Genomic DNA, 121,896 nt, shown 5'->3' with positions numbered 1-121,896 from the left:
TCTAGCCAGCAGAGAATAATAAAAATAATTACAAGTGTTAGGCAAACTGATGGTTGCTATTAACACCCTTTATAACTTGCTATTATTTATTCAGAGTATTTGACCTTTTTCTTGAATCTTAAGACTTCAATCTTACATTTACTAGCATTTTTGTATATTTACTTCCAATAACTAATAGTTATGAAGCTACTGTGCAAAATAGGGTTGATATGGCAAAAGAAAAAACAAGTTTCTGTACTCTTCATGAGTCCTTTTATTTTTCATGAAAATGAGTTAATAGCTGCAATGGTCAACTAAAGGATGCCAAATATGAAAGAATTCATTGGTCATTATCATTCATTATCAACAGAAACCCGGTACAAATCTGACCACATTCTTAGAAATAGGTTTCAGAACAAGTGTTCTCTCATGTTTAAGTTTACAACAGTGGTCAGTTTCCTTTTTTTAGCCGTAGCTATCCAGATATTCATCAGACTGCATCCTAAAAGCTCTGCACACACCAGATGATTTTTGTTATAAGAACCCTGAAGGCTGTCTCTGCTCACTTTTTCCCCTTCTGAAAAATATGCCACCAATCTTGGAAGTTAAAGCTGTTTCGCTGAAACCTTCCCTGAGGGATTCATCATGATGCAGTAATTTAAATGCTAGCACTCTCTATCCAGCAGTGGTCCCACCAAAATAGCATTTGCAGTAACTGAAAACTCTTCAACTTCTACAACTGATTAAGTTACAATTGATTAAGTAACATTTGTTACTGTCAAATGAAAAAGTCTTACTGAATATAACATATAATGAGTATTTACTCCTTACAGAACATTTGCCCCTTGTCCACCAAGTGGGGGATCCCCTTCAGTTCAGACTGGTCCTCAGCTTTCACAAAGTTAGGGGTTTCCCACTCTTCTGCTAGTTCCTGCTCCTCTGTTCTGTGCTGTCCCTCGGTAACACCCGCACAGTCATCTCTAAGGGTGCATGAAGTTCACCACGGAATTTTCTAGCCTGTTTTTTTATTTAATCGTCGTTTGTGAAGAGGTATTTGTGATGGATCGGTTCCATCAGTTCGAAGGCTTGTTTTGTTCTGGAGCTAGTTTAGAGATTTTATAACAATGTGCTACTGAGTTTGTTGTACCATATTTATTTGTACTCAGGCCTCTTGTGAGCTGATTGGTGAGCTGTTTAACTTACCAAGGAAGAATTGTTTAACTCAATTTCCGAAATATGATTAAAAGAACAGTGCTGGAGTAAATATTCTCAGAATGATTACGAGAGGCATTTAATTAGGTGGAATGATAATCAGATCAGTAATTCCCAGATTCTGATGGAAAACATCATTGTGTTTCAAACCCGCCCCCCGCCTCAGAGTGGTGGTCGAGGGGGTCAGGGAGAGAGGGAACACTGGAGGAAGTGTTTGGAAAACAGTTACGGGCACCCAGGGAAGTTCACAGAAGCTTTAGAGTCCTTCAACCCTCGCTGTTGTCATTTGCATTCTATGATCCCTGTTAGCAAATGCTTGGAAATGCTCTTTTATTACTTTGTGTTTCTATTTTAGGGTGGAAAATGTGCAATGTTGGGTTGAATTGCCTTCCTAGCCTCAAAAAAGCCTCGACCCCCAGGAGCAGTTTGGGTACAACTAACTACTGAACTACTTCGTGATTCTTCTGCAGATCTTTTCAAGTGAACGCGCTATCAGCAGGGCAGCATCGGGACAGGGCTTTCAAAACAGGTTCTCTGGGGGATCGGGGCAGTGATTTTGGATAAAAGGTTGGACGCTGCCGTTACGCCCCTCCCCGACACCTGCTGCCTCTCCGGCTGCGCCTTCCTCACAGCCCTCTCCTTCTCGTCCCGCCCCGCCGAGCCGGGCCGGGCCTTGGGTCTCTCCCGGTGGGCTGGCTCTGCGGGAGGGCGCCCACCGCCCATCCTCGCCCCCCGCCGCGGTGCCCAGGGCGGTGCCCGGGGCTCCCTCAGGGCCGGTCGCCCCGCCCGGCTGTGGGCAACGGCCTCCGGGGCCAATCACGAGCCGCCTCCGCCCCGCCCCTGCGCGGCCGCCTCCAATGGAGTTTGAATGCTTCCGAACCAGCCAATCAGGAAGGCCGGCGACCCGGCGCGGCGTCCTCATTGCTACCTAGGCGAGGTCCGCGTGGCGAGCGGCGTCGCGGCGGAGCCAATCAGGGCGCTTGGGCGCGCCGCCGCCGCCTGGGCGTGCACAAACGGCTGCCGGGGCACTGGCGGCTTTGAATTGCGGCGGGGCGTCCGGTCGTGCGCCGCTGGTCGTTACCGGCTGTGAGGGCCTGCTGGAGCTGAGGGAGAGTGAGTGACTGACTGACTGCCGCTGGACCCTGGTCGGCGTTTAAGAGTGAGCGGGTGGGGGCTCGGGGCGGCTGTCCGCCTCTGCGCGGGCTGGCGCGCTGCGGGGCGCCCCGCGGGTGAGGGCCGTTAGCAGGGCGCTGGGATCAGCCCTCCCTGAGGGCGGGGGTGCGTGCGGCACCTGCCTTCAGCGCCGTCCGTTCCCGGGAGGGGACGGCGTGGGGCCGTCCGCAGGTGGCAAAGCCGGGGAGCCGCTCCCCGAGGGTCACGTCTGGTGAGATTCGTGGCACCCCGAGGCCCCAGTCCTGGGTGGGCTCTGTCCGTCGTCGACCTCTAGTTTTAGTTATTTTGAGGTAACTTCTCTCTCACAAATAAGTTCTGAGCTGTGCTGGTGTCCCAACAAAGTGAATCTATGCCAGAGCCTCTAAAAGTGCAGTCATTACAACAATAAAATCGTATGAGTGTGTCAAACTCGTATTTAAGGGCTAAGTGTCGTACAGCAGTCTCTGCCAGTAGAGAGCGTCCTCATTGCCCCGAGCTCGGCAGTATTGGTTTGAAAAACTAAAAAAAAAGAAGCATAACTGCCACCTAAAACAAAGCCATGGGTTTTTGCAAGGCTTTCAGGTTAAACATCACCAAAGTACCATGCAGCCGTAAGTGCTAATGACTTTCTGCAGTGTAAACATCAAAATAAGATGTGGAGAGAAACTTTCTGAAATACAGCACTCAAATACAACTATAGGAATATAGACCCTGCTATTGTTAGGAGATTGAGTAACGTGAGGTTTTAAAACCTCAACTGGACACAAGTGTGTCAAAATAGGACCTAATATTAATAGTTGCTGCTTGGTATTTAGAACAGGAAGCCTGCATGGTTGTGGAATACTGTACTCTAATCACTGCTAAGCTTAAAAATGCAGTTTATTTAAAAGGGAGGCTTATTTAACATTTTTCAAGGTCTAATTGTAGTTGACTTTGTGTTTCAGGCATAGTACTATACATCTTGTATTAAATAAGAATCCTGACAGTATGAGTTGGGCAGTGGAGGAATGGAAAGAAGGCCTCTCCCCCAGAGTCCTTCAGAAGATTCACGAGCTGGAAAGTCAAGTAGACAAGCTTAAAAAGGAGCGTCAGCAAAGACAATTCCAGTTAGAGTCTTTGGAGGCAGCTTTGCAAAAACAGAAACAGAAGGTAACGTATGTACTGTGGTCATTTCCCTAAAATCCCATTCTCCATGCTAAACACAATTATAAAGATTTATTATCTGGTTGTTGTTAGGGGGTGGGTCAGTGTTTTGTTTCTTACCACTCCCTGACTGAGAAGGTCACATAGAAATATAAAGTTCTTATCTTCATCTTACTTCATACTCATCATATTCTCCTTTCTGTTTAGTTCTCATTGACTGTCAATAGAATTCCTGCCTTCTATCCCTGTTTGTCATGATTGTCCATCTCCAGGTGTTTACATTTACTTTGAGGCTTTCCTACATCTGTTTATGATTAGGAAAAATAATTACTGTATTGTTATGCCTATTAAAAGTCTTGATAATGATTAGTCCTGTGTTATACAACAGAGCTGCACAGTTGATAGCCTTTTACTGTTTCACCTTGCCTGCAGATACCTATCATCTTTTACTTAGTTTATGTAATTCTCTGTTTTTTTTTTCATGGCAGAGACTGTATTCTGGTTTTCTTATTCTTTTTTAGGGCTGTAATTTTACACCTCATCTGACTCTACCCTGTCAGCCCTATAGCCAGGAAACCAGAGACCCTCTTGGTCCAGTCCTGCCATGTCTCTGATCAGAAGTGATCCATTTGTTTGAATTTTGTTTTGTAGTGTTTGAATACAGCTTAGAGGCAATTTTCAAAAGTTACCTTTTATTCCCTTTAGGCTGCTACAACTTTCTAGCAAAACTTAAACCTAGTAGTTTTCTTTGAGTTTCTTCCTGTGAGTTTCCAGGTGCTTATTTCAACCACTCAGAGGAACTGCTGAGCTCCCCAATCAAAAAGAACGGGTGTGCTCGAATAGGTGTGGCTTAAAACTCTCAGAAGCAGCAGCTAATACTCACTACTTTTCAGTCAAAAGAATAATGTTGTGCAAAGATGTAGCCTGCCCCTTAGAAGCTGGAGGGGAGAAGGACATCTCTACTGCCAGGCTGTATTTCCAATTTCAAAGCTGTGACTCTTGATAATCATTGTGCATTCTTTAGTGAGTCAAAGTATTCTGGTTGCTAAAGTTGATAGGCTGAAAAGAGAAGCGAGATGATCAGTGAAGAATGTGGACTAGTGTGGATTATTAGTATTTAAGGATTGATTAATTTTTTTATGAGCTTGTATCTAGTCAATAAATAGAAATTGTTAATGTCACTGAGTTGAATTTTAGGGAATGTGGTTTTGTTCACACTCAAGAATATTTAAACAATGTGTACATCTGAAGTTTTCAGTGCTGTCAGAATTCTGAAATGCTAGGAAGAAAACAGCAGCATGTAAACTTGGTATTAATAATAATTGCAGAGAAGTGTAGAGAGTACTTGAGACATTTTTGAAATGGTCTATATTCCACCTAGGTTGAAAATGAAAAAAATGAAGCTGCAACACTAAAAAGAGAGAACCAGAGCTTGATGGAACTGTGTGATAATCTTGAGAAAGCAAAGCAGAAAGTTTCACATGACCTTCAAGTAAAAGAATCTCAAGTCCACATTCAGTCAGGGCAGCTGAATTCCAGCAAGAAAGACATTGAACGGCTAGAACAAGAACTGAAAAGGTGAGGACTTGCTGTATGGCTCTAACCTATGTGCAGTGGTTATTTTCTCATGTTTTGCTCATTTAATGTGTCCTTCATGGTCTTTTAGTTTTTCTTCATCTTTTAGATTTTGTGACCAAAATCTCAAAACATCGTCCTGTTGTAACATACACACATGCATATATGGACTCTACATAAATCTGTGTGCCACTTGAAGCAGTTAACACCCATAGTTCTTATTTAATTTGGGGCAATTTTGCAGTGCCATGTGAAAAGGGAGCCATTCATTCTGTGATTTTTAAACAAACAAAAACTAGCACAACTGAGTTGCTTGGCAAAAGCAACCTGCAAAGAGCTTGGATTTGCAAGGAAAGTACATGGTCAATTCAGTCTGTAAGATCAATTCCACCAATAATATGTGACCACTGGAAGAAGAAAGAAGGAGGGGACACGAACATCTATTGGAGTGGAAGAGAAAGCTGCCAAAAGCAATGGTGCTGTGACTGAATCACAAAATCCAGTTGCTTTGGTAAAGAAGTGTGTAATCCATAACAGCTCAACTTGTCTCAGTAATAAATGTTTACAGTATGTGTGTACTGTCTGTAGAGGTGGAATGCAATTCATACAATAAAAAAATCTGTAATGCAGACACACCTAAAAGTCTTCATTTGAGGGTGCTACACAAAGGGAACAGTTGCCCATAGTGGAGTGAATGTTGTCATCTGTTAAACTTGTTCTCATACTAGAGCCACCCTCTGTTCTTGAAAAAAAAGTATTTCTGAAACTTTGTGTGCGTCAGTAAGGCTGAGTATCTTGCCTATGCAATAAACTATTGTGCTAGTACTAGTAATGTAGAATTACTGTTGCAGAGAGGAGCGAGTCTGATACCAGTTTTTTTTAATTGTTTGGTTCTGGTTTGGTGGTTTTTTTTCTCACTGTCTGAAGTGTGTCTACTTCCTGTAACTTTTGGATGGTATGCGTGATCTAATAGAAGCAAATAAAGAGGAAGCTGTCTTGGTCCTTCTGGTTTCTCCCTTTGCTTATCCCCCACGCCTCCCGCCCCAGCTTTGGGAAAACTAAAGATAGTTGAAGTATTCGACTGCTGTGAGAAGATTCTAAATTTCAACAAAACAATTTCTGGCATGTAGAAACACCAGCTTTGTATAAGGAGTTGCTGAGATCCATCAAAAATGACTAGTGAGATTCAATAGGCTAGATAGAACCACTTGTTTTCTGTATCTGCTGTCACATGTTGGGCCAGAGAGGTTGCGGGCTAAGGATATGTGTTCCATTTATCCATTCCCCAAATTAAGTCCAGTTTACTGAATTTTCTCCTTCCCGTTATATTACTTTGTATATCTGTACACAACAAAAGATCATCAGTTATTACATGTAGCTTGATCTTGGCAATCAGTTTCAGTTTTTTATTTGGGTCTGTTTTGATTTATGCTGATAACATTGTTTACCACTTCATAGCAACTGACAGTCCCCTGGGAGAGGTGTTCTTGGTGTTGTGCTGTAAAAGGGAGGGGGAAATGGAAAGGCAGGTTGTGGAGTCACTAATGTGATGGGCTGTACTCTGGAACCACTGTCTGTGCTCTGGGCAGGATGAAAGTTGCTGTGTAACCTCCAAACTAGTTGTCTGGATTCACTGGATGAGCTTGTAACTTACCGTGCTCCCAAAAGCCACTGGAATAGGTAATTGGCTGTGGTGTTTTAGGTAGCAATGAAGATGGTACGTGTGAAAAATACACTGTCAGGTAGAGGGTATTCCCTTCCATTTTCATGAGGTATGCATCAGTTTCTCGAAGTGCACAGTATCAGAACAGAATAAAAATAGTATGTTTCCTACCATAAAGATGCTTACTGAAAGGTAAGAGTTTTGTCAGTGTTTACAATGATTTGGGTGTGTTTAGCTGGACTACACCTTCATACAGTGGGATCTTAAGCAGTTCTAACTGATTTTTCACCTACTTTAGGTTTGTTTGTTTTTTCTTTTTTGCTTTGACTCATATGTAATTTATTAAATATGTCAAAACTCTAAATAAAATCTTTATATTTCTGTGTTATAGTATCTAAAAATTTTCAGTGGATGTATCTTGACTTGATCTTGAAACTAAGTTCTCAGAATCATATAATTTATTTGTGTATTCCAGACTTTTAAAAATAGATAATTAACCTTTTAGTTTCCATTACTGACTTCTGCTGCTCCTTCTTTCCTGAACAGATACAAATGTGAGCTTGAGAGAAGTCAGCAAACATCGATTGCAGGAGACTTATCATTCAGTGGCACTCCACAGAAAAGTTCTACTACTCCTTTAACACCAGTTCAAAGTCATAACGGTAAAATATTTTTTCTTCCTCTAGCACAGGTAGTTAACTGTCAGTTTTCTTGGAAGGTGGAGAAGTATTTTGAACATTACACTTGTACTGAGTTGCCTAGTCCCTATTATATAGCTTATTATGAGAGTGTCTAATTCATAGCATCATAGGTTCCAAGTTTAAAAATTATTAGTTGCAGAATGAACATTTATTGAAAATATTACATCTTTTCAGCACTATGTTGATGGACATGGAATAGTAATAGGAATATCCATCAACAGACTGCAGCAATTTTTTTAATGCCTGTTCCTAGTGTCAGCTTTTCCCTTCATGGAGTGAAGAACAAATTTCTTCCTTCACGTACCACAGGTACTTTAACTAAAGTTCAGTCAACAGTCACATGTGTTATTCCTTGAGAAAATTCTTTTTTATTTAGTCTATTATTGTGCATGATAATGTGCACAATTTATGCACTGTATCCATTTCAAAGTATCACTTCTATCTTCAAATTAGTGACATCAAATAGCTTTAAAATATTTAAATGAACTGGAAAAGCAAAAGGAAGTTTCTTTAACTGGAAAACTTTTCTGTAGCCAGACACCCTTGTGCTGTCTATGCTGAAAAACTTTGATGGGTTCCATATTATGCATGCTGTTTATATCTTGCTTTGCTGTGAAGAAACGTTGAGTTTGGCATCTCAGTCTTACTCTGAGGGGAAATCTGAGATACTTTCTTGCACTCTTATTCCTTTTAATTTCTTTATATGTATCTGAAAAGGGGTACAGTAGTGGCAATGTCAAGCATTCCACTAAGCATGGCACTCCTGAAATGGGGATTAGATTGAAATGATTTAACTGTATTTAAAATGGTATTGCTGGGGAGGTTTTTTCCTTTGAAAGCTGAAATATTAAATTCTTTAAGATCATAGAATATCTCAAATTGGAAGGGACCCATAAGGGTTATTGAGTTCAACTTGCTCCACGCAGGACTACCTAAAACTAAATCATATGACTAAGAGCGTCATCCAGATGCTCCTTGAACTCTGACAGACTTAGTGCTATGACCACTTCCCTGGGGAGCTTGTTCCAGGGACTGACCACCCTCTCAGTGAAGAACCTTTCCCTAATGTCCAATCTGAACTTCCCCTGACGCAGCTTCATTCCATTTCCTCATGTCCTATCACTGGTCACCAGAGAGAGGAGATCAGCATCTCCCCCCACCCCTGTCCTTGAGGAAGCTGTAGCCTGTGATGAGGTCACCCCTCAGCCTTCTCTTCTCCAAGCTGAACAAACCAAGTGACCTCAGCTGCTCCTCATAAGTCTTGCCCTCGAGACCTTTCACCATCTTGGTTGCCCTCCTGTGGACCCACCCTAATAGTTTGATGTCGAGGCACCGAAAACTGCACACAGTGCTTGAGGTGGGGCTCCACAGTGCAGTGTAGAGTGGGACAACTGCCTCCCTTAGCTGCTCCCTAGAATGCTACTAAGTATTCTAGTTCTAGAACTTTCCCAAGAGCGTTGTAGAATTGTATACAAATTCAAGAAAAGGGAAGCAAGGCTTTTGCTTTGGACTAATATGTTCCTCTTAGAGTTTCAGTGGAAGAATTCTAAATAAATTCTTTGTCCAATTCCTATTGCATTTGAAAGGAACTTGAAAAGATCCAGCCTTATTTTCTGGTCATTTCTTAGTAATATTAATGCTGTTGTGCTGTTGGTAGGAAAACTTTTTTTAAAAAAGTATCTAATCTATATGTGTGTGTGGATATAATGTAATACATCTAAGTTATATATTTTTTAATGTCTATATTATATATACACACATATTTTTGAGAGAGATTAAAAAAAAATAATTCTGGCATTAGATCCTTACTTTTAACAGTTGTGTTTTCATTCTAATATCAAATTCCAGGTATCCCACCAGTGTACTTTTGAGGTCCTAAATTACTGACCATATTGTATATACTGTTGTTTCTTTCTCACAATCTGACACTTCTGATAGCTGTTCATTTTATTATTCCTGTGATAGCAATAGGCTAGGAATGATTACCTATGTACTAAATTAGATTATGACGAAGTATTTGTAATGTCTTTGTAGATGCTAAGTTTGAAGAACTAGAAGAAAAATACAAGAAAGAAGTACAAGAAAGAAAAAAGCTAGAATTAGAACTGAGAACCATCCAGGTTAAGGTAAGTATCTCTTAAGAAGGGCATGTGTGATATATAAGAAAGTAACTACTGAGGGAACTTGGAAAATGGAGTGGAAAACTAGTGAAATATATTGTACGTATTGTACATCAATTGGGGGGAAAAAAAAAGATAATTAATCTGTGTGTACTACCATTCAGAAGTAATCTTGGAGAATCCAGAAAAGCCAGCATAATTGAATAGCAAAGGATAAAAATGAGAACACATCCTTCAAAAACTGGAAGACTCGTGCAAGCAAGGACAAGAGAAAGCAGTGTCAGTTTTGCCAAGTTAAATATGATAGGATAATTAAATAGCCTTGAAATGATTATGGAAATAACTTGCCTAGCAAATAAAAACTAGTAAATTTTTCAAACACAAAAGTATTAGGGACTGCATTAGGGAATCTCTGAGGCCAATAGGTGTGAAAGCCCTCAAGAAAAACAGGGCCATTGCAGAGAAACTGAAATAATTTTTTTTATTTGGTATCTACTATATAAAGGCGTAGGAAGTTTTCTGTATCAGAGCCTTTCTTTGTTGGGGTTGAATCTATGGCACAGGCTCAAATTGGAAAGTCAGAAGTAGTCTTAAAATAGATTGATAAAATGAATAGTAATTAAAAAAAAATCACCAGATACAGATAATATTTACCCATGAATTGGTAGGGCACTGTAGTGTGGGACTGCTGAATCACTGTGATGTGCAAGTTGTCACTTTCCAGTGTCAAGAGAAGAATGAAATAAGGATGATGCCATTTTTTTTAAAAAAAGCTTACAGTGCTGATTTCTGGAAACGTGGTTTTGTCGGGCCAACTTTTTGTCCTGGGCAAATTGTTACAAACTTAAAGCAATACAGTTATTGATGCATATGTAGGTATGGTGTATGAAGAACAGATGAACCATTTATTTGTAAAGGGAAATCATGCCTCACACGTCTTCAGAGTTTTTGTTTTTTTGAAGAACAAATTAGAGAATGTGTGAGTTAAGTGTGACTCAGTGTAATATCGTTGGATATCCACAAAACACTGAAAAAACAAAACAGTTTTGGTAAGGAGGAGTTCTTGTGAATTTAAAGGTAAAGATTGAGGGCAGTGGCAATAAATGGTCAGTTTTTACAGGTAGGGAATTATCAACCGTGGAGCCTGAAAAGGATTGGTAAAGAAAACTCTGCTATTCAGCATATTAATTAGTGATCTGAAAAAGAGTTTAATAATATGGTTGAAGACCACACAGTATTTTGTAATACTAGATAAATGCAATAATTAAGATGGTAAGTAAAATTCACTTTTTTTTTTTTATTTTACACTGAACTAATGCATCTGGAAAACATAATCTGAACAATGCATACCTGGTACATTCAGGCTCCAAATTTAATGAAATGATTCCAGGAAGCAGTTCAGCAATTATTGTGGCTAGTTGTCTGATAACTTCAATGTTGTGTTCAGCAATGATGAAAAAGTTGTTTGTTTGTTTTTTTTTTTTAGAAAATAATTAAGAACTAATGAGAAAATATTCTTTGCCCATATATAGCCAAATGGCTCTCACATCTTGAATATTCCTTGCAAATTCTGTTCATCCCCTCTCCAAACAGATATGGTAGAAGTTGATGGTACAAAGATGAGTGAGGATCGAGAGAGGGAACAGGGAATGGTCATTTTCCTATTTTTCATAAGGCATGCTTACAGTACCAGCTCTGCAGTCTCAGAACAAAAACTGTTTTATTACACTGTACTGTGTTAAGTGGCAGAACTCTTTGTCACAGAGCATTGTAAGAAGGCCAAAATGCAAACAGATCCAAAGGAGAAAGTACATGTAAAGGATTTCACTAAAAGTGATTATTAATTCCGCTTAATTTCATGGATTCAAACTTTTGTCTCAGAAACTCTGTAAATTTAAATGGCATATAAAGGGAATGATTACTATGTGCATGGTTAGGATTTTATGCTCTTTATATATGAACAAGTTCCTTTACAGGATTGGACAAAATATTCTGGACTATATAGATTTCTGGTCTTATCTCAGCTGTTTCTGCATAACATATTCTCTAGTTGGACTAGGAAGTCACACTGGCTATTACCTGGTTTAGGGCTTTAGTTTTTTAAAAAAATGAATTCAAATGAGAGGCATTTGAAAATCCAGTTAAAAAATACAATGGGGGCTTTATTGTTCGAGGGGTTTTTTTTCCACTTAAGGAGAAAAAAACCCTAGTATTTTGCCTCTGTTAAATTTTTCTGTAGGAACAGGCTGAAAACTGGTACCTGGCATATTTTATTATTGCAATTTGGGGGTATTCTGTGTGTATAAGTTTAAATAAATCAGTCTCTTCTGAATTTACCTGTGTTTGTCCAGAAAAGAAAAATGTGGGTCACGTATCAGATAAGTATAGTCTAGACTTCTGTATTTCTTGCAGCTTACTTGTGTCAGCAGTTGCCTGTAAAAATGTAGGAAGTAAATGATGGGATCTCTCTTGAAAAAGACAAATATCTGTGTATGTTACTTATAAAGATACACAGATTGAGCTACTTTTTTGGAGATCCTGGTTTGTGTTTATAAGTATCAGCTATTCTTGGATACTTGGGCTAAAGTTATTTAATTTATCTAGTATAAAAACCAAATATATGAATTGGTAGTTTGCACTGGTGAATGATGTGATGTTATAAAAATGTAAAATGACCATGACCTATTATCTACTTAATGAAGTAATTATTTTGTTATATGTTGGATATGGAGCTGTATAAAGGTAGATCCTTTTTTTCTTGGACACAGAAAATAAATCACCCTCATCCTCAAAGCTGTTTGAGTCACAGGGAGATTGCTCGGCATCAGGCTTCCTCATCTGTGTTTTCATGGCAACAAGAAAAGACGCCATCTAGAAATCAAGAAACACCTGCAAGGGGAAGTTCTACAACATCCTCTTTTCCATGGGAAAAAGAAACAAATTCTAGTATAATATCGGAGAAGAACGAGTTTGACAACAGCTTTGCTGAGCATTGTAATTCTTCATTAATGATCCAGCTAAGAGCACAGAACCAAGGTATCTGATACATTTCTTTAAAACCCAGAGGCAGTCTCCTATATGGTTTCATGAAAGCTGGTGGGTGGATAGAAGAGAGGTATTGAAATTAGTGCTTTAGTGAGGAAAAGAGAAAGATACCTGTTGTTGCCTTTGGCAGCTAGCCCAGCTGGCTGCTGGTGTGTGTATTTTCAATGATCAGCCAGTACATAGAGATTATCTACAAGCTGTGGTATCTTTTACATAAAGGGTGTGAGAGTTAGAAGGGAAGAGTTTGTATTTTAGGAGTGGGTAGGGGACATCATATAAAAGGAAAATGGCCTTCTCCAATAATTGCATTGCTTATGGAACAGTTCTTTTAAAACAGAGTTAAAAAACTCTTCAGGATTTCATTACATCTCACTGTTAAATTCAATTATATTGGTTTCTTAATTTTTTTATGACTCTTGAGATTTATGGCTGAGCAATACCTGTATTAAAAATTCATTGATTGAACACGCTTAATGCATAACTGAGTTGGTCATAATGGGTGTTCCTGGAAGCACAGAATGAAGTATGATGTGAAAAGTACAATGAAAAAGCAAGATATGATCTTGTATTATATGTACTGACATGAAGAAATACTCATTCCTGATATCTCATTGTGAGAAGAGAGCAAATAGTTGGTTTGTTGTGGATTTGGTGAACATTTACTTAAACCTACTATTTGGGTCAGCTTTTCCACTAACTGTCTCCTGTAGAACTATTTTACAAGTTCCTGCACTCTCCAAACTGTTTATTCAAATACCTATATGTAAAACATCAATCTAGGCAGCATTTTCAACTTGGAAGCCATAGAAATTCAGCAGCAGAAAGACAGGGGTGTTTTTAACAAAAAGAATTACCAGATAATAGTAATCCTGGATAACACTCCCTGTGGCTGACTAATGTTTTCTACTGCAAAATTATGTTGTGATTTTGGAAGGTAAACTCTTACTGATATATTGGGACAAGATTGGTTGGTTTTGCTTTACATGTATGCTGCTTTGGGACAGGAAGAAAGATTAAAATATAAAATACTGTATTTACAGATGCCCAATAGCTGAAAAGCCTCTTGGCTTGGAAGCAGAGGCTCACAGTTTTCCCAAACAAATGTTTGTAGTGGATCTCTTTCCTTTTAAAAATAATAAAAAAAAAATAAAATAGATATGTCAAGTGACATATTTCTGTGTGTTTAAAAACAACAACACAAACAAAAACAAACCATCAGAGGAACAAACTGTCTTTGCCTTTACAGCGTTTGTGCCTGACCTTGCATTTTGCTGTGTTCTCATATATTACAAAGTGGAAATCATTGATTTAGTCAGCTGTCTTTTGGTCTTGATAGTTTTAGTCATTGATGTAGTAGTAGAAGAGTCTTGAAACTTTTGTTTTAGCTTGCTGAACGTTTTACAGTGTGTCTGCCTGCGTCAGGAACTTGGGTTGTTATCAAACATACTAAATATTTTAGAATGTGTAGACACTTGGAAATTTGAGTACCTGGAAGATGTACCTTTCAAAGCAGAAAGTATTCTTAATCTTTACTGTTTTTAAAATTCAGAGTTAAATTCCACTGTTAAAGACCTAGAACAACAACTGCAAACTCAAGAGAAAGTGATGAAATCCCATATGAATAAACATCAAGAGACTGAACTGCAGCTGGACAGAATGAAGTTGGAATTAACAGAGAAGGATAAAGTTCTGAACAAAACCAGAGATAAACTGACTCACATGAGAACACAATTTGATCAAGCTGCCACACAGGTAAAATGTGTTGCATCACACTTCTTCTGACTGTCCTTACAATTCATTCCCAGTATTAATCTGTGTCAGTCTTCAGCCATTTTTGTAAGAACCAAGGTTCTCATATAAGTTTCTTGAGCATTTGCTGAGAATCAAGTTTTGAGAAATATATGTTCATTTGATGTGTATTACCTGTAAAAATGTAAATACTCGTAAGCATTCACCCATTTTCTGGAAGGTTCTTATACCACCTGAAGAAATATTTTTCATCCCTGGGCAAGATTGACTGGAATTCTGAAAAATATTTTCTGATCAAGTTTCATAGAGCAACAATGACATCTGGTGGCAAGTTCTGACCTTAAATAGACTGTCATGCAACTTTGGCTAAAAATCAGTATCTGTTGCCTATACTACATAATGTTGTGGGGGCATAGTTTTTGGATTGTAAACTACTTGTGTAAAATAAAATCTAGGTAAAAATGCTGTGCAAGATTGAGAATGTACATAGTTTCTAAATAGGATTTCATGAACTAATCCTAAGAAGTTTGGATTTATAGTGAAAAACCATTAGGATAGTACAATTTGCTTAGTCAAGAATTTACAGAGTGTATTTAAATGCATACATATAAAAATATGGAATAGTGCAGATTTTTGCTCATAATCATGCAAAGAAGAGAGTGCCAGTGGTTAAAATGATTTAATTCAAACTGCAGATGGTAACAAGTAAGAAGAGTTTTCTCTTTTTCTTGTTTAATGAAGCTGCATTACCTTCCTAAAGTCCTTTTTCACAGCATTTGACAAATTTGAAAGTCATAATTCCTTGACTCTTCATATTTCCATGTATCTTTTTAGCTTTTTTCTACTACTTTGATTCATCTACAGGGTAGGAAAAAAGATGTTTCTGTGTATTTTCTCAGGGTACAGAAATTGTTACCCATCTCTGTCAGCAAGTCGCTAGATGATACTTAAGTATATTGGAAAACTGCTGTTTCTTACAACTCCTGTGTTGGTCCTTAAACCTTTGCACATTGAGGATTAATCAGCCTTTCTTTTGAGAGAGGCATCAGCATTCAGCTATTGCTAGCTCTGTGAGGAACTCGTTTAGGGGAAGTCTTGACTTGGGAGTAAGGTAAAATCACATTCTTGACACAGTCCATTGACTGCATAAAGGCATTGTCATCACGGTGAGTTTGTGGGAAGACAGCTGACCCAACCTAACAGCTCAATTCCTCTGTAAAAGTCTTTCTTTTCATTTATTTGGTTCCCCAAATGACCTGATTCAACTTCCTAAATGATAAGAACTTTACGTATTTAATTTTGCCTTGTTAATTTTCTATGGGTTTGAGAGCTGAATTGTTTTACTAAGGAATCAAAGGGGTATTAAATCTAGCACAAGGGAAGGGGTGAGGTTATATAGCTAGGAACATGCCTGGGGAAGGACAAGGAGGAGTAGGACTGACTGGCCCCATTTGAATTGAGGTGCAGCCCATCCTTAAGGTGCAGCGCAACATCTTGTCTCAGAAGGTTCCTTTGGTCCTGCCATCTGAAGGTTGCTCCTTTCTATTCTGTTTCTTCTTTCTCATACTGGAACTGGATCTCTGCCTGCCCCGCAGGCTTCGGATGTAGAACTGCATTGGGATTCTGGGTTTTAGTTTTGTGCCTTGTAGCCTGAATTTAATTTTGACACACCCCTTGTGTGCTTCTCTGTCACTAGTACTATTCACAGACCTTGACCATAGCACCTCCTCTGTGCTATCAAGTGTATTCACATCTTGTGAGGTCTGCAGCCCTTCTGCAGGCAAGTTTACATGTGATCTTACAGGAGCTAACGATCCCTGCAGTCTGTGCTGAATAACCAGACATCCCAATACTACTACCTGCTTCTTATTTTCTTAGGACACAGGTGGACTATTGTTTCACTAACTCATTAAACAGCCCTTGTTGCTGGAAAAGAAGAGTCCTGTTCACCCTTTGCCATTTTTCTTACCACCTGGGGAAAAAAAAATTGTACATATTTTGCATTAATAGGCTGGTTTTGAAAAAAAAAACCTGCATTTTTCTGTTAAGGGAGTTAGGTGAACATTGCTGCACTCTTAGGTAACGTAATGTTATCTAATTCAGTTTATTATGTTAATAAGCTGATATACCCTTAATGTGGAGGTTAACCTAGAACATCAGCTATTGATTATTTTTTTTAATTAAAGTTTCAATTGTGAAAAACATTCTTTTGTTGTTGAAGTAGACTAAGATAGTTGTCTCTTTTTTCTACCCAAATCAATGTGCTGAATCACTCTGAAATTAGTGAAATATCCAGTTATTTTCAGTCTAAACATGTAGATGTTTAGCAGTTAGTGATTATTCTTTAGTTCATAGTAACCTGAGGTATTGAATATTTAATCTGTTTTTAGTGTCAGTTATAGTACATTTCTGTAGACTGTCAAAGATACTGATTTTTCTGAAGATGTTTTTATTATTTTGTGTGTGTATGTACACCTTACTATATATATAAAAGTATATATGTTTTCTCTCTATATATGTATTCTCACTAACATAGCAAGTATGAGTTTAGTACTTTGAATTGCTAAGAATTTATATGGTACCAGCTAAAGTTACGCTGTAGGTTATATGAATGCTAGAAAAACTGTAGTAGGTGAAATCAGTCTTTTTATATGAATGCATCTAAACTTAAATAAAATGTCACTTGCAATTTTAACACTTGTGATTGATAACTAAATTATTATAGGTCCAAATGATGGAGCAAAAGGTGAAACGATTGTCAGAAGAACTGAATTGCCAAAGACAAAATGCTGAGAGTGCTCGTCAGTCCTTAGAACAGAAAATAAAGGCAAAGGAAAAGGAATACCAACAGGTAAGGCAAGAAGCACTTCTGAATTTTGACCTCCTGAGGTGATGAAATCACATGGCTTATTTTGCATATCTGCTTTTCAGTTAATTGCAATCACATTTGATAGGGAAGTAAGAGTCATAAAGGTAATTGAAAACAAACATCAATAGAGGGAAGAGGCTGTTGGAGAGATACAGAATTATGTTACTATTCACTAGACATAGAGAGTATGTGAGAGACCCAACTGAGATACAAATTCATGAGAAACTAGGCTTCATTGTTCACAGAATTATGTATGTGTGAGTTCAAACTTAATAACTGACGCAGTTATTTCTGTGGAATCTGAGTTAATTTTTTATGCATCTTGCACACAAGAAAATAATTTCTTTAGGATTACATCTCTATTATTCTATTTTTGGTTCATGCTCAGAAGATGGTAAAATAGAGGACTAGAATAAATGTCTTCTGTTTCCTTCGTGCCAGCTCTTTCAGAAAGACAAAGTGTAGCAGTATCTCAGGAACTTTTCTAGCTACAAGTTATGTTTAGCATTAACACTGATTTGCATTAGGTCTAAACATTTTGTACTTCTCTTTTTAAGCTTAATAATACAATCTGTGTTAAGAAATACAAGACATAGATTTGGAAGTGATAGTGCCGGTTCAGATGGGCGTTTTAAGTTTGCTTTAGGGAATTGGGTAAGGACATTGCTCCGAAGAAGGCTGTTCTGTGAAATGATTAACCTGAAACCGTTTCTCCAAGGTATATCCAGAAAGATAAAATAATTGGCAGAGGAATTCTGCTGGAGTGGCTGATAAACAGTGCTGCTACCAACGCTCTTGAGTGAAAAAGTGGTTTCATAAAGTTCTAGATGCTAACCCAGAATCTCAAAGAGATACTGCACCTTGTCTAGAAGTGGTAAATAAGAACAACTGATCTTTATATTTGAATAGTTGTAGTATGAAAAAAACACTGTTGAAAGATTCAAATATAGCAGTCGTTGTATTCATCAAACAATTGGTTGAAGGCCCATGAACTTTCTCTCATGGTTTCTCCTTACAAACCTAGTCTGTACTGGCTCTACTACGCCTGATGCATGCCCCTTGGGCACTGGCACTCTATTCAGTGGGATCATTTAAGAATATGGTAGTTCTGAGACATTTTCAGAGAAGCAGCACATCGTCCGTCACATGGGTTGTTTGTTGCTACAGCTTATGTCAATAGCTGGTAGCTTGGATGTCAGGAAGTTTAGATGCCATGCTGTGGAACTGCTCCTGTGAAGCAAAATTTATTTTTAGTTTGAAACAAAAAGGCCTTTATAAGAATAATGCATAAATCCACATAGTGTCATTCTAGGTTGTTCAGCAAGGCTGTTAACTGTGAAGAACTTTCTTTTTTTTTTTTTTTCCTGTAATGTTTGTGTTCTGTGACTGTTACAGGCTTTTATGAAGTTTGTTTAATGTTCATTTACTTACAATAGTTGACTGTCAAATCCAATTCAAAGACTCTGTTTTACTGGCATCCAAATTTGTGTAATATTGTGGAAATTCTGATCTCTGCATTTTTCTCAGGGAGGGATTCTTCCCTTCTGTGAAACCTAGATACTGGTGCTGGTCCTACTGAATTCCATCCTGTAAAGCCTCGCTGGTGTGTTCCTTATTACACTTCTGTTTCCAGAAGGCCGGCAAGATCCAGGAATGCATTTAATGAACTTTCAGGAAGGCCTGAGAAGTTCCAGGCCTTGTTCTGAGATTGTAACACAGGCCAGTTTCAGAGTTGCACTTGCATCAGAGCATGGTTTCCAATGTTCTCTCTTGAATTTTATTTAAATGTTTCAATCCAAGCTTCAAATTGAAAAGGTGAGATTCATACCGCCTTCAGACATCTGCAATCTAGGTGTCAGTATAAGCTTGTTACTTAAGCCTCTACTCTGCAGAGACAGAGGCACCTTCAGAAGGCAGGTTATTCCAGACACCTTGGGTATTGGTCTTAACTCTGGAGCTATGTGTTTGCTTGCTGGCAATGGAAGGAGCCTCCACTTTTAGATGGGCATAACTAATTTTTTGACATCAAACTAGAGGAAGCACTTTCTTTAGATGAAGGCTCAAAAAAAACCCCAAACATTTTCTGCAGTTTCTCTCATACTGTAACACATAGGGCTTAGAAAGCAGGGTCTTTTCAGTCCATCAGCTTTAGAAATAATTATTGGAATGCTTTGGGACATAAAGCCATTGAATTCATAATTTCATTAATGAGTGCACTAGGGTCCAAATGGCCTCCTTGCCTGAGCTCAGGAAATGCTCCTGACCAGAGGTTTGCAGAAGAGCTCTTTAGAGCTAATACATACTTTACTCAGTGTTAGTTACTGGCGTTACTAGCTACTGTGATACCCAGCCAGTGTCACATCTTTCATTTCTAAATTGTACAGTGCTTCTGTCACCTTCTTGTGTGGTATTGCATTTGTAGACTTATCTATATTGGGTTCTGTGTAGAAAAATGCTAAATTATATAGATATATACACACATATATTAACATTGATCTTTCTGGGTTTACTGTTTATGATAGTTCTACACTCATCCTTACTTTCCCTGTGTTGTGGTTTGAGCTCAGTGGGAAACTGAGCACCATGCAGCCATTCACTGCCCCCTTCCCCCCCCCCCCCCCCCCCCCCCCAGCACTGAGAAGGAGGGAAACAAAAGACTCAGGAACTTGAGATAAGGACAAGGAGGGATGATCTTCTCCTTTAAGGCACAGACAAAAGATGGACTCATTAGGGGAAGAAAAACAGAACATAATACAGATACTAACAACAGCACCACTTAACAGACAGAGTGGGACCGTGAGAAGCATTACCACATCTTGAAAACACCTTCCCCCATCCCTCCCTTCTTCCTGGGCTCAGCTTTGCTCCAAGTATCTCTACCTCCTTCTCCTCAGCAGCACAGGGAGCACAGAATGGGGGTACAGTCAGTCCTGCTGCTTCTTCCACCTCAGTGGGGGAAACTTCTGGCATTCCTTCCCTGTTCCAGCATGATCCCACTCTCACAGGAGACAGTCCTCCACAAACCAACTCTGACATGAGTCTTTCCCATGGGTGTGTGGGTCCCTGCTCTGTTGCAGTCCTCCCAGTGCCAAACTACAACAGCAGGGCCTTCTTCCCACGGGGTCCTGGCCTTCTTTGGGTGCAGTCACCTAGGTTGGCTGGGGCCCCCACAGGTCGCAAATCAGTATCTGCTCCACTGTAGACCCCCACGGATGGTGGGGGGGGGGCGGCCCTGCTGTCTCACCATGAGATACAGGGCAGCTCTGCTCCACCACACCTCCCCCATTTCTCCTCCTTTCTTCCACTGACCTCAGTGTTTGCACAGATGTTCTCCTCGCAACTCTTCCTCACAACTCCTCCCAGGTTCCTTTTCTTAAATATGTTATCGAAGAGGTGCAGCTAATTGGCCTGACCTTGGGGCAAAGGTGTGTCCAACTTGGAGTCAGGGGAGCTTTGAGAAGCTTCTCACAGGCGTCACTGCTGTAATCCCCTCCCCTGCTACCAAAAAAGCCCCCCACTCACTCAAGCCAGGACACCCTGATAAACAAGAGAGCTTTGTTTCCTGGATGCCTTACTGGTGTAGGAAGTACTTTGGCCTCTTGTGCTGTTTTTGCTCTCGAGCAGAATGTAAGGGGTGCTGGCATCATTTCACAGATACGATGGACTAAAATACACTGACTTGTCTGTAGGGGGTTCATGCACCTGGAAGCCAGAGCCACATTGCAGAAAATGTCAGCTCTAGTTCTGTCACTGTGAACATTTTCTTTCTTTGGGTTTTTTGTGGTTTTTTTCTTTCTTTTGTTTTGTTTCACTGGTGACGGTATGGTACTGTGTCTTTTAGTGAAGCAGCTTGTCTGTATGAAGTAACTGCGCCTATACTCTAATAAGATAAGCATAAGAGCTTTATTGCCTTTTCCCCTTCCCAAGGATTTTACATTTGTCAGTAGAGCATATTGCAACTTTTGCACAGCGGTTATTGCTGGTAAATATCCTGTTTTTTTTCCTTCATTGCTTTTCATTATCCTCATTCCTCTTACTGTTTTACATCCTAATAAAACTCTGAAATCTGTGCAGAATCAGAACTGTAAGATCCAAAGGCATGGGAACAGGCCTCGTGAGAAATGACAAGTACAGCTGTTTATCCTAATGGATGCCTACTTGGCATGTCATAAGATCCACATGAACTATATTGTCCTACAGATTTCAGGAAGTCTCTTTTGAGAACTTTACTTTTTTGAGCAGTTTTCATGACTGCCCTTGTAAGATTATCTTGCTGCTCAGTCCTATGCTAGATATTATTTTAAGACTATTTTCAAAATTTTTCTAGAAAAAAAAATCAACCGTATAGTATGGTAAGTAAATAATAGCAGAGATTAATTTGTCCACTTGTAGTGTAATATAATTCTTACATGAAACTTATCTTTAAGATGAAGAATTTTAATACCATTACTTTCACTAGTTTTAGATTATTTTTTCCCCTTTCTGTGATGGGAATGTTGCTGTAATGGAGTTTTTCAGCAGATGACATAAATGGGGTTAAGGCCATTCTTGCCTGTGTGACATTTGCTGTATGCATTAAAGTTGGTTTTAAACTCTGAGCAGGCAGTATCTGCTAATGAAAATCAGTTGTTATTGCTCCAGTAACCAAAACAGAGACTTACTGCTGTTATGTGTTTATTTCTTTGCTACTGTACCACTGTTTTCTAGGAACTCTCTTGTCAGCAACGTTCCTTACAAACACTGGATCAGCAGTGCAACCACATAAGAAACAAACTGAATCAGGAGCTACAGCAAGCCAAAAATGACTTCAACGCTCTCCAGGCAGAATTAGACAAAGTACGCTTTTTTATATGAAAATCTTCTACTAGAGCTGGTATTTAGGTGTCTCAGCAGTACTGCCTTTAACTATTTTTTGCTTTACATATAATTAAATAATGAGGGGACTTGTATTAATGTTTTGTACAGTTTGTATTACCTGTTTTGTATTTACCATTTCTCACTGAAATACTATGTATTTAAATGTGAATTACAGTCTTTTAAAAGTTTTGGGCTAGTTCATTTCCCAGAGGGAAGGAGATGTGAATGCAGAACAGTGCACCTAAAATAAATCTGTTTGAGAGAGGAGCAGTTAAGACTGATCACAAGAGACACCTTATATAGAAAACGTGTGGAGGTGAAGGTTGATGATAGAGCTAAACTGATCATCAGGTAGTTGCTCTTTGGAACAACAGCCCCATTTCATATACCCTGGTCATGTGCTCCTGGTACTTCTTTTTTAGCAGTGCTACCCCTCATGTGACCTTGCAGAGAGCTGATACAGGAGCAAAAAGAGCAAAGAAAAAACTATATCTAAATTAGCATATGTGTACACAGGCACAAGTGTTTGCTATCAGTTTAAACTCCCTGAACTGGTTCTCCACAAAATCAGATGAGTGTCAGGGCTTCTGTAAGGAAGAACATCAGTACGAAAGAGGTCTTCCACAGCTTTGGGAGCAACTACCTATTACAACATGAGTTGTCACAAACCCACAGTTTTGAAGGAAGTTAGCAGCACAAGCCTGAAGAGTGGGTGACCAGAAAAGAGGAATGTTTAAAAGCCTCAAAAATCTCTTGAGAGCAGCTATAAAGCAGCAGAGTTTACTGAATTGCTGAAAAGGGCCAAAAGTTCTTGAAAGTTATATTGAGAAGCCCCATTAGCAGGCAGGCTGAACTGAAACATTTCTAAAACTGACAACAGCTTTCTTGCAGGTTTGTTTTATTTTAGAAATATGGGAATACTTTCAGTCAAATGTTTTCAGTGGAGGTTTCTTTATATGCACGTTCTTTTGCATATGGTTAATGAAGAAATTGATTTCACAGAGAGAAAAATACGTGCCTTTTAGTTCTTCAAGAAAGCTAATTTATTATCCAATGACCTCAAAGTAGACTTTTTTTTCCTTTTTTTTGACCTGATAATGGCATTTCCTTCCTTTTTAATCTGGAGCATTTTGAAATCTGGACTATTTTGAAAGAGCTAAAACCTGTTCAGTTTTTTTAAAATCTGTGTCAATGGAGCAGTAAGTACAGTTATGATCCTAACTTTCTGATTCTCATAGTTTAGCAAAAAGGTGTTTACATTCCCAATCTCATTTGTATCCTACAGATATCATTGTGGTGATGTAGCTCCAATCTTAGACAGTCTAGAAATATATGTATTTTAGACACATACCATCTTTTTTGGTCAGAGGCAAAGGAGTGGAAAGGCAGTAAGCAGCTATTTTCTAAACCACAGTAAAGCAACCTTAGGTTCATGGTGGGGTAACATAATGTAGTTTCATTTTGTAATAGAGGGTTGGAGTTCATGATTGGGAGTTTTTTTTTTTTTTTTAAAAAAAGAAGGTTATATATGCCTGTGAATGAAATGTCGATTTTCAACATTCTTACAGGTAATGGCAGTGAAAAAATGCTTGGAAAATGATACCAGTGATCTCACCCAGAAGCTGTGCAGAGCAGAGCAGGCTTTATTAGCAGCCCAGGCTAAGGAAACTGATTTGACAAGAAGATTTGAGGTAACCAATGCAGATGAGTAGTTGATAGAATTAATAGCATAAATTGGCAATCTATAGACATTAATACTGCTGAGCATTAACTCACATAGCATATTTTCTTTAAACACTTCTATGGATTATCTTAATAATGTATCTTAGTTGTTACACAAAATGAGGTCTTTACTAACATCGTGTAGATTAAGGCAATTTGTGGAATTGGCTGCGTGGTTAGGATTCATTGCTGTAATGCTGCTGATACGGTTCTAGTTCATGTTGGACTTATCTTTTATCAAACATAGGTTTTTGTTTCAAGAGATTCTTGCTTTTGGTCCTGAAATAAAAATATATCAATGCTTGTCTGATTTTAAAAGTAAATTCTAGAATCATTGACTACTGCTTTGATGCATGCTGCCAAACAGCAATTTTGTACAAAGACTTACTATATCCTCTTTTTTTTTTAAAAAAAGCATTTTTCTTAGAAGAAACACAGTCCAGCAAATATACACTGCTGTAAAAACTTTCCCCCAAATGAAGATAAATTCAGAGAAGTCTTTGGATGCTGCTGTACTATGTCATGTTCACACATGGAGGAATCTTTTCACTTTAATGTCTCTTTTGTCTTCTCAGTTATACTGTTGTGCTTTGGTGGCAATTAGAGAAGCTACACTTGAAACTGCTACAGTTGTGCCACTATAGACCTCTCAATGCAAATTTTATATTTTATTTGGAGAATCAGAAGTAAAAGAGAGCTCAATACCTATGTAATCCATGTCACAGTTTGTTTTATTTAAACTCTCTTATTTTGCTTGTTGCCTGTTGTTATGAGCAGATATAAAATAATCCGGCATAAATTCTGCCCAAAATTTATCTGTCAAAATTCTATGAACAAATTTAAAATAAAATAGTGGGTTTTGTTCAGATCAGCACAAACGTTGGTCCAGCTTCAGTATATTGTGAAGCTTTAGGTACATGGATGCTGGTAGATTACAATGTCTGGGAACATTCCCAGCTATTGGAATGTGACTATTTATACTGTTAATTGTTAGAACAGCACTTTTCATGGCTTTGGCTCAGCTGACTAGCACTCTTTCATACAGTTCCCAGGCACAGTTTGGGAGTTTGCACGAGCCTGGGACCATTCCCAGCAAGTGGTTTGGTTAGAGCCACCTGTTTTGGAAGATATAGAAGGCATTAGTGGTACAGATATAAGCTGTTCCATGCCACTTGGCCTTGATGCCAGATAGTGGTCCTTGAAGCCTATTTAGTAAATAAATGTTACCGGTGCCTTCCAGTGGTAAGGCTAATCAAGATAATTTTTGTTCTTCCAATGTATCCCAGAAGAGGAAAGCCTCCATCAAGGTTCTGCATGTTCTTAATGTAATCTTTAATATTTTTAGACCAAAAAAAAGTAGTTTATATTGGATATTGTGGGCTCATGCCCCTTCTGGTTTTGAAATTATGGAGTGAGGTTAGATCTGATACAGTTTTTTGAGATCCCATTGTCAGAGAGCATCTAATCTGTGGAAATACCTTTTTTGCTGCAAATCCTTGGGAGAGTTTCATTTTATCTATCAGTCTTGTATCTATCTTACTAGGCTGTACCTATAGTCAGATTTTTTTCTTCATATTTGTTTGTCTTGGTCAGACAGTTGGAACAGCTGGTGACAGTGATGTTGTATTAGAATGTGACCAATAAATTTATAAAGAAGCTTAATCTGGGGGAGATTGTAATATTTGAAGAGTTCAGTAACACTACAGTACTCTGTTTTAAGACTTGAACATGAGAAAGCATGGTACATGTCAGCAGAACTTAGGGCATGGTTTGTCTTCCTCACTCATAAATAGGTATAATGCAAAAAATTGCATTGAATTGTTTCGAAGTCTTGGAGGACTTGTTGACAGTAGATAGAGTTTATAGCAAAAGAAAACAAGAGTGAGATTGGCATTTCTTTTCCTTTGTTAAAGGGAAATTGCTGTGGTTTTACACTGATGGTCTAACTATGCAGTGGAGAATACAGTTGTTTTCCGCTGGTTAATCTACTGCTGCGTTTAGTCCTTACTGTATAATAAGCCTGGTGTTCAAAAAAAGTTGCAAAACAGATATACTTGTGAGACATACAGGATATGCTTAGTCGAAGGACTACTAAGCTTTGCAGTGGTGATATCTCATTAGCTTAGCAGTTCTGGCTTCTTAGCATATGGTTTACATTTTGATGGTGCAAGCAAGCCCATAACTATCCTTGGGAAAATTGCTCATAAGCCTGCCCCGTGAAGAGTTTCTCCAGAATAATAGTGCTACCTGTATATAGGTTCTGGAATTTGCTTTGGTTTGGTTTTTGCTTTTTTCAAGGGACAATTGCAGAATGACCAACTGGAATAATACAATGTACAAGTAGAATCAATAACTGGATTGAAACCAAATCTATTCTTTTGCTTATAGCTTTGGAAAGTGTAAATGTCTGGTTGCTATCAGATACTTAGCCCATTAAATGATGGGTTCTGGGGTTTTGCTGAGTGCTGCTTATTGGGAATGTTTGCACCAAATCAAAATAATTGGACCTTTCAGCCATTTTAATTGCTTAAATTTGTTTGGTTTTCTTTCCATAGATCACCGTAGATTTTCTAATGATCAGGCTTGTTTAGTTCATCTACTTTTATTGTGTCTGCTTATGGCGCTTTGAATACAAGTAGTTTGGACACTTACACTTCTTTGAAAAATTGTTGTTAAGATTACTAGAAAACTTTCTTCATTGAAACTTTCATGTGACTTGTTTTTTGATTTTTTTTTTTTTTTTTTTTTTTAAACTGTGGGTAGGGAAGGCTATGAGTAGAAGGGAAGTTAACTGTTAGTGACATTGACAATTTTAATCATGTTCTGAGGGTGATTTATTTATGTTGTTGCAAAAACAAGCTTGCCATGCCAGCAAGCTTTTAATTTTTTTCATCCAGACCTTTCCATTTCTTGAGTTTGGCTTTTGTGAATTGCTGCCCATCTGCTAGTAGTAAATGGATGAATAATTGACGGCCTGTTTCCAATTGGGCCATGCCAGTTCCATGCCATCTGTTGACCAGCAGCACAGGAGTTTGGATAAAAAGGATTAGTTTCCTTAAAAGGACTTTTATTTGGCTTCCTAGATGCAATGTAGTTACATAGTTTTGTTTGTGTTTGTTTTGGTTTTTGTTTTTTAAACTCAATTTATTTGAAAAAAAATACTCTTAATGGCAAAACAACACTTTGAAAGAGTACACACTTATAAATAAAATTTGACCAGTGTTGCCATGATGACGATATTCAGTGGAAGGAGAACTTGTCCCTACATGAGGTGATAGGTGAAATCTGATCTATAAATTTTTTGTTAATTTTGATGCCATTGCAGGGACTTGTTTCATTTGTTGCTTTGGGAATGTAGCCTAACTTCATCAGCTCAGATTTTGGAGGATCTGTCCTGTCCTGATCTGTTTGGGACAGGTCATGTGGAGCCGTTTGCTCTGTGCAAACAAGGAGCATGCTAACTACGTCAACTGGCAGCATCTCTCAGATTCTGTCAACTAGTTAAGAATAGTTCAGTTTATGTTCCCAAGTACTGCTTAGGAACCTAGGCATAGCTGCCCAAAGACTTAATAGGACCTAATGGAATATCTCTTTTGATTTAAATGAACTGAATTCTTTGATCTTCTTGGAAATTCACATGAAATATGGTATTACTTGGTTTTATTTTAGGAAGTGAAGCAGGAGAAAAACCTTCTTGACTGTCAACTTGAAAAAAAATTACAAGAGATCCACCAACTTGAAGAACAACTAAATATGATTAAGCAGTCTCTAAAGCAGAGCCAGAATTTTGCAGAAGAAATGAAAAGTGAGTTATGGATTTAAATTTGCAGAACTCCTGTTGCATGTTTAATGATGTATATTCCCTGCAATCCTGTAAGTTTCATTGTGAATTAAGCAAAAAGGTGGAATATGATCAGTGTTTTTAACCAAGATCGAATTTGTCCTAAATGGAAATGAATTTTTGTCTATGAACATACATGGTTCCTGAAGATACAGTTTTGAAGTTAATCAAAGTGTACTGAACTTACCAGTAGACTGAATTTCATAGTATCTATTTAAACCAGAATACTTCTGGTTTGTAATTCTTTTGTGTTTCACAGTGTTTTAAAAAAAGAGGTGGGAACTGTTACATAACCACTGGTCATTGAGTGTTGTTTGCAGTGTTTGTTTCAAATTGAGAACACAGTTTTTCAGGAATTGAGTTGAAATATACCTTGCAGTTCTGTGGGATCTGACTAAAAAAAGGGGACCGATTCCCACTTGTTTCTGTGCGTACCGCATGTTTCTGTGCATCCATCAAACTTCATGTAAGATTTGATAATGAAGCTTTTGAATTTGATTCTGTTCTCCTTAAAATTAATGACCAAACTTTTTCATCGCCTTTCAACTGATGATTTGGTTTTGAATGTATAGAAAATGTGCAGCCTTTACCAACTAGCTAGTGGAATGTAATGCCTTCCCCCCGCTTCCCCCTGCCCTGCACTTATCCTTGGTGGTTCTTAGTCTGTTCCTATCAAGGCAGGGAAACAATTGTGACATTTGGAAAATGACCACGTATAACTAGACATTCTTTGGCAGAAATGGAGTATAAGTCTGATACACAAGAAGGTCACGTACTGGAATTAGACCTGTCCTGTGTGTAAAAAAAAAAAAAAAAAAAAAAAAAAAAAGTAGTGCTACTTTTATATAAGAATTTGGTGAAAGTGAGACATGGAAACAACAGGTAGTTATACCTGAGAAGTAAGGACTGACAGCTTGGAGTGCAGGCGTGTATCAGACTGCAGAGTGGAAAGTTGACAGTGTCTATGAGTACATAGTGTCCAATAGCCTAAGGTGATAATAAACAATCCTTTATCCAGCGATATAACCTGAGAGTAATGTTTTGCACTAGAATGTGAATTGAAAATAGTAAAAGTAAATAGTAATATTTAATCTAGAAAATTATCAGTAGAATTGCCAGTATTGACTGGCAAACATTTGATGGTGTTTTCTTTTACAGATAAGAATACTATTCAGGAAGCAGAGATGAAGTTACTGGAGGAGAAACTTAAAAAGGAAGAGAGCTCCCTTTCACTGGAGAAGCTGAAAATAGCTTTAGCTGACATGGAAAAACAACAAGATTCTACCCAAGACCTGCTCAAGGAAAGAGATAATCATATTAAAGAACAAAACTGTAAAATAAGTAAAATGGAGGAAGAATCAGAAGCTTTGCAGAGGCTCCTTGGATTCAAGCAGAGAGAATGTGAAGAATTGCAAAAAGAGGCTACTGCTTTTTCTCAATGGAAACATGAAAATGATCATCTTATAAATGAACTTAAGTCTGAAAAGGAAGGTATGCTGGCTCATATTAATGACTTGGAGAGTTCCCTTCAAAGTCAGCAAATGAAAAATCATGAACATAGTGAGAAACTCAGAATGATGGAAACTGAGAGTGGCAGGAAAAGCACAGAGATTAAAGAATTTAAAGACAAGCTGGAATGTAAAACTGCAGAATTAGAAGAACAAAAAAAAGCTTTTGATGAACTTCAGTGGAAAGCAGAATGTTCTGATAAAAAGTACAGTAAAGAGATAGAAAATATGTCCTGTAAAATATTCCAGCTTACCAACCAAGTAGGTGAACTAGAAGAAAAGTTACAGTTAGCAGCAAGTGAAGGACTGCAAAGGGAACAAAGTTACCATGACCTGCTTGGTGAATATGAAAAAATCTGTTGTCTTGTAAAAGCGAAAGGTACTTCAGAAATGACAGAAGATGTTAATTTACAAAGTGATAAGGATAAAGCTGTTTTAGATAATACGCAGCTTGCAGCAAATAACTCCATTGCTGAGGATCACGGATATCCTACTCTTCTAGAAGTAGGAAAAACTAAAGATCTGGCCATTTTACAAGACCATATCTCTTCTCTTGAGATTTCCTTAGTGGCTCAAAGGCAGCTGAATTCAAATCAGCAGCAGCAGTATGAAGACTTACTGCAAATGAAGAGTGAAACAGAGGAAAGATTATTTAATGTAGAACAGATGCACGAAAGCTTTGTGACAGAAACTAAACAGCACATTAGTAACTTGCAAGCAGATATTTCAGCACGTCAGAAATTAGTTGAAAAAACTTTAGCTATTCTCGAGGAAAAGGACATGCAACTGCAAACTCTGAATGAAAGATTAGAAAACCGACAAGCTGAGCTTCAGGACTTAAAGATCAATAATAAATCACTTGAGGATTCAGTAAGACAGCTGAAGCTCATGTCTGGAACATGGGATTCAGAGAAGGAGGACATGTCTTCAGTGATTTGCTCATATAGCAGAAAAATTGAGGAACTTACTGAAGAAAATGCAACCCTTAGGGATCTAAGCAGAGCTTTAGAGCAAGACCAAATAACTTTACTGGAAGCAAATAAAAATATTTCTGACAGTTTAAAGGAAAGAGAAGAAATCATTTCTGAAATGTCTGTAAAACACAAGGAGGAAAGGCAACGTATTGAATCAAGAACTGAAGAAATCAGAACAGAGCTTAAAGTTTTGCAAACAAAGTATAAATTGGTGGAAAAAGAAAATGCAAACATGATAAGCATTCTGAGAGAGCAGAGAATTGAATTTGAGGAAAAGCAAGCAAAATTAGAACTAGAGAATCAGGTATTTAGTGAGAATAAAGATATCTTACATAAACTAATAGCCTCAGAAGAAATAAAAAAGGATTTGGTTCAAGAACTTCAGCAGCTGCAGTCAGAATTTTCCAATATCCAACATGTGCCTTCTATGGAGCTCGACGGTTTAAGACAGGAAACGTTAAATGTCAGGGCAACACACAATACAAGCCAAGAGAAATGTGGTATCATATTTCAAGACAAGGAGCAATTGGAGAAGGAACTAGAAACAAAAAGTGAACCTCTAATGTGTGACGTTAGTTGTGAACGGAGACTCCATTCGGAACAGTTGAGGAAGTCCATGGAAGAAAAGGACACTGAGCTGAATAAATACCAAGTTAAACTTGAACTTCTTCAAATGGATTTTGAGGACAGAGAACTCTCCCTAGAGAACTACAGGTTAGAAGTGATGCAACTGGAGACTGCTTTAAAAGGCATGGAAGTAGAACTTGAGAAGAGTGTGAGAGAGAAAGAGAGACTGCAGCAAGAACTACAGTCTGTTAAAGAGTTGAAAACTTCAGATTCTCCACTTAAAGTATTAGATGAAGATGGCCACTCATTGGAGTATAATTATGATAGTGTTTCCCAGAATTGTGGCAAAAGAGGAATGGATGAAAGTTATTCTTCGGTTTTGCTGGCATCTTCTTTGCAGTTAACAATAAACAATCTGAGTGAGCTTGAGAAAATGTGTGAGAGGTTGCAGAGTGAGAACACTGTATTAGCCTCTGGATTTAAAGACTCAAAAACCAATGGCATCACAGGTATTAATAAAGTGACAGAGGATAAAGTGAACATAATAAATGCAGATAAAAATTTAAAAGCGGACAAAGCTATTTTTCCTGATGAATTTATGGATCAAAGTGATAACAGTGATCTGAGAATGTATTTTGATAATAAAGAAACAGCCTTCAGACTTAAAGAATGCAGTACTGGAGCCAGTTCTAACTATGAAGATTTAAAATTGTCCAGCAAAGAAGTTAGAATATACTTTGCTGAAGTAAGAGAGAAGCTCTTGTCTTTCCAGAATGAGCATATAAAATTATATGAACAACACTGCAGTATGAGCTCAAAGATATCTGAGCTACAGTCTTGTATTGAAATACTGAAGGCAGAAAATTCTGAATTGTCAACAAGTCTGAGCAATGCTCCTATAGATTCTGTGAGAGTGCCACTATCTTCTAAGCAAAATGACACGCTGTTGAAATTAGATGAAACTAAGTCCATGATTTCTTCCTCAGATTGTTGTGAAAGTCCTTGTTTTATAGAAGTAAGTGAGGTGGCTGATTCTTGTAACAGTGGTACATGCAAATGGACAGAGGAAATGAATCAGCTGGAGCGTTCTGCAGAAATAATTCCAGAAGATGCAACAAAAGTTTTGGTTGAGAATTGTCATATTGATCACAAATTGGACTCTGTTAGAGAGCCCGGGAGTATTACTCCTAGAAAATCTAACCTTGAGAGTAGAATTGAAGAACTTCAGATGCTCTGTCAAACATATGAGAAGGCCATCAAGGTGCTCGAAGACCAATTTCACATTCAAGAGAATATGAAAAATGAGGAAATACAAGAGCTGAACAAAGTTATACTTTCTGAAAGAAAAGAAATAGATCACCTCAAACAGCAAAATCTATCTGACAAGAAAGAATGGCAGCAGAAACTGAATAATGTGACTATGGAGATGGAGTGCAAACTGGCAGCGGAAAGAAAACAAACTGAGAATCTGTCTTTGGAGCTGGAAGCAGCAAGACTCCAACTACAAGTCCTTGATTTAAGTTCTCATTCACTGCTATGCACGGATATTGAAAATGTAAGTAACTGCTGTCATGCAAATCAGTTTTATGTATACCCTTTGATTTATAGTAAGCCAAATTTAAATTTTAGAATTAAATGTGTTTAAAATTGTGTCCCACAGAAGCAGTACTGTTCTTTAGCGAAAGTAGAAAAATAATCTGTACTGTTAGTTCTGGTTTATATATCACAGGGATCATGAAAATTTACAAATGATGACAAAACCAACAAGTTTAGTCTATTAGAGTTGTGCAACACTCTGTGTTACTTTTTTGGGTTTTCTTCAGGTCTGTGTCAGTGTGGATCCTGCTGTGTTAGTGGGTGTGCATGCACTGTATGTATCTGTATTGTGCTTACAAGCTTAGATCTCCAATTTAACACAGTCAAAGATGCACACACTTCCCATGTTTCCATGTCCAATGGACAAGAAAATGACGACTGCTTCCACCCCTCTAATTCCTTTCAGTACCATCAACAGAACAGAACAAGCTGGTAGCAGAACAGTTAATTTTCACTTCATGAATTCCTTCAAAAGAGATAGAGCTGAGTCCCAAATTTTTGGTATTTTGCAGTGCTGTAGATGGCGTGCAACCAGTGAACTAGATTTTGCTGCTTCTTGTAAGGAGTGGCAGAATCAAAATTTCACTTAGAATGGAGAAAATCAGTTTAATTCTTGCATGTGTATGAGACCTAATTCCCCTTAAAAAAAAAAAAAAAATCTAACAGGTGCATTTTCTGCTTGTGAGAATTCCAGTTTTGACCATTAAGTCCTGTGCAAGTGGCCTTCAGTGCCTCGTCAACATAAACTCAGAAATTAAAGTTTAACACTGCTCTCACAGAGCATCTTGAAGCTCTACATTTTGGGCATCTGTGCAACACTGAGCAACTGTTCCTTGCAGAGAAGAATATCTTTCACTTGCATGTGTTGCTTGCAATGCATATAGAGCATCCATACTGATGCATAGACACTTGAAGAAAGAAATACTGTTCCTTACCATATGTAGCTGGAGCTTTTTTAAGATGAAGTACTCTGTACAAGTCATTCAGGTGCTGCCTTCAGACCCAGTTCTTCTTTGGGAGTCCTCAAGTTTTAAAGTTACTTGTTTTTATTGTTACAAATGAGAGCATCAGTTGGCGCCAAATCTCAGCCCAGCTCTGACAGACAGCGGTAATTTGGAAGAGGGATTGTTTGAGGATTTGGGCTTGTGTCCCTTGAAGATTCTCTGGTGTCTAATAGAAGGTGAGCAGTAAACCTTTCCCCCATTAGTGATACTAGTAATTTTTCACTTTGTCACGTGGACACTCGTTTTTCCAAGATATGGAGGTATGTGATATCTTTGCACTTAGTCTTTCAGTAAATATGGCTGAAATTTCTCCCTCAGTATCTTTAAAACCTTTTGGCCAAAAATGCATGTGTGTATACATAAGTGTAAATCCTTTCCATAAGAAAGCAGCTTCTGAAGTAGAGAAGGATGTTATCTATTTATTTTGCTTAAGAGGAGGAGCTTTACTAGCTTAAGAAAACTTTAAAACCTCACCTTGTTTTTTTTCTTGTATATATTCTTTTCCTTTTCTTAACGGATTGATTCTTAACCCTTGCAGAACACTGAACAAGAAAACAATAGTCCTTATCAATTGGGGATGCTTATTGAAAACTCAGCTCTGAAAAGCAGTAAACCTAAACTAATCCCCATTGAGAAAATGTCTGTAGGAGATACCTCTGTGTGTGAAAATGGAACTGAGACTGCTGAAGCAAGATTAATGGAAGATTATACTGAGAAGACTTCTGAAGAAAATGAGTGTGGAAATACATCAGGAAAAATGACCGGCCCTTCAGACCATGCCAGTGCATTGTCATTTTCCACTAGTAGTATGTTTTTGAGTGCAGGGGATTTCTGTGAAAATCAAATAACCACTGAAACTTTTCAGGAGGAGGTGAAACAACAGACTGCTGAAAATTTGAAGCTGATCTATGAGACACAAGAAAGCCATAAACACGTTGATTTATTAATGAAAGTTCAACAGTTGAACTCAGAGCTGAACTTTCAGAATGCACAATCAATTCCGAAGAGCTCAGCTTTTGCAGAACGGGAGGAAGCTACTGCAGTTGTTAAGGAAGAGAACTGTGACATAAATAAACAACTGGAATCAGTCTCTGTCAATAAGCAGCGATTGTCTCTTAGAGTAGTCTCGTTAGAGAAAGAGCCTGAGAACATAAAGTCTGAGCTGGAGTTATATGCAGTTAGATTGTCTAATGCAGCAGACACATTGGATGATATAGAAATGACCAAGAGAGAGTGTCATGAACAATTTCTTGCATCTGAAAATGAACAGAAGAGTCCAAAATCTGAGCAAGTTAATATTGAGAACCATACCTTGTTCGTAGAGCATGATATTGAAATGCTTCAGGCAAAATGTCAGCCATTAGAAAGGGAGAGGGAGGTTAACCTGAAAAGCTTTCAACAGCACATTGTTTCAGTCACAGCTGAGAGAAACCATATTGGCCAAGAACTGAGTATTTTGTCTGAAAATAAAAAAGAACTGGATCAGAAGTATCAGCAGCTACAAGAGAAAGTAAAAGAGCTAGAGTCAACTAAGGTGCATTCTACTGAATTCATTAGAAGGTTAGAGGGTGAAGTGAGGACACAAACCACGCTGCTTGAGACTGCAAAATCTGATGTAAATCAATTATCAAAGGAAAAAGATCATCTTCTGCAGAAGCTGCAAAGTTTGGAAAATGATGCTCTGTCTTTCACCTTAGAAAGAGGAAAACTCCAAAATGAAGCAGCAGATTTGAAGAACGAGAAAGAGCTGATTATAAGAGAGTTGGAAATGATGCAGAGTAAATTAAGTTCATCAGAAATAGAAAACTCAAAACTTTCCAGATCTTTGGAAGGCTTGTTAATGGAAAAAGGTGAACTTGCTGCTAGACTCAGTTCAGCCCAGAAGGAAGTAGACCAAATGCGATATGGAATTGAGAAGCTGAAAGTAAAAATTGAATCCGATGAGAAGAAAAAACACCATGTTGTTGAAAAGCTGAAAGAGAGTGAACGGAAAGCTGACTCTCTTCTGGATAAAATAGAGAGGCTTGAAAGGGAACTAGAAATGTCAGAGAAAAATCTAGAAGATGCAATTATTCAGTCAGAGACTGCTAAAGCAGAGGAAGAAACATTAACAATAGAGATGGAAGAGATGACTGAAAAGCTGAAATGTTTTAACTTACAAATTGACGTCCTCACCTCACAAAAAGAGTGTTTGGCTAAAGATTTGAAAGAAAAGCAGGAAAGAATCCTTGAACTAGAGTCTTCAAACTTAACTACAGCAAAACTGTTAGAAGAAAAGGAGGAGGAAAAGATAAAAATCAAGGATGAGTTTGAAAATATTGTGGTATTGCTGAAATCTGACCTCAAAGATATAAGTGCGAAATTAGAGTTTTCTTGCAAGGAGGAAGCAGATGCTAGAGCAAAAAAGCAAGTCTTGATTAATCAGGTGGCTTGTCTTGAGCAAGATAAAACAATGCTATTACAGGAATGTCAGGAAATAAAAAATAAAAATATCAAATTGGATCAAATGAGGCATGTACTTGTTCAAGAATTGATGGATTGTAAACAAAAACTTGATGAAAAGGTGCAGGAAAACAGTGCTTTTCAAAAGCAGGTGAAAGAAACAGAGGAGCTGTCTTTACAGCTGGCACACATGCAACATGAGCATGAATGTTGGCACCAGGAAAAAAAAAGGCTGCAGAATTTGATTGTTGAGTTGAAGCTGAAGGAGCAACACTTTTCTGATAATGAAAGCTTTCCGGATATCCTGAATGTTCTAAAAGTGTCTTATAAGGACCTTGAGAAGGAACTGGAATCTACGCTTTGTGAAAAGAGCACTTTATATAAAAAGGTAATACCATTTCCATTAGGGCAGAGTTTCCTTTTTAGGAGTGAGGATAGTGTCCTCAGGGCTTACCACTTCCTTAATAAATTATATCCTAAAATAATTTAGACCTCAGACTTTTACAGTAAACATCCTATTTTTAAAATTATGTTTTCAATGCAATCATGAGTTTGCATTGATGTTACAGAGCTGGAAAGCATGGCCTTGTTCTGTGTAGGATGAATGGGAAGGTTGCTTGAAAGTAAGCATAGGAGTTTAAGTAATTGAATAATGTGGGATAGTTTCCTCTTTCCTGTAGAAGAAAAAGAGGAAAAACAAATTATTATTGGGTGAGTGAGTTTTTATATCAAGAATAAGTACTTTGAGAGCTCAAAAGAAAGTGATACAACAATTGGACACTTGCCATGTGAAAACAACATTAGCCTGTTGTGACTCTTGCTTGGAGTTGGACCAGCTACGGCAATAAAACAACCCATCTTAAAAACTGCTTGTTGCATATAAGAAAATTTTTTTGGAGGTCATGACACAAGTATTAAAAATAATTCTGAAAATTTAATTTCAGGTAAATGAACTGACTGAAAGTTGTACTGAGCTGCAAGTGAAGCTAAGTGATACTGAACAGAAGATTTCCAAATTACAGGAAGAATTTACCATAGAAAGAAACAAGCTTGCTGAAGAAATACAACTTATTCAAGAGCATTCAGAAAAGAACAAAGTTAGTTACTTCATGTATAGTATTTCTGTGTTTAAGACCAGATGCTCAAGTACAGTAAATGTGTGGAGGTTGGTCAAGGGAGTTGTGCTAACATACAGTATCAGAAGTTCTTGCTTCCAAATGTTTCTTTTGAGGCAGAATAATTAGTGAATAGTTTTTTCCTTCTTCCTTCTATTGAAACTATGTTTTCTTGGCACCCAACTGTCTAGAAATCTTTCAGTGCCAAGAAATTCTCTCTACTACAGGCATTCAATCATCAGACTGAGGATGTTGGATAGAAAAATGTAACATTTTTCAAGTTTGTTTTAAAACTAAACTACTTTCAGTGTTTCAGTAGTGTTAAAGTACTTTCAGGTCAGTCAAGAAAAAAACAGTTTTAGAGTCTTTAATTTATGCATATTTAATTCTTAGAGGCTGTTTTACTATCTAGATGACTGTAGGTCTTATTTGTGAACAATATTGTGCGTTTAAACCAGCTTAAGCTGTCTTCTGTCCTGCTAACATTATGTATAAATTCTTAACTAGGGCCTTGTTTCTGTTGTAGTGTTGAGGATTTTGAGTGGGAAAAGAAGAGAGATTTCTGCAACTTTCAGAAATCCCATATGGAAATACAGGCTAGCTGTCCAAAAAGTAGAGATATAAAAGTGGATCAAAATGAAAATGCTTAGAAAGCTTTGTCATCTTAAAGAGGGTGAGGAAAGTGACCCTTAACCTCTGAAGTCACTCTGAGGGGAACAAAGTTTGGAGAGGTTAAGCTTTGATTTTTGGGAGTGCTGCTTGATTTAACAGTGTTGGCAAACTTGTGCTCGGCATACCTCTCAGATCATAATGTTTATTTTTAGAAGACCTTCCATTGCTTCCTCTCCTGCTTTCTGTGTTTAGATGCTCCATTCTTTGCTTACAGTGTGTTTAGCCACTGTTAAATACTTTTTTCTTACCAAGTTGTTTTTGGAAATTCAAAGATGTTTCAGATGTAAAGTCAAATAGTTTAATGGGTCAACTGTTTCTCCATTGGGAAAATTCTAAATACCAAAGAATATGCTATTACTGTTTACAGATTCAGCTGCATCTAACTATGTCAGAAAAAAATGAACTGACTAAGAGTTTGGAGATGGTCCAGAAAGAACTACAAGAAAAAGAAAGTGAAATGAAAAGAGAAGTATCAGAATACAAAGACAGACTACTTCAAGCAAAGAAAGAGCATCAGGATGCTCTGACAGAAGCAAACCGAAAGGTAAATCAGAAAATGGGAAGAATGGTGCTGTGAGTTTTTAATTAAATTCTATGTATTTTACAAAATTTTGCTGATCCTATTGAAAAAGAAATTGTCTTTGCTAACAATATTGCCAAACTCTAGATATACTTACCATGGAACTCAGAAAGTGTTAAATTAACTTTTTTCAATATAGCAAGCAGTGAAAGGTGAATTTACCTCAGAACTCAGTGTTAAGTGTATATATAATTTATCTATGACTGTACATTTGAAAAAGGGAAAGCAACAGTATGTTTTAGTCCAGGTAATGGTTGTGTTCTGGTATGAATGGGGAAGAAAGATTAATTGCTTTAGGATATAAGGGCAAATTTGTTGGAAATGCATTTTTCAGCCATGCAGTATACAAAGAGCCATCATCTTTTCTGCAGAAATATCTGTATGAATATGGGTTTGTAGCCAGTAGGACACAGGCAAACAATTTACTTATAATTATTTCTTAATAATTTTAAGTCTTGTGAATATAAAGTAAATTTAAGAGCAAGTTATAGTAAAATATAAGGGCCTTCTAATGGCAGACTACTTAGAGGCAAGATTCTGGTATTCAAAATGTATACTTGAGACAAATTGCTCTTTCAGTTTTAAACTCCTTAAAACACACCAAGCAAATTTGCTGTGGAGTTCCTGTGGGCTGTGATATGCTCTGAAGTACATCTTTAAAATACAACTCAATGTCCTTTTAAGTATCGTAGTAATTAGGCACATTTTTGTTCTCTAGAATGAAGTAGAAATTGAGGCCTGTCAAGATAAGATGAATTCACTGGAGCACTTTATCAGCTCACAGAAATTGGAAATTGAGAATTTGAAGTCAAATAAAGAACAACTGAATAATTCCCTTAAGGAAGCTAATCAAACCTTAGGAGAACTCCTAAAAACTAAGGTAAGAAAAAAATATGTAAGCATTGCCAATTACATGAGACCTAAGGCACTGTGTAGTAAAATAAACTTAGGATTGGGAACCAGTACTCCAGATGGAGCTTTGGCTTGACTTTGATACAGCCTTTGTTTCACTAATGAGAATATGGAGCATGAAGGAAACATTGATCTACATTAGAAAAATTTCTGTTACATATGCCACGACTGAGATCACCTAGAATTGGTTTATATGATACTAAACACAGCGGTCTATTGTCTACACTGAACATTGCAACTGGGTTATAACGTGGTTAGAATACACTCAAAGAGACTTTGGAGTTCCTCTATTTGCTGTTTGTGAATTACTTTGATGATAAAAGATACCATGTTCTGTCTTAAGCATTAGTCTTGATACATTGCTCTTGACTCATGAGAGTTCATCAATTCCAACTTACACAGAATTCTCATTACAATTATTAACTAGTGTAATTCTCTAAACAACAGAACTGTTCTCAGCGAAGATAGAACATGAGCTCCACATACTGTGAACAACTGGTAGCTGGGAACAGTTCTGGATGTGTTTTGTTTGCTTTCTAGTAGCACAGGTGAAGTTTAATTGTCTATATAAGTGAATTTCTGTATTAATTTCCCTTTTTTAATTTCTCATCTACTTTTTTTTGGTCCTGCTTCTGTCTGTGATTGCTGGCTCCAATTCTGTATTCCCACTTCAGGAATGAGTATCTCTTTAAGTGCTCTCTTGAAGAAACATAGTCAATTCAGTTTACTTGCAAGTAAACACTGAATTTCAATATGTTCATCTTGCTCAACAGTTCTTTATTCCATAGGGCCCTCCACTGTGGTGTTAATTTGTTTAATACCAGCAGTCCAATGATATAGTACTATAGGATATGTGCCAGTGACAAAAACCAGTACCCATGGTAGTGTAAATGTAGCGTACAAGGCTTCTAGCCACGCTCACTGTGTGGTATTTACACACAGCTTGGTACCAGAGCAGGTGAGCAGGGAGCAGCCCAGGAGAGCGGAAGTGGGTGGAAAGGAATGATCTGCTGCTGCTTAGCATAATATTTTTGAACTGGAATTCAGACTGCAAAGCAGGCCTGGGTTATCTTCCTTCTGTGGTAATAAGATGCATTAGGGACAAAAAGAAGAATAAAGGAGACTCAGACTAGGAGAGTGCACTTGACAATTTAGACTATTGGTTTGAAATCTGTTACCTGGAAAGCAGCACTTTCTTATGCCACATCAATGAAGTGATAACAGGTGCAAAAAGGACTACTGCCTCAGAGTTCATACAGTTTTCTCATAGGTAGGATGCTGGTCTTGACATCAGTAATCTGAACATTCATAACTTACTGGTGTATCTGAAGAGAGTAAGTCTCCCTTATTGGTATTTGAAGGCTTGTTTTTCTGCCGAGTTAATTGCCTTGTATGCACCCATCGAGTAAGAGGACTTTCATGTCTCCTGCAGCAAGGGAGCTGCTGTAATAAGGTTGTACGGAAAGAAGCAAACAAGTATACATTACACCCAGGCTTTACAGCTAATATTGCATACCAGTTGAGCTTCTGTTTGATGTTGTAATGTTTAAATGTAAGAACCATATTTCTAGTGTAATAACTACATTCCTTATTTTGTAGGCTGATAATATTAACATTATAGTTCAACTGAAGAAGGAAAATGAATTTGCCAACAGTAAAATACAGCTGTGGATGCAATCATGTAAGCAGATGGAACAGGAAAAGGAAATGTTGCAGAAACAACTAGTTGAATGTGACAAACTGTTAAAGAAGAAAAATCTAACTACATCGAAGTATAAGGAAGAAGGTAATTGAATCTAGATTCAATCTTAATGCTTTCTTGGCAGTGCAGCAGTTTGCAAAACTTTCTTTCCCTAAAATGTCCATTTTGCATATGCAACCCTAATACAGAGCATGATTCTTAACTAGTGTAAAGTGCAACTGCAAATGTGTGAAACATTTTCAAATCTACTTAATCTTCTTTCTCCTAAAGTATCAGAGGCAACTCTGGATTATGAATATGTATTTTAAATATTAAATATTAAATTTTTGTGGTTAAAGGTGACTTAAGGAAGAAGGGGAGTGTTTTTCTTCAAAAAGTTTGTATACAAGTTCTTTTATCATTTTCCAGCAAGCTTTCCCCTCTGATTCTCCTGCTTTGTTCTTTATATTTTGTCTCATCTCATGAGATGCACAGAATTGTAAATGATACTTAAAGAAAGTTAGGGGTACAAACTCAAGTGTTGAGAAGTTGCAAAATGACAGGGAAAATGTTTGCCCATGCACTAGTCAAGGATTCTTTTCAAATTTTGCATGTTTGTTCCCCATTTAGCAAATACATTATTATGTCTAACTTATTACTGATTTTGCTATATGGTGTCACTTTTTAATAGTTGCACAGTTATAGAACGTGTATAATTAATTAAAAGATGTGTGACCGTTGCATTATAGACTTTTATATATGCATCTTTTTTTGTCAGTTACATGAATAATGTTATTTTGCTTTGAAAGGTTCTGATGAGAATGTCATTACAGAAGAAAATAAGTTAAAACTGGAAGAATTACAGGAATCTATAGAAGTGAAAACCAGAGAAGCAAATGAGAACTTGGAGAAATATTGCTCTTTAATTGTTAAATATTATAAACTAGAGGAAGCAAATGAGATGCTAAAAACACAAGTCAGTTTGTTGAGTGCTCGGCTGAAACAGCCAATGAGTGATGCTGTCAGCACTCCTTTGCTGAATTTGGATAACTCATTAACAGTGAGCATTCAGTCTGTCAAAGAGATGAGGTCAGATGAAGACACTATGAAGCTTTCAAGTAAAAGGCGGAGATATGAAGACAACAAGAAAGATAATGGAGAACCAAGATCCCCTGTGCCAGAGACTTTATCCAAAAAAAAAAGGAAGGATGATATCCGTCAAAATCTGCTGGGTCAGGACCACACAGATGGTGAGCCAGATGGTCTTCCAGAAGTAGTGAAAAAAGGTATTTATAGTGTTTTATAAAGGCAAACAGTCTCTGAGCATGGCAGGTGGATTTTCTTCTCTTTTGTTTAGCTGAATTAGTTTTACTCTGGGTGAGTAGGTGACTATGCAAACATTTTTGGTGACAACGATGGAAGATGAAAGTAGTCGATGGGAGATGTGCCAGTTAGTGCAAAGTTAGTGTTTGTGGAGCAGTGCTGTTAGACTAGCATAATAAGTTTATGTTGGTTTAATAACTACCATTCTGCTAAGAGTTAAATGGTCCTGGCAGTCACAACTTTGTAGTTCCTCATGATGAGTGTATTAGAGGCTAAGCATATGATATGTAACAGCAACAAAGTTTTGCTGACAGAAGACTTGTTCTAGTCATTTAAAAGCATTACTTGACCCATTCACTGAAACTTATAGGAAAATAGATGTGGAGTGAATCTAATCTTAAAGGCCACAGGATTGGAGTGCTAGAGTACCCTGCTGTTATGGAGTCATGTTTGCTCCCTCCATATCGCCACAGTTCCTTCAGTATTACTCCTTACGAGGTCAAAGAGGCGGTTAATAGCTCTGTGGGGTCTGACAGGCAAGTGGTTGGTGGTGAAGGCTGCAGGGAGACTCTGAGGAAGGAGGTAAGGGCTGCTCTGTGCTGGACATGGTTGGGTCCAGCTGGCTCCAAAGGACAGAGCTGTGTGCCAAAATGGAACCAGTCAGAGGTGTCTGTCATGCCTCTGAAAACGTGAGTGAGAAGCGGCGGTAAATGCTGAGATGAGGGAAAAACAGTGCTGGGGCTGGAGGGACAGGAGTAACACTGAAGCAAAGTATCATACTGAGCAGGGCATGGGGCTGAGGGGTGCAGTGGTGGCCTGAGCAGGGGCAAGAGCTGGAGGGCAGCCCAAGGGGGGCTGAGAGGAGACTAGGAGGAGATATGACCCTAGAGGGACTACAGCCAGTGAGTTCCTCCATGCCAAAACAATTGAGTTAAAAACAAGGAGCAGGATCTGACCCTAATCTCCTGCACTCCCATCACTTCACTGAAGGTGTTGCTTGCGAAGAGGCAATTGGAGACTAGAAACTGGGGAGGAGAGGTGTCTGGAGGGAAGCTGAGATGTTTTCCCCAAATGTTTGCTTATTTGTGTGCTGTTATTTCTTTCAATACTGGAATCAGTAATTAAGTGTGTTAATTGGCAATACATTTATTCGATTAAAATTCCCTGAGTTGAAACTGTCTTGCCCACACCAGTAATATATTGCCATCTTTGTGAGAGTTCACTTTCATTCTACTACAAATGCAATGAAATTAGGTGGCCTGATATTCCATATAAGGGTTCACTGTAGCAGAAAATAACTGAGAAGATTTCACAAATATTGAAAAATATATTGTAGTTCAACTACCTATTAAAGTACCCCTTTCTAATAATTGCAATTGCAATCATTACCAGACAAGCCATAGGGATATTGAATCGCCTCAACGTCAGTTATCACTCCCAGAAGTCAGGATTTCTAGGTCTACACGTTATTTGCATTTCATTTTCTTTTCAGCATTGTTATTTTTCTGGAAGTACACCTGTTCTGAGGACAGATGTGCCAGTTAATGTTTTACTTCTAGGCTAAATAGAGAGATAATAGACAAAATAGTTCTATGTAGAGAAAAATATGAAAAATCAAGAATATGTCATGGTATTGTGTTCTGATTGAATTCTAGTAAAATCAGTACAAGTTTTCAGACTGAAATTATTCTTCAGATAATAATGTACCTGTAAAGAAAAAGACCAAACACTTGTTTGAAAAACTTTGCTATAGAATTACTGTTGTACCTTGTCTGCAGTTTCCAGGGCTTGCAATATGAATTTTGGAATACACAAGATCTGTTTAGCAATCTCTTTGATCCACTTTCTTCAACAGAACAAATTATTTATTTTAATCAGTTATTTTTATCCCTGTTGTGAAAAAAGATGAGATCTGTTTGAGAAAGTGTAGCTTATTTAGCTGTTTTTAATAGAAGCTGTGTATTTTTCAGGGTTTGCTGATATCCCCACTGGAAAGGTTAGCCCTTACATCCTACGTAGAACAACCCTAAATCTAAGAACCAGTCCTCATCTGGCTTCCTCAAGTGAGAAATCATCTTTGCCTACAGAAGATGTACGAAAATCCGGACCAGATAATCTTGGTGAGCTCTCCTGTTCAACACCTGGTGGCAGCAAACCACAAAAGGTAACTATAAAAAATTATCTGGGTATGAAAGTCATCGGGAAAACTAACACATTTACTAAATGTATTCATCTTGCCAAGTAGGTTTGGGGACATATCATCATTCTTTACATTTCTCAGCAATACAGTGAAGATAAGATCATAAATACTGAATCACTAAAACATGACAGAGGTCTTGACCATGCTAGCAATCTGCAAATTGTTTCTGTGTTTTAATTTGTGACTCCATAGGGAAACCCATTGAGAAACAGAAATTAGAGGTATATTTTCAACTTCTTTTAATGGATATTAAAAAGCAGATATTCCTTGTGCTGTGGTTTCTTAGGTTACAGGAAAAATGGCAAAATAATTTACCTCTTGGAGTCTCAGTTGAGGCTTAATGTTTTCTGCTAACAACTTTTCTTGGAATTCCAGATTCAAGATGCTATAAAATAACTACAGATCTTTGAGAGGCTGTTAAACACGTAAATAGCGAACACTTAGATGGTAAAGAATGTAGACTTTAATGTTAGTGCTTACCAAATTATAAGGTTATCAAAGCAAATAAATACTAGAGTTAAGGTTTGAAAGTAACTGAAGTTTACATTAACTTTGCAAGTGTTCTCAGTAATATGACACACTGCTGAATATTTGAGTACATCAGAATAAGGTGTTCTTTCTAAGCTGATGCAAATGCTTTGCAGATTATAGAAAAATGTTCCAGCTTTAGGACAGAAATAAACCTTTTGTTGTCTGAAGTCTCCTCCGAAGTTTTTAACCATGCTATCTCAAGCTGAGCAATAAGAGAATAGTTATTATAGATTGATACTTCTTTACATGAGGGCTCCATAGAAATATGCCAGTAGATAAAAATTCTTCGTTTGCCAGGTTACACAAAAGCATTCTCCTGGCAATCAGTGGAGTGTGCTGCACAGCCAGAAGTGAAGCCATAAAGCAAGAGTACAACTTTTGGGTTTGGTTTTGTTTGGGTTTTTTAAATGCAGTTATCTTGTGTTAGCACATAAAGGATATTGGCAAGATACCAAAAGTAAGTAAAGGCAAGAGCCACATAGTTTGGTGGATGTATAGGTTTTGAGGCCAGCAAGCACCATTGGGAAGACGAGTCAGATCAGAGCCATAATTTGTTCTGAGCTATAGCAATAGGAAATCTGTATTGAAGTGAGAGTGAATCCACTGAATCAGTGTATGTTGTTTCAAGGGTTAGTTACCCTACTTGCCAAAATTTGCTGCTTCTTACAGACATTGCCTGGAGGTCTGTGTTTTATTACTGTTTCATTAAGTGATGCCAATAAATTTTATTTACACCAATTTATGTATGTTTTCCTGTAACTTTAGAAACAAATGGAGGGTGTTGCTTGTAAAGAAACTCAGCAGTGCAAAAAGAAAGGAAGCTGCAGAAAGTTGTGTAGTAATCACCTGCCATGGTGGTGTAAGCTGCTTGTAGGCTCTCGGTGACCATAGTCAACGTTACAGCAAATAACAAGTAATCAGTAATAAATTGTTTTTAATTTAACTGGGGGAGGGATTTTCCAAACAGTCCTTCTCTTTGCCTAAGCTTGTATTGTCTAGGTCTAAGGACAAGCTAATCCCTACCTTCAACTATATAGGAGAAATCAAGATTTCAGGGTTGGTTTTTTTTCCCCCCAAGTGTAAATATGCAAAAGTCATCAGTTCCAGGAATTTGTGCCTTTCTTTCTTGGACATTGCTGGATGTATGTGTGTGGCTTATTTCAAGATGACGTACATCTGGGAATTTCTGGAGGAATCGCTCATACTATTGTTTCAATGTTTGTTGAAACCATCAAAATGTGTTGCTTCATGCTTTATATTAATACAGTAAACAGTGTGTCTTATTTTAAAAGTGAAATAAACCTTGTTTCCTTCCCTTTGACAGGTACTTATGTACTTCATTTCAGACACCCCATTTCAAACTGTTGCAAATTTCTCAGGGTGTTTAAAATGTGCCCTGTCATTTTCATACACAAATTTATTCACTTTCCTATGTGAATGTAATGTAGAATTTAAATTGAGTGCTTTGTACATCAGTTAAAATGTGAAAGCAGTGGTTTCTGTCCAGATGTCAACAAAAAAATTGACAACTACGTTTTATGTTTGCAGAATATCTACGTGAAATATGAAATACAGATCTTTTTACACAGTCCCTGGTACTTTAGTAAACAGATTAAGAGTATTGTCTGTTCCTGGTATAGCTTTTTTCTGCTCCTAGCAAATAGCTTGCCAGCTGTGTAGCAGATATTCCATATTACACCACACCAAAACAATTGATATCAGGTCTCACTGTATTGTATATTCAAAGTGATAAATGTCTTCAAAATAATTTTTTCTGTTTTCAATATGTCTGTATATGTGTTTTGCAAATTCCCAATATTTAGTCTTTTGGAGTAAGTATTTTGATGCACTGCAGGAACCTAATACGGTTGTCCATTACCAGTAAAATAGGACATTTTTATTTGTCTTTACAGATAAATGATGAACGGCAGTCCCAAGCAGTGACAGCTCTTCCACCAATGAAATCTACTTCAAGGTCAACACTTTGCCCATATAAGCAATCCACAAAAACTGCCTCTGATAATACAAGGGAGAGTCGTATGATGCACAAAGCCAAGAATTCTCTAAATGAACAAGGACTGCCTGAGCATGATGAGCAAAAAGAAAATTGTAAGGTGCAGTAAATCTGTGTGGACTTAATCACAATTCAGAATAATTGACAATCAAAAACCAGTTTGTGAAATAAATATCAGAACTATATGGAGGGCACCATTTTCTCTTATCCAGTGATTAACAATATATGGGTTCTGCAGAGCTTGTTCTTGAATATTTACTAATATCAATAGTCACTTAAAGTTGTGGAATGATAATGACAGATATAATTGATCTTCTGTAGAATTTTCTGTAAATAATTCTTCATAAATCTGTTAAAGAATTAAACCATGGAAAAAGCAGACCACATGTTGGCATGTAGTTCATTGTTGCCTTTTTTCTGTGTACCAAAGGTTGTTTTACAAATGGAAGCTAAACTCACCTAAGTATCTAAAAATATTAGGTTCCAGGAAAAATGAGGCAAGCACTATTGAAGCAGTGACTTCATTTGTAAGTGCAAAACCAAATATAAAACCAGATATAAGATGCATTCAGTGCACAGGACCAGTGCACTGTGTCTTGGTATCCCTTCTTCCAGAAGGAATAACATTGTGCAAAGCAGAGTGAGACCTGATCCAAACAAACCCAAGGAGGCCTGTCTGTTTTCCCTGAAACTAATCATCTGCCAATTCATCTTTTTGCACTTCCCAGTACGCTCTGGCTTTGACCGTAGCTGAAGGTCTTACAACATTAATCTTCACCTCTGCAAAATGGCCCTTGGCCAGCCAGTAGTCCTCAGGAAGCTGGGTGTGGGCACTATATCTGGCCAGGAAGGACACCATAACAACAAACTGTGCTTGCTCTACCAATAATGGCTGTCTGCCGATTCTCTGCAGGTCACCCTTCACCTTGACAATGCCTGGCCTTAAATGTGTTGCTTTAGATGAAAATTGTTGCAGGTTTGTACCTGATGTAATGAGAGTGGGTATGTTGGAGAAATGGTCAGGTATCAAAAAAAAATCTGCATAGAGCGCCCTGAGTTAGCCCCTTTTCAAGAAGAATCCTATTTGATATCCCCAAAGAAGATAACTCACCTGGTATCATCAATATCAGGAAATAACTCCATCTAGTTCATGATAGTGCACTTGAATTTAGGATGATACATTACACATAAGCTCACCAGAACAAGCTTGTACTTGTGGATTTCAAAGGTCTAACTGGGTTTGCTCAGTAGCAGAGAGCAATTCTGTGCAAGAAAAAAGGGTGACATCAACTAAATCATTCATTATCCAACTGAACAGAAATTACTTTCCAATAATTCTTATTACTTATGCTTGCTGACCCAGGCCAGGTATTAGGAAAATCAAGCTACTGTACATGAGCAGTAGTGCCTTAAGACTCCAAGTTGCACAGCGGAGAGGCTTTTTCATGTCACTCTTCTATCAGAAAGATGTGGGTAATGATGTTTTCTACTCTTTGAAAAAAAATTCCTTAACTTAAAATAAGACCATACTTTTGTTCCAAGCTGAACTTTCAAAGTATAACCAGTGCTTCTCTAATGAAGCTTGAAGTCAGTTAGTTTTGCAGAGTGGAGTGTTTTTTCTATTTACATATTCATACACACCATTATTCTGCCTTGCTTACAGCATTGTCTGTTAGAACACAGTTTATGAGAATAAATAATCTGCTCACCAGTCTGAAAGATTTTTAAAGAAGTTCAGCATTTGTCTTGAGTCTTAACAGAATAATCCATATAGTTCAAAAGAACAAAAACTTTATATACAAGATACCCTTCAGTAACTAGATATATCTATGGTTGAGGTTGGATCAGTAGATCTTGTGGCTTTTTGTTAAACATCTCTAGTTGTTTGTTAACTCAAGTATTAGGTAATTAAAACAGTCCTTGTGGCATGATGCCTAGAGGCATCTTCCAGGAAGACTGAAAGAGGCCCATCTTAAAGGATGCATTTTGATTGCCTCATCTTCTGTCAGTATACCAGCAAAGCTGCTCATAAAAGTTAAATTATCTCTGATAAGGTTTTGTATCTTCAAATTATTTTGGGATCATGTGTGGAATTGTAGCAATTAAAAAAAATTAATTCTCTTGAGGTAGAAGCATGGATGTGAAAACACACTGGTAGTAGATGATAGAAAAAAACCCAAAACTGGTGTGTTTTATTTGTCCCAATCATTGTTTTTCTATTTTAGTCTGATGCCTTGAAAAGTGTCCCACTTGGAGGAGAGTGTGGAAAAAACATCTATCTTTAGAAAGCTGTCTAATCTTAACCAGACAAATTTAAACAACTATGTTACAATGAAGTAAGTAAATATCATCACTAAAAGAAAAGATTGAGGCTTTAGTAATTACATATTTTCCTACTTGGCCATGTTTGTATTTTATAAGCCTTTAGATTTCAGTAAGTGTGAAATGTTTGCATTTTGAAAGATTATAACGCCTGTTATTTTTCAGTAACAAGTATGTATTGTAGTAGTAGCTAATCTTAGCTTTTTGGCGTAGGGGCTAATACAGGTTAAGATTATCAAGAGTTCTGAAATTACATAGATTAATACCTCAGTCACCTGAAAATGGGACTTAATATTCCACATCCTATTGCAAACTGATGTGACTTCAGGTCACAATTCATGTAGGGTTTTGAAAGCTGTGTTGAAAACTTAATTTCCAACCTATATGTAAATCAAGCATGCAGCAGGAAAAAATCAAAATGCCTCATCAGAATTCCTAGTAGGAGGATTGCACAGGACATATTTTGTCAGTGTCAGCTATCTGTAACAAATGAAAGGACGCTTGTATCTGGCTTTCTATTCTGATTGTGAAGGTCCCTGTAAAAATGTCTTTGGTGCTCTGGTATTGTTCTTCTCATGCTAACCTGATTGTTGCCATGGTGATACTGTGTTACATCCCTGGAAGATGCATTAGTTGGATCTGTTCTTCATTTTCCTGTTTGCCCAAGGTTTACATTGTAATTGCTATAAAATCTAGTTTGCTGTCCTAAATAATTTTGAACGCTCTCCGAAATGCCCAGAGTTGTAAGTTAAAAGCATGTTGCCGGAATGCTGGCGTCCTTTTGCCGTGCGCCCTTACAGCTGATGGAAGGGTCTGGTTGGTTTGTGATGTTCAGCTCTTTCTTCAGGCTTTGAACTATTCTTCTCCTTTTTACCTAGTAAAGAAAGGGACTCATGAAAGGAGATTTGTTTGGCTGTTGCTCTTCCAGGATTATTATTAAGGGCCAATGTTTGAACAGATCTCTCATATCTCAGAACTTAAAATGTCCCCCAGATCAGATCCTGTCCTGACTTCAGGAGACCACTGGAGAGATGATCAGGAGTTCCCTGAGCGTGGGAACAGCACAGCAGTGGCAGGGCTGAGACACCCCTGTGCTTCTCTTGACAGCTGCAGTCTAATCAGTTACCATTTGGCTAGAGTTTGTACAATTTTTTTTTTTTAAATTAATCCTTAGTAGGAGAAATGTCATTTATTGAACATGATCCTGTGCTACTTTCTCAAGCATCAGCCTCCAGAAGCTGCTCTGCAATTGCATTGCAGTTCCACTCCTGGGTACAGTGCTGCTCTCACTAATGTTTGTTGGCTCACACAGGATCACTCAGTCTGCCAGTCCAGTAATGACCAGCGCGAGGGAAGGATGGAGCTGAAAGAAGAAACGCATTCTTGCTACCCAGCTTACTAATTTTGTTGGTGTGCCCTACAATTGATGCAAATTAATATATTTGAAATAGAGGAAGAAAAATATCAGGTGGAGCTGTGGTGAATCCAAATCCGTCTAGTCTCAGGCACGTGTACTGGACAGTAATCCTACAGTGCCCTAAAAACTGAGCAATGACAGAGGAAAGTGCAACAGACATCCAATGGGGATTTTCTTTGTACTATACATTCCAAATGAGTTCCTTTTAGACAGGAAAACAGCTGAACAATGTAAACACTGTACCATAGTGAAACCGGTGTCACTCCATGGCCCAGGTGCCACCTCTGTGGTGAGAACACTCTGAATTTGTCCCAGAACTGGTTTCAGCTTCCTGATCCTTGTTTCTGGCTCTTGAGATTCCAGCTGTTTAACCCTTACAATGACTTCACCTCCCTCTGCTTTTGCTACCTTATCATAAATAGCCACAAATTACAAAAGGCTGCCAGTAATTTTCTGCAGAAAACAGTAACTGAAAATGTCTGTTTGAACTTTTTAAAGGTGTTGACAACTGAATATATGGTGGACTACTGTGAAAGCAGGTTGCAATAGCCGTATTCAAAAGCAAAGTTGTGGATTTGCTTAAAATATTGACTAATATATCTATAGTTCCAGTGACAGGAGATAGGCATATTTGCTTTGTTACGTATACGTGTGTGTGCATATTCTCTGACACACTTACAGGCACACCCAAACACTCATTTCAGTGTAGAGTTTAGAAACTATATGGAACTTTGGAAAACAGGATGTAGCTATAAAATAGCAAAATCTGCTTAGCTTTATGCATTGTTTTATTTGACTTCCTGGAAGCTTTTTCAACAGCAGCCAAATCATAATCTCTATTGACAATCCAGTTGTTGAAATACTTAGGTGAATGCACTGTTGATTGATGGGTGCACAGAAAAATCAGCCGCTTTCTGTATTTTGCTTTTCTGCTACTGTGCTTCATAAATTAAACAGATGAAAGCTTAGTGAGAATCTGCTCTCAGTACTGGGTGGTGTTTCAGAGTTCCTCTATTTAGAAGGTCTGCTGAGTACCACGTGAAATACAGTGTAAATGCATTTGATATTGTGAAGGAAGATTGCCTTTTTCACAAAGTCTGTGTATCCACATCAGATTACTGATGGGTTTGTTTGGTTTTTTTAGAGGCAAAGCAGGGGAGTGGAAAATTATTAATTGTGGTTGGGAACTGCTTTGATTTTTTTCATTCTGAAGGGAAGTGTTCTGTATTCTTTTGACTCTGTGCTAAAAAATAATCTGTTTTCAATACTATTGTTGATATTTAAAGATATGTGTGGCTTTAGTCATTGTCTGGCAATAAGCAACTGAAGATTTTAGTTCTGAGGAGCATAGTTTGGATCCTTTTTAATTAATTTAGATTCAGATTGTGAAGGTTAAAAGTAGTAATGGGGATGACTGATACTTCATCCTTTTAGATTTTTTTTCTTGTTAATTTCTTGTGAGCAATTGCAGAGGGAAAGAATCTGTTTTGTGATTCCCAGATCTCCTACTTGCTTAACTGCTTGTTTAACTTGGTTAACTGCTCTTTTACCTCTCTTTTTATTTAAGTGTTCAGTGTCTGATCAGTGTCTGATATTACCTTCAGATCAACAAATCTTCTGCTGATACAGGCTGTTAGATGTGGAAGTATTGTTTTATATCCAAGAATCTAAATAACAATCTCCCATTAACTGCACATCCCCTTACACTGTGTTTTTTAGTATGAATGGAAAGGGTACCAAATGATTGGTTTGTTCAGGTGTCTTGATCCCCATTGCTGGCTTCTTTAACACAGCAGCACGTTGCCTGTGTTGTAAGCATAATTTTAAAAAAACATGGGAAAAATGGAAGGTTAGTGAATCAAGTGCGGGAAAGAATAAAGCCTTGAAAGTTCTGCCAGAGCTTCCAAAATGTAGGTAAGTTAGTGGGAAGAGTTCACATTGTTTGGCTACAGCTTAGAACTAAAAGGTGGGAAAACTAAGGTCTTGTCTTTGCTCTAAAGCTGATGCTTTGAAAAAACACACAGTCAACCTAACCTGTTGCAGGAATAGCCATTTTCCATACCCTGTGAACTGGTAAAGGGTTGTACTGTGCTCCGATGAAATCTAACAAAGAACAGCAAGCGTTAATGAAGATTTCTTCCCCACTTATTTCTTATCTCATATCTCCTCACCAGCAGAGTAAAGTGTGGGATTTTAGTCATTTTAAAGGCAAATCTCCCGGTTTCAGCCACCACAGTTGCTATTTCTGCTTTGCTGCCTAGGGTACGTTGTAAAAATGTTGATGGGAACGTAAGTGATTGCTGGCTTGCTGTAGCGGGCAGGAGGATTCCACAAATTCGCATCGTCCCTGTGGTGCACTGGAGATACTTCTGTAAATTCAGTAATGCAGCTGTGATTATTCTTCTCCTCGCCTCTCAATTAACCAGTACAGCACATATTGTTCCCTGTCAAATATCTTACTTTGTCAGATGGCAGAGAGCAGTGTTGTTCTCTTTTCAAATTGCTGGTTTGATTTCTGGCAGTACTTGATTGCTTTAAATTGTGCTTTCTGCATCCATTTTCCTCAATACTTAATTAACTGGAGAAAAAGACTGAAATGAGGTTTCAGTTAAGTAGGTGTTTCACTTTTGTCCCCACTATCCTCATTCATTTATTTCCTCTAGCTCACTCAAGTAGTCTCAGAGACTTTACCTTTCATTTGCAAGAAATTTTGCACTCCAGATTATCTCTCTTCTTATTATTATGCATTATTATTAAATGCATCCCATGCTGGGAAGAAGCACAGAGGAAAGAGTGCAGAAAAGGTGGTGAAAAGCCATCCAATATCAAACCAAAACTGCAGTGAGTGTAGGTAAGCAAAACACAGCTGGTCATTTGAAAAGACTCTTCAGCCAGCCATGGCAAAAGGCCATGTGCCTGAAACAGTGCTGCACTAACGACACGAGAGTTGAGTTAGTCAGGAGTCACAACACATTACAGGAACATTCTTGGAACTTTGCAGTGAAGAGTTTAGTTTTAACATTGTAAATGCAGTTTCCATCTACGTTAAATACCAGATAAAGTCAGGAGCAAGCACTTCTTTACAAGATTGCAGCTATTACAGCACTAGCAATGCTTGAGCAACACCTGGGGTACTGGAATGTCTTGAGGCATCTACAGTGCAGGTAACTGCTTGAAAGCACTTGGCTCTCATCCTTATCCCCTTTCTCTCTGTGTGACCTGTTCTGTCGTAAGTGCCTGTGGGAAGATAAGAGCCTGCATGCAGTTAGCTACCATGGAGCAGAGCTCCACGAAACACGTTGCATAAGGTAGCAGCAAATTTACCTTTTCTTTGTAAGAAAAATGTGGAAGACTGCTACTAAATCATAGTCTAGGACGCCGTATAGTCTAAAGATATGCCTACCACGTACACAGGTTCCTCAGAGGTAAGACACCAACTTGAAGTTCCAGAATTGATTGGAGCAAAACAGACTTTTTTAAAAAATCTTTTCCTGTGACCACATGTGTATATCTGTTTCAGCCTTACAAAAAGAGCCAAGACCATTTGAGCTAAATGCATCAGAGATCCAGTCTAATCATAATGGGAGATGGGAAAATAGGCAGACTGTGGTTTGGATTCCAGCTAATTAGTAAGCAGTCAAAAAGTTCACTTGCCTTGAAAAATACAAGAGTAGATTCTGAATGGCAGATGACTGTAGAATGGACTGAGAGCACCTGACCAGTGTGATTTGACTCACTCAAGTCTGAGAAAATTATTAATATTACAGTGAGAATGAATCAAGTAGAAAATGGATTTGGGTTAATCAATTAGGATTGCTAGAGCATCCCCATGGAATTTTGCTTTATTAAGAGATAATAATCATGATGGCCTCTCTTTGTTCTGTGAAAGAAGACCTGTGGGTATTCATGACAAAAAATGGAGTCTAGAAGCTGTCATATAGAAAAGGAAAAAGGATGGGCAGATTCTGAGGAACTTATTGGAAAAATCTTGAAACTCTAGTTCAATTTGAAGGTCATTACGACGGGCATTCAATCTTAAGCACTTTAACAGAAAATTAGTTGTTCTTGTTGAAACGTATTAAGGACAATGGATAATCTACTCTCCATGAGCTTGGAAACACATAATGTCCAGTGCTTCAAAAGCACTTTTTTCACTTTTCTAGCACAGCATACTAGTGTTCAGAAAATATGGAGCAATCCAAACTCCTTGTGATAGAGATCCAATGGATTTCTCTGTGCATGTGCTTTGTCAAACTGACAGAGAAAATTTGTAGTCTTCAGTGTCAAGGGGTTTCTTTTTCTTTTCAGTTTATGGCCTTGATAGACATTAAGAAATGCCCAAGAACAGTGAAAGAGCAACTTTAAAACCTCTTCCATGACTCTAAAGCAATTCTTATAATAATTTCTGAACTAATCTAAAAGTTATAAAAACCTATCCACAAGGCTGCTCTTTGTAAATATTATAAGGTAATTTTATATCTTCTGTGTTCTGTTTTGCTGAGTTGACTGCTAAAGTGAACCTTCAACAAAAGGGAAAAATCCAGTACAGCAGCCAAGGCTACAGAAGGCTGAGGACTGTGAGAGCTTGTAGCCAGGCCTGCACAGTGCTGAGCCAGCAGATTTGATCCTGTGTTTGAACTATGTGAATGTCACTTTTTCCTCTCTTCCCCTCTAGATCTCATTTTGAAGCTTGCTGACATATAGCTAAAGCATGGTTTGGGTTAGGCTTGGTTTCAGTGGCTAAAGTGATCGAAGCTGTCAGCTACACAGGTGTGAAGATTCTATCGCGCACACGTCCTGTGGTTGTGAGATGGACCATGTTTACATGATACTCATCCGTTTCTATTTTCCAACTGCCTTCGTTTATGGAAACCCTTGTTTACATAGGTAGATATCTGTGTACGTGAAGAAACTGGTATTTGCCGCTGTGCACACACAGTTGACTGTGCATATGAAATGGGAAGAGCTGGAGCAACATTTCTGTATACTCAGCTATGCAGTATATACTGCCAGAGCAGGCAGTGAAATGAGTATGTCCAGTTGAAACTTCAGAAGAAATTTAGAAATTGCTGGAATTTCTAAAAATATGAGCCATGCCACTTTGCCAAAATAGAAGAATCCTACTTTAAGTCCCATGCAGAAGAGAACTTGTTTCACAGGACATTTCCCCTTCTGCCTGCGATGGGGCCACTGGGTCAGTACTGGTTTGGAAGAAAGTTTCCACATACCAGATCACTGACATTTTCTGTTGTGAGAAGAATAAACTTGGGTCCTGTGCTCATCTCAGAGCAGTCATTTTCATTTTTACTGGTTTACTTTTAAAACTTTCCCATGTGCAGTATCTAATTATGGTACATTACAAAAATCTGTATTTAAATGGTAACACTACACAGTGCTGAAAGGGACTGTTGGTAAATTGCTTATTCACTTTGATGATTAAGCCAATAATTATTGCATTAGCATCCTAAACCACACTCTTCTGCCGATGTATCTCCTCCTAAGGCAATCCCATGAGATGTGATGGGCTAAGTAGAAAGGGTATGGCACTTGAAGAAGGAAAGTGCAAGAAACATGTAGGAGATAGTACCAGGGATTAAGTGGAGATTGCTTTCTCCCATGTCTGCTTCAGTGTGACTCAGGATAGTGGTGGGGTGCGGTACATCAAAAAGGATTTTTTTGCCTTGGATATGTAAAAATAGACATTTCCACTACTGGCTATGAAAGACCCGATGACACTTCCTGACAGGTCTTATCACTGAGGTTATGCTCACACGGTAATCAAAGTAAATAATTTTATTTGGTTGAGTAAAACGGCCTTTTAGCTTCCACACCACTGTGGCATTCAGCTGCCTATGCTGTTCTATTTTCCAGTCCTGAAATAATTTGGTAACACTGCTGGATGCCATTTTTCAGCTGTCTTTCACCTCCCCCTCACCTGAGGTAAATCTTTTGGTATCTTTACACTGCATTTTTTTGAGAATGAATGCTTTATGAGCCTCCTAAAAGCAAAGGCATAAAATAAGTGTAAGATACTACTTTGTGTCTTCAGGAGCTTTTGGCTTTATATGATAAAATTCCAGGAAATAAGTTATTTGGAACAGTTTGCTCACTGGAAGACAGATGGGCACCGGATCCTGCACCCCTGCAGGTGCTGTGTTAGCTTCCCATTAATTTCCTGAAATGATGCACTTACAGACCCATTTCAGTGGCTATTTCAAGCCCAGGAGTGACATTTTTCTAGGCTCCTAGATTCTAAGAGCTAGTCTTTTACCTGTGTCTCTTAGCAAGAACCAGCAGGTTTTTTGCTTTTTACGGAAATATTTTTTATGGGTATGATGGCTGCTTGAATTGTATCTGAGTGTGGATCAGGTTCTGAGACCACTATTCTGCAGCTGAAATATCATCCTTGCATTTCTAAAGGTATAAAACTGCCTGATGTTGGATTTGAGCAAGTGGCTAGATGAAAAATCCTTTACAAGCTTTCCTGAGTGGAGACCATTTCATTGCTACAGAAAATGGGAGAACCTGTGTGCTCTGTGAAAATTTGTTAGAAAAACTCTCCAGTTTCTTAATAAGTGTGCTAGAAAAAAAATTATCGTTCTAAAACATAAAAAAAAGTTTGAACCTCAAGGGCTGGGTAAGTGAAAAGAACCCTCAGCTGAAGATTTCTAAGCAGACCACAGAATGCAGTCTGCAGAGGTAGTAAAACAGTGTGAACAGCAGAGATAAATCTTGGTGGGAGGACTGACTTTCTCTGAGGGCACACTATTTGAAATTGCATGTTCGAAAGCAAAGAAAATTGCTCCTCAGACATACCTTGATGAACCAGATTGAAAATTGCCTTGAGCTGGAGTCCAGTGAAAGAACTGCCCTCTGTGCCCCACTTCACACCAATAACTATGCCATGTAGGTACCCAGAGAATAACATGAAAGGTGCAGGCGCTAGTCATTTTTAAAACGCTCTTGTTTTTGAGGCACTGTCCTTCTTCCTTCCATGTATGTTTCCTATATTTTTTCTTCACTCTCTCCTTCCCTGCTGTGCAGTTACCATCTTTTTTTTTTTTTTTTTTTTCTAACAGAATGAGGCAATTAATTGCTTTATTCTTCCCCTCAGTCACCATGTAACATCCCACTGAGCGTGTAACCTTCTCCCTGGAAGAGCAATGGTGCTAATCTCTTTCTCAAAGCTGGAGAAGAGGCTACAGGTACTACAGCCATGAATTCCCTGGTAAGTGGTGAGGACTGCTTGGCTGTGATGCACGGCCAAACAAGGACAGTGGGTCAGGCAATGCAGCTGGATGCGTTTAAACATCTTCATGAAGCATGAACTGGCAGAGGACCAGCGTGGAGGTTGTGTAAGGAACAGATCTCAGACACTATGCTGGAGTAAGTGCCAGCGGGAACTTGGAGAGGGATGTAGGTTTTGGATAGCAAGTACACAGAAGAGCAGAGTCCAGGGAAGGAAGCACCCAAATAGCAAGTTGGCAGGCATCCAGCATGGGTAATAAAAAAAAACACTGCAAAGACCTTGACAAATGTTTCCATCTCCTTATTTTGTCTGGTCCAGAAAACAGTGACAGTGAATAAAAAGAGTGGTTTGACAACAAAGTAAAAGAGAAAAATACATTTTTGTAGGACAAAAAGTCCACTCACTGGAATTTCTTTCCATCCACTGGGCAATTCACTTTTAAAAGTCTCAAAGCGACTCAGCTTCCATTACTTCTCTTGTGAGAACTGTGCCTGTTCTAATAAATGTCATTGCCCACAAGCTTCTTCTGGTGTAGGTTGTGCTTGCACTTCTCATTTAATCTTTCCAAAGAACACTTCTTTCTCCCATGCATGCTACGTCCTTCTAAAGACCAGTTTTGGTCTTTTTCCTTCCATCATTGCATGACTAAACAGGCAAATATATTGTTTAAAAAATCCTTTAAATCTGTTCTTGACCAATTAATTTTATTCTCCTTTTCTGAGTTTCTTTAAAGTCGTCAGTATTTTTAGAGAGGAAAACACCATGCTTAAGCTGGACTCAGGTGCAGAACAGTGTTACTAGATATCCAACATGTTGCAACAGCATATAGTAAAGATCCACTACTGTTTACAAACTCATCCTTCTGGAAGGAATCAGGTACCTTCAGTTTCCTATTAAGGGATTCTCAGCTATATCTCTAAGACACTCAGAGCCTTGCAAGAGCTGACCTTACAAATATGCTCAGCATCCTGTAGTCAGATGCAAATTACATATTGTCTCAAATTGAGGTGCAGTTGTTGATTTTTTACCCACAAAACCGACTTAAAATTCACTAATTTCAGCTCTGATTGTTCCTCAAACACTTTTGCCACCTACTGACTGTCACTCAGACCAGCATCTAAACATACCAAAACACTATCTCTCTCCTAATTGTAGCACTTTGAAAGACAAAATAACCTTCTGCATTCTAATTATTTTGTAATTCCTTTGATTGTTATTTATTCATTGTGCAAAGCATATGTGTAACTCCCACATGCCTAGTGTTGAAGAAAGTACAATACTAAATGGCAGTATTACAAATTTGCAGAAACAAATAAGCAAAGGTAGCCCATTTAAAAGCCACATTATGCAGTTCCTCAGAAATGTTCCCACCTGAATCTGGTGCAGCAATATGAGTTTTAGAATGCAAAGTCCAAATCCCCGACCATGAATCCTCTGGATCATCAGACCAAATTAAATGCCTTCTTGTATAGAGGCCTTTAAAGTCATATCTAGAGGAGGACTCGAGCATCAAATCCCTCTCAAGGCTAGAAAGCAGCCTTACTCCCTGCAGGATAGGGGAGATGTGTGGGATGAAAGAGCCCCACGACCCAAGCCCTGTGCACTGGGCAGGGACCCTCCAACAAGCAAGTTGGCAGGCAATGCAAGTGGAAGACTGTGACTAAACTCTTGCACCCTCTGGAGCTCACAGTTCTGCTCCAGGCCCTTAGCAATGTGTTTTTCTTTCTTTTTTCTTTAATAGAGACTGCAAAGAAGAAAGAATTTGTATTTCACAGTTACTGGCAAGAAGGACAACCTAGTGCCTTTTAAACGAGTGCTGCAACCTCAGCTTATAGTGATAGTGTTACCCATTTTGCTCCTACTATCTAACCTAGAGGAACTAGTTCAAAAGCCCAGTTGAGTCATCTGCTCATGAGGTGTCGTGTTGGATTTGAGTGTCCCCAGCCTGGAGAAGGCACTGGAATCTGCCTACCCCATTTCATGGGCAAATGCTTCAACCAATCTGGGATAACAGCAAAGATAACAATATTGCTAATACTATCTTCTCTGTGAATGACTTAAAAGCAAACCAGTGTGTTCTTTCCAATTTTTCAAAGGGCAGTTATAAGCTCTGCTCTCAGGAGAGGGCTCTAAGAACTGGATTAAAACAGGCAGAGGTGCTTTTGCTCATCCTAAATAAGATGCCAGATTTGCAGAGGAGAGGCAGGACTGTGGCCGTGTATTTGTCCCTGGCACTTCCTATTGTCTCTCCCCAGGCCCCTTCCCTCTCAGCATGTGAGATGTTCAGATAAGCATTTTGAGGTGTGTAATTCTCAGAGGACATCACATGGGGAGCCTTAATGTTGAACTTTTTTTTAATGTTGAGTTTTATGTTCTGCTCTGGTGACCAAACTTATAAAAGCAAGCTACTAAAAAACAGTCTTCTTACTGGATCTAGTCACAGCCTACAAGTCTCTCTTGCTGGTCTAGTCCAGAAAATAGCAGTCACAGCAAAAACGTGAAGCAACAAACGTTCTTTGTAAACACGTTTTATGTAATTAAAGCCATTCTGCACATTAAGTACATTATCTGTCTTTTAGAAACCTTGTTAGAATAATACACAAAAAGGTACAGAAAAATCTCTCTTTACCAGTCCTCCATGGAAAACACCCTTACTGCTGCTTTTATAGAAGCAGTTTCTCCTCGCCTTGTATTTAAATTGTGTAGCATTCAATAGGACATAAATTGTGGCTCGGCCTTGATATACAACATTTCTACTGGAGGTGACAGAATATTTAATAATAGATGTTTTTACTCACCTCATCAAGGTTATGCTTCTTACTTTTAATGTGCATTTGAAATACATCTTCTAATGCCCTTAAAAAAAGAATAAAAAGGAACATCAGTGCAAAAAAAAAAAAAAAAAGGACTGTTCAAAGGCCATATATTTCCAAATAAAAAATACTACTCAGCCTGTCTTTCAGATCACTTAAAATACATCCCAACTTTTCACTTTTGTTCCATCCCTTCCCCATCCCTACCATCCCTGTAAATGGATTTAAAAAATAAATTCTTAAATATTTTAAGCCTGTTGAATATTCTTATTCCAGGTGCATACGGTTTGGCAGGGACTGTGCCAGGGACAGTCTTTCATGTATATAATTCCAATTTGTTCTTCCACATTTAATATAAATATAAGAGCTCTCTGACACAATATAGTCCCCCTCTGTGTTTTGGTGGGGCCTAAGTCTCTCTGTTGCTACTGTCAAGTACTGTCCCACCACATTAACTGGGTGAAACTGCTGAGGGTACTGGGGTGCTAGGCAGTACTGCAAGCAGCCTCCTAGATTCATTTATAGCTGTTGTTCCTTTGTCCAGAATACTGCATTACTCAAAGAGGACTTTTGAACTGTCTCTAGCCAATGCGTTTTAGATGTCTGAAGGTCATTTGCATGGTGTCTTTGTTCTTGGGCCTCTTTTCAGTAACATTTAAGGCAAACACTGAAGGTTGAACTTTCATGGTCATAGTTTTGTTAACTAGGTGTATTAGGGAAAGAGAGATGCCTTCAGAAAGTGCTCTCAATATTTTTTTTTATGGCTATGACCAGCTTCAAGCAAAAGATGTACTTGTGGTGATGAGTCCTGGTAAAAATAAAGACCTGGCTGACTAGAGAAATGAGGTCTCCAGGTTCTACAATCACAACTCAGTTAAATCTAACCCAATGGTTGCATTTTCAGACATTAATAAAAAATGAAAATATCTGAAATGAGCTGGAGGGCTCAGCAGAGCTGTTTTGGTTGTATACTGTATATTTGAATTGGGAGGGCATTTATGATTTCATCTGTAGAGAAACTGGTCTAAATAAATGAAGATTTTAAACTATGTGTCTATCGTATTAATCCTGCAGCAGGTTAGCTAAGGCCATTAGTTGTGTCTTTTCTATTCTATCACAAAATCTATTTAGAAATTCATCTTTTGATTTAAAATGAAAGGCTACTATTGATTGTTTGCTTTCATTCTGGAGAGGAATTAAGTTCTGTTATTAGAGACTACCCAAGAAAACAATGGATGGTTTTTCATATATTTTTAGTAACCTTTATTTTTGAGGGAAGAGTGCACAGCCTCTAAACAACCTCCATCTAAAGTCAACAGAGAGTGGTCCTTTCACCCTACAAGCCTGAGCACAGACACCCTGGTGCTTCACAATGTTCTGAGTTGGGCTCAATGTGAACACACACACGACCCCTGCTGCTGTTGCATCATACCAGTACAAGTTTGTGTTCTATCATTTGGTTTTCATTATCTATAGAGAAAAAACTTATTTTCTGAAGGATACTAATCCTCCTGTTAATGTGGAGGCTGACACACAGTAGTTTTTTGAGGTTTCATTTTATTTTAATGTTATCTTCTTTTTAATTTTATGTATGGGCGGGCATGATACTTAGCAAACTTTTCAATGTGTGGTGAGTTGGTGTTTTTCAAATCTACCACTGTTCTTCCCAGTGTAACCAGAAAATTTACTTGTAATTTGGGCCTTGAAGTTTTTCTGAAAACTGCTATACCTAGAAGGAAGGAGGGGAACTCTTATCTTTAACTGATTGCTCAGAAAACAAACTAACCACTTATGTTAACAGCCACTTTAAAAAAAATATTTTTAAAAGAGCCTTAGGGATTTTAACTGAAATCGTCCAGATTGAAAGGGAAATATCTTGGTTTGGAGTCAGACTGAGTTTAATTGATTTTAGGGCATTAGTACCTCTCCAGAATCAAAGCACAGCACTTGACAAAGACTGAAATCTTAAACATTGGGGTTAAATCCTCTATCAAAGGAAGAGTTTCTCCCACTTAAGATGCAGGCTGGGAAATGGCATAGGAAAGGAGCACACAGTGTTGTCACTTCTAGCAGGCTTACAAACAGACCTGTGGTTTATCACAGCTCTCTAAATATTAGAAACGTGATAGATTTCTATTAGAAATGGGAGTGCGTGGTAGTGTGTGTTTGAGACAGGATGTCATGTACAGAACATGAAACCAGAAAAGGATGCTGCAGTTAGACACTAGCAGCACTGGCTGCATTTGGCTCTAGCCTTTATGTGTGGATCATTAACTTGATAGTGCATGCATCCTAAAGAATGCGATTATTGCATTTATTTATTTTGCTCTTACAGGAGGGAGGAAGAACTCTAAATACCAAATCTTGCTATGATGCACTTTGCTAGGGAAGACTCATTGTAGCTCCATGGCTGGCTAGTTCAGGATTGACTGGGAACTGGAATGAGACTGTTGTAACAATAATGTCTATCACCATACTATATAGAGGAACGAGTCTGAGAACAGGGTCAGAGAACATGATGTGTCCATGTTTCTACCAGAAGTAAATGGGAAATATGAGCCTGGCTGAAAATATTTTCTGTTCAGCTACTCAGTCTAAATCATGACTCCTATAAAGTGCAGTCACAAAAGTATTAATCAAATTAAACTTATTTTAAGTTTCACTTTAATGTCATCAAAACCAGCAATTCTTTACACTGACTGAACAATTGGTCAAAATTTTGTTACTCAAGGGAATAAATAAGCAACGCGAAGCACTTACTCTTTGTGATAACAACTTCTAATCAAAATATCATTTGTAAGATCTTGAAGAAAATGAAGATACTCTTCTTCTCTACACAAACACACAAGCTGTCAGCATCTTTCTTTCACATACACTGAATACAAGTAAGGTTTACAATACCATCCAAAAAGGTAGCAGTTTTACAGTAATTAAACTAACTCAGATAAAGAATTTTGCCAACATATCCAAAAGTGATGAATCTATTTACTAGTCTGCATTTTTTAACTATTCAGGTTTATGCTTTTTTAAATGACTGCTTTTCACAGCTCTGTTGGTCAACTCCCTAATTACTTTAATCAATTAGTTTCATTAATCAATAATATCTATGCTTTTTGTGAATAATCAGTTAAAAAAAATAGTTCCAGTGAACAAAGTGTAGGTATTAGAAGACAAATTATTATTAACATTATTTATTTATTTATTATTTACTTATTCTTAACATATTTAGCTTGCCTACAGTAAGAGGGGATTGGGTGGCATGACTCAGAAAATCTCCTCCAACTCTCTGATCCCACACTTCTCAAGTAAGTAGCTGAATCCTGTATCCCTAATGGAGTCTTTTCTACTCACAACATACGCCACTGGTAATTGGCCCTTGTCCCACGTTTTCAATTTTCCACTAGATTCATAATTTAATATTTTGATATAAAACTTAGAAATAGTTAAAAGGCATAAACAAATATTTATCTTACTTTTCTTCAAGTTGTGATCCTGGAGAAAGTGGCATTTCAGAATCAGGAATCCAGAATTCATGGTTCTGCCACAAACAAGTAAAGAGGAAAAGTAGATTTTTTAAAAAAAATTATTATCTTTGTATTAGAATTTTATATTTCCATTCAGAGCATGAGGGGGAAGTAATCTGATTTCATAACATATCAAAATCACATCATCATCATACTGAAGTGACATGCCAGCTCATGTGAAATAAATGTCTTGAGTGTCAATCACCATATAAGTAAAGAAAAAGTATTATTATTAGGTAGGTTTGTGTTAGCAGAAATGGAAACAAGCTTGTATAACCTGAGAAAAATGATGAAAATGCTATAAAGGAAATCAGAAGTTCTGACAAAATGGAAATTATTTGCAGACCTCATTCAAATAAGACAGCTTTTTCTTTAAAAGGATGTGCAAAATACATTTGTATCTTTGAAAGAAGACTTGGAAAACCAGACATAATGAATTTATCTTTTGCTGCGGATTATCAAATGAGAATAGGAGCTTCTTTTGATAATGTTGTAAAATGAAAGTTTTGGTGGTTGGAACAAGGCATGGAATAGTCCTATCTAGCACAGGGCTATCACAAATCATGCCTGTGGTGCCTTGGCTGAGCTGTGTATAAATTCAACACTGATTCTGTAAATGAGCAAGTGGACCAAGGAATTGTACTAAACCTCTCTATCATGCATTACTCTGGCTCCTGTTAAGCATCCCTTATTTTAAAAGCAATAAAATTCACTAAATCAATCTCCCATTCATCTTAAAAATCCAGGTGACTAATGGAGTGCAACTTCCAAAGTTCTGTGTGGCATACTACCGTACTGACTGTAGGCTGAGTGATTAGCACTTTGCCTGGATGCTTCTGGGCTCCAAGTTATTATTTGGATGGAGTGTAAGGCTGTAAATCAACCAAAATCTGAAATGACTGCTTGAAAGGTTAAGAGTGCAGCAAGAAGTCAGTCAAGTGGGAAAAAGCTCTTCTTTCAGAAGAGCAGATCTGTGTTGGAATACACTGTTTTTCACATCGCATAACGCCTCATTCGTGTTTCTTAGAGACCAGTTATTTTAGCTGTTCCTGTTTTATTCACGGAAGTCTGTTGATCCTATCTAGCCACACATGCTAGATTTCTCAATTGCAATCTTACTGACTTCTCACAAGATGATTTAATTTTTTGGTTTTACTCTTAACATACACTCCCAAAGCCAATGATTCCGTTGTCCTTGCAGCGTGGAAACGAGATGGATAACTTATGTGTATGAACAGTGGGCTCCATTTTTTTTCTTTGTAACAAACGGGGTACACCAACTGGCTGCTCAGAAAAGTGAACTGAATGTGGTCTCACATACACATCTTCTAAAAATCTGAAAGATTAAAAGCACAGTGAAAAATGGTTATGCCTCAAATGATATATTTGAGAGTAAAATTGCTTAACTTTTAGCTCTGATGCATAAGCAAACTAAGTACCTGTGCAACTCTCTTTTCTTTTCATTATTGATGTCTGCTGATTTAAGTGATGGTCTGCCAGGGGAGGAGCTCTTTTTTTGGGGAGGAGGATTATAATACCTATGTTTTACAAGAAAAGATTGGTGTGCTGTCTTTAAGATTCGAGGGGTAAAACGCTGCTTCTTTTCTGTGAAGTAAATTGAATGTTTGTCAAGGAGGTCCCCAGAGTATGTTTTATTAAAAGAGTTTTGAAATGCCATCTTCCTGTTGCAACTGCCTAAATGCATGCGAGACTGCAGAAGTGGTGAAGCAGGTGATCTGTCTGTAATAGAGTTGTGAACAGGAGTCTGAGACAAAGCACGCTGAGCAGTATTTTGGACAGTCTTTCTTGCAGTAGGAGCTGGTGTCAGAGTCCTTGAAGTGAGCTTCTGAAAAGATACAGAGGGAGGCTGCTCTCTCTTTGCCCTGGAACAGTTGTTCTGACCAGATGTCAAATATAGGTGACCATTTTCCAATAGTGACCACCTCACCTGTAAGTTAAAGAACAAAATAACTGACAGAAAAATTGCAAAAGCAATCCACCGAAAACAGTGTCTCCTACAAATTGATTCACCCAGAAGGAATTTTAAGAAACTGTTTTCTGTCTCAAGTGGTCTAAATGACTTGCCTAGTTTCAGGAACTGCAGTTAGGAGTAAAGCTACCCTGACACTGTGCAAGAGCTAGTTAATGAGTCCTTTTTCTAGAGTTTTTTTTCCTTCCTTCTCTTTACAAGGTTGAGGTTGCTAATGACAAGTAGTCTTGGGAATTACAGAAATTCTGTTTTGCTTGCCAGGGCCCACAGAGGGAGAATAGGAGAATTTTTCTTCCTTGGACTCTGTGCATTCTCATCTATGGTACTGATGTCTCAATGGCAATCTCACGGCCCATCTTCAATGGCATCTTCTATTCTCTCAATTTGTATGCCCGTGCAGGTGTGAGCATGACTCCATCTCATGAGCTTGAAGTCAAACAAAACCACTGTTATCCTCACAAATACCATAAGTGAAATTGTGGCCCCTCATTTTGCTATTTATCTCAGTGGGAGCAAAATTTTACAAATCAAAATAATGCCCGTGTTTGAATTGGATGACGTTCTTTATAAACAGCATCACTGGTAATCTAGTGGTAAACCCACTATAATTCTTAACAAATAGAAAGCTTTCCAGTCTAAATATAGTCTGCTGAGGAATTTTTGCCCCAGAGAGACTCTGGAATATGGCAGAATGAAATGTTTTGCAAGACTTTGTCTATTGAAGTGAGGTCTGTTGGCAGAATTTGGTGAAGAACAGACCCACTCACACTAGCATGAGGTTGTACAGTTTCTGGTATCTGGCAGAATACATAGAATTGGGATTACTTACTTTAGGGTCTTGCTTTTACCAGTAAACAGCATTCTGAAATTCAAAGGATGCTGTAAAACAATATAAATTTATTGCATTGTGTTCAGTGGGAATGCTAAGAAAATCATTGGGATTTAGTTCTCTTGAAAATATTGTGTACAGAATCATCCTAATAAGAATGTTTTCATACACATCAGCAAATTGTTTCAATAAATTCACTCAATTTATTTTTTTTTTTTTTTCTGGGCACCCATGTAATACTTTGTTAAAAATTCTAAATCCATTTGCCAAAGGAGCACACTGTGGGTTTGTGAGTGGCATGTGCACATTCATGCTGGCAGTGCAGCGACACATTTTAGTCAAATCCATGTAGCCATGACATGGGTACCTGTCATTGTAGGCCATGTAGGTATAGCAACAGTTAGATGAGAGGATAGCTGCCAGTTGGCAAAACTGAGAGTCAAATATTATCTCTGTTTGACTAGACTATGAAAAGCCACGCTGAATAAACCTGCACTTAACTGCTGTGTTACAGGCACTCCCCAGCACTTCAGAGTACACCTAACTTAAGGGGAAACTGGTCCCTTTCATATGACTCAGTACTACCTGTGTGACATACCTTCTGCTGGCTTGGAGAAATGCTTCTGGAGTTGAATGGTGAGGCAGGAAGATCACGTATAAGATCCTTCTTATATTTCTCAAGGTCTTGAATTAGTCTGTCTCTTTTCTGCTGATCCTTGTCTGTACATGTAAATATGTAAACACAACGCTTTCCAGTTTAATCAGTGGTCAAGTCATAGAGTATTACTCCACATTCTTCTTTTTGCCACTAGACTATTCTGTCTTCTCCTCTTAATATGAAGTAGCAGATAGAGAAGACAATCGCTCTGCTTTTTACAGTTGGCACTTGATGCTTCCATGCTTAGCACACATCTGAATTTGAAATAAATGCAAGCAAGGACTCCATTATATCACTCATAGAGTAAGTAATGAGCTACTGGTGGGATAAGAGAGTATGGCAACATTTTGTTTCCACCTTCTGCGTGACCTTTCCTCTACCCTAGACAGGAGCTGAGGCAGGTCAAAACAGAAGAAAAGCTGAGGCAATCTAGTAAGGATGTAAGTCTGTATACTAATAGTTGAGTGACCAAAGTCAGGCTGCCACTGTGGTCTGTGCAGACTGTAATGCCAAGAAGGTGTGCTTTCTGTATTACAGAATCACAGAATCATCTAGGTTGGAAGGGACCTTGAAGATCATCCAGTCTAACCGTTAACCTAGCACTGACAGATCCCAACTACACCATATCTCTCAGCGCTATGTCAGCCCGACTCTTGAACACCTCCAGGGATGGGGACTCCACCACCTCCCTGGGCAGCCCATTCCAACGCCTAACAACCCGTTCTGTAAAGAAATGCTTCCTAATATCCAGTCTAAACCTTCCCTGGTGCAACTTGAGGCCATTCCCTCTTGTCCTATCACTTGTTACTTGGTTAAAGAGACTCATCCCCAGTTCTCTGCAACCTCCTTTCAGGTAGTTGTAGAGGGCGATGAGGTCTCCCCTCAGCCTCCTCTTCTCCAGACTAAACACCCCCAGTTCCCTCAGCTGCTCCTCGTAGGACACGTGCTCCAGACCCTGCACCAGCTTCGTTGCCCTTCTCTGGACGCACTCGAGTAATTCAATGTCCTTTTTGTAGTGAGGGGCCCAAAACTGAACACAGTAATCGAGGTGCAGCCTCACCAGTGCCAAGTACAGGGGTAAGATCCCTTCCCTGTCCCTGCTGGCCACGCTATTTCTGATGCAAGCCAGGATGCCATTGGCCTAACTCAGGCTGAAAAGACGAGGGCAATGCTTCCGCTAGCACCTCACATCCAAAAAGAACAGAAACAGACTTTGGATCTTCTGATCTTACTGAAAATATGCTAGTGAGAGTAATAGTAAGAATAATTATTCTCATAATAAGCATTATTGCCATATATAATACGATATATGTTTATATATTATATATGAAATATTATAAAATAATATTAATACATAGGGATAAGAAGGGGATATGAGTTACCCAGGACCAGAGAGGCCCACAGGGGCATATTCACGGATAATGCAAAGCCTCTCACAATTCACCAACTTTTGTCAGAACCTTGCTTTTAGCAATGCAAACAAGAATGATGCATGACCAACATTCTTCTACCTGCCGTGTTCCTTCCAAGCATAGCTCTGAGAAAAGGGATATGCATTGTGATAGGGATATGAATTGTGATGTGAACATCACCTTTCTCTTTGTAGATGGTGTATAAAAAATATTAGCCCCAGCAGTTCAAGCTGAAACTAAGGATTCACACACAAATGTTGGTAAAGTCAGATCCACTGAGGTCTTGCAAGCTGCATATGGCTATTTTGGATTGAAAATGTAGCTCTGTCAGAATTTCCTTGCCCTATGGAGCTCTGGCACATGGTAGCACGTGCCAGTACAGCCAGACAGGCCAGCAGAGAGATGTGCTCTGCTCCTTCCCCTCTGGGTGCAGCTGCAGGTAATTCTAGAGGGCTAGCAAGGCTTCAGGTGGGCTGCTGAAAGGTGACATCTGGCAGTGTGATGTTGCTTTGGTTAATACTGACTTATTCCTGACAAAATGCATGACTGGTTCATGATTAGCCTAGGGCCCTCTTACACTGCTATTGTGGCAATGTACTAGAACTCAAGCTCACAATATGCTGCAATTTTTTTTCTAATAAGAAGCAAGTCCTCCTCCAAAGTGGTGTAATTGCAGCATGTCTCACCAGTAATATGACAGAATAATGCTTGAAACCTGGCAAAGCAGCACTTACTGGAGATTTTCTTTTGGAGGGGGAGATGCATCAACCTGAATTTAGTATTACACATTTCTGAGTTAGCAGAAGGGTTACAGGGGTTTAGTTAGTCTTAAAGTAATATTTCTTTCGGAAAAGGAATAGCTGAGACTTTTTTTTTTTTTTTAAATCCCCACCTAGATACTAAATGGTTGGCTCCTCCAAAGTTTGTGATGGTTCTTGTATAGGGCACGCCATCTCTTGACAACTCCCCTGTAAGATGGCCTCAAGGCTGTGGCCTGGTCATTGAAAAAAACAGATTTCGCTAACAGCTAAATCTGTAATATAGTCTCCCGAGGCATGTAATCTGGCTTTCCAGTCTTGCATGGACATGAGTTCATAGCATCATCCTATTAAGAAAAACATGTTGACAATGCTAAATCCTATTTGGATGACTGAGAAGCAGGATTATACAACTCACTGGAACAAATAACAAAATGTACTTGCTCAATCACATTCATACAGAGATTAATACCATTGCCTTTTATCTAGGTTTGTACAGTGCCTAATCAAAGTACCCCCCAATTCTGATTAAAGACTTTGCATTCTGCAGTCCTATGAAAAACAACAGACAAGGCAGCTTGCTGTAGTGTCTGTGCAACAGTACCACCAGTCAGGATGCCTGGCTGCTTTCATGGCAGTGCCAATGACTTGTGAGGCCTTGGAAAGAAGTGACATTTGTGCCTCTCTGCTCTTCTGCATGTGCCGTCTGTCTGTGTGCAGGTGAGGCAGGACAACAACTGTCTACCCAAGTCACGGCTGAGCCTTCACCAAGCCTTGCCAAGGACAAGAAAATAAAATGTTTCAGGTCAAAGAGCCACAGGTTTAAAACAGATTTTGTCTAGTATTTCACTGATATTTTTACTATAAATATGGGTTATAAACATGTCATGTAGCATTAAGCCTATTCAAATAAGTACTATTCCACTGTATTATAGCTTTATGTTTTGAGTAGTTAGCAAAAGTTCCTGGGCCAGAATGTCTCATAGCAACTCTCCTTTCCCTCTCCTAATAGATGCCAGGTCTCATTGCCCAGACTGTCGGGTTTTGTATGTGCCTCAGCCATGTGAGGCAGACTGAGGGGTCCTGCAGCACATCCTGGTTTGCTGACATGTCTGCTAAGGGGTTTACATGCCTCACCATCTTCTAGCCCTGTTCTCTCCAGTTTCTCTTTTCTCACTGCTATTCTTTCTCATTCACATTTTTCCCTATGCACCTTCTCATGATTCCAGGGCTGCTGAGTCTTGCCTACTCCCAGGGCCCATCAGCTGCCAGTAGTGCTTCAAGCTGCTTCCTTTCTAAGCCACTTTCCTTCCTAAAATGACCTTGCCCATGGTGACCTGGTATGCTACCCAGATGTATGAATGAAGGGGCTAAGAGTGGAAGTCATTCTTAGGTTTTCAGGGCATGTTGGCTTTCACATGTGTTCCTTACAGATCTGTTTGAAAGTGAGCTGTGACCATGCCACACTGAGCAGCTTGGCCCAGCCACATGTACTGCTCATTGGCAAGAGCTACACAGGGAGAAAAGGATCACCTGACCGTTCTGTCTTTCTCCAAATATTTTCTAATAACAACTAGCAATGACCAAGAACAAGAAGGAAAATAACACACAAACTTTCTGTCCCAAATGATAGGTGTTTGGGGATTTTTCTTTTTCTTTTGGAAAATGAAAAAATTAGACATCCCTTGCCTTCTGATCTCATGTCCTAGCTGAAGTGTTTAAGAACCAGCTGTATTTCATGGTTAAAACCATAACTGGGAATAATTACTGGAGGGGGGTGGGCAGGGAGCAAGGTTTCACCTATAGAAGCATATCATGATTCAGTGTGTCACATGAATCCTCTCAGGACATGACTATTTTTATTCCTGCAACAGCCAATATCTCTTGACTGCCTTTTTGCTGCTTCCCAGGGAATAGAAACATGTGGTATGGCCAGTCTGCAGTTATTTAGGCAAATGTATTCAACAACCTTTGTGTTAAGCTCATTTATTTTCTAATTTATCATCCTTCCTACTGTGGCAGGTGTTAATTTATCAGTGCTATTGTACAAGTTCACTGATACTTGTACTGGTGTCTGGTACTTGTCAGTGTGACAAAAGTACACAAAATAAAAGAGATTTAGTTGAAATCTGGTCCTTTTAAAAACACAGGAAGATTCAGATACTATAGCCCCCACTCTGTTCTCCTGGCAGTTCTTGTTACTTGCCAGTTAATAAAACATCTTGTCTCTCCTTTGCTGCTATGTGAAAGGCCCATGTACAATGAGTGGACACAAACTTACTCGACATAGTAGGAGCAGTTCAGCTGGTAAGACCGGTCAATCAGAATGAAACAAACGGAACCATTTTTTAAAAAATTTTTATTTAAAAATCTAGTGCCTTTCAGTTCTATTTATCTTTATCTTAAATAGTAAGAAGAGCTGGCAAACACCTTAGCCTGATTCCACAGCTGCCTCCTAAAGCAGAAGGTTATTTTCAGGTCTAAGAAAGAACATTATGGCCCAAGTATGAACACGGGATATAAAGCCGGAACAGGCTTCCCCTAAGTTGTTTACCAGATGTTATAAAACTCAGTGATTATAGTTAGAAATAGAATCCACACCTTGGCTCATGCCTTCAGTTTTGGCTCAGAGTGGGAGTTCTGGTTTAATTCCTACCAAGTGTTTTAAGAGAGTTGGCTGATGTTTAACTCCTGGTGAGTTTTGAAACAACAAGGAAGTTTCAAAGGACTGCAGGGAAAAAAAGAAGAGCAAAAGTGGTAAATGAACTCCAGGATGATATCAGTCCTGAGCATAACAACTGAATGGCTGTTACAAGACACAGATAAAGTAAATAATGTGAGCAACACCAGTCAAAAAGGTTTTAAAAAAAATCACCATGATAACTTGATAAGAAAAAAAAGAGAGATTCTGATTGTGGTTGAGTGAGATAAAGGTGTTGGTTTAAAAGACTTCTGTAAGCTCCCTGGCTTTGTTCTGCATGACATTTTGACCAAGAAATTAGAACACTACAAAATTACATGTGTTTACAAAATGGCTAACTGGCAGATCTGAAAATGTAATTAGAAGTGAGGACTCCTTGCAAGGCAGGTGTTTCTAATGCAAGGATCATTTTTGATATTGTGTTATTAACTTCTTTCAGTTATCTGAAAGAAAACATAAAATCTTTCCTCCTAAAGCTTGACCAACTACAGCCGGGGAACTTGTGAATAATAAAGCAGTGGTTTACTGTAACAAAGTGATCTGCATTGCTCGACAAGGTAGAGGTAGGCAAGCAGATGTAGTCAAGCAGTATACTTTTCAGCATGGGTAACAGAACATCTCTGTTCAGAAAATGCAGACTCTTACTTAAAGGTGAGTCTTATCGGGGAATCAGTGTTGCTGAAAAACCTTCATACCTTCTCCTAGACAAACAGCTGCCTGTAATTTCCCACAGCGACAGTGTAGCCAAAACTAGTGTAATATCATTGCCTATAAAGAGTGGAAATCTCAAGTGTAAGTATAGTGAGCCTTTACTGCAGTTGCCTTTGACAGATGGATGGTTGCTGCTGGAATTATATATCCTGCTCTAAAACTTTGCTACTCAAGAAGCATTTATAAATTGGGTGGGATGTAGAGAAGATCCATAGGAACGATGAAGTCTGGAAAACACTCTTCATGGTGACAGATTTAAGGAGCTAAATGTACTTAGTTACTCAAAAGGATGGTTAAGAAGTAACTTTATTCTAGTTTACAAGCATCTACAGAAGAAGAGAAATTAAACAATACAGTTTGTCAAACAAAGATTTACCAAGACTGGACAAATTAATCCTAAAAGAAAGGCATATGTTCCTCATAGCAAGGTAAGTCAGCCTTTGAAACAGTTTAGTGAGAAGTGGGATGTAAATAAATAAGGTTTGGACATCTAAACCCTTTCCCCCCAACTCTGTAAAACAGCAGTGAATGGAGAGAAGACTTACGGAAAAAACAGGTATGTAACTGCAGCAGTTTATTCTTGCTGTGTCTATGGAATTCTGAGATACGTGTCAGTAATCATGGATCACCTATCATCTTCTGTGAAATTTCATTTTTTCTCAATTTTTGCTGCCATTGTTAACTGATGTAATCGCAGAGTTTTGGCCAGTGCAATACAAAGGGATACGAGGACAGTTACTCACAATGTTTGCATCTATGGGCCAAATACCACAGTCTGCACTGGTGATAGTTTGTCTGCTGTGGGGACTGCTTGTTTTGGCATTTCAGAGCAAACAAGACCATTCCTTCAGCAGAAACCAGTGGCAAGTGAGGCTCAAGTGCTTAGATTTGATTTCAGATGCTCTTTGCCATGCTAGCTATCATTATGAAAAGCCTATGTTGGCACATTAATCTAGAGCACATGGGTGTTTTTTAAGCCCTAAGCTCTGGTTCAGCATTATTGGTTTTCAACAGTATTGAAATGCCACAACACTATCAAGTGAGGGGATAGCAGCAATTTTATAGGGAAAGAAAAGTCTGTGAAATGTCAGATATGCTCAGGAAACATTGCTGAGCGACACTGTCTGTTGTTGTTTGCCATGTTGTTTTTTAATCCCATGCTAAATTCTGCACATGTGGGTGCTCACGCTGACATTAACAGGAATTTCTTCAGGAGGAAGGCGAGAAGGAATCAGCTCTCTGTAATAAACCACCCAGTCCAGCAATATTGAACTGCTTGAAATCTTTGGCTGTAACCCACATCTGCTGTGACTGGTTCTGCCTTACTAACAAATTCATGGACATCAGTGGAGCTGACAGCACTTGACACAATTCCTTCATAGAGCGCATCAAAATTAAGAAAGAACACATTCTCTTCTCTTATTTGAGCAAAGACCAAATTTAGCATTTGTTTTACTTATGTAGGGGAAGTAGTCTATTTTTCTTAATCTTTTAGTGAGTATAAATAAGATATATTCAAATGGTGAGGTTCACAGCCCGGTAACTACCACCTGTTCTTAACCTCTAAGTACTCACAACTTCCTGCATAAGCAAGTAAGAGCAAACTCTGACACTTAGAGCATCTCCCATTCTTGCAGCCTGTTTCTCATCTAAAGCATGTCTCAGCACATTTCTGATACAAAAGGCCAGACCTTCCTCCCTTCCTTGTGTCAGTACAGATTTACAAAGGTAATTTATACTGTGAAAAGGTGGTCCAACAGAAGAATATATCCAGCATTAGTGCTTTTGATTTTTTTTAAGATTCTAAAAATTACTAAAAATTGGTCAAACCTCTTTAGCCAAGCTACAGATTTTTGTGTCTTACCTGAAGCTGAGAGACAGCAGGTGGAGGGATGCTCAGTTGTCAACTCTCCTTTATGCCAAGGAGCAATCAAAAACTTTTCTAGAATTTCTATTACTGGCAAACAAATTTTCCTACAGCTAAGTCACTTGTTATTTGAACTGATTCTATATTTTGTGGTGAAAAGATATTGTTGGTAAGACCAGAAATAGAAGTCATAACATCTGTCTGCAGATCACTGACAGGAACGCACAAGCCTCTAGAGGGATAACGGCACTTTTTTTTACACTGATACTGCACGAAGGTATTCAAAAGGAGGAAAGGAATTCCAGAAGTTGGAATACAAGAGAAATGTCAAGATGCTTCATCCCTGTTTAAAGTACTGATTGATGGCTGACATATGTTGTTTTCTCCTTTGGCAGCGGAGTAGGAATGCAAAGTTAAAACAGTCAGTGCACAATTGTTATGACAAGACTCCTGCTCTCTGCATCCTCCAGTAGCTCCCACTACCTTCTTCCTCCCCTTTTATGAATACTCCTTTCAACAGCATTGGCTCTGAAATTGATGGGAAGGATGGTTTTGTGATTAAAGCACTGTGATAGGACTTAGAAAACTATCATTTAATTCCCAGCTCTACAACAGGCTCCAGTGTGATCACAGGTATGTTAATTAATCTCTGGTGTCTTAATTTCCTCCCTGAAAAGAGGATGATAGCACACATTTACTCTGTTCTAGCTGGCACATCATTTTGGGTGGATATCCCCAGAAGATGATCTTTAAACTGTGCAGTGGCTACCATAAAGGAACTCAGATCCTAAACGGAGCTGCTAGCATAGCGTAGAATTCAAAGTGTGAGAAAAAGAATTTATGAACCAGACTAGTTGTTTAATCATTGATAGCTGAATGATGCAGTGTAGTCATACATTTGATATTCCCTTCACTGCAGCTCCCTTGTAACGGTCATATACACATTTATTTTTTACAGACTGCAAAATTTATTATTAAAAACCATCTCACTAATGCTCCATAGACTTGCAATGATAGAAAATTGATGTTTGCATATATAAACACATTAATTTCCACTGATTGCTAAATGATCTATTCAATTGCCTAAGATTAGTGACAACTAAGATCCTATATCTGTAAGGATAAAATTATGTTTATATAATTGACTGTATAGATTATTCACACAAACTGTAGATAAAATGCTGCAATTCTGTATGTCTTTGCACTGTCTGGAGAAACAACTTGTTCTTTTTCACAGGTGTTATGGTCTTGAAAGTCACAAAGCAACTTCATTTGAAACTGGTTAAAACCTGAATGGAAATTATTATTTTGACTAATGTCTGTCTCATGCAGAGAATTAGAAAGTGAAAAACACAGATTATAAAAAGACCACTATGTGCCATATCTAAGCACTTAAGTACTCTGCTGGTACAGAGAAAAATAAAATTCCTCTTAAAGAAAGCTACTATTCCTTTTTTCAATTACTAAAGTATGTGTTTCTGCACACACTTGTGTGTGCATTTGGGTTTCATATTTATAAAAATGAGTCACAACACGTGGAGTAATTATATGATCACCACTCCGTAAAAGGCGAACAAGAAACAGTCACATGGTCTCATGTACTTACATATAATATTACAGGTAGTATAATATTACTTGTAATTCCTTTTGGGTAAATGTATGTACTGTACTCCTAAAAGAGTAAGGGGATTGTGCAGAACACGCGATTGTCAGAATAGCTCATCTTGCCATCGTAAGCGGTTGACCTTGGCTTGGTAATCAAATCATAGCTCAACAGAGAGGAGAAGGAATTGCTTTGTCTTAAGACCAAGATCATGGAGACCTAGAGGTGTGCCCAGAGAGCCAGATTTACTTTAGGTCTTCATTCAGGAGCTTCGTTAACTTGAGCAGAATGAGCCTGACGCACCTGGCCACTTCCTACCACAGCTTCACCATGCTGGTGTGCTTATTTTGCTGGACTGCTAATGGAAGCAGAGCAGATACTGCAAAACTAGGAGAACAACAATACATGAGAGGAGGCCTTGGTGGAGTCGATCTCATTCCTGGAATGGGAGAATAGGAAGGGAATGAGGGCAGGGTGCCCTGGACCACCACGCTTCCCTGGAGTGGTGGACTGAGTCTGTGATGGAGCCAAAGAGCTGAAATTTAGTAAGGGATTTTCAGAACTGCAGGGCCAACTAACGATTTGGGTGGCTCATCTTCCTGTATGAAGTGTAGCTTACCTTTATGGATTCCCCTGTTTAAGGCTGGTTTTGATTAATCTTTCATGAGTGTTAAGTTTTTCCTAGTTTCCTGCCAGCTCTTCTGGGACAGCTTCATATTCACATCAGCCAAGGTTTCTGCTCCTCTTACTGAGCTGATCAGTCTCAGGAGATCTGACTCAAACTTGGGCTCTGTGAATCTGGGGCAGAGCATCATAGTATCATGGAAATAATGGTTGGAAGAGACTTCTAGAGCTGGCCATGGGAACACCGTCTTATGTTTCCAAGGTCTAAGAATGTAATTCAGCTCCTTATTCTTAATTAATTGTTAATTATTAATCCCTAATAACTAAGAAATTTGGAAGACTTACTGGGTGCCACCGGTATGTTTAAGTCTCAGGCTCAAGGCTGTATAAATAAATAAGGTATCTGACTTCAAACAAAATTATTTTGAATTTTCTCCTTTTTTTGAAATCGTAATGGATTTTTTTTTTCCCCTGGAACTTTCACATTTCTATTGGAACAGAAATTCTTCTATTTGATTGTTAAGACACTCTTCTGAAACCTGGTCACTGGCATGTTCAGCAGCACATCTTATGTCCTTTCCATACTCATTAGATGCTCTTTCTAGCAAATGTGGCTTCTGCTTAGAATAAGAAATGTAAATATCCTCTTAGTCAGACATTTTCCACACTGGAATGGCCAAGGAATCACTGTTTTCACAGTAGTTTCATAAGTAATACTGCTCTCATGACTTTTAAAACATCTCTGCTTAATTTTATCTCCAGAAGAACACTTATGATGATGAAATATATCTTCCATATTCTTGATCTCTGATGCATGTCCAGCTAATATATCTAGTTTTAAGGCAGGGGACAGATACATGTTTCCATCCTTTGATGAGAGCTGAAAAATGGATCATGATTCTTAGTATGAGAACACCAGAGATGCAGTCTTACTGCTACAACAAAGCCAGCTCCTTGTTGGAGAGAAAGGACTGCTCAGGAAGCTTAGTGTTAGCTGTTTCTCCCTAACTTTTGTCATAAGTTTGTGCAATTCAAACAGCATTTCAAATGTTACTCTGACAGTAAAAAGACGCAACTATTATTTCACCCTGGGATCCAGTGAGAGGATGTGTGGGAATGGTTCAAAGCTGTGCCAGGGGAGGTTTAGACTGGACATTAGGAAGCATTTCTTTACTGAGAGGGTGGTCAAACACTGGCACAGGTGTCCTAGGGAGGTGGCTGATGCCCCAAGCTTGTCAGTATTTAAGAGGCATTTGGGCAATGCTCTTAACTTGGCCAGCCCTGAATTGGTCAGGCAGTTAGACTAGATGATTGTTGTAGGTCCCTTCCAACTGAAATAGTTCAGTTCTATTCTATTCTATTCTATTCTATTCTATTCTATTCTATTCTATTCTATTCTATTCTATTCTATTCTATTCTATTCTATTCTAATTCTAATTCTATTCTATTCTATTCTCACAAACGGATGAAAGCTGGCACTTGTAATGCTTTATAAACCATATTTAAAGGTCATTAAAATATTCTTTTTATATGAAACTCAACTAATTCAGTGACACAACCCAACTGCAATATTGGTATCTTCATGAAATATATCTAAACCAGCAAAAAGCCCAATGAAGCACCAAATTTAAAACAGTGCCCTTCTAAACACTAGAATTGAAAATCCAAGATATTCCTGAAGACATTCAGAAGAAAGTTGTATACATTGCACGTCTCCCACTTTGCCTATACAGTTCTTAATCTGAAGTGCAACAATACAGACAGTTTGTGAAATGGTGCATTTTCAGATTGTCAAAAAAGCTAATTACTTACAGTGTTTTATCTGCAGTACATTTATTCTTAAAATGAAATAAAGTATTGCACACTGTATTTTCCTCTGTCTTTTCAGAGCTGATCTTTGTAGCTGTTTGAGTTTTTCTCTTTAACAGGTTTGTATATGTTTGCATCACTACCGAGTGACCTGAATTTTCTTCTTGCAACCTACCATTGAAACACGTGATATCCAACACAGATCATACATTTGGAAAACGAGGCTATACCTATCTGAGTGTATGGACTGAGAACAGGTAAGAAATTATACTGCATCAGAATGTGTATCTGTCAAGCTCTGACAAATTTCAAGGTTTTAAAAGCACACCACATTTAGTAACTAGTAATAGCAATAGTGGGAGATTGTTGTGGGAGAAAATTTTACATGAAAAGAAGAAAATGCTGTAATCTTGTACTAAGAAGAAAATTAGTTTTGCCCTATTATTCTAGTAGGCTGGCAAAACAGCCTTCATTTATTTTGTGTCTTTGAATATACAAATGATAAACAGAAGCCTATTTTTGTAGGCATAAAGTCATTTTATACTGCTCAAATTATTTGCACATCAACCCATTAGCAGCAACTGTACCTCCATTCTGCTACTGCCCTACTTAACACTTCTGAAGACATAAGTTCTGATGCACCTTTTCATCATGACTTATAAATTTTGAGTTTTATCCATTGAGGGATAAAACTTCTTTTGCCAAGACAGACATTTCTGGAGCTAACCTGTCAGAGAAAGGACTTAGCTGGTACATAGTATCTATTAGTGAAGATAAATATTAAACTACAAAGGTGCTTTGCATTTCCTCAGTGGTCTACTGACAAAAATGATATTGGGTCCTCACTTTCTCTGACTGAGAATCTCATGTTACGGCTTCTGTGTGCACCAGGAGCCTTGTACTCAATGTGGGCTTCTAAATTAACAGCAGCTCCACCCAACAGTACAATCCTGCTTAGCTGTGTAAGATGAATACCTTCCTAAGAAAGCATTATAAGAAACACAGATAATGTTTCCCTCTGATACATCATCTAGGAAAACTTGCTATTGTAGCTAACACAGATAGCTGAACAACTTCTGTGTCCTCTTGATCTTCTCAAGTAGGTGAGATTCTACTCATGTACTTCTATGCCAGGATCACCTCTCTGTCAAACTAACATTTTCAGAAAGCTTTCTGTGGCACTTCTTTCTGTTACTACAGCATTGTTTTCATAAAGTGATTTATCAAAGATACTAATTTTAAAATTATTATATAAAAGCACTGGAAAAAGAAAAACATACTGCTAAGCATGAGGAGTTAAAAAACAAAGAGAAGGGAATATTGATTGTGATGTGTTATGATCCTGAACTTGTTCTCTCGCTCTTCTGTACTGAAGATCTCATATGATACATCTTTTTCTGAATCTTTACAGGCAAGAGTTATGTTTGCCTTCTTGGCTTTTGTATATCTTGCATCCCACCATTGCCTTTGAGCTATCTTTGCTTCCAAGTCCGTTATACCCTGATCAGAGCAATAGCCTACTGTAGATCTTTGATACACGGTTCCAACTATCCATGCACTGTGGAAAAATAAAAGCTTTCTTTTTACCATCTTTTTAAATTTAATTTTAAAATTGGGGGTTTCTGGGTAGAAAGGGATTGTGCTTCCTTGTCCGTAACTATCAAACAGAGAAGCAGCCTGGTGAATGAAGGAAACTAAACTCACAACCTGGTGAATGAAGGAAACTAAACATATTCCAAAGTGAATTCTCTGTTTCCAGGGAAAGGGATGAAGGTATTGTTTTTCATCAATCTTCCTTTCAGAAAAGGAAGGGCAGGAGAGACTCTGCCTACACACTGGGGACTGCGGGTTTCAGCCAAGAGGTGGCGTTAAGGTGCAGTGCAATGTTCGCTTACCAAACCCCATTCATGCCTCAAAACCTGTTTTAACTGTAGTATGCCTGATGCCCAGAGATACACGAAGCAGTTAAGGAAATGAAAAATACGGTGTAGATTAGCAAGGAATTCAAAGGGATGGTGATCTGAGTTTAGTCTGGAAAACTAAAGCAATTTATGCCTCCAACAACCATGTTGCTTGAAGAATGTGTATGAGTCCCACGCTCTGCAAGATAGCATGTATCTGTGCAAACATGAACCAAATGCTAGACACAGCTATTAAGTTAGATATTAGATTAGATATTAGATACTAGATACTATTAACCACAGTGATGCACATTTTTGGCATGTATATGCCTCTTCAGAACACCTTCATCATAAAAGAAGACAAGTATTTCCAAATCAAACAAATGGAGTCAGACCTATTTTCAAACCAAACCAAACCAAACCAAACCAAACCAAACCAAACCAAACCAAACCAAGACAAAACAAAACAAAACTACTCACATTTAACACTGGTATGCAAACTCTTTGGTGCAGATGAATCAACAGCAGCTGTATTAAGAAAATGAAGGTTCAGTCCAATAATATCCACTAATACCACAAATAATCATATCAAAATGAATAGAGATGAAACTGATCATCCTAAGGTGTTGAATTCCCTGTGGGAATGTGGTATCAGTCTGCATAATATTAGCATTATTAATAATGCAGATCTACAAACCACCAAATCCCATTGTTTCTCTAGTGATATATGCTATTTTCTTCCTATTTCCTATTATCTTTGCAAATGGTCAGCTCTCCAAAGCTAGCATAGCTTAAATGTAGTGAAGTTAGTTGAGTCACACCAGGTATAACACCCACTGCAATTACAACAACTGAGGATTTGACCCCTTGTCTTTATCTGGGTAAAAGTATAAGATAAGTGCCTCAGCAGTGCTGCTGTTGGTTCAGTATCAAGCCTGGGTCTGAATTTTGTGGCTTTCGCCCATCTCTACTTAGGTATAGAAATAAGAGCCAGTACAGCTACATTTATTAACCTTCATTTTAGTTTAGTATTTAAGATAACGTGTACTAATTTTGTATTGGCATCTACTGCTACCCAGAAAGTTTCTACTTCAGGGATGAGTAGTACAGCTGCTATCAGCCAGGGTAAATAACCAAGTAATGCTCTAAGAGTGAGATTCAAGTTGTCCCTAGGCTCAAGGTCATCAGTTCTTCATCATCTTTCTAGCAATAGGGGTTATTTGATCATACAATTACATAGGCAGTTTCATACACAGAATTTTCTGTATTTTGGTCATTTGTTTTCATTGTAAAAGGTTAAATCAAGTGAGCTTCAAGGAACTGTCACTCTACTGCTGCACAGTCTTCATTAAGTCATGGGTCCATACAGGGGATTGTATAGATGTTAATGGAGCTGTATGTCTGATTGTATATACCTGAATATAACTGAGGTAAATGGAGAAATACTATTTTTACGTGGAGGGGAAAGCAATCACCTCGGAGAAGTTCAATATTCCATTTTCATTTGAAGGACACTGACTCCATTTCCATCCAAGATGCTTCTGTGATTACTGCCAAATGTCACAACAAATTGGAGTTTGTACAAGTGCTCCAAACGAAGTTTCAGACATGCAGGGCTAGCTACTGTCTGGAGTGAGGCCAAATAGGTTGTATTTAAAAAAGCAGCTGTATTTCAAAAAGATTGGAGAATATTTAGAAGGATACTGGAGAAGGCCTTTAGACAACCCTGACTAGATTTTTCAGAGGCACAAAATTCTATCAGCTTCTCTAAGGATGTACAGAACATGTGGCAAGTCAGCACTTCAGAGTATCAAGGTATATACAGAAGAGAACCTTGATATCCTGAAATACTGCAGTTTTTGATATGCATGCAAAAGTTTAGATCTACAAGGAAAACTTGTAGAAATGATGAGGCACTATAATAAGTAAAATAAGTGTTTTAATATTAAAGATTCCTGCTCTAGTACGCTCCAAATCTGACTTTTGAGAACTGTAACTTCAGATGGTGAAACACCTAAGAATTAGAAATTTTAGCCACTGGAAATTTTGATTAGTAACTACTGTGAGAAGCTCTTTCCAGCTTGACTGAATTCTGCTACAGATAAGAAGGACTGACATTTGAAAAAAAAGAAAATTGAAACCTGCTTGGGAACAAAGCATTTGGCTCCTTTTATGCCAAGAATATCTTCTGTGTATTTTCTTCTAAGCTTTAAGAATGTAATAGACAAGAGGACTGCAAAACACCTTTGTTTTCTACCTTTTATTTTTTTGATCTTTGCTCCCTCATTTAGGCTTCACCAGCTGAGAATAAAACAAATTTCAATTATATATGGCAGTCTTTGCTGCTCTTAATTGGTCCTGATGCTTCTGTATATTTATGAGCAATGCACTAGGCTGTGAATTCTAAAGTCCTTAGAGTTCACTGTTTCTGTGACATTAGCCATGCAAAAGCAAAAGTCACTTAAGTACAAAAGTATGCAGCAGCAAGCCAGCCTCCAGCTCCCAGTATGAGTGGGATGGTCGTGAACCATAGCACAGTGGAGGTCATTAAACTTTTAAATAGTGGTTCTGATATCATCATAAAAAGATGTGCTACATTTGAGCTAGGTAGTTTAAGATGAAGCCCTTGGCACTGCAAATTGATGAAAGCATTGGTCTCTGGGCAAAAAATGCAGCAGAAATCTCAACTATTTTTCAACAGCTGTGTGTTATTATAAAGCTCACTGCATGTTACCAGTGAATTGTTTGGGTAGAAAGCCTTGGGAGCCCAAGGACTGGAAGTCTGGCAGTAACCTAACTATGGCTATGACCATTCAACTCCAGTTTTCATCTGCACCTGAAGCACCAGAAAGTTCACACAGCTCCAGACAACTGATGGAGGACATTTTTTATTCCAAATTATCTTTCTAGCAGTTTGCAGCTTTTTACAGGAGGGAGAGTATTTGAAGAGTGCTCTCAAGCATGACTGCATGCTAATGGACTTCCCTCTAGGTTATTTAGTTCCGATACTGTAGCTTTCTAAACATCAAAGCTGTAACCTCACTGTTACTCTCCAGTGGTTTCTCCCAATTAAACAAATACCTGCCCTAGTTCTCATTTTACCTTTCCTTTTAGCCAACTGCCATACACATCTAAACAGAAACCATTATTAAAATAACACAGGGGAATTGAAGAGTATTTCCCTTCCTAACATGAACTTGTCATTTTGTGGAACAGTTTGACTATGTAGACAGTTACGCCTCTCAACAGTTAGGATTGCTTCTCCCAAGACAAGGTTACAGTTCCGATCAAGTGTTCTACATATCTCCTCTTCTAGGGCACACCATGTTATGCCTCACTTTTAAATTCTCCTACACCTGCTGAGTTAGTGACAGGGAAAGGGAGGAAAGAAAAGGGAAGAAATTCAGCAGCCAGTCAAAACTAAGGGCATCCAGCATACCCTTGACTATGATTTAATCTTTCAGCTACATAGATATTGTTGTCATTAAAGACTGTATATACCTTTGGCAGACATCAGTTTCTTGTAATGAGCAGCCATGTGATCTTGAATGATGTACTGGTTGGAGAGCTTGCAGGAAGTTCCAGGAGAAAAAGCTGCAAGAGGGAAAAATCTTTGGTCATTCAACAGGGCAAGAAATGTCTCAGGCAAAAATAGCTCTGGAAAGATTTTAATATTTATTCTCTCCTGCTTGCAATAAAATCAAGTTGATATTCACTCATTTATTTAAAAAAGTAAGGGTAACACAAAATGTAACATGAAAAAGTGGTAAATTATTCTCATTTTGCATGTTTTTGAATATCTGAGAATTATGGCTTGCAATAAGTAATGTATGAGCCTTGGATATTATAGACTTCTGGAGAATAATAGAGGATCTCAGTGTTTAATATCTGATATAATAAAAAGCATTCATATTTTGAAAGATTTAATACTAGAGAGTAGGACAATGTACTGTAAAAACAGCATATGAATATCTTACCTCTTGGTGACACCAGGCCTAACTCTAGTACTCTGTAGTGAGGAAAATGGACTGGATACACACAAAGACAGACGTAGGGCCAGAAAAGTAGCCAGAACATGGAACAGAAATGTGTTACGCACAGAGTGTCCATGGCACTCCTTTGAATCTCTAACCCACAAGACTTCTCAGATTAGAAAGAATTTGTCTACAGAGGCAAATTCTTTACAGAGACATAAGTTCATTAGCCCAGGAAAAAAAGTCAGGAAGCAGAGAAGCATTTACTTATTTTAAATTTTAACCTGGTAGAGTGGCTGGGAGAGATCATTTTCTTTCAACCTGTTTCCAGACAAAAATATTATTTCTGGATTCCTTCTGAAATCATCAGACAGGATATGTAGATAGAAAGTTGCTAGCAAATGACATTTAAAAATAAACAGAATACTGGAGATCAGAAATCTAACGTGCCTTTGACCTTCCATCCACAGACCCAGAATAGCCCTTACACTGAGATAATCAGCCTATCCAACCTATTCAGATTTGGCTTTCTGACACAATGAAGTAAATGATTGTTTCGTCGTTCATGTCCCCAGTGTACAATTTCAGTTAATGACTTAGTTTCAAAATTTTTACTGTGTTTTGAAAGAGTAGGAGATATTGGGTTGAGAGTCTGGGAATCAATCCTTCTAACCTTGGTTTGGCTGCTTTCTTGCTGTGTTGCTTTTTCTTGTCTAAATCTCTTGCCTACCAAGTGAGACAGTGCTACAAACTGTTTTTCACTGCCAAGGAGTTTGACTACATTCAATTTATTGTGTCATCTTTTGAACAGGCACCATAAGAAAGAGCAGGACAGAACATCTAATGCCATATTAGTTGCTTCATTTAGTATTATTTACTACTGGGGTCCTGCAAGTCACTAAAAGCCTGCCAGAAGGGCATTGGTGTGAAGACCCGCTTTCAACAGCCTGTCCAGGAGCAGCATCACATCCCAACATGACCAGCTGCAAAAAGGCGGCGTTCCTTCAGCTCCAGGACCATCCATTCTGATTGTTCATTGAACACGTAGGCACAGCCAGAGTGTTTACACCATGACACAAAGAGGTGCAGAGACATCAACAGAAATAATGACTATGTTTGCTATAAAGCAATGGAGAACTTGGTGCAAAATGATGACCAAACTGCATTTATCTCGTCTCAGTTAAATTTAGCATGAGTAGTACAGGTATCACGATGAAATCTGATACTTTAAGCAGACAAATATAAAGCTCATGGAATTTCTAATCATGATCTTTTACCATGTGACCAACTTCAATCGGGGAAGCCACTTATGGCTGTCAGTACCATACTTAAGAAATCAAATAGTTAAAATCAGTACTATTCTGTTTCAAAGCTTGTATGTCTTGAGATCAGTAGTTGTTCACTTCCACAACTTTGAAAACTTTTTTTTTTTTTCATGAATTTTGCCAATCGTGCTGTAACCTCCTGCTGGCAAAAGCAACTGGAACAAGCTCTTCATTAATATCCAGCACCATCCCTAACTGGTGTTAAGTGGGGCTGCTCTACTGAGTTCAAGGAATGGCAGTGCCTTAAACCACAGCAGCTGGAGGCTCTTGTCACGAAGGAAAAGAAAATAGTATTGGGAAATGCCCCAAATTTTTCCCTGATTGGCAGTGACAGCCTGATTTCAATATACGCAGTGAAAAAGACAACATGACAGAAGAACAATGTGATAATCCAAACAATATCTCAGGATTAAAAAGGGATGGAAAATCCATTTATAAAAAGAACATTCTTCTCGAAATGAATTACCGCCTCAAATTTGAAATGCTGAAGATATACAAGGCACTAGTATTTTAATCTAATTTTTTGTCTTTCATAAAATCTAACTCTATCCTGTGTCCAGAAAATTGCTAACATTGTGCAATAAGCAGCATTGTGGTTATTCCTATGTAAGGAAAAAAAAAAAGCAAATTCTTTTCTTTGCCAGAGACTTTCTGTTGAACTTTGGCAAGTCATTTTGTGTTTCTGTGTCTCAATCTCTCTGAAAAGAGGACATGAAAAAAACACATAAATTTCTCAAAAAAGATATTTTAAGGATAAAAAAAATAAAATGGGGAGTTTTAGCGGGTGCTCATCTAAGTATTTCCAACCCCTAGAGAGGGTGATCTTATTTAAGCTCACTGGAAGGTTCACACTTTTTAACAGATTTTTCTTTTGTTTTGTTTTACATCTTTGAATAGCTTCAAATTGAGGGAAATGTTAAATAGAAATTTTCCAGGAATTTTAAGTATGTTATGAGGCTCTGTTGATGGGGCAAACACATGTCAGGTCAAAGTGAAATAGACTTTTTGTGTGCTGTAAAGACAGGCAGAGTTCTCAAACCCATGTATGAACAGAATCAAACTTGTGCATTTTCTGCTGTCTTACATAGATTTCATTTACGTGCAACATTTAGCAAATTGCTTTATCCAAGTTTTCAACATTGCAGAGTTTCAACATTTTCTATATATGAGCACAGATCTACCTACAGAAAGTTGTCTTCTTTTGAAAATCTTTCGAAACTCTGAGTACTGCTGTACTTTCAAGACATTTACATCTTGCTTCTATATATAAGGCAAGATCTCCAGGAAACACAGATGCAAAAACAAGCAATAAAGAACAGTGACAACTCCCTCAACACTGACTCTTTTTATTTCCTATTTTGTAATGACTTTCCTAGTAATTTATTACAGTCCTGAATGTGTAGTTGTATGCTGACTAATTTACCTAGTTTCCACTGATTGAATTGCAAGAGATTACTTCTGCAAATCATGTCTGGAGAATATATCATGTCCAGAGGTATAATGTCATATCATAAATCCAGTCGTAGCAGTATTAAAGTTTGACTGATACACAATGACAGTGATAAAACATGTCTTTTCCATGTAGCTGAAAAACAAAAATATGCTTTTGAAAAACACAAGAGGTGACTTTGCTCCTCACCAGACTACTAATTCAAAGCCACTACTTTTTGCCTCCTATAGGAGCAAGAACATATCAGCTATTTTACTCTTTAAAAGACTAGTATAACTGCAGTGCTGCTATACTGAAAATAGTTTATACCATTGCTAACTGCTAATTCCTACAAGTGGAAATTTCACAATGTGTGGACAAAGCTATGTGTACTTATAATCAACAAATAAAAACTGTTCAGTGACAGTAAGCCTCAGAAGCTTAGAAATATTAAATTCTTATCTACCCTTCACATTACCGATAAGTGGGAACCATCTCTGCAATGCTTTGCCTTTTTTAAACTGATAGAAGTATCTATCTAGCACTGCAAGGAAAGAGCTATCTCGTACCATAAGCAGTAGTTCACAGTTACGGTCCTGCATCTGTTTGTATCTGTCTACTTTCTCATCTTGTATTTAGAGCCTAAATTTGGAGGGGAGAGGGACCACCTCTTTGCTCTGTGTTCATCTCATGCTTAACAAGGTGCAACATTTGCCCATGGCTATCTTCAGTGCAGATACTATATTAACCAATGAGATAATCTCTCAGCAGAGTGGCCCAGTCAATGGCTGACTAATGTTTTGCAGATCCTCTTCCATACGTTCAGCTGCATAGTTATCTCAAGCTGCTCCCCTTCTGGGTAAGTATTTCTGCCTATTTTCAGCTGCAGAAAGCACTGGCAGGCATTGAGCTTTAGCTTCTGCTCTGAGCATCTAACAGAGGTGTCTGTGCTTCTGTTCCCTTCAGAAAATACATATATATCACTTTATACAGGCAACTAGTATGACAGACTACTGAGGTGGGGACACAGTAGATGTCCTTCTCTCAGTCCTTTGGGGTTCCTTTGAAAAGATGGGAAGAAGAGGATAGTAGGATAATACCCTCTGGGCCATGACATGCAGCATTCCCTATGTGCAGAGAGTGAAATGCCTCCAACTGCAGCTGGGCTTTGTCGAGGTAGAAACAAAAGACAAAAAGGACAAAAATGGCACGTGGTGGTGGTGTGTTTGCCAGCATCTAGTTAAGGACTGAAAGTATATGGATCTGGAGAAGGTATGGTGGAACAGCTTTTCCAAGATGGGAAGCTTCAGGCAGAACAGCTTTCTAGTAATTCTTCTACAGGTGCTCAGCAAAGATCCTGACCAGGAAAGCTGCTTGCCTGAATTAAGAAGGTGAGATTTTTGTAAGAGCAGATATTAGAAACATTTATCTACTTTATATTGTTTCAGTAATAAAATATGTATTTTTAATAAACTTATAATATTCATGCTGTTATTCTAAAATTAGGGCACACAGGCTCCTCTCAAGTAATTTGAATACTTACGGCTACTTTTGAGACTCAGGTGTCCTCTGAAAGGTCCCATCATGGAGTACATAGGCATCATGGCTATCTGGGACCCTTGACAGGGAAGGAAAATGTATCGGTTACATATTATGGAAGCATTAAGAAACATGATTATCTTTCTGCAGGTCCTATGGGGATTACAGAAGAGTCATCTCCTGGCCAGAATGTTACACTACAACCAATACAGGTATGAAGACTATAAAGACGTAGTGAAGTTATGCAGGGAGAATATTAGGAGAGCCAAAGTGCAGCTAGAGCTCAACTTGACTACAGCTGTTAAGGATAATAAAAAATGTTTCTATAAATTTGTTAACAGCAAAAGAAGGATTAGGGAAAATCTCCCTCCTTTATTGGATGCAGAGGGAAACATGGTAACTAAGGATGAGGAAAAGGCTGAGGTGCTCAACACCTACTTTGCCTCAGTCTTTAGCAGTGGAACTGGTTGTTCCCTGGACACCCAGCCTCATGAGCTGGGAGACGGGGAGGGGAAGCAGAATGAGGTCAGCACAGATGAAGAGGAGGTGGTCAGAGACCTGCTACACCACTTGGATGCACACAAGTCTGTGGGACCGGACGGGTTACACCCAAGGGTGCTGAAAGAGTTGGCAGATGTGCTCACCAAGCCGCTTTCCATGATTTAGCTGAAATCATGGCTAACTGGGGAGGTCCCAGTGGACTGGAGGGTGACAAATGTGACACCCATCTACAAGAAAGGCAGAAAGGATGATCCAGGAAACTACAGACCTGTCAGTCTGACCTCGGTGCCAGGGAAGGTCATGGAGCAGGTCATCTCGGGTGCCATTAAAAGTCATATAATGGACAACCAGGGGATCAGGCCTAGTCAGCATGGGTTTATGAAAGGCACGTCCTGCCTGACAAACCTGATCTCCTTCTATGACAAAATGACCCAACTATTGGACGAGGGAAAAGCTGTGGATATTATCTACCTGGATTTTCGAAAAGCATTTGACACAGTTCCCCGTAGGATTCTCATAGAAAAACTGGCTGCCCATGGCCTGGATGAGCGAACGGTCTGCTGGGTCAAGCACTGGCTGGCTGGACGGTCCCAGAGAGTGGTGGTCAATGGAGCTAAATCCAGCTGGTGGCTGGTCACAAGTGGTGTTCCTCAGGGCTCGGTGTTGGGACCATTTCTGTTCAACATCTTTATTGATGATCTTGATAAGGACATAGAGTGTATCATTAGTAAATTCGCAGATGACACCAAGTTAAGCGGGAATGTCGATCTGCACGAGTATAGGGAGGCTCTACAGAGAGACTTGGATACATTGGATCAGTGGGCCAACATTAACAGGATGAGTTTCAACAAAGCCAAGTGCCAGGTCCTGCACTTGGGCCACAACAACTCCATGCATTGCTATAGGCTTGGGGAGGTGTGGCTGGAGAGCTGTCTGGAAGAGAAGGATCTGGGGGTTCTAATTGACAAGCAGCTGAACATGAGCTGGCAGTGTGTCCAGGTGGCCAAGAAAGCCAACGGCATCCTGGCTTGTATTAGAAACAGTGTGACCAGCAGAAGTAGGGAGGCGATAGTCCCCCTGTGCTCTGCACTGCTGAAGCCACACCTGGAGTATTGTGTCCAGTTTTGGGCACCTCAATACAAGAGAGATATCGAGGTGCTGGAGCGAGTGCAGAGGAGGGCAACGAAGCTGGTGAAGGGCCTGGAGAACAGATCCTATGAGGAGAGAGTAAGGGAGCTGGGACTGTTCAGTTTGAGGAGGAGAAGGCCAAGGGGAGACCTCATCACTCTCTACAGCTACCTGAAAGGACATTGTGGAGAGGTTGATGCTGGTCTCTTCTCACAGGTGATTAGTGACAGAACAAGGGGGAACGGCTTTAAACTCCAACAGGGGAGGTGTAGACTGGACATAAGGAAAACATTTTTCACAGAAAGAGTGGTCAGACAGTGGAATAGGCTGCCCAGGGAGGTGGTGGAGTCACCATCCCTGGATGTGTTTAAGGGTCGTTTAGATGAGATGTTGGGGGATATGGTGTAGGGGAGAACTTTGTAGAGTAGGGCTGATGGTTGGACTCGATGATCCAAAGGGTCTTTTCCAACCTGAATGATTCTATGATTCTATGAAAAGGCTGGCACTTTCAAGTTTACTTTCCCCACCAGATTACTTCTGTTTTAATTCCTACCAATTAGTAGGACCCTTTTGACCAAATACTCTGAGAGAAAATTCCCTGTTACAACAGCATCTACAGGAAAATTTTCTGCAGGCCACAAAAATGAGCCACGGCATTGCGCAAATGTCACATATTTTGCAATCTGAAAAATCATCTCTGCTAAACATAAATCTTCAAGGCAAAAGAAGGAGCAGCTCAGTATGCTACTGTGCTGCTTGTGCCCAAGGGAATCAGTGGGGAAAAAAGCACAACATCAATGATTTTCTAAAGATACTCTACAAAATAGTATAGGCTAACATCACAGAAGTCAGACCTAGAAAAGCCAGGCCCAACACAGCAAAGTAAGCAAACAAGCCCCCTCTCATTTCAAACTAAGGGCAAGTTGCAAGAACACAGATTTCAAATACACCGAATTCCACCCATATTATGAAGATATGTCCCACTGCTGACAGCTGAATTAATCTGAGATGAGTTTCAGGGTAAATTTTACTGTATGCCTTAAACATCTGAAGGGCAAAATCTCAATTTCAAAAGTCACTTAGGTTCACAGGAGTCAGACTGACACAGATTCATAGGAAATCCAGGAGAATTCAGTCACTACCTGTCCAGTGGTATGGTTTTCAACACAATCACGTTCCTAACTCCCACTAAAATCAAGGAGGACCTGGTACCTTAATTTGCAAGTCTGATCATGGAGACTAAACTTCAGTGCTCATTTTTAACTCACTTTAACTTAGTGAAATGATTTGTCCATATGCAAACGTTCCAGCAAGGATTTGAACTATAATTTAAATAGACTTTCTCCAGTTGAAAAACTTATTTTGGTTCAGCTTAAACCTATTCTTGGTTAACATGAAGCAAGCCAGACACCAATGCAATGTGCATACATAATCTTCTCCACCAGATAAATCTTATCATTTTAAACCCACACTTAAAAGCTCATGCTTCTTAAACAGATAAACCGACTGGCATACAGGAGCCCAAAGCTCAGTAAGCTTTATAGTCCAAAGGATTGTCTACCAGCAGAAGTTTCTTAATTGTGAACTTCTATTTGCCTGATTAGATTTGTGAGTTGCAAAGGAAACATCTCCTTAGAGATGATCCTTAATGTCAAAGGACATGCCAAGTGCCATCAGAACTAGAAAAATCAATGTAATTTTTTCTTTGGTGGTTTCAAGGCAACATTGTAATTTGGGAGAGGAACCAGGAGTGTCTGACTCTTAAACAATGAAACCTTTACTTTTGTTCTCATACACACATTTCAGGATAATTTTTGGCTTCAAAGGCATTGCTGCAACTCTGCAAATCTTGTGTTTATACAGCTAGAACCAAAACCTAAGGGCAGAGGCTTTAGAAAGTGATTGCAGGTTTTGGATGTTGATTTGGTGCCACCTGATAAAGAGCCTGTTTTTTCAGAGAGTGCATTCTCAACTGGGTCTGAAATTCAGGCCTCACCACCTGGTAACTTAAGTTTTGGCAAAATCACCTGTCTGGGACAGCCTTCTTAAAGATAAAATATGCAGGTAACAGTATTATAACAGTGTTCTGAGAAAACAAAAGCTGGAAAGATTATGAGCAGTGCTTTTCTGGATCAAATTCTGCCACCTTAGACCACAAGCTTAAAATAAAACCTCTATGAAATAAATGGGAGCTGAGTAAATGTTATTGCTTTTCCTCTGTGCTCATATTTCTAATTGTCATGGGTCCCTAAGTTAATAAAATCATCAAAAGGTCAGCTTTTTTTTTCTGTCTTTTGAAAACATCGTTCTATAGTCACAACAGGATATGGACAAAGGAAGCTACCGCTCTCAAATCTGAGGTAACACATCAAAACATTTGATTATTGTTTTAAAAATTTATTTATTTAGATATATTTCTTAAGCACTTTTATTCATATTTTGAAAATTAGTGAAACTTAATCATAGCTTCATATATACTGGCTAACGACTTAAAAGCAAATTAGTTCAGCTACATCTCTCTGTTTATTACTAAAAATATTTTTGATTCTTTAATTTCTTTTGAAATATAAATTATCTCTGTCTAAATCCTTACTTCTTCTGGCTTTTTCTTTTATATGTCAAACATCCGTGAAAGGCATGACAGATTGAAGGATACTATACTGAAAAGAGCTCTTAATCATGTGCAACTTTAGAACAGAGTAATTTTTTATCTTCTTGTGTCCAATTCTACCACTTTAACTCAACAATTACTCCGCTATGATTTGAAGTGGAAAAACATCAGTGGAAAACTGCTCTGACTGAGGACGGATAAAAATGGAACAAGCACGTATCAAAAATTGTAATTGTTTGACCCAAATACCTTTAGTTTCATATGTGCATGCTATGTGTACCACATGACTCAGGCACTAAACAGTTGTTACAACTGAACACAGTCACAGTAATGGCAGATCTTTAACTACTCCTTTGCACGTGCATTTACAGCGGTTAACTCATGCAATAATGTTGCTGCTGTTGTTTGAACTCTGGTGACTTCCTGAAGTCTCAATCAGATCACTGTCCCAGGCTCTGTACAAATAGTCAGTCATTCATTAACATACCCAAAGAGTTTACAGCTGAAGTTTGCAAACCAGATAAACAGCAGGCTGGGGAAAAAGCATTGTCTTGATTTCAGAGGCTGAAAAAGATTAAGTGATTTGTTCATTGTAACAAGATCAAGAAAGTTAGTGGCAGAGAAATTAAACTTGATTTTCCGAGTACCAGACCAGTGCCTAAATCTCAGGACATCTATTTTCATCTTTATCTAAATATCTAATATGTGAAATTTTCTTTCTCATGAGAAGAAACACTGCATAGTTTCCATAGCTGCAACCATTTTTGACTTACAGAGCCCTAAAAGCTTCTAGGAACAGTGTGTTTCCCCACAGAAAGCCATGAAAAAGGAAATTATATTGGCAAGAGGTATTTTGAAGACCAGTGAGACGACAGTATAAAACCTATTGTGTTCAAGTTATTGGTGATTCATTGTGGTGGACACAGAGCCAGAGCATATCCAAGGTGATGCCACCAGCAATATACTCCAGTGAACTTCAAGATCAGGCCTAATGATGAACACCCTTTCCCAGAGTGAAGTGTGATAGTGAAACAAGGGAACTGTCTGACAGAGTTTCTGAATCTGAAGGGTACAGTCTCTTAAAAGCAGTAATTTGGCAATGTTCCTTACTGCAAGCTTAAGTCCTGTTGGCTTTACACACAGACTTTGTAAAATCATACTTTAGTACTATTGCTAAAATAATTCAGCAGCTATGCAGATGTTATAATTTTTTGCCTTTTCTTAGAATGAACACAAGTATTATATAGCCTTTGAAGGAATGGTGTTAATTTTTGTGAAGCATTATATTTGAGCCATAGCAAACAGAGAGAGAGCAGAATTTCTGCCTCATCTCTGCTTAAACTCAGGTATAGTAACAGAAGCTGCTGTGTTTTGGGATAATTTCAGAAGAGAAGGATTTCCTAAATCTGTCATAATTTATGACCACCTCGGTTAAACTTGTATAAGACACAGTAGAGAATCTATACTGCATACTTGATAGTTACCTATCCAACTATAAATTAAGCCCTGGTTTTTGCAGTCATTAGGTAAGGGAACAAGTTCCAGAGCTAGCAGGGGCTCATTTCTCTTTAATGATGTGTTTTGTTGTCAACATATTCTCTTCCCTTTCTTTGTATTTTCTGCATTTCTGTAACACCTGAATCTGTCTCCTACACAAACACTGCAGCAGTTACTTTCATTTGTGCCAAACTGCTTTCATTTCACTGGATTATAATAAAACAATTCAATCGGTAAGTGTTATACTTTGCTATTTTACATCAGTGCGCAGTTCTTTTAACAGGAGACCCAGGCTTTATATTATATGGAAGAAAAATCAGGTTTTTCTTATAGCAGATACTAAAATGCTTTACAGGGAATTGTTTCTATTGAATATAAAAGACAGCACACCTAAAAAGGTGACAATAAAAGTGCTGAATGGAAGTTAGAGAAACGAGAGATGCTTTTTTACATTTTAGCTAATAATGCAGACACAACATGACTTTGCTAGTGGCATTCACAAAAGACATAAGACAGACTCTGAATATTTTGAATGATGTACAATGAAATATATTAAAGCATACATCTCAGCAGTTGCTGCTGTGAGAGGATCATTCTCTGAAAACAAGGGGTTTGATTCTGTAGCTTTGTACTTGCCTCCAGTAAGCTGCTGAGCAGCATCAGCTCCCAGATTTGCAGGGCTCTGTGTGTTGCAAGATTTGACTCTCAGTACAAAAGTTAGTGACAAATGCAATTTTTTAGAAGGTTTCCACATCAGTCTAGTCTTCTATACTATTATTCACTATTGATAGAATATCCTGTTTCACATATTCATACTTAAGGATTTATCACTGCATACTATAGTGGGTTAAAAATTAGCCATATATTAGGCCGTTCCCATTGATGGGAATGTGGAAAGTTTAGCATAGTTCTGAAACAGAAACAGATCTCATTACACACATTAAACAAAGAATTTATGCTTGAAAACTTTCTCAGGGGTTTTCTATTGACAGAGTAAGCTTGGGTAAAAAGGAGTGGACCTTCATCCGTAGGAATGCAGAACTACAAATGTCTGAAATATGCCTATGGCTTTTAGCATTCAGAACTGATTATCAGATATGCATTATTTTCAAGCATCCTAAAATCCACATTAATTTCCTCGTGAACTGGAATCACTCTGGATACATATTTGAATATCTGCAGGAGCCTGCATCCCTCATCAGGCATCAGATATGAAAGCAGCATACATAAACTTAATTCAGAATGTTAAAACAAACCAAACCTGACTATTGTTTGTGCACCATTTTAAAGCTGCTTAAAAAATATCTAGAAAAACAGGACTTTCACAGGAATTTTTTGTCAGTTATCAAAATAAAAGTATTTCTTAAAGAATGGGGTTTCACTGAACAGAAATAAGGCCTGCAAGGAATCCCACTGGCTCACCTGGCAGGCTGCGGGAGAGCACAGGCTCGCAGGACCCACAGCGCCAAAGCAGTCCCACAGTGTGGCCTCCCCTCTGTGTGGGACTGTGGCCGCTCCACCACCTGCCATTTCCAGGCCCGCCAGCTCTGTGGAAGTAGCAGGGCCATCCTTTCTCTTGTGAACCTGAAAGCTACATGTCACATTTGGCCTTCCAGTTGAGCAGCAGGAAACCTGAGTCCTTTGAGAACTCAGCTTGGGCCCAGGCTCTGAGTCTTGAAGCCCTGGGAGACCCTCCTCTGGGCTTCTTGGGACTCACTCTGGTATGAATAGCTAAAAAATGTGAAAGCCCTGGGATTTGGGAACCTACGAGACAGAGCCTCCAGATTCAATGGATTTGAAAAAAATGAATTAAAAAAAAATAATTTAAAGGCACAAGCAGAGGGGTTCAAATACGCATTCTAATAAGGCATCATTTATTTTCCTTAATTTAGGACCTTCCTGTGGAACAGGAGTTCTGCCACTCAACTGTCTCTACTAAAGCCTACCATACTTGTATTGGATGAACACTCTGATATTCGTACTTTGTGGTATTTAATTATCTGATACTTTAAACTGCATGATTAACTATTAAGAGCTGGAGGCAAATTAAGCAACTGTTACGGTTGTATAAGCAATAACTTAGAGAGCCCCTATGAAGATATTTATGAACCCGTACCCAGGCCATCCTCCCACTGATCAGCAGGATCCAATTTTAGCAGTGTGCTTGTCAGCTGCCAGGCCCCTCAACAGAGCAAAGACGCTCCTTTTCAAATGCCTTTGCTGTCATTGGGTGGTATCCACTTGTAGCTACAGAGAAAACATGGAGAAGCAAGGAGAGACAGATGAAAGGAAGAAAGATCAGGGCAGTCCTTCATCAAATCCCTTTGATGTTAAAGGGAGAAGTTATAGTTTGGGTACCTGTACAGGCAGAAAAACAAGAACAGAAGACAAATAATAAGAAAACCATGAAAGCGTGTGGAAAAATTATGACTCTGCTCTTTATCTTTTTTCATTAATAGAACACAACAGGGTTTAACTAGCAATATATTTTAGGAGGTTGTCTTCCTTGTTAGAAGAGTTCAGATATTTTCACTCACTTCTGCATGTCATTTCTGGGTAGCTGCCTACAGATCGATTATTTCTTCTCATTCAGGACAGATTAATGATTTTCTAGTAAGACTTTCAAGATTCTTAAATAAATAGAAAGAGCACCATAATTGTATCAACCTTTTTATCCCAACTAAAATACTGACGGTTGCTCAAGTACTGATTAGCCTATACTCTTGCCCCGCGGGATAAAGAATCACTCTTATTGGGCTTTTCATGGACCAGAGCTCATCAACAAATTGTTATATTTTACACGGTATCCAAATGAGATAACTTCTTAACAGCAGGGAGTATATTCATTAATATATAAACTCTAGCTGATGAAGAACAAATTACTTGATTGCCTGGGAAAGTAACTGAGCTACCTCTCAAGTACGCAGCCATGCTGTGGTAGCTCATGGATTTCAGTGGGCAACACAGACAAGTAGTTATTTCAATAAAGGTAGGAACCCTTTTCTGAGTTTCTAAAATAAGCAGGTTGTAAATTAAGCACTTTAGATTGCATTTATCACAAAAAAATATAGCCCCATCCTGGGCAGATAAAAGCAAGATATAAATAAATTTATGCTGTCTCTGCTGATGGATACAAACCTGCTGCTGGCACATTACTTCAGTTATTTTAGACTCCTTTGAAAATTCAAGCCCTAAAATCATTTCTACCCCCCTGCCCATTCCAAAACCCTATTTCTCTTCTTCTCAGCAGGGAGAAGGGTGACTTTAGCACGATGGGTGCAACAGCCTCTTCCTTCTCCCAGTGCCCAAGAGCCGCCTTGGACATGGTCTATACCTTGGAAGTATCCCTTTCTCTGCTGACTAGGAGGTTGGTGGCAGCATCCAGCCAAGGATATGGAACCCACTCCACCAGCATGCTCTGCTCTCCCCCACAGCAAGCAAATGCTTTTTCTCTAGTCCCTGTAAATAGGATTGAGTGCTGTGGCAGTGGACATTTCCTGAAGCTTCAAATTGCTATGAGGGGTTCTGCTGCCATAACTCTGCAGCAATGTTCTATCTACCAGACTGGAAATGACTTTAGGAATATATTCATAATTAGTGCATAAATGAGAGCATCAAAGACCACAAGGTGTACCTTTTTCCCTTCCAGTCTATCTTGTCTAGTTAAACCAGAGGTTTAAAGTTTCTCAGGGCAATAGTTCTCTGTCACTCTATGCAGACATGTGCCTCACAAAATGATTCTTGTTCTGTCACATTTAAACACTAACACAGCACAACAAGCAAGTCACAAGAAATAATCTAAGTACAAATAAGCACTGAAACATGAGATGGGTGCCGTTAGAAAACTCTGAGGTTTATGTGTCCACCACACTGGTTAGCCAAAGATTGAAGGCCATTTTTCCCCAAAGGGCTGAGAAAGGAAAAAGGGAGGAGGGAAAATGTTAGGGGAAGGTATTGTGTTCTCGTCCTGTTCTTATACTTTCCCAGGCATCTACTTATGGCCAGTATTGGAGAGATATTTGACTAGATGAACTTCTAGTCAGATGCAGGGCAGCACCGGTAAAGTGTTTTGCCAGTTTACAGCCTTCTTTACTTATGAATTATAAATAATATTATATATAATGTAAGTTATAAATTAGAAAAAACCTATTCAGACTCAGTTTCTTCTGTCAGTATAGTTTGCCTGATAACTCCTCTCTGTTGTTTTGAGCAAGATAAAGCCACAGGCTGCATCAGGGCCACTGAGGTACACCCAGAAGAAACCCAAACTCTACCAGTCTTCATGTTTTATTTACTATTTGGTCTCCTCTTGCCTATAAGAGCTGAAACTGGAACTAATGACTTGTGGCAAAAAAAGAAAAAAGGACAGAGCAAACACACTCTTAATTAACAGGCCTTCATATAACATATTCTATTAATTTTATCCTAGTGTTTAGATGCCAAGGAATGGCGGGACATGTGTGATTTATATTAATTTTAAAATAACAATGTACCTTAAAAAATAAATTAAACCAAAAGGATGAAAAAGAGTACAGAAAAGAATATTTAACCAGAGCAGCTAGTAATTGCTGTCTCTTCTCCCTTGAGTTTTAGGTATTTTTTCCTCTACTCAACTGGGTTTCCTCTGCTTATGCACATGCTTTGATTTTTTCTACAGGACATTAGGGATGCTATTGCCCGACAAAGCAATTTCTGTTCTATGCAGTGAGGAATTACTGATTTTTCCCCCTTTTTGTCAGGTATAATGCACTGTCAGATATAACGAGTCATCAGCAGAGTTGTTGGAACTACAATATTACATGAATGAACTACATGATTAAGTCTATCATTTATTTTGTTAGGACTTTGACAAGAAAATAATTTAATTCAATTAAATTGTCATGGTATTTATTATTTTTCTATTATTTCTGTGTTCCATTTTTCAATCCCTAGGACTGTAAATCATCACTGATGTGCCATGTGGTAGGTCAGAGGTGACCATCTTGAACATAAGATCTTCACAAGGAACTACAGTTCACATTTGAAACCTGCTGGCTCACAGCAGTTAGCTACAAGTTTCAACAGTTCACAAAGGTAATATAGCCTCTTCCTGCAGCAGCTGCAGCAGATAGAAATAACAGACTGATGGTTGAAGAGGAGGAAAAAAAATTGGGAACTTTTTATTTTCTTTATGTCACTTCGGGGGCATGCTGTGCACTTGGCAGGGCTGCCAGGAAGCACCTTCGGCATTGCTGAGGAATAATCAGTGTCAGGTGTCACAAAGGAAAGTCAAGATCAGCCACAACTGTGGCCACAACCATGACAAGAGAGGGTGAAACACTGGATGCTAGCAAACTGGAGATTTCTCGAGAGTAGGCAAAAGGCTCCTGGTGGCCAAAAGCCAATAAAACAGTTCTGCTCCATCTAGTCATAAAGCCTCTAGCATAAGGATAACAGGAACAGCTATCTGTGTCTGTTCCTAAATGCCAAAAAAATCCCACAGAAGGATGTATGAAGCCCAGTTCAGGGGATAACTACAGAGCCAGTATAAATCACTCAGGATGTGAACATTGCCAGTTCAAGAAGCTGAGCTTTCTGTAACTTTTTAGTGACATATGTCAACAAAATGATTGCTGTTTTGTATCAGATCTCCAGTACATTTAGTTCAGCATCCTGCCACTGGGATCCTTCCTTTCAAGTACCTGGAAAAACCCTCAGCAAGTATATATATATAAAACCCAATCTGTTCTTGTCCTCTTACTACATCTTCTAACATCCAGAAGTTACCTTCTGAATAAAGGAAGACATTTATTATTCTTCCCAAGAAATCTATTAGAATTCATTACAGAGTAATTGACACATCAGTTTGTGTCATCTCTAAACACAATTAAAAGGATGAGAAACAAGATCCTGGTATTTATCAATACTTTGTTGTATTAGCAATAACTTCAGCAGCTGCCTTGAAAGCATTTCAATTCCTCTAAATCGCTAAGTAATATTAACTCAACATTTGCACATTTTCCAAATAGTCCTCCTGTTAACTGTATACTGTGACACTTCGACTAATGAGGCCAAATTAACAACTTCCAAGTTTTAAATTAAATAATTAAAGACAGCCACTGATATCTAATCTGCTGAGATAAAATTAAACCCACGATTTACAGCTGAATTCTCTAAAGTTATACTCTTACAAAGCTAATGTGGTATTGAAGGACAGGGAAAAATATGGTATCAGATATTAATGATAAACTCAGCCAAAGTTGAGACCAACAAATTTTTGGGAGAATTATAAGTTGCAAAGTTAGCATCATGTTTGTGTGGTTTTGGCTTGACTAATAAGATATTGAAGGATGAAAATGATGATATTATAATACTTCTTTCCAGAGTGACAGGCACCAAAGCTTTCAGTAGGAATTCACTTTACATGCAGAATGGGGCCAACCAGCTGTAAATAACTAAAAGAGCTAAGACCTTCTCATTATCTTAATGGATCAGGCTGCCAGCACCAGCCAGATCTTTGTCTTTATTTACCTACTTGCACCTTTATATTCCTTGGTGTTTCTTAGAAAAGATATTAGGTCTCTACATTTTTGGTCAACCAACAGCTCTTCCTACATGAATGAGCATGTTTTCATAACCTCAGCTATGTAACCATTTAATTTATTTAGATGGGAACTTCTTTAATTTGTTGCAATTTCTTGGTATTTTTCATATTATGTTAGTCAAGAAATCATCAGGACACCTTTTTGTGTGTTTTCATATCTTTGTAATTAGAAAAAGGTAGGAAAAAACCCCCATTAAATCTGTTTTCCATTTTTATCCTTTACAGAATTGTCCAGTAAAATACTTAACAAATGTATAATGATTGTAATAAGCAAGTATATTTTACTTTTGATTTTCAATCACCATTGTAAATTTGCTTCCAGCTCCAGCACCCACTGAAGTCTATAATGATGCTGACATTGACTTCAACAAGGTTGCAGTTTGATCCTCTAGAAGCTCATGGGTGTTTTCAAGCAGAAGGTGTGAAGAAATATGGGCATATATGTGTGTGTTTGTGAGAGCAACAAAGAGGCCACACCTCTGTCTTTTATTCAAAAACTATGTACTCAGCTAGTCTCTTCAAATACCATCAGGGCTTGGCTGAGAAAGACTTTCTTGGCAGCTAAAGACTTCATAAAATGAAGCCTCCAAAGTGTGTAGCAAAACTGGAATAATTGCAATGAAACTTTCCTTTTTCTGAAAAAAGCCATTTTCTGCTAGTATTTCAACAAAAAGTGTACCTCATTACAATGAATCTCTCTGAAACATATCTATCTTCAGATGCATGAACATTTGCAATAGACTACTGGCTATGCTACTGCAGCAAAACAGTGGCTGTCTTCATCATGGAGACCCAGCTCTTCTTCTCAGTAAAAAAAATGACCTACACTGAAGTGGGACAGTTTTCTGATTTTTGTTTATTTGCATTTTCTTAGCTTCCCAAATGATGCAAGACACAGGTTAGATCAGAATGCAAGCAGAGCATTCAGTAGGACAAAACATTGTTTAGAACTACAGCACCATCAAACTACCAGGCTTTACAGCAGCCATGTGATTTTTTTTTTTTTCCCCACTGTGCAAGCAAGAGCATTCCTGTTACAAGGGGAAATTAGTTAACAGAGCGAGATCATACAGCATAGTAGGGGATCCCTGCTGTTACTTGCTGAAAGAACGTCAGAACTGAAAGGAGGAGGTATTAAATGTAATTCCCTGCTGCTCACTCTCTTAAGGCACAGGCAGCTCTCTACTGGAGGCCTGCTAGCTGCAATCAAAGTTTGCCCTAAGAGACCTTCTCCACCATAAAGCCATAAGCAACGGCAGCAGCAGACTATAAAGCTCTTACTAAATTTAAGCATAACCCTGGAAGTCGTAAGCAACGGAGGATCCTCAGCTCTGGTACCTCTGAGCGAGGCTCTACAGGATTCCACAGCGGTTGAGGTGGGAAGGGACCTCCGCAGGTGCGCTGGTCCAGCCCCCCTGCTCAAGCAGGGCCGCCCAGGGCCATGTCCAGATGGATTTTGAATATCTCCGAAGATGGAGACGCCACTGGACAACCTGTGCCAGTGCTTTGTCACCCTCACGGAAAAAAGTGATTCCCGATGTTCAGAGAGACCCTCCTGGGTTTCAGTCTGTGCCCACGGCCTCCGGCCCAGCCACTGGGCACCCCTGACACCAGCCTGGCTCCGGGCACCCGGAGCTGCCCGCCACCCTCCCACAGCCTCGGGGAGGCCTCAGGGCCCCCGGCAGCAGCCGCGGCCCGGGCCGCTGCCCGCGGGTGCCGGGTTACCTCGCCCGCCGAGGTCCCGCCGCTCAGACCCGCACAGCAGCAGCCGCCGGCCTGCGGGGATCCGCCTGGCAACCGCGGCTGCCCGGGGAGGAGCCCTGCGGTGGGGCCGGGCCGGGGCAGGCCACCGCTCCCCCTGCCCTGCCCTGCCCTGCCCTGCCCGCCGCGGGCTCGCTGCCGCCAGCCATCTCCGCCCGCCCTGCCTCGCCTCGGGGCGCCTGCTGAAGGCGCTCCCCACTCCGAAGCAGCTGCGTTGACGGGGCATTTTGAAACCGCTTTAAGCGGCTTCTATTTATAGCTCTCCCGTCTTATTTTTAGAGCCGAGCCTGGGTCTCGGCAGCAAAGGCTGTCGAAGCGTGTGCAGGGTGCGGAGCCCGGGCATCCCCCCCCCGGCGCGGTCAGAACCGCGGGGTGGCAAAGGGTGAGCGATGGAAGGTGGCGGCTCATCCCATGAAATACCTAGAGCTTCAGCGCGGGCTTGGGGCTGCGAACGCCGGCCGCGGTCCCGCCGCGGCCCGGGCAGGCCCCTCCGCCGAGGGGCTGCGGTGGAAGAAAGGCTGAGGCGACCCGAAGGGCAACACTGCCTGTCAGCCCGGCCTGCGAGGGCTGGGCCTTTGAGCCCTTCCGAACTGTCTGGCTCTTTGGAGGCATTCTAAAAAATAAGATCTCGGAAGCAGTCATGCTCCCCACACATTTAATGTTGAGTGATATGGGATGGGTAAAGAGCTGCCAGAAAAACATATTTCTGTGCTGTCAATAACATGCTATTGATTGAGATGAACAATTGAAGCATATATATCCATAATGAAAGTGCTTAGTTATCAATAGGCAATCTTTAACATTGTCTTAGAAACAGGCATTATTGTAGGAGCCCATTAGCTTTTTTGAGAACGTGCATTCCCCCTGAAGGGTATGTCCTCCCTTTCCTGGGTACGTTAAATTCACATTAAACTTAAAGGGAGCCCTGTGTGCATAATGAACCAGCATATAGCTCAGGGCAGGCACATTCCATCACCAGCGTCCATTATCCGCATTAAGTGACCAGAGGATAAATTAGTCTTCATGTAAGCACTACCCTGATATTTTCTGCAGTTCTTTAACAATGTGTTTATCCAGACCTCTGTGTCTCCTGCCTTTCAGACTATGCAGCTCCAAAAGAAGCTGTGTCACAGGGTGGAACTGGAACCGAAGAACCGCAGTGGAAGAATTACAGACCACATTATCAGGCAAAAAGGTTATACCATAGGCAAAGCAACTGCACAGGCTCACATAATTTTGAAACAAATCCTTCATGGGATTATTAGCAGGGATTAAATCTAGCCTTTTCAGAACCCAGATAGTGTTTTAGCAATTCACCTAAGGAACATTCTATTTAACTGCTAGTTATTGTATACTCTTATTCATTGTGCCCTAGCCACTAGAGAGGAACATCTTGATTTTAGGTAGTGAGTTTCACCTGCTGTAGAGCAAGAGATGAGGAAGGGCACTCTGAGTATAGCATATTGATGATTGGTGCTCCTTGTGTATAGTTGAAGAGATTTAAACATCAATACCATGCTCCGGAAAATAGTATAAACTGCAGAACACAAGTTATAGCAGTGTCTTGCCATAAGTTTTAAGTAGAGAGTGACACTACTGTTCCAGAGTCATCCTAGTGACGTTCTCTCTCTAAAGTCTGTCTTGAGCCCAAGTGGCATATAGGGCAAGAATGTATCTAGTATAAAGCAACAGTTATACAGGAGAGAGATTAAATTTCCAGCTTCAGAAAATTGTGCTTGATGTTTCCAGACACTTCAAAATAAAATATGCCCAGGTGGCAAGTGGAAGACAGACTTTCTTTCCCTAAAAGTCTTCAGATTAAATCAGGCAACTAAACAGTTCTATCTTCTAACTTCGTGTCTTCTAGCAGGTGAAAAATGCTCTGAAGGGCAAGCTATGCTTTAAATTTCATCTAGGCAGTTAATTTGCATACAAATAACTGACTAGTCCTTTAATTAACCCATAGTTCTGTTGATGATAGACAAGAGCTATAGCTCATACTCCCTCAGTTATGTTGGTGTAGCAAGAATAACAAGTAACTTAAAAAAAAAGTATTTTTGTTACTGAAGTCAGCACACGCATCTCCGAATTCACACAGGGAACAGATGTAATAAGTAAGAAGATACCATTTATACACAGTCGCTATTTGAGGTTGAACTGTGCTTAAGAGAAAGTTGTGCAGATCATAAGCCTGCAGTCAAGAAAAGTTGCTCTTAATGTGCAGATTCTTTTAGAACCAAGACAAGGCTTTTACATCCTTTAAACACCCACTTTTCTCCTATCAGTCATTGTTTTGATTGAAGAGAAGGAAAACCAAAACAAACACCTTATGCAGAAGATATAAAGCTATTTTGAAGAGCTTCCTTTACAAATGCTCCTCTTGGGACCCAGTCTCTCACACAGAGTGGATCTCTTGTCTGAACCATCCTTCTCTCTGAACAGGTAAGTTCTGGTGCTTTTATTGCCTTTTAATCTAATGGGCAGGTTTCTAGCTTGTATTTAATTAACATATGCTGGCACTCTTGAAAAGGGAAAAAAAAAAAGGTTTGTGGAAAGCAAACTGTTAAAGAAATTCAGAATGATGAAGAATAAGCAAGAGATAAAGGAGGTCAAACAGAAAATTGCTGGTTATTTTCATAAAGACAGAAAAAGCTGTCTGCTGTTCTTTCTTCCTTTGCTTTCCTCAGACTTAGCAGTTTATTTCCATACTGGCCATGATAGAGTTTTGCTTACAGCCCTACTCTTGTTTAACTCAGTAGCAAGATTTTTTTTGAAGACCCTATTCTGCAGGAATAAGGCAATGTCAGTCTTAGTGCATATGTATCTTCTGATTTGATATGTTTCTGACCAACATTAGTCTCATACCTGAAGACTGAAATACAACTCTTTCAAAGTGATTTGATCAAAGTTATATTCAGTGTTTGGGGTTGCAAATGTCGTTCAAGATTAAGCAACTTTTTAATTTCAGTTCACAAGTGGGAATAAAAACCTGAACTTTAAACTTTACTGTTGTGACATTCCAGTTATATTGTCATTTTCCATTTTTCTGATACAGCTCGGTCAGGAGACAACATATGAAGAAGCAACAATAAATATCAGTCTGGTTCTGTAACCTTTATTTGAGTAATAACACTGAGTTTGGGGGGACTGCTACTGCTATAGGGACCACAGTGATGGGAAGTTATTTGGTTCTTAAAGTAAAATACAAGGAAGATGTATAAAAATTCGGTGTTGTTGGACTTTTCAAGAGGCACAGCAACTAAACAAACAGTTGAATGATCTAGCAGCAGCAGGAGACCTGCTAATGCAAATACTTAGTGGAGTGACTCATAAAAACAAGCCGAAAGAAAAACATTAACCAGCTTGCCCTTTCTTCCTCTCTCTCCGCCCCCCCCCCCCCCCCCCCCTTCCTCTCTTTCTCCCCTCCCTCCCCCTCTCCCTGTCCTCTATCTTAAAAGCACAAGCAGATCAACACCAGGGAATTTTTTCTTACTTGCAAATGGTACGTCCAAAAGAATTGGTAAGGGAGGCAAAAGTGAGATGCTATTCCATTTTAAAACCTAAACCAAGCTGTGACGGTCTCCCTCTTGCTGAATCACTGAAAGGAAAGAGATCTAAAGAGGTCTAAAGAGCTTCTCTAGCTGTCTTACTGAATTTTGTAGTCACCATCTTGGTATATAGGGCTAGTCCAACCATGGCAGACAATGCTGGAGTAAAAACAAACATCAGGACTAAGACTTCAAATGTAGTTGTGCTGCAAAAGCTTCTTAGAGGCTTTAGAACCTAATTTTCAGAAGTATAAATATCAGAAATAACTGAATACTCCCAACCTTTGGCAATCTTATTATATCTGTGGGATTTTAGTAAGAATTCATGTTATTCTTTGGTTCTCTGCTTTCTTTCCCTCTGTGTGTCTTTCAGTCGATATTGTTGTAAGCTGGGTGTACCGTAATGTGTTTGGAGTTTTCTCTGCAGTTTTCTGTGGCTTTACTATTCTAAATTTTCTTTCCAGGAAGCTGCAGTCACATGAGTTTAACCAACATACCTCTTACATTGTGAAGTGGTCGCATTAGCAAAGGATCACATTTGAATCAATGTGAGATTCAAACTATTAGGTGAAGGCTACTATAGTACAGCAATTGAAAAGTATTAGTGTCTGTGGTTGCCACATACAACTATCACTTAGGGAGGAGACCATTCTTTTAAGGGGCTCTCTAAAGCACAAGTTTTACCTCTTTAGAGAACATACTAACTGCCAGTGCTTATACTATCCTGTGAACATCAGTGGAGATTGTGCATCTTGCAAGTTCAAGCACAATATAAAGATTGTAGAATTAAGCTGCTGAAATTATTTCCATCATCTTCTTTTTTATATGTCACATATAAAATCTGCATTCTCACTCAAAACCGAGCTAAACTGATGGGTATTTACAAATGTACTTATATCTGTTCATTTATCTCCAGACTACATCTTAATGGCACAGTTGTAAGTTACTCTTGTTGCTGAAATTTTAAAAATAAAATCTATCCTTTGTGTTTCTCATCTAATATATAAATAGCCTGATTTGATTTTTGGAAACCTTTAATTTCTGGCTGCAATAAACTGCTAGAGGAACGTGTTTCTAAAATACATGTTTCCAACCACTGGAAGGAAGTCCATCTTACTGATATCTTTATCATTAATTTGCAGTAATGATCCAGAAACTCAAACCAGCAGGAAGGATAAAAATATAGATGCGAGCCTTAAATAACTTGTTGACAGAGAAGCTTTGGAAATAAATTTAACCTCAATTTCAGCTACAGTGACCATTTGCATTGTATTCTGTGCTATTTACTGTTTCATCATGTGTCTGTAGAGCAGACGTTGTCCCTTGATCCTTCATGAGAAACTACATGACTGAATGCAACCCTGTAAGAGAACACAGGATTTGGGAGCTGGTGCAAGAAGTCTGTTCTCTAAGCCACCATTTGGGGGTACACCATCAGTACCTTTACTCATGATATGGACTTTGCAAGCAGGGCTGGTGGATTCTAGACATTTTGAAGTCATGAAGGTAATTAGGCATTACAGTTATAAAGTACCTCAGCCTGGATGAACCCATCCACCAGCCATATGGAGCACTGCAGTAATTTAGTCTCTGCAGTGGTACTCAAGATACAAATTTGCAGTCTGATAAAGGAGATTATCTCTAGGCCCTGTGTCAATTTGGGCTTGGAGTGGAGGTTGGAACTAGATGATTTTTAAGATCCCTTCCAACTCAAACCATTCTATGATTCTGTGATTTAACATCTTCACCTGAGACTCTGCTGAGTATTGCTTTTCTGTGTTCATTGCAGAAGATAGCATCTGCACAGCTAAAGGAAGGATTAACATAGATTCAGTCTTTTTTAGACAAAGGCAAAATCAAATATAGGTTTGCAGATTGAGCTTCACCTTTCCAAAACGAAACCCATGACCCAGGGATTCCAAGCCCTTCACATTCAAAAGAAAAGTGACCAACATAGATTCTGATGGACATCTATGGGATTTAATTCATGGTATTGACAGCAATTCAAATTATTACCGTTGTTGTTAGTAATGCAATTATTTCATTAACAAGTTTAAAAATCAGTAGCAGAATCTGTTTTATAGTATTTTCAACAAATCTCAACCTGGATGCAGATGGATGATCCCTGTTGGAAGTGCAGGGATATCCGCTGAAATATTTAATTTGTATTACAAGGACACATTCCATGTCATTGCCATGTCATGTGCTACCTTGGCTGTAACATTATGTTGCCTAAATCACTATGAAAGCCCTGTTCACTGCATTGTGCAAGAGACCTGGTGATTGCTTCCCAGCAGTGATGAGAATGAGTTATGAGCCTCTCTGCCTCTTCCTAAAATAACAGGGAATGAATTTCATGTGGGCAAACACTTGACTCATTCTTCTTGGAATTGATAGCTTACCACACAGGACTTGGAGGCTGCTCAGTGAACCAGTCCATGGTTCACAGGAAGAAGAAGCCTCCAGAGGAGCTCAGACACCCAAAGAATAACATTCTTGGCCAAAAATAACCCTGAGCACTGAAAACAAATTGGAGAAAAAAAAAGTTGGTTTACTTGTAAATTTGTTGCAGCAACATGTACCTCCAGACATATCTGAGAGATGAATGGTACATCCATCTTTGTCTCTTCACTCTTCTGTTTCCAAGTAAAGTTTCTTCCCAACCAAACCAACGCTACATATGATATACATGGCTTATGATCATGAGTCACATGAGCTATGTCAGCTGCTGCTGGTGAAGACCCTGGTGCAAGATGTGAAGGTAAGAATGGCTGCCCTAGGACAATTGTAATGATACAATGATATCTGTAGAGGGACCGAGAAAAGCAGGAGAGCTTAGGAAAGGCCAGAACTGTAACAATGGCAGTGCGAGGGAGGGACAGTCCCATGTGTGATGCTGGACATGGAGGACAGGTAGTTGTCATTCTTGGCATGTCCTGAATGAACATGCAAAGGATGCAATGCAGCATGTTGAGTTGTGGGTTTCAGCACTGGTTTTTATGGATGTGTGTGAACGTGGGTGTGGGGGTGAGATGTGTTCAGGATAGTAGAAGCGATACATCTCTCCTACCTGTTCTCACACCCTGGTGAGCTGGAGATCACCTTTTCTTCCATATCCTCCACAGATGCTATATGTTTTTCCCTCGGTTCTGTAGCTGACTGGAGAATGGCATGGCCAAGTATACACCATGTTTTTGAATCTATGTGTTTTGTCTTGACTGACAGACCTTCTGCAGACTCTTTGGCACAAAGTAGAAAATGGCTCACTGACAGCAGAAGGAATATGTTCTTCTTGGAGATGTGAATCTTTCCTTGGATGAAGGAGCTGCTGTGTACTGCCAGCTAGCATTCTTGCTGATTGTTAAGTTTCCAAATTAAAAAATGATTTAACTCTACATGAGGCAATATGTGCTATGAGATGCTGCTGTGGAATGAATCTTTATGGACTATTGCATAGATAGGGAAAGAAAACCAAACCTACCCATACAACTTTTTCCTTCCTTTGTGATTCCTTTCGTATCCCCTGTGCCACCACTTCTCCCCAGCAGCGATAAAACATTCTTTCCTCACTCACAGTTTTAAATAGGGGGATAAAGAGAGTGATCAGCCTGCCAAGAGCAAGGGAAAGGGTCTGACACTGCTGGGTGGTAGTGGGAAATAAAATAGAAGAATTGATCACTTCCCAAGTAATTTCCTTGCTGGTGAAAATATATAATTCCAGTACTGATACCACAGAAAGAATAATCTTTCCCATCCCTGGGAAAATTTCAGGAACGCCTGCTCCAGGAAGTACACTTAGCATCCTCATTTGTATTCTGACAAATCAGCCTTCATTCCAGAGATGGCATGGGTCTCCAAGGAAAGAATAACATTTCTGTTCCAGAGTATTAGTGGCCTGAAGCTGATCTCTGTAAACTGTCTACAACTGAGGCTTCTTTGCACTGGGAAATGACATTCATGTTGGAACAGGAATGCAGGAAATTAATGTGGTAACAAGCACAGTGCTAAACGCAACTGTCTATATTTGGAGTTGGGCTCTCATTTGTGCTAAACCCTGCTTACCTACACAGGAAGCTACAAAGGGATCTGGAAGTGGATAAAATTGTTAGAGTCAGAAGCTTTTAAAAAGACATGGAATACCCCAAGTCGAAAGATATGTTTTAATACAATTTACTGGTGTAAACAGAATGGGAAACAAGTAATTTAAAGGAGGCTGTTGTCATTATCTTAATCGGTCATAGTAGCTTCATGCTGAAGTTGAGTTTGTACTGGATAAGAGATAAACAAAATGAAAAACCCCATGAGCATCTTTATAAAAGAAATGAGAAATAATTTTTATATTAGTCTGTTAAAAGAAATATTGTGTTACATTATTATAAACATAAAAAGTTATGGTTAGTTCAAGACATTTGTGTCAAAAAACCTAGGAAACATCTAACACAATCTGCCCATTCTTGCAGAGAGTCAGGAGGGGTCATTTCAAAATGGCAGGTCCAGATTGACATGAAAATCACATTTGCTAAATGCCTTTAAGGAGGACACTCCCTCTGTTCTATCCAGCTGCTGGTTTTGATAGCACCTGTGCGTTACTAGGAGAGCTTCCTGTTATAATACTTTATTTTTGAACAAAAATGGGCTGCATTTTCCTTCTCTGAGAACTGGGATATGTAACTACCTGTAATGGGTTTGAACAAATCATAATAAGACTGGAAACATTAGACAGTAACTGCTTAATCCTGCAGTTATTTTATTAATTTTTCTTTGTTATTAAGGTAGTAAAAGTAATTGAAATGTTAATCTAGGATATTTGCTAAGGCATTATGCCTACTCTATGTTCAATTCATGTTCCAGTGCTGTGGATTAAAGATGGATTCGCTATTACAAAAATATGAAATTCTTGGATCTCAGCAGTTTTGACTTAAGGCATTGAGTTGCGTTAATTGTACTTGTTGTCTGCCCACAGGGTGTAAAGAGATGATCAAAAGGTTGGCAAGCCTTATATGACTTTGATATTATTGCATGCTAACAATACATCTGCAGGAGTTTCTCCAGAAGTTAGCCTATAAGATATCTATTTTAGCAGGTGGCATAGCTCAGGTGTAATAAAGCTAACATGGGTGTGACCTTAGTGAATACTCGACTTGGTACTTTCTGATTCAGGTCACAGGTTCTTTTCTTTGAGCTTGCATAGAGTTATATGAAATATTTTTAAAATGAAGGGATATGTGTAGTACAAGGTGGAAGATACTGGTGTTATTTTAATTCTGCTTTCATGCAGCATAGAAAGTGAGATAGCATTTTGGATATTGTCCTGAGAAGAAGAGCCAAGAAATTCTGTTTTTAAATCCTGATACTGACATTTACTCAGAGCCAGAAAGAATGAGGTAGCTCCTGAGGCACAGTTACCCCACTTTTGCTAGAGGATCACTAAATCACCCCTAGTTACCCTATTTTCAAAATGTAGAACCAATGCTCATATTATGAAGGTTAATTAGATAGGGTATGACAAATTGCTTTGAAGATTGAGTATCGAAGAAATTTCATACTTTTAAATAGGGCTCAGTATTTAATAACTTTTCAGATAGCTGGCTTCTGCTCCCCCTGTCTTGCAACAGTTTTGCAATTTGTTTTAATGATGGTAGGATGACCTCCAGAGTTTCTACAATTTTCATCTACATTTTATTTGAAGAATGCAATGCCTGGTCTAAATTACTTTTGGTGTTGTCTCCAACCCCAGTTCCATGTAACATTTAAAAAAGTCCTATGATAGTTCATGAGACAAAAAAGCTCCTTAGGCCCTGACATCCTCTATCATTTTAGGTATTTTACCATGTATCTAAATTCCAGCGTTGTGTCAGATGCACATTTTCTCTACTTCACTCTTCATCCACTACTTAAAAAGAAAGCCAGTTGTTGTGTCAGCTGAATATTTCAGTATGTGGATGTGATCAAAGTGAAATCATGACAAATAAATGGCATAGGAACAGCTTAATTGTACAATTGCGCACAGTTTAGGAGAATAAAACGTGTGCTCGCTTACTGTATTGGGACAGGAGAGAACTATTGTTTTGGAAGAATAATTTCCCAGCTACGGGAAAATAAATTTAAAATTCCCGGCATATCTCTTCATTTGAAAATTCAGGGGAATTTAGAGCTGCATGTGAAATTTGTGGCTTAAACCCATCTCTGGGGAAAGTTGAAGTGTTGATGGAATAAGTCAGGGTAAAACAGTGACAACTCATCCATTTAAAACCAGGTAACCGTATTGTGATAGATCTGTGAGGGTCTGCCAAGAGAGGTGATTTTTGCTTACCCTGTTCTTGTACTCCATTCCAGTACATACTTGTGTCCATTATCAAAGATAGGTACTGACCTGGCTGGAGCTTTAGTCTGGGTGGATGTGGAAGTTTTCGGGAGCTGCACCCTTTCCCCTCTGCGTATGGGAATAGGCTCTGCTGTATGGCACTCTATCACATCTTTGACCTGATAGCTTCACATCAGGCATGGTGGACAGTGATGGCACTTGTTGCTTCTGCTGATACTGAGCTCCTGACCTTCTGCCATTGGTATTCTGGGTGAGTTGTAGCTCTCACTTACTTTTGTCTATTCCCCTGGCTCATTCCAGATAGCATAGTTGCACTCTGGCTTTTCACTCTTGCACAAGAGCTGCTCTCACACTTCAGGTGTTGGGAAAATGGAGTACGTGGGCCAGGTTTCTTCATGTGTCAGTGCCACATACAACAGGTAGGCAGGACGTTATGTGACCACATTCTTGCTGATGGACACAGGGCTGTGTAGGACACTTCTCTCTTCCCCAGTGCAGACATGCAGATGCATTCCAGTGGGAATTCCTCACTGTTGTTGCAGAAATTCCTAGGGCTACAGTAGTACTTGAAGTTCAGGCTTGCTCAGACTCCTGGAACAGAGTTTGGTCTGTACTAAGTAAATTGTAGTGAATTTAGAATCTGTTGTTGACTTTCATTTAAATCAATAAACATGAAGGAGAAACAATTAAATATATTGCTTGCTAACTACACACAAGATGTATGTGTTCTATTACATCTCATTCTGTTATTTTTGTCCTTTGGTTAATAAATATAATAAACATGCCCAACTTAAATACATTACTGCAGGATGCTAATATACTGAGGATATTGAATATAATAGTTGTCCTGGAGAAATGGTCCAACAGAACAAATAAAAAAATACATAAATAAGTTTATATGATTTGATATGATTATTCTGTCTTAAATTTCTAGGGACAACAATTATAACTCTAATTTCTTTCTCAGAAGTCCTAAATAGCAAGATAGAAGAACAAAGGATGATCAACAGAGTCACAGACCAGTAACTGACTTAGACCATCTAGACTGAATTTTGCTATAGTTTATTTTAAACAATTGATTGTTTAGCATATATGTACTTAAGGAACTCTCCTAAGAGAAGTAATAATACTGATGAGAAATATATTTGTGCTTTATAGAGGTATATATTCATGAACATAATTTATCTGACCTTGGTCAAGCTTTGGTTATCTGTTGTCAGCAGACTTCTCTTATTTTATGAAAAATACATTTTATGAGAAATAGAGTACTTAATTCAAAGCAAGCCTGCCACACTTACTTTCCAGCAAAACAAACAAAAAGACTCACAACAAATTCAGTGAGCTTCCCAGCACACAAAAATGTTGAACTAATCATTTAACATTATTTTGTGTTCTTTGATAAAGGTTTCAACACTGCAATTTAAATCAGCAGGGTACCTGTTCAACATGATTTTCAGGGAGATTCCAACTGAGCCCTGATCTGTAAAAGTATATGCTTTAAATAGGTTCCTATTTTTGTAGTGCAAGTGCTTAAGGGTCAAATGAAAAAGTGAAATCAAAGTACATGTGAAGGTCTATTTTTAATTTTTCATTTTGCATGGCCAGGTTGGTTGCAAATACAGTGTGTGAACTCTAGAGTAAGAGTGGAAATGCAGGCCACAACCACACATTTCTTGAAATAGCACACAGTTTAATAGATACTGCTACTTTTACTTCTGCATGAACAATGCTCTGTGGATTTCTTCAGTAAATAAAAAACCGGGATAGTGATGATGCTTTGAGCCTTCGGAGTCTTTACACATCCTTTCAAGACTAGTGGAAGAAATCCTCTTACTGTTTCTGTGAGTTTTCTGTTATCGATCATATCAGTTATACCAAAGGAGTTTAATCAGAGCCTTTTATGCATATACATGTAGCAGATAGCTCTGAAATTAGCTGCCTTGAAATACAAAGTTGTTCTTTGTAGGAAACAGCTCTAGTCTTGTTTGTGTTGATGATATACCCATATGAATAGTATTTCCCGAGTTTTCCAGTGGTTTTCCTTAAACTTGACAGGCTTAGTTGGATTTTGGGTTTTAGGCTGTCATCGTGTTCCATTTCCAAGTGCTCTAATCTCTGTATGACTGCTGGATTTTTTATATTCCAAGCACCCCAACTGCAATACGTTTAAAATATGATCTATAGTTTTCTGCAAATTTACGCAGAAGTTCCCAAATAGTACTAATTTTGAGGGATGATACTCATTCTAATCCCAACAACACTTATGCGTCAAATAACTTTGTGTCTCCTTATCTGTACACTTGTATTGGTAAAAATTATTTGTATCACACATAATTGCAAAGCAGCATAGCTGAGTCCTTGTATGAAGCCTTATATCACTTTAAGTTTACTGCTTGAAGGCTGTGCATCAAAGCATTTTGTGCATCATTAGCTTGTTCCTTGCCAGACGACGTGGTACCCACACAAATATTACCATCTGGTAACTTCTGTTTAAAGCAGCTGTTGTCAGAGTATTCCAGAATTTTATTCAGTATCCAGATTTCTAAATGCCAAAGCTGAGATACCTTTGATCTCATTGCAAACGAAAGAGCTTCTTTGATTACATGGCTGCACTACAGTGTGCTGATATCCTCCTTGAACTGTATCCATGCACAAAAGGACCATGTTCTAGATATAAGTTCCTAGATGATAATTGACTTTTTTTAGGATAAATTTCTGTGGGAACATCTGCAAGGTCATATGGAGGGAAACAAGGAGTGGAGAGTGCAAGAGGGTGAGAGCTGTCCACTCAATTGTGATGGTCTAGAAGTTGCTTGGGCTCTTGAGTTTTAAGGCAGGATGCAACTGAAAGCATGTTAATTTTATTTCGATGTGATGCTTCTTCCATGACCATGCATTGATAAATGCAGCTACTTTTAGGTTTTGTGATATCTGGGTCAGATCACAGTTAAACACTGAAACAACTTGTGCTAAAAATAAATGAATCTGATATACAACTTTGCAAATAGTAAAATCTAAAAGAACCAGTATGCAATGTGTTTTTTTCACAGGGATTTATTTATCATTTCAGAAGGACACAGTAGTGGAAAGATATTGATCAAAAAACATGGCAGGAATGGTTCTTCCATTGCTGATATGTAACAGGTGTGAAAATTTTATCCTCCGTTTCCTTGAGTCACCATAGAGTTTAAGTTTTAAGCTACAGGAGTGATTTAGTGGGAATTTCTGTGTGATATAGTAGCAAGGAATAGTATTGCCTTAGCTACAGATGCTGGACTTGATTATTTCTTTACCAACACAAATGTGGATTTTTCTCCAGGGAACTCAGTATTGGTACCTTGTTTTCCAGTCAGTGGAGTTTTGCCATTGATGCAGCGTGTAATTAGTCATGACCTGTAAGATGGAACTATAGAAAACAACTGTGTGTTGCTGAAAATTACAGTTCCTTGTAGGAATTATCGGAGGAGAGAGAACTGTGGGACTTGTTGCTATAGCAGTGGGTAAAATGTAGCCTGCTACAGATGAATAATATTGGCATGGGATTTCTATGAAACACAGCAGAATGTAGGTAAGAAATCAGTGGGTATGTTTAAAGTTTAACATGGAAGAGTTCAAATATCCATTCTCCATCATCTGATTTTACTCATTCCCAAAACAAACAAATAAACAATAGCCCACCTCCCTCCAAAATTCTATAACATTTTATTTCCCTAAACTTTAAAAACTTGTTCTCCTATGCTGTTTTTCACATCTCCTTCATATACTGGGCAAAGTTTGTAGTCATATTTGCCATGTACCCCTTAAAAACCACCAGTTGCAAAGACTAAGGTACTCTACTAGCAACTGCAGATACTAATGCCATTTCTAGGGGATGCTCTTTGGGAGTGTTTTGCAGGGTGGGCACTGGTGTATACAGATACTACAGAGAGAAGTGTTTTATGTGATTCTTGTGTTCTGCAGATTCTCACAGCTCTCCTTTCCTGCTGAATTCTTATAGTTAAGTTTTTTCCACATTTGTGGTGGCTGAAGTTGTGTGAGGTTGACATCTGGTTTTCCCACAGAGTCTAGGAAATAAGCGGAGTACTTGCCTCTGCAAAGACTGTATAGTTGCAGAGGGAGTGTATGTCACTGCCGGTGTCTTCTGCCATTGGGTCTACAAGTTTTCTGCTACTTGTAGTAATCTCCCTGCTTGCTTCTGACAGGGTAACTGGGTACCCTTTCACCTGAAACTGTGCCACTTCTTCACAAGTGATTAAGTGACTGGATCTCAGTCCTAGGTTTTCACACAGCTATTGTCACTAATTTGGTTCAGATCAGAATACAAGTCAATAGTGAGCCACCTTTGTCCTGTGTTAAATAGCTCCACAGAAATAGCACAGGAGATTAATTTGGATTAATATGCTGAGGACATATACTCACTGCATTCCACTTATGTTTAATGTATATTATTTATTTTGTATGCTTATCAGTCCAAGCAAGAGAATGAGTTTCTGTATAGCACTTTGTTTTCCCTTTTCTCTGACTTCACTGAAGGCAGGGACATGCTCGAGGCACCCACACTCTTTTATGCATATCTACTGCTGTTCATCAGAGAGTCACAGTCAGCTCATCAAGGCACTTTGCAACCTTTGTAATGTGCAGTTGCTGGTGATTTTTCCCCTTCCAGCATATAATTGCTCAGCCCCTACTTTATCATAGATTTAATAAGATATTTTTCTCAACCATTCAAGTGCTCTTGCTGAACTACAATTATAGCGATTATATTAAGGAGGGTTATGAGCTGAAAAAATGTACAAAGCCTTATTTTGAAATGAGGTAATACTAGCAACACAAATTACATGAAGCTTGGAACTTGACCAAGATAAAACAGATTAAAGAAGACCAGGTTTTGGAAGACCAGGATATTTTTTGAAAATCATAAAAGTGTTGAAAGAATTGGGAGTATCACAACAATGCTGATTTGGAACAGAGGAATCAGATTCTTTTGTTCTCACTCTTGAGTAAATCAAGAGTGATTCTATTTGAGCAAATATAATTCTGCCAATAGAAAACCAAATGTAAATAGGAGGAGAATCAACCTAGAGAATCTTATCCTTTGGAATGCTTTATGCACATGTCAAGTCTGACATTTCTATTTTCTGTGTTGAATAAAGCAAAACAAATATGCCTCTCGTTGGTTTATTTTTGTGCCCTTAACAACACAGGAGAGTGTGTGGCATGCCAAATGTAATTTCAGTATGAATTACATATATGCATACACTCTGCTGGTACAGAAATCATAGCACTTTGCAGGGCATTCTGCTGCCTCTTACTCCTCCAGTTTGACAGACTTAGACTTCAGAAGAAATAGTAATCAGAAAAAGGGGAGCCTGCAACGCCATGACATTTCATCAGTACCTGCCTTCTCTTAACAAAACTCTCAATAGGCAGAACATAAACAACAAGCTGCATCTTTCAAGAACCATTTGATATGATTGAGTTTATGATTGGTGCACCAGTCTGCCTTGTGCATTAGAAATAGACCGTGAAAGTAGCCTAATTTTATCAAGTCTACTTGTGTAGCATTTCTATCTGTGAGTTTTAGAGGAGATAGGGACATATGACTTTCTGAATCACATTAGAGTATTGACTGATCAAGTCAGATATCTTGTTTCCTACAATGGTCACAACCTAATACTTCACAGTTGCAAATAGCAACTATTCAGATGTGGCCAACTTAAAGACAGAAAGTAACTTCTGCGTCCTCCTATCACTGCTTCAAGAATTTACACAAATCATCCATATTCATTGATTGTTAGTTAATTTTAAAAACCATAGTTGATCTTAAAAACGGCTCCAAATAGTTCCTGAATTTATATACTTCTGTTATTACAAAAAATTAAACACAATTTTATAGAAAATTCTCTTTTGTAAAAGCAAAGAGGCATCTGTTGTCCTTGAACTGCAGGTTAGACAAATGTAAGTCCTCTTCTCCCCCTCCTTTCCATAAGCAAGATAATAAGATATTAACTGAGTGTATCTCAAAAATGAGAGAAGGGGAAATTGCAGCCTGCTCTGCAAACACTACTGATGGAACTATTTCTGGTACTAAATTTTATTCAGTTGTAAATCTGTGTTGGCTTGAGCCCTCAGCCACCAGCTATGGATTTAATCAATGTTTGGAGCTGGATGAATAATTCAATTTGATCTATTCTCTTTCAGCTTGTGAAATCCATCTTCAGGTTTCAACTCCCTCATGTATTTATCCAGATACTACCTGAATCCTTTCAAAGCTGTGCTTGTCTCCCGTCAGGATGATGGTTCCGATAACATGAGCAGGCTTTCAGTTCTGCAAAGGTTTCTGCTTAAACAGAAACAAATCAAAAAGGCTGCGCAAGGGCAAACCTGCAAAATTCAGTCCTGATGTTTCGGTCTCTGAAAGTGAAGTGAAGGCTGAACTGAATGGCACTGCTCCCATGCACTTGGAAAAGAGCATGGTTTCAGACTAGATCCTAATTCCTGCATGTGAGAATGTAAAATTCGGACTTGTGAATGCAGTTTTGAAATGTGTTTTCCATGTTCAGCTCTATGAAATGTCTCTTGTCAGTTTAAAGAAAGAGAATGCAAGAATGACTGATATAGTTGCATTGTATATATTTGTATGAATGCTTATTCAAACTCTTTTATATTGGTTTTATGCAAAAAACTTCAGGTTGGTCTGGTTGAAATATAACTTCTTTACATTAATGAGGTCAGATTAAGTTTTCTATTTCAGATGACCTGGAGTAAAATAATAACAGACAATTCATTCCCCCTTTCTAAAAACATGTCTGCTTAGATGCAATAGCAACTTGGTGGAAAATGCTGTGATTAAGTGATGGGAATGGTCATTTGTTTGTTAATTTAGAAAGTCTTTGTTGGAGTAGCTGTTCTATAGCAGTCCTGTATCTGGACTAAATGACCATCCTGATGATGACCATTTGATGACCTTTGTATTTTGGGTTTACTTTTTGTGGTTCTGTTAGACCTCCATAACATTATGGGTTCAAGTTAACGTGCCTCATGTCTTTCATTCCCTATTAGACATCAGTAAAAGCCAAGGAGCAACATTCAATACATGTTATTTCTAAAAGATGAGTAATCTTTTTTTTTTTTTTTAATGTTTCTATGTACCTTCCATCCAGATCCCACTCCTTTCAGTGAACACATTTAGCTACTGACACCAAGAAAACAAAATCATACATTTTAAAAACAATCAAGGTGTGACAGTAAATGGTGTTATGATGAAATAGGCATAATGTGGCTATATTGTGGGCAGCAGATTGATGTTCTTAATTATTCATTTTCATGCTTTTAGGTGCTTGGATTTTTAATGTAATGTAATAGGTACCATTTTATCACATTGTTACATTTAGTGCCTTCAAGTGGATTTAGGAATATGTGTGATGATTTGTTTTTTTTGTTCTGGTAATCTGACAACATTTGGATGAAATGCAGAAATAACGTGTAAAATGACAGGCTGGTGAGAAGGAAGGTCAGAGAGATGTAATTTTCACATCGAGAGAACATATAGGCTAAAAGAAGCTGGAGACCATTTTTTTCTTGCTACTTGTGTTGTGACAGAGCTGCTGCAAAGCTTTCCAGCAACGTGGGAAATAATGTTTATTTGTTGGAAAAGTTAGTGGTTGAGGCTAAGGCTAGAATTGGGTTAACTGCTCCTGTCCTGATGATAATAGGTGGTAGCAAGAAAATTTGAGTTGAGTTTGGTTACTTAAATTGCCCTCTCAACGTATTCCCCAACCCTCCCTGGGACAATTGCAACCATCTTAGCTTACAAAGGCTCTGGGTTAGACAAAAGGCATGAAAGCTTCTGCAGTTTTCCTGCCCTGCCTTCAGCTTACTTTTCTGAGTTGCTGCAGTCCACATAATAGAGATGGAGTCCTCTCTTGTATTCACCCTTGCCTGTATTTCTTCATTCCCATCCAGTCTGATTGTTGCTGGCCTTGAAATGTGTTTATGTGGCACAGGAGTAGGAGGACACCTCTGTATCCTTATAAGACCTCTTCTTGACTCTGGAACTAACATGACAGGAAGAAGAAGGAACAGGGTCTATTTTTGGTATGACTCTTCCCTCACCTGGTGAATTGGAGAATAAATTCTCTTTTTCCTCAAGCATACCAGTCAGCAGCATCTCACTGTCTCGTAGTAGGAGGAAATCCATGCTTTCAACACTCTATTTATAGAAACCAAATATCCGTAAGAGCCCAGTTGTCTATAAGTCCAAAGAAGAACAATACAGTTCACAGCAACTTTGAAGTACCTTGTCTTTTTGAGTAGTTTGGGTACAGTTTTAAGCAAATTCACCTTTTAGCAGTGATTCTCTATACTTTGTACAGAAATGACTGGAAATATTTGTTTACTCCTGTTGCCTTCTGGGCAAAGATTATATTAAGTTTCAGATTATGATCTGAAAATATCTAATGCCTTCTGTTTAAGTGCAATGGAGAACATTTTGATTTTCATGGATGCTGAATGCTAGGATGGGTTTAGCAGCTCAGTTCTTATCTTTCAGGCCATTAGATCTGACATATGTACTCCATGGAAATAGAAATCATTTTGTTCCTCATAGTTATGAAATCATTAGAAAGGCTGAGGTACATCTGTAATGGCTGTCCATTAATATAATCGTTATATTTAATAATAGGCAACTTGCAGGCTTGGATTTTCTTAACGCCATTACTGAGAGAGCTACTACTCTTGG

General features: G+C 38.7%; 2 protein-coding genes across 2 annotated transcripts; one reads left to right on the top strand and one right to left on the bottom strand.

Annotated features, from left to right (window-relative positions):
- Positions 1 to 3,330: 3,330 nt before the first annotated feature.
- On the top strand, positions 3,331 to 47,126 carry CENPF (centromere protein F). Its single transcript, XM_074820634.1, has 19 exons — positions 3,331 to 3,492; positions 4,868 to 5,064; positions 7,271 to 7,386; positions 9,460 to 9,551; positions 12,314 to 12,581; positions 14,140 to 14,342; positions 17,065 to 17,190; positions 21,916 to 22,044; positions 23,634 to 23,756; positions 27,457 to 27,592; positions 28,787 to 32,232; positions 33,816 to 36,107; positions 36,664 to 36,816; positions 37,874 to 38,050; positions 38,805 to 38,966; positions 40,598 to 40,784; positions 41,489 to 41,965; positions 43,973 to 44,166; positions 46,647 to 47,126. The coding sequence occupies exons 1-19, from the start codon at positions 3,331 to 3,333 to the stop codon at positions 46,854 to 46,856; spliced, it is 8,850 nt and encodes a 2,949-aa protein (XP_074676735.1). The 3' UTR covers positions 46,857 to 47,126.
- A 2,691-nt stretch (positions 47,127 to 49,817) lies between these two features.
- On the bottom strand, positions 49,818 to 89,267 carry LOC141921603 (spermatogenesis-associated protein 7 homolog). The gene is made up of 10 exons (XM_074820527.1): positions 89,207 to 89,267; positions 84,437 to 84,529; positions 81,416 to 81,463; positions 67,490 to 67,611; positions 65,512 to 66,020; positions 65,240 to 65,408; positions 64,022 to 64,086; positions 63,309 to 63,380; positions 60,534 to 60,591; positions 49,818 to 49,943 (listed from the first exon to the last, which is right to left on the bottom strand). The coding sequence occupies exons 1-10, from the start codon at positions 89,265 to 89,267 to the stop codon at positions 49,818 to 49,820; spliced, it is 1,323 nt and encodes a 440-aa protein (XP_074676628.1).
- Positions 89,268 to 121,896: the final 32,629 nt, after the last annotated feature.

The sequence above is a fragment of the Strix aluco genome, chromosome 3 (genome assembly GCF_031877795.1).
Source record: "Strix aluco isolate bStrAlu1 chromosome 3, bStrAlu1.hap1, whole genome shotgun sequence".
NCBI classification, from domain to species: Eukaryota; Metazoa; Chordata; class Aves; order Strigiformes; family Strigidae; genus Strix; species Strix aluco.
The sequence above is the reverse complement of the archived record's forward strand: the minus strand, read 5'-3'. Positions and strand labels throughout refer to the sequence as shown.

What these genes read in the sequence shown, in the direction of transcription:
- CENPF (XM_074820634.1), top strand. Translation starts at nt 3,331, where the DNA reads ATGAGTTGGGCAGTGGAGGAATGGAAAGAAGGCCTCTCCCCCAGAGTC. An exon ending in TGCAAAAACAGAAACAGAAG is followed by an intron (nt 3,493 to 4,867) that starts GTAACGTATGTA and finishes TATTCCACCTAG; the next exon opens with GTTGAAAATGAAAAAAATGA. An exon ending in GTGGCAGCAAACCACAAAAG is followed by an intron (nt 44,167 to 46,646) that starts GTAACTATAAAA and finishes TTGTCTTTACAG; the next exon opens with ATAAATGATGAACGGCAGTC.
- LOC141921603 (XM_074820527.1), bottom strand. Translation starts at nt 89,267, where the DNA reads ATGATGCCTATGTACTCCATGATGGGACCTTTCAGAGGACACCTGAGT. An exon ending in TTTCTCCAAGCCAGCAGAAG is followed by an intron (nt 66,021 to 67,489) that starts GTATGTCACACA and finishes TTTAACTTACAG; the next exon opens with GTGAGGTGGTCACTATTGGA. An exon ending in GGATCACAACTTGAAGAAAA is followed by an intron (nt 63,381 to 64,021) that starts GTAAGATAAATA and finishes GTGTTTGTGTAG; the next exon opens with AGAAGAAGAGTATCTTCATT.